General features: G+C 46.3%; 1 pseudogene; it reads right to left on the bottom strand.

Moving 5' to 3' along the window:
- Positions 1-120,098: 120,098 nt before the first annotated feature.
- LOC109554442 (non-histone chromosomal protein HMG-14-like) lies at positions 120,099-121,202 on the bottom strand (annotated as a pseudogene).
- Positions 121,203-144,179: the final 22,977 nt, after the last annotated feature.

Here is a 144,179-nt window from a genome sequence, read left to right as displayed (position 1 = left end):
TTCACTTTTCACTTTCATGCATTGGAGAAAGAGATGGCAACCCACTCCAGTGTTCTTGCCTGGAGAATCCCAGGGATGGGGGAGCCTGATGGTTTGCCGTCTATGGGGTCGCCAAGAGTCAGACACGACTGACGCAACTCAGCAGCAGCAGCAGCAGCAGCAGCGTGTATATGCTAATCCCAAACTTCTAATTGACCCCTCCCCGACTTTCCCCTTTGGTAGCCATAAGTTTGTCTTCTATGTCTGTGAATTTATTTCTGTCTTAAAAATTTGTATCATTTTTTAAGACTCTACATATAAGGGATATCATGAAATTTGTCTCTCTCCACAGAGCCAAAACTTGAACATAGGTAGTCTGATTCCAAAGTGTAAGGATTTAACCATTTACAATACCCCCTCATATAGAGAGAGCACTCAAACCTGTTAGCTACTGTTACTCTGACTCCTTGCAAAGGAACACAGATTGTGAGGGCAGAACTGGGATTGAACACAGGATGTCTGTCTCTGAGATGCCTGCACTGAACTTGTACCGTAGGCTAAGTGAGGGATTCATGGCTTTCTCTAGTTAGCTGAGGGTTAGTAGGAAAACCTACTAACCTACTGCTGCCTTCAACCCAGTAACAGAGGCTGCAGGAGTCCCTGGTACCTATGTGCTCTTCCTCCTGGGCTCACAGCCTCGCTACAAGTTCCTGCTTCCTTTGTAGCGAAGTCTGGCCACATCAATGAATTCTAGCCAATGGAATATGAACAGAAGGGGTGTATGCCACTTGCAAGCTTGTCCTGCACCCCCACCACCCCACCCACCCCCGGCCAAATAACGCTCCCATTCGTGATCCCAGAGGACCTAAAGGAGGGTCACTGATGGAAGGAGCCTGGGGACCTGAATGACTGCCTGGAGCAAAGCCCACAACCCCTGCCCCCACACTGGACTGTCATGCAAACAAGAGATCATCTTTCTTGCGTTAAGTCACTTAGATATTGATATTATTATAATTGGAGCTCCCTCTACCTCCCAAAATACAGTGACATTAAAAAAAAAGCCCTTTGAAGTGCCCGAGTCCACTTCTCTGTTAAGGTAAACAGAGGCCAAGAGAACAGAGTCTGGAAATAGCACAGACCTTAGGGTCAGACCAGCTCATCACTTAGTAGCCTCGTATCTCAACCTCACGGAGCTGCAGAGGTCTCCTCTGTCCAGTCCAGGCATGGCCTGTGCTGGGTTGTTGCAAGGAGTTGGAGGTGAGGCAGCTAAAGCCCCCTAGCACAGCGCCTGCTTCATACTTGCCTCAATAAATGTTCAAGGCTTTTCCTTTCAGTGAGGTGGCCATTGTCTGCTGTGTCAAAACCTAAAATGTTTACATGGCTCTTAACCCAGCAATTCTATTTCCAGGAATTTATTTTAAGAAAATAATCTTGGATACTCAAAGATGTAGTTGTTAAAATGTTTACCCCAATATTGCACTTGTGTGAAAAATTGGAAATGAGCTAAATTTTCAACTATTTGTTGTTGTTCAGTCACTCGGTAGTGTCCGACTCTTTGCAACCCCATGGACTGCCAGGCCACCCTGTCCTTCACTATCCCCCGAAGTTTGCTCAAATTCATGTCCATTGAATCAGTGATGCTATCTAACCATCTCATCTTCTGCCTACCCCTTCTCCTTTTGCCTTCAATCTTTCCCAGCATCAGGGTCTTTTCCAATGGGTCAGCTCTTCGCATCAGGTGGCCAAAGTATTGGAGCTTCAGCATCAGTCCTTCCAATGATCAGTCCTTTCGACAATAGGAAATTGGTTAAATGCATCTGTTCAACAGAACCATCCAACCATTAAACAGACGTAATAGAAGGTCATGCAAAATAACCAACAAGGACCTACTGTACAGCCCAGGGAACTCTGCTTAATGTTATGCGGCAGCCTGGATGGGAGGGGAGTTAGGGGGAAAATGGATGCATGCATATGTATGCCTGAGGCACTCTGCTGTGCACCCGAAACCATCACAACATTGTTAATTGGCAATCGGAGGTGGTAGTTTAGCCGCTCAGTTGTGTCTGACTCTTTCAACCCCATGGACTGTAGCCTGCCAGGCTCCTCTGTCCATGGGATTCTCAAGGCAAGAATACTGGAGTGGGTTGCCATTTCCTTCTCCAGTTAATTGGCAATATTCTGATATAAAGTTACAAGAAACAGAAGCCATGCAATGACATGAAAAAATATTTACAGCAAAATGGTAGAAACAGTAGATTGTAAAACAGTATGTATTCCATGAAATCATTTTAAAAAATAGAAATACAAGAATATATATATACAGAAGAAAAAGAGTAAAAGGGTATATCCTGAAATACTAAAATGTTTATCTCTGGTAAGTGGGGATTTGTGAGGTTCTTCTTTCCCTTGCTTATCTGTGTTTTCTAAATTTTCTATCTTAAATAGGAATTATTTAGTTAAAAAGGGAAAAACCAAACCGTATAAACTCTTTCGGGGAGCTTTGCCTGCATTGGCTGTGACACTGAACATCCCTCATCACCCCGTGTGGATGTTGACTTGGACAGTGTGAGAGACGAAGACAAATGTGAGTTGACACAGGGTGTCCGTGGGAATATCTCGTATAAAGTTGTGTTGCCATCATTCATGGTTTAGGTGGACGCTGGTTGTTGGATGTTTATTATTGTGGGTATTATTCGTGTGACACGCAAGCTCCCAGGCATCTCCTCTCCTCCCTTCCCTGCAAAAGTGCTGCTGCCGGTGAGAATCTTGTCTTGCACAGGAGTAGGTGTCCCATGACACTATCCAGGTGCCCAGTGCATAAGAGCATCTCTGAACAGACCGAGGACCTCAAGATGAACGCTAACAACTCCCAGCCTTAATATAGCAAGGCCTCTGGCACATCCGCCCTTGCTGGAGCAGCCTTCTGTGGGCTGGTGCCCTCACCACAGGCTTTCTTCTCCCCGGAGCCAGGGACCTAATGAGTGTGAGTGAGTTTGCTTCAGGTTTATTAAATAAGCATGCCTTTGCAAGAAGAAGTCAGCCACAGACTGGAAGAAAGTATTCACAATGCATATACCTGACAGAGGACTCCCATCCAGAATATATAACGACTTCTTACAAGTTGACAATTAAAAAGACAGCTCAGTAAAAAATGGGCAAAAGATTTGAACAAGAACTTCACAAAAGAAGACCTAAGAATGGCGAATAAGCCCATAAAAGGAGTTCCACATCATTAGTCACAAGGAACATGCAATTTAAAGGTTCAATGAAATACCATTTCATACCTATTAGAATGGCTAAAGTACAGAAGTCTGATGACTCCCAAAGTTGGTAAGGGTGTGGACAACTGGGTTCTCAGTTTATTCCTATTATTGGGTCAGTTTAAATTCTGTCCAAAATGATTTGAGTTATGTGATTAAATGGTTTCTGGATAAATATATTTCTTCATTCATGCACTAATCCAACCATTATGTAATTGTTTCATGATGGGTAAAACAAAATTCATGCCTTCAAGGGGAATGTAGACAGTTTTTGAAATGAAGCTTTGTTGAGTCAGTCACCACGTAGCTACTGTTATTTACCATACCTTCTTGATTCTCAGATACATGTGTTATCTTCAACCAATTTCAAAGGAAGTGTGAAAACTGAAAAACATGTTTTAGCACCAAACATAAGAGTCTTGAGGCTCTGGCTTAAACAGGAAAAAGATCATTTTTCTCCTTTTACCTTTTGCCTCTGCATTCTAGTTCTTTGAAAAGAAATGCATGGGAATAGATGGTATTAATAATGATCTTGTTGCATTTGTTGAAATGTATTCCCCTCTATCTCTTTTTAAATATAGCTGCATTTTGATCTCTCAGTGTAAGAAAATTATCTTAAGTTAATACAGTCTTAAGCCATAAGTTGCTGTGGCTTTGTTTACTCGCCCAAAGGCAAAAGTTAAATCAATTCAACAAATATTTATTTTGTGCCAAGCATTTAACCAGGCACTGTGCAGGAACACAGAAGGAGCAGTTCCAGTGTGAGAAACTGATACTCTTTTTTTTTTTTTTTAATTTTATTTTATTTTTAAACTTTACATAATTGTATTAGTTTTGCCAAATATCAAAATGAATCCATCACAGATATACATGTGCTCCCCATCCTGAACCCTCCTCCCTCCTCCCTCCCCATACCATCCCTCTGGGTCGTCCCAGTGCACTAGCCCCAAGCATCCAGTATCGTGCATTGAACCTGGACTGGCATCTCGTTTCATACATGATATTTTACATGTTTCAATGCCATTCTCCCAAATCTTCCCACCCTCTCCCTCTCCCACAGAGTCCATAAGACTGTTCCATACATCAGCGTCACTTTTGCTGTCTCGTACACAGGGTTATTGTTATCATCTTTCTAAATTCCATATATATGCGTTAGTATACTGTATTGGTGTTTTTCCTTCTGGCTTACTTCACTCTGTATAATAGGCTCCAGTTTCATCCACCTCATTAGAACTGATTCAAATGTATTCTTTTTAATGGCTGAGTTGATACTCTTTTATAATGAAAAGAGTTCTGGCTTTGAAGTTAGGGCACAGTTTTGGACTATGCCCCATGATGTCTTATCTATGTCATTTTGGGAAAGTCCCCAGAGTTTAATTTTCTGAACCTCTGTTTTCTCCTGGGTGAAATGGCTATAATCATTCTTATCTCATATTATTGATTTAATGGATCATGTAAAAAAAAAAATCTTGGCATGTGGTAGGTGCTCAGTGAATGCTTGTTGAATCTGGCTCTCAGTGGAGACACAAGAAGTATTTGAGGAGGTTCTCAGCATTAACAGAAGGCAGTGGGGAGCCTGTATTGTCAAGTTCAAGATCACGATGGTACAGCTCTTAGAATAACTTTCAGCATTTTCTAGCACTGTTCAGTGTGCTATAATAGAACATCAGGAAAGTTTGATGTAACTTTGACCTCAGTTTGGTAGAGAGAAAGTGTGACTTGGCAAACCTGAAGTGCATTAGTTTTATAGTTTGGGGTTAGAGAGCTTCCCAGGTGGTGCTAGTGGTAAAGAACCCACCTGCCAATGAAGGAGATTCGGGTTTGATCCCTGGGTCTGAAAGATCCCCTGGAGGAGGAAGGGCAATCCACTCCAGTATTCTTGCCTGGATAATTCCATGGACAGAGGAGCCTGGTGGGCTACAGTCCATAGGGTCACAAAGAATCAGACAGAACTGAAGCAACTTAGCAGACATGCATGCGTATTATCTCCGTGACTCAAAGGGGCAGCGGGCAGAGAGTGAAAAAAGAGATAGGCAAGGGCATGGTGTTCAGAAATAGTGTCCTGGAAAAGAATCAGGTGTGAGAAGGACTGGGAGTAAAATTAGGAAAGAAGGAGAGCAAAGGAAGGTGAACGGAAGCTGTCCACCCCGTGGGAAGACAGCAGGCCCTTCTTTGGGGTGAAGTGTAGGCAAAGAGGTGTGAGGGGTGATGGAAGGGAGTTCCCGAGGCCACACAGGTGGTTACACCTGATTCAGGACCAGAAACCCATGCTTCGTCCTCCAAATAGCCTTTTTTGTCCCATTGCACATTTTCTTCAATGCTATCACTTTCTCATTCTCTCATTTGCTAGGTGAGTGCATGCATGCACACACAACACACACATACACACACTCACTCACGTTGGCAGGTCCTTGCTGGGGAGCAAGAGGTCAGATCATCCATTTGTGTTTCTAGTTTAAAATCTTCCTTGTCCCTCTGGATGTGCTTTAAGCACTTGTGATCCAGCTCAGCCAGGTCCCTGGGACAAGGTGGCTGAAGGAGGAGCAGCTGCCATGGGGAAGGTGCTGGCTCAGTGGTCCAGAGCTTTCCAGAGCTGAGATTTGAGAATGAGAAAGAGCCCCTGAGCACGTGAAGAAAGGGAGGTTGTCAGGGTGGGGGGCATTGCGGGGAGAAAGGCCTGGGGACTGAGTAGCGTGTAGTGTTTTAGGAGCTGCCTGTGGCCAAGGCAAGAGTGTGGACTGGGAGCTGAGATGCAGAGAGAAGCTTCCGAGCCCCACAGAGCTTTCCCTCCAGGGCATATCATCTTTTTCTTCCCACTTTTGCCAAGCGCATGGAACAAAACAGCATTTTCTTCCCCTCGTGAAGTGACAGGGAGGGGTTGGGTAGTGGGTGGGTGTTGAGTGAGGCTGTGAGGTCGTGAAAGCAGGGGGCTCCGGCTGTCCAGGGAAGGGGCGGACGCTGGGATCTGGCCCCAGAGAGTCCCGGAGACTGTGAGTAGGAGACAGGAGGATTTCTAATACCATGAGATGGATGAAACCGGTTCACAGTAACTGCAGAGAAGTCATTCATTTGCTTTAAATCCTGCTCTTTGCTGTAATTTGATTTAAATAGACTTCTTTAATATTCAAGCCTCATTTAAGAGCTCCATTCTTAGGGGAAAAAAGCTCAGTGGAGAGGAAGAACTTGCTGACATTTGTCTCCCTTTGATGGACCCTGAGCAGGTGGCAGGCACTTACTAGGGCCCTCGTGTGCCTGTCCACGCCAAGTATGTGATTAGCGCCCGCAGCCTGGGCTGGAAGCTTGTTAGAAATGGAGAATCCCACGCCCCTTCCCGTACCGAGTGAATTGGAATCTGCGTTTCCACAAGGCCCTCAGGTGACTCGAATGCACATGATAGAAATGTAAGAAATAAAGGACAGTGATGAAGAACATTACCTGCTTTCTGAGAGGTGACACTTTGAAAACTCCAAGCCCCAAAACTTCCAGTTTTGGAATGGAAGGGACAGGGGTTGAAGATTTTCAAAATTAACGTGTAAATCTCTGTATGTTTCAGAGTACTTTAGAAAACATTGGGTTATAAGTTGCATGTTGGAGTTTCTCAGGCTAATGGGACACGTGTGACTCTCCTCGCAAGCACATCACTTACCTCTGCCAGACTGTGCGAGAGGCCCCCTTTCTTCAGCTGCTCCCCATCCTAGAAAAACCAGCTTTACACCCCCGGACCTGAGTCTGGCTTCCTCGAGGTCGAGCCTCAGTGGAGACATTGAAAATTTGCCTGCTGATTCTCTGTCTTGTTCTGAAGATTTAATTGCTAGGTATTAAAAACACCCGTGTAATATATATTCCATCTGAGAATCTGTTTTTCTAAACTTCCTGTAATGTCATCTGCATGGAGAGATTGAACTGTAGATGGATGGGGGTTTTGCTGCTGGGAGGAGGTCGGGGGAGTGGGTGGTGGGGTGGATGTGGGTGCGTTTGACGAACATCTGCTTTTTTGTGACTTATTATGAAATAGATGTTAGTAGTGTGGACACATTGGGCAAACTGAAACCTATGAATTCTTATGATTCTGTGATTGCTGTCACATTCATAGTTTATGGAATACCTATTACATGCTCCAGGCTTCACATCTATTGTGTATATTCCTACAATAACTCCAGAGGCAGGTGGCACAGTCCCTATTGACAGCTGAGGAAGCCATGCTTCAGAAAGGATAAGTACCTTATTTAAGGGCACAACACTGGCTGGGAAACTGGATTTGAACCCAGGTCCTTTTAACACCAGAGCTGTGCTCTTTCAGCTCTGCCCTCAATTTTCCACTATAAGCCAGACTCACGTTTTTGCCGACATTCTGGTTTGCTTGCCAAGGGACCCACCAGCCTGCTTCCTCAATTGGTGGAAGCAAATCTCATAGACTTGTTCATCCTGAACAAGAAGAGGGTGAATAGCAACATGGCCTGCTGCTCGGCCACAGTCAATCTACCAGCGAGTCAACTCCACCAACACTGGATCAATAGCTCCTAGGCACTGCAGGGTTTACTGCAGAGAGGTAACAGGTATGAAGACAGGGCCTGTAGTCTAGTGGAACTGGACAATAAACCAAATCACCACTCACCTGCACATGTTAAGCTGCATATTGGCAATACAATGTACTTTTACAAAGTGTCTTGTATTTTAGAGGCTACTGTAACCTGTCAGAAAGGGTATAGAATATGCTCTCCAAGTGCCTGGGTTTGAATCTTATACTCCCACCCACCAGATTTGTGATACTAAGCTGATCCTTTTTCCTCTCTGAGTCTCAGGTTCTTCATCTGGACCATGAAGATCCAGGACAGCCGTCTCATAGAGCTGTTGCGGGGTTAAATGCCAGAATGACTGGGAACTGGCCAGTGCCTGGCACACAGGAGTGACTTTAAAGATGTTTATGAAACTCTGAGTCTTCAGTGCTTTACTGTTTTCAAAGCCTGCTCTTTCCAAACATCTCATCTGTGCTACTGTGGCATACACAGTTTGACCTGAGACACTTAAGCTTCCTTGAGGGCCTCCTGCCAAGCCCACAGGCCTAAGCTCCCAACAGAGATACTCTCACATCGCCTCTCCACTGCAAGCTGGTCAGACCAGACAGACTTGTGGCCTAGGGTCAGAGGTTGAATTCCTGTCCTCTCTTCAACGATCCAGGCTGCTCTGTGACCTTGGCCACATGTGATATTTTTATCCTTTGGCCAGAGTTTCATAATCTGCACCATTTGTACAAACATTCCAGGAAACAATTGTTTATACAGGCTCGTAAGTTTGTGGGACAGTTTACATATGGAGCCTCATTAAATGATAACCTCTGACCCTCAGAGCCCTTTCTGGGGTCCTTCCTGTGATCATCCCTTTCTATTGAGCTTAGCTGTGTGGATGCTGGTGGCCTGAGGCTGTGATGATCCTGCTTTGGCCCTCTTGTCTCTTTCCCCCAATACCTCTCTGTGGCTTTTCCAATGGATGGCCCAAGTCCCATAATTTTCTGTCTCTCGAGACTCCCCACACAAGAGCTGATCATCCCCCTGCCCCAGCATTTGATCCTTGGTGGGTAGCTCTCAGATCTGCCCTGAATGCCTAATCCTGCTTCCTGCCTACAAAGTCATAATCAATATGAATTCCATCCTGCAAACATCTATTGAGTTCCTCCTGTGTGCTGGCAGGGTGAACCAGTTGGTTAAAGCCTTGGTGAGAAGCAATATACAAGTAAAACAAAGAAATAAATCATAAAGTTTCAGTTAGGACGGGAAGGAAGCATCAAAGAAAATGGTCGGGAGACCGGGCTGATGGATTGTCTCATCACTGAGGACAAATGAGCAGCAGCTCCTGCTTGCCTGCCGTGAGGAAAGCCAGGTAGGGTGAAGGGTGCAGAGGGAAGCGGTGAGGAAAGGCCTCTCTAGGGAGAAAATCTCCAAGCAGACCTTACAGGCTGAGAGATCTTACAGCTGCAAGATCTGGGGAGGAGGCAAATGTATAAGAGGCCCTGAACGGGCAGTGAGTGGGATGAGTTTTAGGAGTGGTCACTATTTATTGTGTAGTGACTGCATGCGAGGCACCGTCCTTAACACGTCATATCTTAACTGATCCCATGTAGACAGTGATAACCTCGTCACTTCCCATACTTGAGATGTAGAAGCTGCTCCAGTCTCCCTGGAGGATGCAGACACTGAGAGGGGGAGAGGCTGAGTAACATGTCCACGGGTGTCCCAGACCATGTAAGTGGTGGAGCTGGCATCTCACCAGCTTCGCTGTGTCCCTAGGCCTTTGTTCTGTAGGACTCGCTGCACACACTGCCTCCTTTCAGCCCCCTCACATTCTGATTGATCCCACGTCTTGCCTTCATTACAGCTAACTTCCAAAGAGGCACTGTATCTGTACCTTACCCTTGAGAATCCCTTCCAAGCTGTCTCTGGCTTGTCTCCCTGCCTTACTCTCAGCACCTAGTCAGCTCTTCCTCAGCCTTTTCACCTCTGTCCCTTCCCAGCTGTCATCTCATCCCAAAGCCCTCAGCCTGGTTCCTGCCTGTTCTGTCCACACACCTTTGGCAGAATTGTCCTCACCCAGCACTTTCTCACCGTCCTCAAGTTAAACCTTCAGTGAATATTGATGCTCTGAATTTCGGAGGCGATCAGGTTATCTGAAACCTTATTGTGACTTTAAGAATGACCCCTTGACTTGCCAGCCTCCATTATCTCATGAGCTCTTTAGATTAAACCTCTCTCTAGGAAGATGGGATTAACATATACAAACTACTATACAGAAAACAGGAAACCAACAAGGCCCTATTGTATATATAGCATGGAGAACTATATTCAATATCTTGTAATAACTTATATAATGGAAAAGAATCTGAAAAATAATATATATATATATATATATATATATATCACTCTGCTATACATTTGAAACTAACACAACATTGTAAATCAGCTATACTTCAATTAAAAACAGAATGACACCTTCAATTTGAGGAGGACCTTCCAGTGAAGAAGATAGTCACTGTTACTCTCTGTCCTGAAAAGAGTCCTGTGTGTTTAAGTAGCAGAAACGGTGGGGGATGATTTTGAATTTAGATGTTGCTAATGGCATCACAGTAAGAAAGTAATAGAGATTTTAACACTTATCAGTGGGGTGTGGGCCAGTGGGTGAGGAGCAAGAACTGGAGAGGAGAGGGATTTCATATTGTGTCGTAATAGGCACTGGAGTTCAATCTAATTGCAGCTTTCCTTTTTTGTCTATTCTGTTTTGTTTAGAAAAATAATGAGCACAGTGCTGTGCGCATAGAGGATGCTAATAAAGTGTTGACTTCCTCCTCATGTCCCCATCTATATCTCCAAGAAAATAATATTTAAATGAAGCCAAAAATTTGTGATACCAAATCATGGTAAAGGAGGGAATATGTTGAACTCTTGACCAGAATGCTCAGGGAATAGAGAGTCTGGATTCGTGTTTTCTGGCAACTGAGGATTAATCTGACTCTGTTTAAGCCTTTGAGTTGATGATGGAGAATCAGGCTGGGAAGGTAGTATGGAATAGTGGTTTTGGCTATAAGCTTTGCCAGCTGGGTTCAAGTCCTGACTGCCAATTGCTCGCTGTGTGGGGCAATTGGAGATTTTATCTCTCCAAGCCTCAATTTTTCATCTGTTAAATGGATATAATAAGAATTTGTTCCAGGAATCTATTATTACATAGCAAATCATCCCAGCACAATGATTTAAAGAAATGGCTACATTTATCTTGCTCATAAATCTATCATTGGGGCAGGTTCAGTGGGGATAGTTTTCTTTGCTCCATTCAGCATCAACTAAGATGGCTTGAATCTGGAATCACCTGGAGGTTCACTCACCGTCACTCACATATGTAGTAGTTGGTGCTGATAGTCATCTAGGGGCCTAGCTGGGCTACATGCAGCCTCTCATGGGACCTGGGCTTCCTCACCACATGATAGCTGAATGCAAGGGCGAGCATCCTAAGGTAAGGGGATGGGGAGAGGGAGAGGAGGAGGGGAGAGGGAGAGGAGGAGGGGAAGGGGGAGGGAGGGGGAGGGAGAGGACCAGGCATGTATTGCCTTTAAGGACCTGCCTCAGAATTCACTCTGCATCACTTCTGCTACATTCTGTCCATTAGATATGAGTCTAGACATCTGGCCCATATAAAAGGGAGGGAAATTAGAGTCTACTTTTGATGGGAGGAGTGGAAAACCATCTGTAGCACTGCTTAAAACCACCACATAGTTCCTACATCAGAGCTGTAGTGAGAATTGAACGTGATCTTGCCGGAAAGCCAGCCACCGTGCCTGGCACAAAGGTGTAATGACAGCATCCTTGTGAAGCATGTCACATCTGCAGTCTGCAGTGGGGGCAGTGGAGGCTCCGAGAGGTGAAATGACTTGCTCGGATTCCCAGTGGCAATCCTTGCCACAGCAGAGATTTGGACTGTTCCTTGCAGGACTCTGTGTGGCTCCTCCAGAGGCTAGCAAATGGCCCTGGCGTCGCTCAGCATCATCTACGCGTGGGGCCAGGTGTTAGCGAGAACAGATCTGTGCATTGGGTGATCTACCCTCTGCAGCCTGAGCTCATCCTGCCTTCTTTCCCAGATTGTCTGTCCCTCTTTCCTTTTGAAAAGGGACTTGGAATTTGATTAGGTGGGCACTGGAATATTTTGCTCTATACCCTGAGGATCCTGCTGTGGGAATGACACTGAGACCATCAGTTTCTTCTTTCTTGGGTTGTTGTCCAGGAGGCTGTGGATAAAGGTGCCAGACAGGCCTTCAGTCATGCTTCCCCACTGTGTCCAGTCCCCACTGGACCTTGGGAGGGATCTAGCATCTGCTGGCTTGTCCTGGAAGCCTCTGCTCTCCACTTCAGCCAATAACTATTTGGGCTGGTTTGTAGCTTTAAAGCACTTCCATCACACCCCATTTGTTGTGCTCCATTGACTTAGAGGGGAAGGTGTGGATCCCTTTGTCTGTTTACAGGGATTATAAAATATGACCTGTATCTGTAGCCTGAAATTATTTGTGTGTCAATAAAGTACAGTTAAAGAAAAAACATCTGACAAATGTATTTTAATTTTGCAGTGAAAATCCCATTAGCTGTCAATTTCAAATGTAATCCTTCTCGGAATGAAAAGTATCTTTTGCAGACAAAAACCTGAGGAAGAAGGAAATGGAATTGGACTGCTACCTCCAGGCTTTTTAATTTGGATTTTTTCCCTTTGTTCTCCCCTATACACTTTTCTTTCCCAGTAGTAATTTGCTTGTTTTAAACTTGAAATGTACTGCATTGAGAGCCATTTTTGCTCTACTTTATTATTCTGCTTTAAAAAGAATTTATAACCTAGGGTTTTTGAAGTAAGATCTCACTTACTTAAGGGTGAAACTCATGCAGACTGTTCTATCAGGAATTTCTCTTTCCATTTGGACTGTGAACCCTGAGCATTTTTGGAGACAGTGAAATCGAAGACTTGCTTTACTCAGGGGTGGGTGGTGAGAGGTTGAAGGACAATCACTGGGTCTCTTCTGGAAGTTACACTCTAAACTGTCCAGGATGATCCCCCTCCCCTTGGCCAGATCACAGCCAGGAAAGGAGCTTTCTCGGTGCTTAGTGCAATGGACCGCATGCAGACTTCAGCTCCTTGCCCTCACAGGCAGGTGTGTCTGCCCAGGTCCTGGCTCAGGAAGCACCATTGTTGCAGGAGCAGGAAGCAGCTGGTGACTCACTGGGCAGGTGGCTGAGCCCCCAAAGTCCAGCTGACAGCACCGCCCCCTCCCACCCCCCTGCCATGCTCTTGAGCCCACTGCGGGTTCCTAGGTGTGGCGTGGAGGCAATCCCAGTGCACTGATTGCTTTGGTTTTTATTTCAGCCTCTGTTCTTGATGCTGTCCCTCTTCCTGCCCCTCCCTTTTGGTCCTGTCCTATTCCTGCCCTTCCTCTGTCCCCGCACCCCTGAGTGCTCCTGTAACAGAACCCTCTCATTTCCTTCCTGTGCCATCCCTGGCACCCAAATCCCAGCTTGGCAAAGTTTTAAGTTGGGAGAGTTTTGCGTTGTACTTAGGCAGGAACGGAGAGTGTCCTCAACTGCACAGTGGGTAATAGTCCCCCATCCTGGAGTTCGGTGAGGATTAGCTGAGAAAATGCGTGTAAAGTGCCCAGAGCCCTGCTAGCATGTCCCTAATACATTCTTAGGAAGTGATATTGGTTATTAAGAATAGCCAGTCTCAGCAGCTCAGAGGGTGTAAGGGAGTGCCTTTTCCCCATGAGTGTTTGCTAAGCAGCTGCTATTACGGGTAGCTAACATTTGAGTATGTTATACATGCTAGACGGGCACTGGGCAAGAACAGTCGCTGTTATTACCCAAGATCCCACAGCAAGGAAGCGTGCAAAGTGAAAGTCGCTCAGTCATGTCTGACTCTTTGCGACCCCATGAACCCATGGAAGCATGGAGGCAGAGATCAAACCACACAGTGGGCCCACTGCCTATATGAGACCACCATATAGGCCCACTGCCTATATGAGACCAGGACACAGCTCCAGTGGTGTGTGTGGTAGGTTGATGTGTAATGTGTTACTGCAACCTATGAGGGTTCTACTTAGTGCATTTTCTGTGAAGAGGTACCATTTATTCAGAATGTTCAATCACTGTTTTTCTGCTCCTGTCCTGGGCTTACTCGTGGCCACACTGTGAGATCCATGAAGTCAGAGGGTCTCCAGAAGGAAGCTGTGTTCCTCCCTTCCTGGGCCCCTCACCTGGTGGGAGGCGCCATGGTGTGTCACTTCTCAGGCTCCACTCTACGGCAGTGCGTCCCTTCTCAGGGGTTCGTCAATGAGGAGAGTTTGGCTAACATTAGGTGAAGGGATGGCCTCAGAGTGGGATCCAAACACTTGTGTGGCAGTGAGTACTCTGTGATGCAACATTTATGTGAAGCTTTTTGTTAAAGCTGGATCTTCACTTTCCAAAAGAATTAAAATCATCCCAGCAAATCTTCCTTCGTAGTGTAGGGCTTCTACGCTGGGATTTAGAGACACTGACTTCTCTCAAATCCAGCGAGGCTCACGTCTTCACTGGAGGCTGCTGCCTCGCTCTGCGGGGAATGGTGATGGGTGAGGGAGTAATGCATGTTTCTCCTGTACGGTCCTCTGGCTCAGGGCCTTGGTGAAGCTCCTGAGTGGCAGATGATCCTGACGGCATCCTGACAGAACCATTGAACCAGTGGCGGTTGGCATGGTGATGAGAAGACTGAGTGCTGTGGGCTCTGCTTTAATTGCTTGAAGCCCACCATAAAGGAGGAAGCAGATATGTTTGGGGTTGTCAAAAGGGTTAAACTAGTGTGAGGGGTAGACAAGTTTCTGTTCAATTAAAGGAAGAGCTCTCTGACCACCAGAGTTATGGAAAGTGACAGGATGCTTCCAGAGGTAATGCAAGTCAGGAGACCTTGGATCTAGTCTTACCCTGGCTGCTGTCTCTCTGTATGACCGGGGAAGGTATATCATTTGCATTCTGGGCCTCAGTTTGCCCATCTGTAAAATGGGAAGACTAGACTAACTATGCTAAGCATGGGCCCAAATAGCTCTGATACTCAGGCTGGGCTGCAGTGGGAGCTGGGGGAAGGAGAAAAAGAGAAGGGCAAGGTCTGTGCCTCTGTGATCGGGCTGGAGGTGGCAGAGGGATGTGTCCCCAGGGCACATCCACTCTGTCAGTCCTGCTGGATTCCTGACTCTCCTTGGCACCCTCGGTCTGGGAGACGTGTCAGAGGTGCTGACTGCATCCCTGGTGTGCCAGAAGCTCCGTGATGCCTAGAGGGCTGGCTCTTGAAGAGGCAAGCCTGGGAGAGAGCACTGCTGGTTTCCCCTTCTGTTGGCCAGTCTCCATCCCTTTAAAGACAGCTGGCTTTCCCACGCGTCAAGCCTCTGCCGCCACACTGACCCTGTGAGACTAGCCTTGCTTTTGCACTGGCTTGTCCTTCCTCCAAGCCCCCTCTGTGCTCCATGTACCCCTCTGCTTTCCTATCCTTGAACTTCACATCCCTGCCTCCATTCTTCAACCTCTTGGGGGTCCTTACTAAACCCAGTGTCCCTTTTGACACTCAGTTCTACCCAGCCCCTTAATTCTGGCCATACTCACAGTTTGGGGATTAAGAGGCGCCCTACTAGTCTCAGCTGCAGGAACCCCCACATCCTGTGCAGAAGCCTGCCTCAGGCCCCCTCTGACATCCCTGCTTCCACCAGCAAAGGAGGATGTGGACCCCTCCTTCGCTCACAGACAGGATCACCGCTGGGGTGTGAACAGTGCTTTTGGACACAGCCTCAGGCTCTGGCAAACACTTTTCCTGAACCCCAGGTCATTGTTGCTTAAGTCACAGCTGGAAGCTGGCTTCAGAACACACTGATTTCTCCCTGGGCTTCAACAACCCCCAGCTTCAGTTTGCCTGTTGGCTCTTTCATTAATGTCTCAGCCTCATAAAATGGTCACTTTCGGTTAAAAGATCTTATTACTACAAAAAGAGATGTTGAATCACACATTGAAGGTCACTGGTGAAATGTGATCCTTGAGACTCATTGGCCCTGGTCCAGGGCGTGGGGAAGTAGATATTAAGAAGATAAATTAGAAGTCAAAACACAGTTCTGTTTTCCCCTGTGTCTTAGGCTGACTGTCTGTGATGAATTTTGCAAGGAAAAAAAAAATCAGAACTCTCTCCCCGCGCCACCTTCAGAAGTCAGATTCCAACCTGGAGAGACGGTCAGCAGCTCTTTATTTCAGCCCTGACATTACCAGAATGGTAATTTCTCTGGGTGGTAATGCAGAAGGCTTCTTTTTTCTTCAAGTCCCTGAGGTTGGTTTTACCTTGCAGCCCAGATATTTTTCAGCTCTGCACAGTTCAGCAAATCCTTGTTAATGGGCTTGCTCTGGACCAGGTGAAGTGGATGTGGGCAGAGGACACAGAAGGATGTGCCAAGACTCCTGTCCTTGACGCCTTAGTAGCCTTAGTCTCTGGGGGTGGGGAGACTTGGGAGTAGGAGGAACAGACTGATGCGGTTGGTGTGCCACTGGGAAAAGATGGCAGACCCTTTCTTTCTCTGACCCTAAACTGCAATACTATGATCAACTCCATTTATGGTGAGGAAACGGAGGCTTAGAGAGGTTAAAATGTCCAGGGCCAGTGGTGGAGCTGAGCTTGGGACCAGGTCTGACTGACTCCAAAGTCAGCTAGCCCTTTACCCCATATATGGTTCTGCCCTTCCTGGTGCCCATGAGAGCCCCAGGTTCAGTGGCCAGAATATAGAGAGTCATCTTTTTCGTTTGTGCAACTCACCCCCTTGGAAGCCATTTCTGTTTTCCTAGACCATCCCGTGAACAGTTCTGAGGAGCAGGTGAATGTTCTCAGATGGCAGATTCCTGTGTCCAGATGTGGAAGGTCAGTTTGCATTGTGGCTTCATTCTGCAGTTGGGGCAGGAAGGTGCTGTGCCTTTTATCCAAAGGGTGTGATGGAGGAAATCACTGGGGTAAGTCCAGTGACAGCTGTGAATTCAGGTCAAGTCAGCATTCGGGAGGATAGGAAGCTATCCCGAAGATCCACCTTCCCCCACCCCTATCCTAGCCTCACTTTCTTTGTTTTTCTTCCCCTTTATCCCTCTAGTAAATACAGATGCCACATAGAGCCGGTGTCCCCAAAGCTGACTTGCTCTTTGTTGTGCTGGTGTGGCTAGGCTTTCCCATTGGTGGGATGGCAGAAGAATGGGTAGAAGAGGTCATTTCTCCCTCTAGAAGCCATGGACTAAACCTTCAGGCCTCCAGGACTATCTCTTATGGGGCACGCATGCCCCAAAGACCCACCATCGCAGCACTTCACCTCTTTGCAAAGAAAACTCTGGATGAGCCCTCTGGATGAGGGCTCTGTAATAAAACTGGAGATTCCTCAGGGTAACTATCCAACTGTTTAAAGACAACCTCAGGTCCTTCCCACTCACCACTGGGAGAAGGCACAGGATGGATGGGACCATGAGTGTGGTCTGCTGGGCGTTTCTAAAGCTCGTAAGGCTACTTAGGACTGGAGGTATCCTTGGCTAGTTTCCTGGGGCTCTGAGCATCTTCCTTTTTCCCATTTGTTCATTGGACAATGACCTGTGGCATCTCTCCTTGGCCCTGTCCTAGGAGAGTGGGGATACACTGGTGGGCAAATCAGACAAGTCTTGTCCAGCTGGAGCTTACACTCTGGTGAGGAGAGGGTATAATCAATATAATGAACATCAAATGAGTAAAACATGGAGCCTATCAGATGGTTATAAGTGTAGTGAACAAAAATGAAGTTGAATACTGGGAATGGAAATATGGCAAGAAGGTGCTGATAGCGTGTTGCCCAAGCTGGTCTGGGAGGACCTCAACAACATGTCCACATTTCAGCAGAGTCCTGAAGCTAGGGAATGAGGCAGGAGGGTATCTGAAGAGAGCAATGCAAAGACCTTGCAAGGAGAATGTGTCTGGCGTTTCTAAAGATGAATGGCAGTGATGTTGCCAAAGAAACTAAGAGGGGAGAAAAGTGATGCTTAGGCCTCACAGATGGTCATAAGGACTTTGATTTTTTACATTGTGGGAAGTAAAAACCCAGCAGGGGGTTTTGAGCAAGAGGATAGACAGCATCAGGCTTACATTTTAAAGAATGCACTTGTTTGGGGCTTCTGTGTGGAGGATGGCTGGAAGAGGAGAGAGGACAGGATGGGTAAGAGGGCAGGAGGGGTAAGAACAGGTAGAAGGCAATGGCAATAATCCCTGTGGGTAATGAGGGCAACTTGCACAGTGGCTGTAGTCATGGAGGTGGAGAAGTGGGTCGATTCTAGATACACCAAATATACAACAAACAATTTTTGCTTATGGATTATTTCTGGGTTATGAGAGGAAAGGAAGAGTTAAGGAAGCCTTAAGTTTTTGGCTTGAGCCAGTGGAAAAATGGAATTATTTAATGAATCAGAGAAGGCAGTGGAATAAGCAGGTATGAGGAAAAGAAAATATGGAGACTAGGTGTTGGACATATTAACAGTGAGATGCTTATCAGACCCCCAAGTGCAAGTGTTGAGTAGGTGGTTGGACATGAGGCTGAGGTTCACAGGAGAAGTCTAGTTTATGATATATACATTTGGAAATCATCAGAGAATAGATGATGTTTAAGGTCATGACACTGGGAATAAGTGTGGATGGAAAAGAGACCTGAGGACTCATCTCTAGGGTGCTCACTCCAACAGTAAGCTGTCAGGAAGATGAAGAGCATTGGTGAAGGAGAAAGAAAGAACAGCTGGTGTGGTGAGAAGAGAAAAAGAGAGGTGTCCCAGTGTGATTGACATTAGAAAAATATGGTTCCTTACCAATCTCTAATTCTTCCATCCTTTTCAGGCCTCTTAATTTGAGCTCTGCCTGCAGAAGTAGCAGTCCCTTAAGACCATGTCACATCAGACTCAGAGATGCAGAGTCTTGGTTCCATCATATGTTCCAAGTGGGTTTCTAGAAGGATTCATTTGTCTTCAACCAGGAAGAATTAAGACTACATTTCAGTTGGCAAGCAGCCTTAGACAAGTCCTGTAGTTAAGATGGACAGAGGTTTTCTTTTTTATGAATGGAAGGAAAGACTGAGATTTAAAAAAAAATGTTGAATTGCAAAGCAAGAACATCTGGACATCTTTCAGTTTGAAGTCTGAAATGGAGGTCTGATCTTGGCATAAATAGACAAACCTGGTGGTATTTCTGGGGAGTAATTATGGAACCGTTTCTTTAGCAGCTGTTGGCTATTAGAAACGGAACTGCTGTGGCTTCAAAAGAAAGTGTCGGAAGGAAGAGATCATCATTTTGCTTGAGATGAAGGTGCAGTCTGGTGTCGTAGAAGGAGTAAGAGACCTGACCTTGATTCAGTTTCCAGATCTGCCCGATTAACTGTCCAACTGTAGGCCAGTTACTGAAGAATTCTGAGCGTCAGTTTTTTCATCTATAACGTGGACGTTTCTTCCTATCTGCAGTGACATTGTGAGGATTCACTATGCACTTGTTCATTATAGGCTTTAGTTAGGGCTGGTTGGCCTTATTTTCTTTCTTCTAGTGAGGAAGAGGTGGATCTGCTTAGGGAGGTCAAATAGTATATATCATGGGCATATGCATGTGCCTCCAAGGGACTTCCTTGATAGCTCAGCTGGTAAAGAATCCACCTGCAATGCAGGAGACCCCAGTTTGATTCCTAGGTCAGGAAGATCCCCAGGAGAAGGGATAGGCTACCCACTCCAGGATTCTTGGGCTTTCCAGGTGGTTCAGACGGTAAAGAATCTGGCTGCAATGAAGGAGATTTGGGTTCGATCCCTGGGTTGGGAAGATCCCCTGGAGGAGGGCATGGCAATCCACTCCAGTATTCTTGCCTGGAGAATCCCCATGGACAGAGGAGCCTGGTGGGCTATGGTCCATGGCATCACAAAGAGGAAAACATGACTGAGCAACTAAGCACAGCACATGTGCCTCCAACTCTCCAAGAACAGACCTCTCCCACAGGAAGGCTTTAATCCATTGGAAAACACAAAGCTGTTTCTGTGAGAGCATGTGTAAGAGCCCTGTGGTGTGAGACAGTCTGAGGGGAGAGGGAAGGCTTCAAGATGATGCTTGAGCTGGGCTGAGCCTAGATGGACAGAGTGTGGATGGGTGACTTGGAGAGGGTTGGGGGCAGCTCTGAGTTGAGTTCTGATTTGTCCAGAGGTGAGAGAGTTGAATGAAAATCCAGTTAATTTGAACTCATTTAAATCATCAGCAGCTGTACTAGAGAAAGTCCAGGAGAAATTCATGTCTCCCAAGCACTCCCAGGCCTGTAGGATGTTGGGGATGTAATAGACATTTATGATATGGAGTGGTGAGTTCTCTACAGGAGACCTCTTGTGCAAGAGACAAACTTTAGAAGATAAGGTTTAATTCAATAAGAGCTTTGGAGAATCTGGTGACTGTGAGTCGTAAGGAATCACAAGGGAGAGGGAGATAAGTTGGTTTCATCAAAGGCATGGAGATCTCCTCGTCACTCATCCAGGTGGAGCTTCCGCTAAGGGGCTTTGTTTGCTCAGTAGGTTCTATCTGGGTGACCAGGAAGGAATGCCCTGGCTTTCCCATCTGTTCTAGCTGCTATTTTCCTTCAATCTCTTGGAGTCACATTGGTCCCTCTCATTAGCCAGCTTGTATGCTGTGCAGGGAAGTGCAGGATTTGAAGTCAGGTGAGCTGGGTTTGAATCTCAGCATCCACCCTGGCTACCTGTGTGGCTGTAGTAAGTCAGCAACCTGCCTAAGTTCATTTCTCCAAATATAGAATGGGGATATGACCCCTAACTCATAGGTCCCTGGGGGATGAGGCTATCAGTTGCTTATATAGTGGATGTGTGGGAGTTAGAAGATGGTACCCCACCCTCTGGGGCTTCCTTGGTGGCTCAATGGCAAAGAATCCACCTGCAATGAAGGAGACGTGAGTTTGATCCTGGGGTCAGGAAGATCCCCTGGAGAAGAAAATGGTAAGCCACTTCAGTATTCTTGCCTGGGAAATCCCATGGACAGAGGAGCCTAATGGGCTGCAGTCCATGGGGTTGCAAAGAGTTGAACACCACTTAGCGACTAGACAACAGCAACCCCTTCCTTCAAACATTTTACATCCTCTTCCATGGTGTGATTGGAGGTGCCTCTAGGGTAGACAGGATACACATCACCCACTGTACAAACCACAGCCACTACTATTATAATCATTATTATCACCTTGATGGGAAATAGCTCCAATCTGACCTTTTGACAGGTTATTTGGATTAGCCTCGTGCCTGGTTACTCAGACTTCATTACAGAAGAGCAGTTCTCCTTTGACCAGCAAATATATAATCTGACAATAGCCAAGGGTGTGCCAAGAGCCATGTGTTCTATTCGACCTTCGTTAGAACTCAGTGTCAGAAGCTGAGCGTTGTCAAAATGTTGGCCATCTCTAAATCATTGTGCTGCCAAAATAATTCCTACCGCAGAGCAGACTGTCTCCAGCCATCAGAGACCAAAATAGAGCCTAATGGATTTAGGAAGCAATCAATGCTTCTAAAGACATTTGTGGGTTGTAGCTCATAAAATATTAATTCTTTCTGTTTGTCTTTAAGAATATATTTTATATGTTAATGCATTATTGAAAGGTGCTTGTAATGTTAAGTGACTTAAGACTTGGGCATTGAATGGCCGAATTTCATTTTTTTGAAATCTAAATATAAAATAACAAGACAAAACCAAATCCCACTGACCACACTGGTGGCCATGAAATCAAACTGTACCCTTGTACAATGAAGTTGTTTTATTCACATTTTGATGAGCAAATAAATAACTTATGTATGGCATTTCTCACCTAATAAAATGTTTCATTGTCAGATTTACTGGACACATTTATGAAATCACAGCTATGCAGCTCAGCTTTATTTGGCCTTAATAACATCAGAGCTAAGAAGAGTTTTGCCTGGGTCTTCAATGTACAGAAGGATGCAGGTGAAGGAGGAAGGATCAAAAATCAAAGGAAGCAGGGGCAGTTGGGGAAGATACAGGGGACACTGTTTAAGATGGACTCAGAATTCATCTTCTGAACAGAAAGTATTGTAGACATTTGGGTTCTTCTGAGAGTGGGCATATACACACAATACGGAAGTACACAAGTTACGTTTCTCCGTGTATTTCATGGAACACTACCTTCTGGAAGGAATGCTTGAATGCACTTTTTTAGGGGGCCACAGATCACTCTGAAAATTTAAACTATGGTGCCACAGTTAAGAAACATGCTTGGACTTGCCCGGTGGTCCAGTGGCTAAGACCCCACCCTCCTAATGCAGGAGGCCTGAGTTCATTCCCTGGCTGGGGAACTGGATCCCACATGCCACAGCTGAGACCTGGCATAGCCAAATAAATACTATAAATAAAAGTGAAAGAAAAGAGACATGGTCACATTTGCATGTACACAAAATTCTTCCCATGATTTCTGAGGGTCCTTCACCCCTGGCAGAAGACCATCAGGCTTTGATCTGGCCCTGCAGTCTTGTCTTTCGCTCTAGAACATTGAAACGCAAAGAGGTGGTGGCCTGCCTGGGGTGACCCAGCCCCTGACACCTCATCCCAGTGCCGCCTCTCCATGTGGTGAAGGTATGAACGAGGCACGGAGGGGTGTAGACTGCAGCACGTGTGCCTGGCTTCACACTCTAGCTTTGTTACTTACTGTTGGTTTGACCTTGAGCAAGTTATTTCTCTTTTTGTGCCTAAAATGTCCTCATGTTTAAAGTGAAGGTAACAGTAGCTCCCACTATACAGACTTGTTATGAATATTAAATAGCCTGATCTATTCAGAGCTTGGTGCTTGAAACTCAGTAAGCACTTCCTAAGTATTTGTTTTCATTGTTGTGTGTCTAGATCAAAGTCCCCTGCATTATGCTCTCATAGCTCTTTGTATGTTTTCTTCTCAGTCTGGTTTTTTTCCCCTCCTTTGTTGTGCTTATAATGTAATTTATATGACTTTGAAACTATCTTGACTCTGTTTGCTTATTTATCTCTGGTATGTTTGGGTGTAAATAGATAATGCTTCATCCACGGCACCTACAATGGCTCCTGACACATATTAAGCCATCAGTAGTCATTCATTAGGGCTTCCCTTGTGGCTCAGATGGTAAAGAATCTGCCTGCAGTGCAGGAGACCTGGGTTTGATCTCTGGGTTGGGAAGATCCCCTGGAGGAAGGCATGGCAACCGACTCCAGTATTCTTGCCTGGAGAATCCCATTGACAGAGGAGCCTGGTGGGCTACAATCCATGAGGTCACAGAGTCAGACATGACTGAGCAATTAAGCACAGCAGCACAGCTAACCTCTGTGCCTCTGTTTACCTATCTGACATATGGAATGATATTAGCTCCTACTAAATAGGGTTGATAAAAAGATGAGTTAATCTAAAGCTTAGACAGTGACAGGCAAATAGTAAATGCTTAATAGACATCAACTATGATGATAATTTATTGGCTGCTGCTGCTGCTGCTGCTAAGTCGCTTCAGTCGTTTCCAACTCTGTTCGAACCCCTAGACGGCAGCCTACCGGGCTAACTCCGTCCCTGGGATTCTCCAGGCAAGAACGAATTTATCGGCTAATTTTCAGCAAACCTTTACAGAGTATTGATTATTTTCCAGGGCCTTGCTGGGTGCTTAAGATATAGTTGGTACTTGAGAAAAAATAATATACCTCTTCTATGAGGAGGGGTAGAATTCAGCATCTCCTAGGGGAACAAGAGAAACTCATCCACAGTTCCATGCTGGTGACTCTCTGTCCCATGCATGGGACAGAGACCTCACCAGTTTGGGGCCCAAGAGCAGGGACAAGGACCTTCTCAGAGAAGGGGCATTAAAGAAAAGCAGAGGTTAGCATCGTAGTATCAAGGGGAAGGGTACTTCACTGGTGGTCTTGTGGTTAAGAATGCGCCTTGCAATGTAGGGAACTTGGGTTCGATCCCTGGTCAGGGCACTAAGATCCCACATGCAGAAGAGCAACTAAACCTAAGCGCTGCTACTAGAGAATCCATGCTCCAAAACAAGACATCTGGCATGACGTGACAAAGATCCTGAGAGCGGAAACTGAGACCCGACACAGTCAATATATAAATATTTTTTTTAAAAAAGAAATGGGAGGAAGGGCATTCCATGTGTGAATGGAACAGCATGTTCCAAGATAGAGAGGTGGAAGCAGCAGCTATGTTTGTGGAATGCCAAACATCAGGATGCTGTTCATCCATTTAATTCATTCCGTCAGTATCCATCGAGTCCCAGCAATGTATGTACTAGGCACTGTTCTGAGGACAGTGCAAAGAACAAACTGGACAAAGGCCCTGGTGCCATGAGGCTTCAATCCTAGCACAAGAAGACACAGAATGAACAGGTGCGGATATAATATTTCTGATGTTTAGAAACACTGTGGGAAAAACAAAGCCAAGTCAGGGATATAAAGGTGCGTGGTTAGGAGAAAGTGTGTTATTTCAGATGGGATGATCAGGGAAATTGATGCTTTTGAACTGTGGTGTTGGAGAACTTGAGAGTCCCTTGGACTGCAAGGAGATCCAACCAGTCCATTCTGAAGGAGATCAGCCCTGGGGTTTCTTTGGAAGAAATGATGCTAAAGCTGAAACTCCAGTACTTTGGCCACCTCATGCGAAGAGTTGACTCATTGGAAAAGACCCTGATGCTGGGAGGGATTGGGGGCAGGAGGAGAAGGGGACGATAGAGGATGAGATAGCTGGATGGCATCACTGACTCGATGGACGTGAGTCTGAGTGAACTCCAGGAGTTGGTGATGGACAGGGAGGCCTGGCGTGCTGTGATTCATGGGGTCGCAAAGGGTCGGACACGACTAAGCAACTGAACTGAACTGAACTGATGGGGGAGGCCTCTTTGATAAGTGACATTTGTACAGAACCTGAAGGAAGTGAAGAAGGAAACGGACTCTTTAAGGAGACAGCAATTAGTTCAGGTAGAGAAGCAGTCATGTGCAAAGGCCCTGAGGTAGGAGCAGGCTGTATCTGTTGGAGATAGAGTGAAGAGGCCAGTTTGAGGAGTGAACAAGGGCAGAATGGGAGGAGACCAGGCAAAGGACTGGCCAGATGCCCCTGGGCCTTGTGGAGACAAATGGAAACCTTGAGACCTTGAGCATGGGTAGGAAGGAAGACAGAGAGGTTGAGGGGCCTTACTGCTCAGGGCCATGACATAAGCTCTGCCAAGTGATTGAGCTTTCTTGTTGAGAGCCTTTCTTGTTGGGGAAGCATGCAAAAGTTTTAATCAAGAGTGATGTGGTTGCACTGTATTTGACAATGATAACTCTAGCTTGAGGGTTTAATGGAGTAGAGGGGAGTCAAGTGGGGAGGAGTTCAGGGGTGATCTGGGGAAAGAGGAGGGAGGCCTGAACTGGGCAAGCTAATTGCACCCATATCTGTCTCCTTTACTGCCTGCAAGTTCCCCTCTTTCCATGGGCCTCACCAGCGCCTCACTTGAAATCAGCCTTACCCTCTGAATTAAACTGTGGGCAGGAAAGATCAGAATTCTGTTGTCTGAGCCCATGAGGCCAAGAGTGAGAAAGCAACCTTCAGCTTTCTGTGGGTACAGATAAAATTTCTGCAGCTTGAAGCCTAGGTTTAGAACAGTGAGACATTTTTATGTTGTTACACTGCATCGCAAATCAGATTATTTTTTAAAAAATTAATGGCATCTATCATTTAAAAGAATTTTAAATGCGTCTTTGTCTCCCCTCTCGGAAAACACTAACTCTTAGTTTTTATGCTAAATCGAGTGATCACAACCCAAGAACTCAGCAGTTTTGCACTTTAAACATTTACTCCACGATTTATTTCCTTCCAATGAATTCATGATTAAATTTTAAACCCACACGCCTATTCAGCAAGGAATCAGAGAACAGAGGGTAATACGACTTTTTTCTTTGTTCTTTTAAGTTTCAATTTGGAAGTGCTCTCTGTTGGGTCTTCAAAACTCATCACTGAGCTTCTGCCTCCCCTTCCCCCCACACCATCCACCAAGCACTCGGGTTCCCCAGGGCAGTGGATAGGAGTGTGGACCAAGGACAGAGGCAAATGGCAGCTGACTTGTCCACCCTAGCGAGTTTGTCCCTTGGCCCCAGAAGGTAGGAATTGGTATCTATTGTCCTAGAAGAGCCCAGAGTCCTGATGTCTCTGAACGTTCATGAACAAGGAGAAAAATACTCACTGACGTGTGTGCTGAACGCTGCTGGTCTGAGACCACCAGGTCCCCCCAGATCAACAGGGAAGCAGATGTTTGGGAGGCGCCTTCCAGGATATTGATAGTTTTTCACCCAGATTCTGACCCTGGACGGACTCCCCCCGTCCTTCCTTCCCACCTGGTCTCCATCTCCCTCTCTGTTAAATGATCCCTTCCCTTTAGCAGTGGTTGTTTCTACTCTCCTCCCTGTAGAGTTCTTTCTGCAGCCAGAGCTGTGATTCCCCCATGTGAAGGAGTGATGTTTGTGTTGTTTAGTCACTAAGTCGTGTCCGACTCTTGTAACCCCATGGACTGTAGCCTGCCAGGCTTCTCTGTCCATGGGATTTTCCAGGCAAGAATACTGAGATGGCTTGCCATTTCCTTCTCCAGGGGAATCTTCCTGACCCAGGGATTGATCCCATGTCTCCTGCATTAGCAGGTGGATTCTTTATCACTGAGCCATCTGGGAAGCCCTTGAAGAAATGATGAGAAGACTATTAAAAGTGTTTGTCCTCCTCTCCCTCTGCACAAACCACGCTGCACCCCCCTCCCCCCCGCTCTGGCTCTTGCCACCCACTGCCCACACACCCACAGGTGCTTGAAAACCCCTTGACACAGTGGGAAAAGCTGGGTATGAGGCATAGGCCCGGGCTGGAAGCTTTACACTGCCACTTCCTACCTGTAACATTGAATGTATTATTAAATCTTTCCAGGCTTCAGTCTCCTCATCTGTAAAATGAGATCAGCAGTACCTGTTGATTAATATCTGCCCATGCCCAGTAGAGAGCAGTTGCATCAGGGAACAGTGGCATTTTCTCTATGGTATTCAGCCTTTGGGTGAAGACATTGGGTCTCCAAAAAGAACCTTTTAAAAATGCAAAAGGGTTATCTCAGAGAGATGCCATAATTACCCAGGTATGGATTGCTCGCTCAATAAACATGACAGGACCATTGGAATAAAGGAGAAGCGTGGCCTTGGGGGATGGGGTGGGATATGCTGTTTGGCTCTGGGTACAAAGGAACAAATCCCAGGAAAGAGATACAAGGTGCCTGGTGGGGTGAGCAGAGGTGGAACACATTTTGCCAACTTCTGGCTGTCAGCCCAAGCTGGCTTGGCCCCTGTGTTCTTGCTTTGTGGCTCAGGGAAGCTGGGCCCCCTGGCAGCCTGCTGGACTTAGGGGAGGGCACAATTTGGACTTATCTGATTTGAATCTGAGCGTGGTCACCCACCAGCTAGGTGAGCTGGGACAGGTGACTATTTTTCTGATCCTCGATTTCCTCATCTGCTAAATGAGGGGCTTATCTAACAGGTGTGGGAAGATCCTGTGGCAAAAATGGTGAAAGCATTGTTTTCGGCAAGAGGAACAGGAAAGACAGAGACAGCAGACCACTTGCCTTAAGTCACAGAGCAGACAGAACCAGGGCCGCAGGTCTCTCTTCTCCGGGCTGGCCTGCTCAGATGCTTCCTGATACCTCTCCAGGTAGCCCCTGGAATTAGCCATTCCCTCAGGATGGGCTTATGTCAGTTCAGTTCAGTTCAGTCGCTCAGTCATATCCGACTCTTTGCGACCCCATGGACTGCAGCACCCAGGCTTCCCTGTCCGTCATCAACTTCCAGAGCTTGCTCAAACTCATGTCCATCACATCGGTGATGCCATCCAACCATCTCATTCTCTGTCATCGCCTTCTCCTCCTGCCTTCAATCTTTCCCAGCATCAGGGTCTTTTCCAGTGAGTCAGTTCTTTGCATCAGGTGGCCAAAGTATTAGAGCTTCAGCATCAGTCCTTCCGGTGAATATTCAGGACTGATTTCCCTTAGGATGGAGTGGTTGGATCTCCTTGCCGTCCAAGGGGCTCTCAAGACTCTTCTCCAACACCACAGTTCCAAAGCATCTATTCGGTGCTCAGCTTTCTTCATAGTCCAACTCTCACATCCATACATGACCATTGGAAAAACCATAGCCTTGACTAGACAGACCTTTGTTGGCAAAGTAATGTCTCTGCTTTTTAATACGCTGTCTAGGTTGGTCATAGCTTTTCTTCCGATGAGCAAGCGTCTTTTGATTTCATGGCTGTGATCACCATCTGCAGTGATTTTGGAGCCCAAAAAAAATAAAGTCTGTCACTGTCTCTATCGTTTCCCCATCTATTTGCCATGAAGTAAAGGGACCAGATGCCATGATCTTAGTTTTGTCACTTTGAATCTATTTCTCTTCACCCAACCTTGTTCTTCTTCTTCTCTCTCTCTCTTTTTGAAGTTAACCAAGCTTAGTTTTCTCTTGAAATGTCCACTGTCACCACTGCATTGTATAGGATCTGGGCCTCACTAGCCAATCACTCCATAGCCAAGAGAGTCTGCTTTGTTCTTGGCCTGTAAAACATACCCATAAAAGGAGCAGCATGGACTCACGGCTATTTGGGGAAATTCATTAAAATCACCTCTTTCCCAATATGCTCCTGATTCTCTGTACCCTCTCTCATCTCTCTGGCCCCAGACTTCTGTTTCATATACCAAATTCCATATCTTCCTCTGCTCCCCAGTTTGGGAGTAACTTCCAAGCTGGGAGTAACTTCCACTGCCTCTTAGGGATTTTGTTTCTGATGTCATAGATGGTTTTCAACTTTGTTATCTCATTTGATCACTGTTTCCCAGTGCCAGGTGGAGGCTTATTTGGATGGGGGCAGTAGAGAAGATGGAGGTCCTGACCTGACCTTGACAGAGTATGTGGCTCACCTACAACAGCTACCTCCTGCCCGTGTGCAGGTTCTTTCTCTGCTTACTTACTCATTCATCTTATAGACAGTTTTGGGTATCTACTCTGAGCCATGCATGGTGGCTGGAAATATTAATACCATGCACAAGACAGACTCGGCCCCCACAGAGCTGATAGTCTAGAGACAAGTAACAAGGCATCATCAACAATACCGTTGAACAGGGCTGTGCTGTGAGAGGTTGGGGAGGAGCACTAAATTCCAATTTAATGGTGGTCAGGGAAGACTTCCTGGAGGAAGCCAATCTCATCTGAGATATGAAGGGTGACTAGGAGTTAAGCAGTTAAAGGAGTGCAGAAAAGAGTATTGCCAGATAGCAAATGGCATGTGCAAAGGCCTGCAGGCATCTGAATGAATGAAGGATGGCAAGAATGTGGAATAGGGTGAAGGAGCCAGGGTTGAGGTATGTGCAGAATGTGGAAGGGTTTGCAGGTGTGCTAGGGAGTTTGGGCTTTCTCCTGTGGACAATGGGGAGCCAAGCGATGCTTGTAAACATGAGATCTGCATTCTGGGGAGAGTCCTGGGCTACTGTGTGGAGGACAGAGCTAGCCACCAAGACTGTGGTGGTGATAGATGACTTTAGCCCTTGGAAGCTGTGCTCTTTAGAGAACCCCACCCACGCATAGCCGCCCCACGTGCTCCCTTTCCCAGCTTGCCACTTGAAATCTCCAGCTTCTCTTCCCTTCCTCGCTTGGTGTGCAGTATGTCCAGGCTTTATCCAATCAGCACTGGCTGGCTGTGTGCCTCACTCGTTCCGGCTGGGGCCCGATAATGCATGTCCTCCTTTGTTTCATTGTGCAAATATGTGTCTGCGATGTGGTTGGGACTGATAAGTAAAGAAAATTGTGTAGCTTAACAGCAGACATTTCATGACCTCAGGAGTCTCCCAAGATGCATGCTCCCAGCAAATTGTCGGCAAGCCCATTTATCACGGCGCTGACCTGGGACTCTGTGTGCATTTCCCTATGAAAATGGCCCGGCGCCGTCAGTTCCCATCTGCCCCAACGCCACCATAATGAAGCAAGCTTTAACTAAGCCTGGTACCCACTGAGCGGTCCCATCACAAATGGCTTTCAGGATGCAGACACCTGCATGTGGAATGCATCATCTTCCTAATGGTGGATTTGTGTGGAAATCCAATACACCCTTGAAGCTTTATTTATTTTCGGCTTAGGTAATTGGATACCATTAATTATTTATATTTTGTGTTGCAAGTGGGCAGGAAAAGGGCAAAAGAGGGGGAGGTTGGGAGAGGGACAGCCTACCAATTGCAATCCTGGCAAGCAGCTACAATATTCTGAACCGTGATTACGTATGGGATGATTGTGTGCAGCCACTCCAAATAAATTTTGCTAGAAATATTGTATGTGATTTCCCAGAAACTATTTGGTGACTCCTTCAGGCAAAAATTACATGTTATCAGTGTTTGTGAAGTCCTTGGTAGTCAGATTCCTGCTACCCCCTAACTCATCACACTACATAGCTGTGACTTTAATAAGAGCAAACTGCATACTTTTACTGGGCATGTACCACGTGGCAGACACAGTGCTTTCAGTACAAATGTTACAGGCATTTGAAACTCACAACAACGCCATGAACTATCCGTTCAGTTATTATCCCTGTTTTACAGATAAGGGAACTGAGGTTAAAAAGATGATCTTGCCCAAGGTCACAGCTAGTGAATGACAGAGCCAGGATTTGAACCTGGGCCTGGCTGACTTAGACTCTGGAGCCCCCGTTTTTTTGGAGGATATGAATACTTTAAACTGAAGACAGGCGCCACCCCCCCCCACCCCACCCCAGAGCCCATGAGTCCCACTGGGGTCTTAAGCTGCCTGATAGGATCAAGAAGGAGAAGCGGATAGAGCCCCTGCTTTCATACTTGGCTTTCTTTATGAGTTGTGAAGCTAAAGGTTACTCTGTTAATTAAAAGGGGAGAAAAGGGGGCTGTTGGAGGATCAGTGGCAAAGTGACTCCAATTAAACCTTTAATGAGTATATTAAGCCATGTAAATCACATGCTTTTTTTTTCCCTTTGGGAACGTCAGCTTCCCTTGGCGAGCAAATCATTGGCCTGCCCTGTGTCGGGTGGGGTCTCTGGGAAGCTAGGGAGATGGTGGGTTTATTCTGCAAGTGCAAAAACTGAATGATGCTAGAGGGTTTAAAAAAGAGAAAGTAAAGAAGGATTCCCTCTTTACTCACTAGTGTTTTACTAAATGTGACTTCCAGAGTTAACAAATCATGGGGACAAATTTAGGCATTGCTTTTCCTGATCTTTCATTGTGTGTGTGTTAGTTGCTCGGTTGTGTCCAGCTCTTTGCAACCCTATGGACTGTAGCCTGCCAGGCCCCTCCATCCATGGGATTCTCCAGGCACGAATACTGGAGTAGGTGGCCATTCCTTTCTCTAGGGGAATTTCCTCACCCAGGGATTGAACCCAGGTCTCCTGCAATGCAGGCAGATTCTTTACCACCTGAGCTAAATGTGACTTCCAGATTTAACAGTGTGGAGACTAATTTAGGCATTGCTTTTCCTGATCTTTCATTACCAGATCTTGATTTTCTTTTAAACTTCAAATCTCTCCCAGTCACCTGCTGAATTGTCAGCTTCATTCTTGGGTGGTGGGTGGGATCTTGGAATGCTCCCCGGTCTTCTTATCACTTAGGTAAATATCCCTGGACTGCCTAGAGGGACCTTGGCAAGGTTGAAAGGGGAAGTGATCCAGTGCTATGGTCTCCCCTTTCAATGGAATGGTGAAAGCCATGATTCATACGAGTCTAGGACTCATTCACTCAGCAAATCTTTACAGAGCTTCTGGGCTCATGCTCCAAGATTAACCTTTTCTATTTAACTTAGTTTTCTCAAAAACCCTTGGAAGCAGACTTATTATTGCACTCCCATTCTAAAGATGAAGAAACTGAGACTCAGGGTAGTTACTTACTCAAACAGATACTCTTAACAGAGCTAGGATTTGAACCCAAGTCTCATTGACTTCAAAGTTTGGGATCCTATTCAACCCCAGATGGAGAGAAATGACTGAATGTTCTGGGCTGAGCCAAGGACTCAGGATTCAGTGGGAAGGGGTGGGAACTCAGGGCCAGACCAGGGACTAGGAGCTTCTCTGGGGGGCTACCTAGAGCTGCTGGGCACAAGAGACTGGACTCTGCAGAGAGAGTCCAGGGTGTCCACAGACCTCGGTGCACCACCATCCTCTGGGGAATGTTCCCCCACCTCCCGACCCAACTCTTGTCCAGGGGGTGCAGACAGAAGGGGGACCTTTCGGATGGCTGGGACCTCCCCAAGAGCCACACAACAGTTGTGGGCAGCCTTGGCTGGATTATAAAGGCAACACATGTTTTGTTTCAGACAACTCCTGCCCCACATCGGGGCCCTTCTTTTCATCCACTCACATGGAACCTCATTCTGACCCTCTGCTGGTTTCCATCTAATCCCTGCCTGATTCATGTTTTCAACACATACTTCAATAATGTTAAGTGTGCCAGGCACTATTCTAAGCACTTTATACACACTGATTCACTTAATCTCCATAACAACGCTTCTAAGTAGATCTTATTATCCTATTTTACTAATAAGGACATAGGCAGGGAAAGGTTAAGTAACTTGCCCAAGGCCACACAAAAAGTGGCTAAGCTGGGATTTCCTAAGCCAAGAGGGGCTTCCCTCATAGCTCAGTTGGTAAAGAATCTGCCTGCAATGCAGGAGACCTGAGTTCAATTCCTGGGTCAGGAAGATCCCCTGGAGAAGGGATAGGCTAACCACTCCAGTATTCTGGCCTGGGGAATTCCATGGACTAACTCCTGGGGAATTCCATGGACTAACTCCATGGTCGCAAAGAGTCAGACTCGACTGAGTGACTTTCACTTTCAAGCTGGGATTTAAACCCGAGAATTTGGCTCCAGCATCTGTACTCCTGACTAGTACCTTGTGCTGATGTTTCTGATAGCTCCCCAAAGGGATATTTTTATTTCAAAGAGGAAAAAAGAAACCACTTTCTTTTCTTTTCTTTCACATAAATAGTGAAGCTGTGGGCTTCCCCGGTGGCTCAGCAGTAAAGAATCTGCCTGCAATGCAGGAGATGTAGGAGATGTAGGTTCGATCCCTGGGTTGGGAAGATCCCCTGGAGGAGGGCATGGCAACCCACTCCAGTATTCTTACCTGGAGAATCCCATGGACAGAGGACCCTGGTGGGCTACAGTCCATGGGGTCACACAGAGTCGGACATGACTGAAGCGACTGAGCACGCAGATGGTGAATGTGTAATGGGTGGAAAGCCAAGCAGGCTGGCTGAGTTGGGGGCGGGGCAGGGCTTCGTGTGCCGTTCTTCACATCATGCTTCCGATGGGATGAGGAGACCAGACTTCACTTCGGGTCAGGATTCCTTGACACAAGAAGGGCTCCTTCCTTTCATTAATCATTAAACAGGTATTTCCTGATCACCTAGTTTATGCTGGCCACCTAGTATATGCTGTACACAGGGAGGTAAGAATTTAAATGAAAAAACCCTTTACTTAGGAATGTTAGGGTGTATAGGGGACCGAGAAGAATGTGTGGTGAGGGTTGGGGGGAGAGAGTCAGGAGAGCGATTGGATAAGAGAACAGGATTTGGTGCCCTTCTTACCTGGGTTCAAGCTGGCTCCACTACATGCCAGCTGAGCCTCAGTTTCCTTATCTGTAAAGTGGGAATGACATTATATTATGTAGCTCTCAGTTCTTTTTTAAACCTGGCCCATCTCTCAGTAAATGAGATTTGAGATGCTGCTTCTGCTATGCCAAATAGAGATGAACACTGATGGAACATTATGGTTTTCCAAAGATCCTGACGGAGTAGAAGGCCAGATTTCTAGATAAGAATTAGTATTCTTAGGAGGCATGGCCAAGGGTGAGCTTAGATGCCTTGGCACCAGCAAACTCCATTTAATAATTGTCCCAGGCAGCCAGAAATGTCCTCCGGTCATAAATTCCCCCTATGTTGTTGTGGCGACCACCCATCCAAAGAGGGCCTGGCTGTCTTCCTTGTCATCCAGTTTTCAGAGTGCTAATTGTTTCTAAGAGCTGTTGGTCTTTTGCATCAAGCTGTTCTTTAGAAATACAGGTCCTCTGTCATTTGACAGTTGCCCTTTATTACCTAACTGACCTTTATTCATTCCCCCAGACCCGGAGGTGATGTCTCCCTGATGGAGGAGCCTTCCCTACCTGACTTGAGTGAGTCGGGCACAGTACACTGTCCCTACAGCTCTGTTGAAGTGCTGTAATTGTCAGCATACACATGTAACCCTAAGAAGACTACAGGAGCACGTGATCCAGCTTGGGAGCATTAGTGTATCCAAGGACTAACAATCAAAATGAAAAATTTAAAGTAATAATATTCAAATGAAAAACTAAAGTCCATGTCATGGAGACACCAAAGATGCTCACCCTAACCTACCACGCTCCTTGGCAAAACTCCCTTTTCCCTCTTCTCCAATTTCCTCACACCCTACAGTTCCTCTCGATCTGTCTCTCTTCCCCTAAGCCCAAATCTCACTACACATAATGTGAAAGGGTCTTCTGTCTGTTTCTTCCCTCCATATCTTCTCTAATCCTTTCATTTGGCTATAGACTTAGTCCCTCTCCTAACAAGCATGAAACTTTTTTCCTTAAGAGAGGGAAGTGAAAACCAAAAGGCAATACAGAATTCTCCTTAGCAGGTGGAGGCAAATGTAAACCCTCAAACACTTAAAAGTCGACACATTTTTATCCATCACTCACAGTCTTCCCTCTTGATTGTGAGACCCTCTAGTTTGAATATGGACTGAGAGATTTATGCCTGTAGCCACTGTTTCCAGAGGTAAGGGGGAAGGAAGAAGGTCAGGCAGGCATAAATATTTGTTTGCTTTTTGAGCCTCTATTCTCAAGATTGTGCTTGAATTCCAGGATCAACTTTTTTGGTGGTGAAGGGACGCAAGGACGTGTGCACAGAACATCTTGGCATCGGGTCCTCTTCGGCCAGTCTGAAGTACAGGGAGGCCTGTGCTGGTGGTGCCGGAGGGGCCATCTCTGCACCTACCAGTCGCTGTGCTGTCTCCATTCTCCATCTTCGTCTGCCCAAGTAGCACAGTAGGGCTCAATCTCGATGTTGGCAGAATCACCTGGAGGGCTTGCTTGGGCCCTTGACAGAAACGATTCATTGAGGCTGACTGACCTTTATTGACTACGCCAAAGCCTTTGACTGTGTGGATCACAACAAACTGTGGAAAATTCTTAAAGAGATGGGAATACCAGATCACCTGACTTGCCTCATGAGAAATCTATATGCAGGTCAGGAAGCAACAGTTAGAACTGGATATGGAACAACAGACTGGTTCCAAATTGGGAAAGGAGTATGTCAAGGCTGTATATTGTCACCCTGATTATTTAACTTATATGCAGGAGTACATCATGAGAAACACTGGACTGGATGAAGCACAAGCTGGAATCAAGATTGCTGGGAGAAATATCAATAACCTCAGATATGCAGATGACACCACCCTTATGGAAGAAAGTGAAGAGGAACTAAAAAGCCTCTTGATGAAAGTGAAAGTGGAGAGTGAAAAAGTTGGCTTAGAACTCAACATTCAGAAAACTAAGATCATGGCATCTAGTCCCATCACTTCATGGCAAACAGATGGGGAAACAGTGGAAACACTGACAGACTTTTACTTTTTTGGGGCTCCAAAATCACTGCATATGGTGACTGCAGCCATGAAATTAAAAGACGCTTGCTCCTTGGAAGGAAAGTTATGACCAACCTAGACAGCATATTAAAAAGCAGAGACATTACTTTGGCAACAAAGGTCCGTCTAGTCAAGGCTATGGTTTTTCCAGTAGTCATGTATGGATGTGAGAGTTGGACTATAAAAAAAGCTGAGTGCCAAAGAATCGATGCTTTTGAACTGTGGTGTTGGAGAAGACTCTTGAGAGTCCCTTGCACAGCAAGGAGATCCAACTGGTCAATCCTAAAGGAAATCAGCCCTGAATATTCATTGGAAGGACTGATGCTGAAGCTGAAACTCCAATACTTTGGCTACCTGAAGTGAAGAACTGACTCATTGGAAAAGACCCTGATGCTGGGAAAGATTGAAGATGGGAGAAGAAGGGGACAATGGAGGATGAGATGGTTGGATAGCATCACTGACTCAATGGACATGAGTTTGAGTAAACTCTGGGAGTTGGTGATGGACAGGGAAGCCTGGTGTGCTGCAGTCCATGGGGTGGCAAAGAGTTGGACACAAGTGAACAACTGAACTGAACCGAGGCCTGAGAATCTGAACTTTAGTAAGTTCCCAGGTGGTGGTGGTGGTGCTGCTGCTCTGGGATCTGTACTTTGAAAACCACTGCATTAGTAGAAAAAGGACTCTCTTCTGGACCAGTCTGTCATCTAACTTGAACCTGTGAAGGAACTGAGAGCCACCGGGTTATGGGACATCTAAAGGACTTTCTGCTACTCAGAATGCATTTTCTACCCACATGCCATCAATACCATTTCCTTCCCTTTCCCATAAGTATTTAGGGTTTTTCTCCTTCATTATAAGACCCCAGAGACATGGAGGACTGGGAGCTGTTTTGTGTGTGTGGCTAGGGTGTTTTTCTTCTGTCTCTTATAAATCTCTTTTGGCTTTCCCCTTTCTCATTGTGTCCTATTTATTATTTATTAAGAGGCTCTTAGCTCAATCCCAGGGTGCCCAGAGAATGTACTTAGGGATAAAGAATGGGGAGAGGGTACGTTCCTTTCTAGTTGGATGAGAAGACAACCAGAGATGGGAATTCATTTAGAGCATGCGTGCATGCTTAGTCCTCAGTCGTGTCCGACTGTGACCCTGTGGACTGTAGCCCACCAGGCTCCTCTGTCCATGGCAGGAATTCTGGATTCTCCAGGCAAGAATACTGGAGTGGGTTACCATTTTCTTCTCCAGGGGATCCTCCTTGCCCAGGCATCAAACCTAGGTCTCTTGCATTCCAGGCAGATTCTTTACCATCTGAGCCACCAGGGAAGCTATAATGAATTCTATTAGGTTGGTACAAAAGTAATTGCAGTTTTGGACTGTGAATTTTAAATCATTATAGCTAGGCTCAAACACATCTTTATTAATCAAAATAGGAGCTATTACAACCAGCATATTTTTGACAACGGCAGCCAGGTATGTTTATTTCATTTTTTGATTCAACATCTATGAGAGGGTGGACAGGTATTATATCATGAATGTAAAGATGAAGACCCTGAGGCTCAGAGATGTGAAGTCACCTGCCCAAGGACAAACAGACTAGAGTTTGGAAAGAAACCCAGGTGTCTCTTTTAAAACCTTCTCTGACCTTCTAACAGGAAGTTCAGTGCTTGCGATGAATCAGTCAGTCAATCTCTCCATCCACCAATGTTTATCAAGAGTCTCCTGTCTGGGAGGCTGCCTGTTAGGAACTGAGGTTCCTCAATGGTGAAAGTCTAAATATGCCTGCTCTAAGGGAGTCTACAGTCTAGGAGGGAGGCTGGACATGGAGAGGAGAATCAATGGGTTGAAAGTGAAAGTCACTCAGTCATATCCAACTCTTTGGGACCCCATGGGCTGTACAGTCCATGGAATTCTCCAGAGCAGAATATTGGAGTGGATAGCCTTTCCCTTCTCCAGGCGATCTTCCCAACCCAGGGATCAAACCCAGTTCTCCCACATTCCAGGTGGATTCTTTACCAGCTGAGCCACCAGGGAAGCCCATCAATGGGTTGAGCATCCCCCAAAGGAAATGTGCCGGTGCTGGGGCCTTAACAGCAGAGGGATTTCGCTCACTGTGGGCTCACACAAGTGTTCACTGAAGCTGAAACTCTTATTCTAGGATGAAATGGGGTGACTTAGGAGATAAAGCACAGGGAAAAGGCACATTCCAAGAAGAGACCAGCATGTGTAACGGTCTGCTTTTAGGGAAGGGTAAGAGCATATTTAGGGAAAGACTTGTGCATTTGGAACAAAATAAGTCCAGAGAAGGGACTGAGATGAGGCTGAAAAGGGAGGTAGCAAGCAGCCAGATCATGGAGGGGTTTACAGGTCAACAGAAGGAGCATTTCTCTAAGCACCATTGAAAACCTTTGGAGGGCAAGGTGATCAGATTTGCATCTGTTACGTGGCTGGAGGGTCTGAGTAGAGAGAGGGAGACCAGTTAGGAGGGCTGGTGTGGAGTCCAGGTAGGGGGATGATGATGGGCTGGCCTCAGGTGGTGGCAATAAGGAGTGAGAGCAGGGGATGGATTCAAGAGCTAGAGGGATTGTACAACTTGGTACTTAATGGTGGTTGGGAGGTAAAGGAGGGGGAGGCTGTAAGGGTAACACTCAGCCACTGAGTGCACATAATAGGAGCTCAGAGAGTATTTATGGACCTGAACACATCTACTGGCAGGCACATGCCTTGAATGCTGGGAACTGAGCCCTGGAGGTTTGGGGATCAGTATTACTGGGGGTGGGGAGTAGTGGCACCGCTTTGGAGTTTGAAGTGGCTTTTACATCTTTCATGGCTCCTGCCTGCAAGCTGCCCACCTCCTCTGAACTATATTCTGCTCACCTTTGTTGTTGAAATGCTGACAATTATTTGCTTTTTATAAAACGTATAGGTTTCCTGCTATCTTTAGAGAAAAAGCACTGCAGATGAGCCTCATTAAAAACACGATAGCATTCCATCATTGGCCAATTAGACTACTAGGGAGACGAGTCTGATATGGAAGGATCTCATGAATAAGATTCTCTGGGGAACTTTGGCAGAACTTGTTGCCCAGCTGTTTGCGTCCATCAGCATGTCTGAGAAAGGAAGCTGGTGTGACAATCACCTGCTTTTTCTCTCTGCACTTTGGTTGGTATGCTGAAGGGAACATGGAAGGCAAAGCTCCAAGACCTGGTCTCATTCTTAGTCCAATGAGGAGAAATAAGGAATGATACAAATAAATACTCCAAATTCTTTTCCAGAATTCTCAGGGATTAACAGTTTATTTGTCATATGTGTCTTACCAATACTATGTACTGGGCTTAGCAATAGATGATCTGGGAATGACAGAGTTGAGATAAGGCCTTTGCCTTCTAGTAACTCAGAGTATAGAGAAGTGTGTATCAAATAAGACACTTGCCTAGATGGAGAGTTTCTTCAGAGCAGGGATTGTTCCTGATTTGTTTCTGTAACCCCAGAAGCTGGTATGGGGACTGACACAGTAGGTGTTCAATAAATGCTCAGTGAATAAAAGGATGGAAGGCTGGTTGAATGGATGGATAGATAAATGGCTTATTGGTTAGATGCATGAATGAATGGATGGTTGGCTGCTCTTTAGGTATAGGAAGTCCTGAATAATAAAATGTGTCTGTTGAGCACATTTTTGTCATTTCAACGGCCAAGCTGTAACCTCTGTTCACTTTTAGTCTTGCTGAGTCTCTGGCATTTCCAACAGCTGAGTATTCACAAAGATTCTGCTTCATTTGGCATTTGAGTCACCAGCTGAGCTTGACTCAGTTTCCTTTTAAGACTGAGCAAGTCTCTTCCACTTGTTTAAATTCTTAGTGAGTAAACCAGTCATATGCTCAGAAATGAATTTTCAGCCATATTTAAACTGTAAGAAACATCAGAGATCATGCAGTTCAACACCTTCTTCTTAAAAATGGGGAGCAAGTTGTAAGTCAGTATGCTGCTGCTGCTGCTAAGTCACTTCAGTCGTGTCTGACTCTGTGCGACCCCAGAGACGGCAGCCCACCAGGCTCTGCTGTCCCTGGGATTCTCCAGGCAAGAACACTGGAGTGGGTTGCCATTTCCCTCTCCAATGCATGAAAGTGAAAAGTGAAAGTGAAAGTGAAGTCGTGTCCAACTCCTAGCGACCCCGTGGACTGCAGCCTACCAGGCTCCTCCATCCATGGGATTTTCCAGGCAAGAGTACTGGAGTGGGTTGCCATTGCCTTCTCCGTAAGTTAGTATAAATCAGTATAAATGGGAAGTCAGTATAAGTTCAGTGAAAGAATGTTGGACTGGGATTGGAATTCTGTCCCTGGTCCTTGCTTGGCAATTTTTGTAAGCTCTGGAGAATAATTTCTTCCTGCCTGCCTTTATCAGTTCGTCCTGAGAGTCAGATGAATGAATGAGGGCTTTAGAGGGGGCTTGGTAAAGTCCAGTGGCAATTCTTTCCTAATGGCATGAAGTTAGCTGCTGGAGAGCCAGCGTTAGAGCAAGGTCTTCTGAGTCAGGGTCTAAGCAATGTCTGCTATACCACATTGCTTCTTAGAAACAACACATGCCTATGGGCTTGCTGTGCTGTTTGCACAAAACCAAAGTATGGTTTTGGGATAAAACCATCAGAATGGCTGAAATTAAAAGGATTTTTAACAATATCAATGGTTGGCAAGGATATGGAGCAACTAAAACTCTCACACATTGCTGGTGAGAGTAGATATTGGTGTAACTGCTCTGGAAAACTGTCAGTATCCACTCAACCTGAACGTGTACATTTACTATCACTGAACTCTTTCCTCCCTAAGTATGTACCCAAGAAAAATAAAGACAAAAGTCATGTGCTGGAATGTTCATAGCAGCGTTGTTCATAACAGCCCCAAACCGAGCCCTACCCAAATACCCATTAGGAGTAGATGAATAAATTTTAGTATATTTATACAACAGACTGTTATATACCAATGAGAGTGAACAAACTGAAGCTATATATAATAATATGGATGAATCTTGCACAGGTAATGTTGAACCTAAGAAGCCAGACATAAGATGACATAGGTAGGTTTTCATTTATGTAAAGTTCACAGTAGGTAAAACCAACCTCTGATATTAGGAACTAGGGTAGTGTCCACCCTTGGGACAAGATACCAACTAGAAGGGAGCATTAGAAGGCTTCTAGGATGAAGCTGACGTTATGTTTCTTTATCTGGGTACTGAGTGCATAGGTATATTCAGTTACTGACAATTTATTGAGCTCTGCATTTGTGATTTGTGTATTTTTCTGTATTATGTTTTGCTTCAGTGAAAAGCTAACAAGCAAAACAAAACAAACTTAAGGGTGAGCTCCACTGTGTGTGGCAGGATGCTTGTCCCTCCTCCCTCCACCATGACGAGACCCCTGAGGATGCTGTTGCCCTAAAGGCCTTGGCCAGCTGCTCTCCCTAGCCTCACACCATGGGAAGCAGGGCTTAGGTTTGATGCGTGGCTGCTGGTGGATGGGTTCACCAACCAATGGGACTCTGCCCTTTCCTGCTGTCCACCTCTTCGGGCTCATCAGTCTCCTGCCCCAGGCACTCCAGCTGGAAACCATGCTTGGGTTCCCAGAGACCAACTTCCACCTCCTTTGCCTGACTGCTGCGGTCCAGTTTCGCATCACACAGCTGCCTCTTGCCAGTCCGGCAAACGCCATGGAGGACCAGACCACACAGCAGCAAATGACACAGGTCCATTATACACACAACTCCACGCATGGGGAATGGGGCAAAGACTCAGAGCGAGAGCCGGACAGAAGCTTGGAAGTCCTTGAGCACGCCCAAACAAAGACTCTCTTGCCTCTGATGGGATGCTCCTAGGTGTCACCTAGATGGACAGTTTGTAACTTAATTCTCAATGTATTTTGTTGTGTATTGGGAAACAATATAATCAAAGCATTGGTCTCTTGATTTCATGGATATTATGGCTTAGAATGATGTTGAGTAAAAAAATAGTCACTGATTTAAAGACAAACATTAAGTATTAGCACATGCGATATAAGGATATGGCAAAAATCATAGAAGTGGAAGTTTGGGAAACACTAATCTGGCTCCCTTGGGTTACAGTGAGTGAATGAAGACCTGAGACCGGGGGCAGGAAGGGGAGGAATAACCTAGTGATCTTCACTCCTAACGTTGATACAGCTCTTGAGAGCCCATCAGTGCCTTAAGAGATGGGTTTTCTTAAGAGGTACATTTGCCCCAGCATGGGAGGTTAAGATAATGACCATCATCCATTACCAAGAGTAAAGGAGCAGGGTCCCTGACAGGGCAACGGTGAGAACGTAGGCTTCAAAGTCACATCCCAACAGGAATCATGTCCTAACTCCCCAGTTTTTCTTGCTGTGTGACACTGTACCGGTCGTTTAACCTCTCTGAGACGCAGTTTCCTTAGCTGTAATGAAAAATTTTATATCTGTATTACAGGGTTGTTTCAAGGTTTAAAGGAGATGATCCAGCCCCGAGCTCAAGTTGGTTGGTTGCTGGTCCCTAGAGAGAGGAGAGGACTCACACAAGGTGGCACATGCAGACCTGGAACCTGGGGCTCTTTGCTCTCAGTCCTGTTCTCTTTCCTCTGAGGGGCCATCCCTCATCCTCTTCTGCAAACCCTTGCTCTGGTGGCCCAGGGCCAGCTGGGAGAAGAGTGTGGCATGGTTTCCCCGGATCTCTGCTGGGCTGGCCGAACTTCCCATGGCCAGAGCACCTGACTTCACGAGTGAGCCTGGGGTTCAGTGAGCCGGGTCTGACCAGCTGCGTGGAGAGCGACTCCGGGCCACTGTGTTGGGAAGCAGTGCCCCTGGGAGGCCAACCCAGGGCAGAGGGTGACCACCGGCCCAGGACTCTAGGGTGTGCCTGTGCTGGAGAGCGCCGTTCTGCCTCCAGTGGGAAACCATCCATGTGGCCTTCCGGGATGAAGCACCAAGCAGAGGCTGGGCCCTTGGCATTTTATACACTGGCTGTGGGGAACTTCAGGTTTGGAGACCAGCCAGGCCCCTACAGCAGGAATTATGAAGAAGATTAAATAGGAAAGATCTGGCCTTGTAGGAATTACCCAGATAGTTATGTTGAGGAACGTCTGCCCTCCTCTTTCCTTTCCTCTTTCCCTCTCTCTCTCTCTATTTTTCTTTTTTTGGTAATTTTTTTTTCTAATTTACTAAATTAGAGGATAATTGCTTTACAATGTTGTGCTGGTTTCTGCTGTATAACAATGTGAGTCAGCTGTAAGTATACATGTGTCCCCTCCCTTGTGAGCCTCTCTCCCTCCTTCTGCTGCTCTTTTTCCCCTTCCCTCTCCCCTCCTGTCAGCCACTGACTCATTTATTCAAGAGGCACAGCAGCACATCAGGGACTCGGAGGCAGAAAGGTCTGAGTTGGAGCCCTGGCTTTCCCTTTTAAGATCAGGTTGATCCGTTTGAAATGGCTGCTGCAGTCAGTCTAAAATGGTTCAGAACTGTGGGTAAGAAGCTTAACCCTTCTGAGCCTCTCTTTCCATATCTGTAGTTTCTCTTGTTTCACGGAGTTGTAATGCTGAAGTTATAATGCATGTAGGGTGTTTAGCTCAGTACCTGACATATAGTAAATACTCATTTGCAGTTTTTGAAGGTGATTTCATGTGGTTGATCTGTTGTTTATGCAATGTCTGCAAGATTGCCATGCCAAATCTCTTGACGTGTTTGTATCCTTAACTGTAGAATAGAGGCAGTATCCACCTTCAAGGACTCTTGTGTAGATTCAATGAACTAATGTGTGTAAGGGCTTCCTAGGTGGCACTAGTGGTAAAGAACTCACCTGTCAATCAGGAGATTTAAGAAATACAGGTTCCATCCCTGGGTCGGGAAGATTCCCTGGAGGAGGGCATGGCAACCCACTCCAGTATTCTTGCCTGGAGAATCCCCGTGGACAGAGGCGCCTGGTGGGCTACAGTGCATAGGGTCACAAAGTCATGTATGCTCAGTCGTGTCCAACTCTTTGTGACCACATGGACTGTAGCCCGCCAGGCTCCTCTGTCCATGGGGATTCTCTAGGCAAGAATACTGGAATAGGTTGCCACGCCCTCCTCCAGGGGGTCTTCCTGACCCAGGGATCGAACCCACATCTCTTGCGTCTCCTGCATTAGCAGGCAGATTCTTTATTAGCTGAGCTTCTGGAAAAGCCCAAAGAGTCAGACACAACTGAAAGCGACTTAGCACAATGTGTGTGAAGTACTGGAGGCCAGCACCCAACAACTAGTGATGATTTTCTTCCATTCTTTCGGTTATTTGTTCTACACACATTTCCGGCTAAGATCTGTGTGCCAGGCTCTGTGAAAGGCGCTGAGAACACAGAGTTGAATGAGGTATATCTCTTTCCTTCAAGAGATAGGCTTGTCCAGTAGACTCAACCGGCAAGAGGTTTGTGGATACTTTATGATGTAGGGAAATAAATGGAGCTGGGAGCTGCTGGACTGAAGTTTGGGGTTTTGTCTTCAGTGTGGGGAGGGGGGAGGGTGTATTCACTGAACATCTGCTCTGTACCATGTGCAACATTCACATTATCTCGTGTAGTTCTGGACAGAATGCTATAAGGCAGGTATTATGTAGTAATACCTATAAGGTAGTGAAGAACTGTGGCTCAGAGGTGGAAGTTGATTGCTGATGTCTGTCTGACTCCTGTGTTCATTATCTCTCTATTGGGTTGGCCAAAAAAGTTCGTTTGGGTTAAGAAAAGATGTTACAGAAAAACCCAAACTTTTTGGCCAACCCAATACTTCAGGTGGCTACCTGCAGGGAGCAGAGTCAAGGGAGCAGAAGTGACGGGGACCCGAGAGGTAGAAGTCATCTTGACCTGACTGGCCATGGTTTCCTCCCTCTGAGTTACTACTGAGTTTGCAGAGAGACCTGGGGTTGAGGAGACTTCTGGTAGGTTTCTCCATGGATTTGTGGTTCTGAAATAACTAGGCATGTCCCTGGGGGCTGAAGCTCAAGCTGAGAATCATAAAATAGCATCACACCCAGAACCTACTTCTCCTCCCCAAAGTCAACATGTGAATTGTGGACCCAGAAAGCCAGAGAGCCCCCATTTCCTGTGAAAAGGGTGATCTGACATGGAGTTTTATGTTGCAATGCGATAAACTAATGCTCTTAAAATTTTAGCTATTCATTGTATGAGCTGCTTTGGCAGGGAAATTATACATGCAGAATGTTGAGCTCTGGTCTTATTCAATTTTTAATTAATTTTTGTGTAATATTCTGTAAGCACATTAATATCAATGAGATACTTTCTGCAGTGTGGCTAATATACAGCTTTAAGGAGCCATGGGTATTGTTTTCCCTTTTATTTGTATTGAGCAAAGATTACTGGCTCTGTAAGTATTATTTTCTTGTTCTTGGGAGGTGAGGCTGTAAGAGAGAAATTAAATTTTCCCAGCAGGCTTGGGCTGAAATGTTGCCACAGATGTGTATTTGACAGCAGCGATGAGAAGAACTCTAGGTATGGTGCTCATTGAACATTTGACTGTCAGAAATTAAAGGTTCTTTAAGATGTGGTCCATGGTGGGATCGATCCATAACTAAATTAGAATTTGAAATGGGATTATTCCAGTTTTTAAATAAGATCTAAGCAAGAATTTCAAGATAAAAATATTTAAAGTATTTAGGTTAACTAGAGTAATTTTGTTCAGATATTATGGGATTCCATTAATTCATTCCACAGTAATTTGAACACCTACTATGCAGAAAGCATTCTCCTAGGCATTATCAAGTATACAAATATGTATTCAATCTGTGTCTGGGACATTGTGAAAGTGAAAGTGAAGTCACTCAGTCGTGTCTGACTCTCTGTAACCCCATGGACTGTAGCCAGTCAGGTTCCTCTGTCCATGGGATTTTTCAGCAAGGATACTGGAGTGGGTTGCCATTTCCTTCTCCAGGGGAATCTTCCCCACCCAGGGATGGAACCTGGGTCTCCTGCACTTCAGGCAGACTCTTTACCATCTGAGCCACCAGGGAAGCTGGTGACACTATGGGTATTAGGGACCAGTTGACAGGAAGCAGGGACACTACGGGTATGGACTATTTTAGTATAAGACAAAGTGATAAGTATAAGACAAAGTGATAAGTGTCATCATAGAGGTACAAGCTAGTGCTATAATAGTCCACCGAAGAGGTTATCTGTAATAGAAAGATTATGGAGTTGGCTTTTGAACTGGACATTTAAGGTTGCATAGAATTTGCTATGCTAAGTCGCTTCAGTTGTGTCCGACTCTGTGCGACCCCATAGACAGCAGCCCACCAGGCTCCCCCGTCCCTGGGATTCCCCAGGCAAGAACACTGGAGTGGGTTGCCATTTCCTTCTCCAATGCATGAAAGTGAAAAGTGAAAGTGAAGTCGCTCAGTCGTGTCCGACTCTTAGCGACCCCATGGACTGCAGCCTAACAGGCTCCTCCGTCTATGGGATTTTCCAGGCGAGAGTACTGGAGTGGGGTGCCATTGCCTTCTCCGGCATAGAATTTAGACACATGCAAAAGAAAGGAAAAGCCATTTTTGGAGAAGGGAACAGCCAACCCATATCCAAGAAGAGCAGGGATAGCGTCCCCAGATCCAAGGGAAAGAACAGCGTGCTTTACTACTGATGTGCCTTTCACCACAGTCTCCCCTTCTTCTAGAGTACATTTTCCTTCTTCCAACTGGATAGGTCCTTTGTGCCCTGCTGGTCTCTTTTTCCTCCCAGTAAGGTCAGCCTGTGCTAATTCAATCGACTTGTCTTCCAGATAAGGAAGCTCAGAGTCAGACAATTAGATGGACGAATCCCAGCTGGTTACAGGCTTGGCTTGAACTGGATCTCCTGTGGTTTAGTGTTCTGTGCATTTTATGTAGTTCTGATCCATTATGTCTCAGAATAATGGTCAAGAAACCTGCCCCCTGCAACGGGAAATTACCACTTCCATTAAGTGCTAAACTTAGGGACAAGGATGGAGCCTTAGCCAGAAAACCCTTTTGGTTTCAACCCTTGTTAGTTCCGAGTCCTTTTGATACTCTACTAGATGGAGTATAAGGCTCATATCAAATTCTTTTTATGATGATTGAGGATATTAAAGGACCCCCAAGTCTGTAATTCTGAACATCACTTCTTATGACTATTGTTCAGGTCAAGCCAAGATATCTACTAAACGTTACTGTCCAAATTCCTGAGGTGAGATTGCTTTCTTATCTTTTGCCTTTTTGTTTTAATGACAGAGAGAAAGAGGGAACAAGACAGCTTTTGTGTTATTGGGGCTCTGATATAAGAAAGTTTGATTAAATGAAGTTACACTATTTCAGAGAAATGCACAATTCTGACAACTCTAGCTCAGTGATTCTGCGTAATGGTGAAAGGAAACACAAATTTGGGTTTAGAGAGACTCTGAGAATGGTTTGGAAAGGTTCTGGGAATGTGGTTTTTTGCAAAATTTGACAGCTTCCTGCCCACCCTCTCTCTGTCTTAGTGGTTTTAATCAGTGTTCAGAGCATCCCACAAAATCCATTTGCATCACAGTTCTAGATATATAGAGTTGTGTCTTCCCCAAAGAAGGGCTCCGATGGCTCCCAAGGGAGGTTACTGGGATGGAGAGGTGCTGCTGGCAGGCTCCAAAGGAACTCAGCTTTCCCAGGCCTTGAATGACTTCCTTCCTCATCATTCTTCTCTGGGAATTTTTGCCATCACAACCTGATACTCCACGAAGGACTCTGTGAAGAAATAAATCAGGGATGCTCCTTGGTTACAGAAAAAATATTGGCCTTTTCACTCTAATCCCTGGTTTCCAAAGATATCCCTTTGCCAAGGATAACAACATCTACCCACAAGTAGTTCCATTAACGGGGAAGGACAGGTCAGCAAGAATCCTTGTGTCTCTCATGGCGAACTTGCCAAGAGAGGCATATGATTCAGGCTATGGGGACAGGGAAATCAAGTACTGAAGGCTGTAACTAGTGAGAACTTCTCCACTGTCTCAGGGTGCAGAGTCTTTCTTTTTTTTGTCGTTGAGAGTTATGTTTTATTTGGCGGGAAGTTTTAGGACCTCAAGCCCAGGGGCAGCATCTCAAATAACCCTGAGAGAACTGCTCTGAGGAGGCAAGGGTGGAGGGGCAGCTTAGGTGAGGTGCATAGGGAAGGAGAGATTTCAGTGAGCACAGCACAGAGTCTTGTCATTGCTTTCTAGTGAATTGATTGACTCCTCCCCTAACTGCTCTACTAGCAGGAAATTCGTGTCCCTCTTGAGGTCCGGTCTGACCCTCCCCACCCCCACATTGTCCAGGAACCTGATGATTTATGCAGTGCAAAGGTCAGTTGTGTGCTTTCTTCCCTAATCAGAGGAAGCAAAATGGCATTTGAGGGGTTCACCACTGCTATTTTCTTTACACAGAGCAGCCTGTAAGACTGGTCTTGGCACCTCTCTCACTGAAGAAGAGGATTAAAGCAAAGCACAAATGAAAGCCCTGGCATGGCCCCCTGCCACGGCTCAGCAGCTGACCAGGGCACCCGTAGCTTCTGGGGTTCCTTTCATCCATGCAACCAAAATGACCCATGTCAAACTTAGCTTCTCCTCCACTTGGACCCACGCTGTGGCTCCTTCGTTCAGCCCCTCCCTGCACGCATCTGTCAAAGAAGGTCAGGTCCCGTGGCTACTCTGCGTCTGTTTGCTTCTCTACAAAACGAAGATTGCTATGCCCTTGGGCTTGTTGTGGGGAAGAAATGAGAAGATGGGTATGAAGTGCGCAGTGAGTGTGTATGAGTGCACAGCGAGCTTGCAACGGTGCTAGACTTCCGCCTTCCCTCCTCCTGCTTCTCTCCTTCTTTCTCTCTTATAATAAAAGAAATAGAAGAGCACATGCAGCTCAGATTCCTGAGGAAACCCTTCTATTTTTCACCAGAACCTTTGCCTAATTATCGAAGAACAGCATGTTCAAGTTAAATGCTGAATAGTATCCAGACAAAATTCTTGTTTCCATCTTCAGGTTCCGGGTATGAAACTCCCAAGGGCTCCCAGTCAATGGGACACGTGATTAAAAGTCAGATGGTTTCTGGCCTGCCGTGGAAAATAGTTGTTGTTTAATTTTCTGGAAGAGGAGTTGCAATCTTCCTCAGTGCTGCCAATGGTGGATATAATCATGGTCTTGGATATTTGCCATTCCAGGATGTGAAAAATGGCATCTTGGTATAATTTAGCTTGGTTTTTTAAAAAAAATATGATTCGAGTTGAACATCTTTTCTATATTTAGAAATACAAGCCACCTGTATTTCACTGTCAGTTTATGTCATTTGCTTGTTTCTTATTGGGTTGTTGATTTTTTACTTATTGAATTCTTTTTTTTTTTTTTCCACTTATTGAATTCTTGAAGTCTCTGCGTATCAGAGTGATTATAATACCTGTGTAATATGAGTTGCAGTTTCTACCTTCAGTTTGTTGTTTGTCTTTCTGACTTTGTTTATTGTGTTTTTGATTTTTATATACTCAAATTTATCAATTATTTCCTTTATAACTTCTGGATTCTGGGTCCAAAGTGGAAAAGCATTCATTAAAAAAGAATTCTCCAATGATTTCTTCTATTATAATTGTTTCCTTCTTTGTATTTAAATCTTTGAGATATTCCAAGTTTTAATAAAACCCAGAAGTCAGGGTGTTTTGTTAAATATTCCAATATTTAATATTGGCAGCTAATACAAACAGCATGCACGCACATTGTATTAGCCTACAAAGCACACGCCTGGGCTAGATTTGATCTGCTGACCCTTCATTTACAATCTCTGGTTTAAGACCTGACTGTCTTCCTGTGTGAAAACATTACATAATTGGGCAGCTAGAGGTCTGTTGTTTCTAGAATCTTCATTCTTATAGTTTCATTCCCATAATTCCCCAGTTTGTCCCGAAGCCTTTTCCCTCTGCCTTCCAGTGCCTGGAAGCAGTTGTCCCCTGACCAGTCCTTCAATACTGAGCTTTCAGAGCCCTTGAAGGTTTTGCCAGCTGCAGATCTGGGCTGATCCGATTAGCCGTCACTGAGAATTATTTCGTTGACGCATTCAAGCCACAGTACTGCCTTGGCTGTATTTAATTGGTTTTGTGCCCAAAGACATTAAGTGCTTATCCCCAGTAGTACTTACACAGACTCTGAATTCAGATTTGGATTACCTGATGTTTAAAAAAATGCAGTTCATGTCATTCCTTCTAAGTGCTTTGAGATCACTGGGTGAATGGTGCTACTTGAATGTGAGGTTTAATATCCTGGCCAGGAACTAAACCTTGAGCTCTGTTCACTTTTCTTTCTTCAGGGAAGCCCTGTGCCTTGCAGTCACCTTTTCTTGTGTTCACTCGGAATTACCTTCCTGTTGTAAACACCTATAAGCAGTGAATCAGAGTGGGAAGAGAAAGATTGATCGGCCAGAATGTTAAATTATGAAACAAGCAGAGCTGATTGTTGGCAAATGCTTTCTCCAGTGATCTTTTCTTCGTCCGTGTCAAAAAAGCTCTTGCCTAAGAACCTTGACTCGTGTGCAGTGTGATAAGGTACTTAGAGGGCAAAGCAAGATCAGAGAGGACTTTTTGCCAGCCTGACAACAGAGCTGGGGAGCTCAAAATTGAATTGTAAAAGACAGGTGGCCTGGGGAGATGGGGACAGGGGAGGATCCTGGGTGGACCTCCCTCATTTCCCATCCACTGCACAAGCTTGTGAACCTCTCTGTGCTGCCTTTCTGGAATCTCCAAGGTATATTCACAGTCTTCTGCCTCCCTGGTTAGGTTGGGAGCTCAGTGAGTACAGAGATGATGGTTTCCAGGTCCATATCGAGCTCCACTCACAGTTCTGGGGACAGGGTTAGGTTTGCTGGGTGAATGAAAACTTGTACTCACACATCCATTTGTCTGGCAGTCCTAGGCACTGCTAAGGACACCAGGCCAATCAACAGACATTTCAATCAACCAATCTGCAGACCTTCACTGAACTATTATGGAAATGCCCAGGGGCATGGCAGAAAGAAGACTGGCTTTGGGGTCAGATTTGGGTCTGGGTTTTGACTCTGCTGTGAACCCACTGGGTGACTCCAGGCAACTTGACTCAAGCTTCTCTGAACCTCAGTTTAGTCATGAGTAACATGAGGATATTAGACCACGGCTTTCCACAGTCTCTCAGCTCTGCTGTTCTAGAAGTCTGCTGGCTCAGAGATTATAGGGAGGGACCCCTGTCAGTGATGGCAGACATTGGCTGGGCACTCCCAAGTGCTAGATGCTTCATACACTGACATAAATGCTTTCATCTCAGTCTTCAAGACTGGAAGGTGAGCCTTGTTATCTCTATGTTACCAATGAGGAATCTAAGGCTCAGGAAGATTAAGTTCTGAGAGTGCCCAACCAGTTTCTCTAGTGGCCTGGACTCTGTAGGGTCCCTTCACTTCTCTGTCACTTGGTGATGTTCATGAAGAAAGAAGAGGAGGAAGTGGTGAACGGAAGAGGAAGGAGGAGGGAGAGGAGGGGGGGAGGGGGAGGACGGGAGAGGTCTCATCTCATCTTGAGTTATTTGAACATTGAGTTCAACTTAAATGGAAAACTGTCACTTGACCTTGAGGGGACAACTTTATCCTTCCCGTCAGCTCCACCTGGTCTGGCCCTCAGGGAGCAACAGTGAGAGGAGGACCACCCTCTGCCCTTCGTTCTCCTTGATCCACGTTCCAGCTGCCCCCACCCCCCACTTTATTTCCCCCAGGGTTGGGCTGGGCAGGAAGCACGGGGCAGAGGCTTTCTCAGGCAGCTGAGGCTCTTTGCATTGCTTGCCCAGCTATCCAGTTACCTGAGTCAGAGCAGTTCCTCCAAGTCAGCCCTGCCGTGGAGCCTCGGGTGGGTCCTCTGCACTGCCCCGTCCCCTAGCGTGGACTGTGCCCCTCAGCCCAGCTGGTCTCCTTGGTTTTGGTCTCCTCCTCCCGTCCCCTCTCTCACAGCCTTCTTCAGGCTGTTGAGACAGTTCAAGCTCAGTTCTCCAGGGTGCTCTATCCCATGAGTATAGTGCCTTCCTGACCAGCTGAAAGGCCAGTGAACAGCTAACCCCACTTCTGACCTCCATCCCCTTGCCTTGCCATCATGGCAGCCCCAGTGCCTGGGCCGCCCTGTTCAATTCACATACACTTCAAACTCCTGGAGGCATGCTGAGTTCCCAAGAACTTTCTCACTTCTGTCTACTCCATATATACCAGGGAGTTGTGTGTTTTCTTTTGTTTTTGTGCAAGTTTGAGGAACTGAGCACAATTAAGGAGTGAGAAGCCTCCTGAATGGATCCCCAGTCTCTGGACAATTCTCCTGGGCCCCCCCTCACTCGGCCAGTGAGGGATGAGGGCGGAAAGCACCACCTTTCTCTCTTCCCTCTTGTTCCTCCACCGATGTGCTTAGGAGGACCTCCTCCTCAAAGAAGTCCCAGCTTCCTCTGACATAACCTGAATGGAGAAGGGGGTCTCAGAACTAGCTTTGCCGTCTTCCAAGAAGTGTTGCTGGTGTCAAGCCACCCTGCACAACAGGGGATGTTTGTTACCCGTGGTGTGCATGCATGCTAAGTCACTTCAGTCGTGTCTGACTCTTTTGAGACCCCAGGGACTGCAGCCCACCAGGCTCCTCTGTCCATGGCATTCTCCAGGCAGGAATACTGGAGTGGGTTGCCATGCCCTCCTCCAGGAGATCTTCCCAACCCAGGGATCGAACCAGCATTTCCTATGTCTCCTGCGTTGGGTGGGTTCTTTACTACTAGCGCCACCTGTTCTTACCTGTTAACTTTCATTTAAGGCTTCAGCCAAGGTTTGGGTACAATACAAAAAGCCCCTTCCATAGCCTAAGTCTTAACAAGGCACAGCTGCCCTATTTTAGATTTAAAGGTAACAGAAATGCTCATGGAGGGGCATCTCATCTCCTGCCTGGAAGCTGACAACAGCCAGTTTCACCCACTGTCCCTCTGCCCACAGTAGACTCACAGTGCCAGGGATAAACAGCTCGTCCCTTGCAGCTGTGCTGAGTGAATGCCGTTTAAAGTCTGAAGTGGTAAGCAGTGTAGCAGGCTGCTGCTCCCAGGGGCTGGGAGGTGAGCAGTCATGTCCCAGCTCTTTGCACATTTAATGACTATGGGAGTGTAGTCATGGGACACGGGTACACTCCATCTCCACAGTGGGGAGATGGAGTATACCCGTTGGCTTCTGCTTGCCCCAGGAGGAGGCCTGGAGGATTGTGCAAGCCCTGCATCTCCACGCAGTGAACAATGAGACCATCCACTGAGTCTGGGAGCCTGGGAGAAGCCTGGCCTCCGGTTTTCAATTTTTATTTTTGTTTCAGAAATCATTGTATCAACCAACTCTTACTTGAAATTTTATTGCATTAAGAACAATTTGTCTGGCCAAAGCAGGGCTGGGTTTGGATGCTGACTTTAACCCTCTCATTCTGCTGCTTCTCTTTATGGTTCTGATCAGGCTTACAGAGCAGAGATTGAAAAGGGTGGTGTCAGAAGAATGCATTTGGATTAAGAGACAATTTGCAGGCTTGGGCGTTAAGCAAAATCTATGAAGATGAATGTAAGAGGTGAAGATTTGTGCATACAGTTATTTGGTGGAGAGGAGAGGCTTAGCAGCAGCTGGTGAAAGGCCAACTTTGAGATTTTTCAGTAAGCAGGAGGCTTAAGTGTAATGTGACTGTCAAACGTGTTGACAGCCTGGGATTCCCTGGTGGTCCAGTGGTTGGGACTTGGCCTTCCAGTGCAGAAGGTGGGGGTTCGATCCCTAGTTGGGGAGCTAAGATCTCACATGCCTCGGGGCCAAAACAGAGAACAGAAACAATATTGTAACAAATTCAATAAAGAATTTTAAATAACCACTTTTAAAAAGTGGTTCACATTAAAAGAAAAAAAAAAGTATTGACAAGCCTGGAGTTGTGCAGGTGGCTTAAAATAAGGCAAGCCAGCACAAGCCCATCTTACTAAAGACCCTCACAGAATTCTTTCTGTAGAAATTGCCCCTCTCATATCCTGTGAGCCACCCATCTCGTTTTTGTTGATGGATCAGAGGAGAGTGTACTCATCTGTAGGCTGGCCAGAGGCTGACAGGATGACCTGCTGCTAGAACTTGGCATGACTGGGTAGATGGTGATTAAGTGGAAATATCAAGTTCTCTCCCTGTGGAAGGGTTGAATGTAAGTCATAGAAAATATTCTGGGAAAAGACCACGGACCACACACTCACAGGGAGGCAGGCAGGAGAAGCCAGAGGCATGATGGACACAAGGAGGTGTCAGCCAGGAGTAAGCAGATGCTAGAAAGATGGGAGGAACGGAGGGCGAGGGCCTGGTGGGTGGGATCTGGAGCAGCAGAGGTGGCCAGGGCCCCTGAGGGGCTGCTGAGACGTCCCTGCTGTCAGCACTGCTGTGGATCCTGAATTACCCTGTGGTGCTAATCCATCCATTTCAGGGTTTCCATGGGACCCACATTCTTGCTTCCTTACCCCATGTTAATTTTACCAGTAAACCTTCCTGGAGCTAAGGAGAGCCTTGCTGGCCTCAGAGGCAATCAAAAAGAGTTCAAATCACTGGAAACATTAACGTCCTAAACACTCTGAATGGTAACCCCATTCCTCTCTGTATTTGTTAGACTTGTAACCGGCTCCTGGCACTTGAGTTTTCAGGACATTGATGACCAGAGTATGTTCTGAGGAAGGGTCCTAGAAATTATGCTATTTGGTGAAGAGAGGACTTTGGGACAGAAATAAGAAGATCATCAATGTTTAGCCTTCAGTCCTGTGTTCAAATGCCTGAAAGGTCCATATGTAGAGATGGGATTGTATTTATGGTGTGTGTGGCTGCTGCTGCTAAGTCGCCTCAGTCATGTCCGACTCTGTGCGACCCCAGAGACGGCAGCCCACCAGACTCCCCCGTCCCTGGGATTCTCCAGGCAAGAACACTGGAGTGGGTTGCCATTTCCTTCTCCAATGCAGGAAAGTGAAAAGTGAAAGTGAAGTCGCTCAGTCGGGTCTGACTCTTAGTGACCCCATGGACTGCAGCCCACGAGGCTCTTCTGTCCATGGGATTTGTGTGTGTGTGTGTGTGGGGGGGTGCCTTTAAAGGGCAGATATAGGACAGAGGATGAGATGGTTGGATGGCATCATCAACTCAAAGGACATGAGTTTGAGCAAACTCTGGGAGATGGTGAAGGGCAGGAAAACCTGGTGTGCTGCAGTTCACAGGGTCACAAAGAGTCGGATATGACTGAGTAACTGAGTAACCACAACAGCGGGACTAAAGAATGGGATTTTTGTGGAGGCAATTTCAGTTCTCTAATTACAGTGCTCTTCAACACTAGACTGTGCTACTTCATCAAGTGGTGAGCTCCCCATCAGAGAGGGCAAGCAAACACAGATTGGCTGCTCCATCTGGAATGGCCCAGAAATCACTATGTGCAGTTCTAAGAACTGATGCAACTTCTATACCTTGAGAGTTTATTTTGGAAATGTTGACCTAAGTAATTCTGCACCTCTTTTAGTTCTTATTTTATAATTTAAAAATAATTTTCTTATTATCAAATCAATATATGCTTCTAGAAAGATTAGAGATGACAAGTAATCCTGAAGTTTTCTGCATTGATAGGGCAGCGACAAGGGAATGGCTAAGAGCCCCTGCAAGCCCACCATGCTTGGATCCTTCATTTCTGTACTTTTCAATAGTAAACAGAGGTCTGGTCCTGCTGACCCACCTCAAGGGAGGGATTGGAACTTGCTGACTGTTTTTAAAACTGATTTTGGAAGCAGGCAAAAACAAATCTATTTTCAGAGCAGCAAATGCCAGCACAATTTATGTCAAAACCCCCATCTGCTCAACTGAAAGGCGGTGGTACGGACCATGCATTTTTCGAGCTGGTAACATACTTGTTTATCCCAGAGTGTTAGCTCCACCAGGAGTGCCCAATTAGGCCCCTGAATCTAATTGGGACCTTTTCTATTAGCTCCTTGATGTTGTGACTGTCCTTGACAAGTTCCATTTCCCTCTGACTTGAAGTCAGATCATTGCTTTTCAAAAAAATCTCAGATCCAATTGAATCATTTAAGCTATCCCATGCACAAATAAAATCTGCATTAGAAAAGAGTTTTCAGAAATACATTAATATGTTAAAGTAAATAATACTAGCTGCTATAACAAGTAAAGCTTAAAATTTCAAGGGCTTAATACAATCAAGGGATGTTTCTCACTCATGCCATGGTTTCAAATGGGTTAGCATGGGACTCTGCTCCACATAAACATTCAAGGACCCAGATTCTTTCATCTCTGGGCTCTCCCATCATACATCACCCAGGGCCTCCATGCCCTATAACAACTGTGGACGTTATGGGCCATCCTCCCTACAGCAGTCCAGGAGATTTTTAGCATCTGGCCAATAGGCAAAAGAAGAGAGAGCACGAAGTGTTACACAGGAGGTTTAGCTGCCAGGCCTGGGAGTAGTCTTGGTCACCTTGCCCACACTTCATTGGGTAAACTAAACTGATCACATGGCTTCCCTTGGATGGCAGAGAACTAAGAAATATGCCAAAGAAGAGAGGATAACATGGATAGTCTTCAAAGCAGCCTCTACTCTCTCATGAAAAACAGAAGCTATGACTTTCCATGTCTCAAGAGCTGGATACTCCAAATCTGTCCATAATTTTGGAGCCAGGCATCTGATTTTATGCATAGAAGGTGACCAGTGGCTGTTGGTGATATGGACATTGAAGAGAGTGAGGTGTCTTGGTTCCGGAGAGAGGACGTTAAGTTGGGGGTCATCTCTGTGCCCCTTGGTGGTGGAGAAATGAAACATTTTTCAGAGAAGAATTAGTATGTCAAAATGGCCAATGTTTTATTACTGATAATTAGAAAAAGGAAGGAATTAAGAGATTAGAGAGAAACAAGGGAAGTGAGGAGTTTTGCAGCATAGCCTCGGGAAGAAGGAAGCTGAGTTCCATCAGAAGCATGGAGTCCAGAACTGAGTGAGCCTTCCTGGACTTGACATGAAGTTCCCATGAATGGATCCACAGTAGCATACCCCCGGGTTCATAGCATATTTATTCTTTAGCTCCTTTAGAAGCCCAGTACCATTTGAACAGTTCTTGAGGTATTTTCCTACCTTGGATGGTCAAACTACTCTAGACTGGGAGGTGGGAGCTAACACTTTGGTTTTGTTATAGATGAGCCATCCAGTTTAAAAAAGATGTTCATTGACATGGGTGTATCAGTCACCATTTGAGTTCTACTTTCATAGTCAAAAGAAGCACGGGAAAGAAGCGAAGAGCTGTGGGGGATTTTTGCCAAGGGTCTTCTCTGAAAAGTTGAGCAGGTTCTTCATGTTTCCCAAATCTGTCTTGGCTTGTGATCTTGGTCCTCAGCTCTCCTCAATCTTGATGGTACCGATCTGTTGATAGTGTGATTAGGTTGGTGAGAGTATAGCAGGGGCAGCCGTGGTATTGCAGAGCATGTGACTTGTTACAGAGACGACAATGAGCACTTATGACATGAAGCTACTACCATCACCCAACTCTCATTTAACCGGGATGTCTAAGTTTCACAAGTTCTAGTTACTTGAGGCTAACTAAGTAGAAAAATCTTGTTTCCAATCCTTGCAAATTTGCCTCAAAATCTACTTTACTTTCCAAACGTATGTGGTAAATATAATATCTTTGCCTGATGACTGAAGATTTCACAGTATCTTGAATCATCCTTCTAAATATTTCCTGTTATCAGGATTGGCCCTGTGTATAAACTGTAAATGATACAATTTTTGCTTTAACCTCACCCTACACTCTGTCTCCTGTCTCTCTTTCCCATCCTTCCCTTCTCTCCCCTTTGCAATCTCATTTTCCAGCAAAATTAACTCTGGGAAATATTGGAGACATAAATATTGGGGACATAAAGGAGAACAGCCCTTTATACTTTAGACTGAATTCCTTCTTTAGGCAGTTAAAACTCACAAATGGGTCATATACCAAGTGTCTATTTATGAGTTATGGTGTTTCATCAAATCTCAAATGCCATTGGTTATAAAATTCACTGTGATTTTATGTACCACTCAGGAAAAATATGACTGCCAATTAAACCATGACACAATGCATTCTCATCATTTAGAATTTTTCTACTTATCAGAAGAGTTCTCTTATACTTAATTAGGCATGACTTTCTATCATATTACTTGCGCATGCATAAAAAAGATTCAAGCAAAATAAATCAAGTAAGGTATTGCTAAAATGTCTCTAATTAGAGCTTGAAATTTCTGAATCACTTTTTGAGTCATTGATAAGGATGTTTTCCCACATAGTATCATTTTCTGTCTGTGCCAATGTACGCATTGGTGATTTAGTGATTCTGAAATGATTTTTTAGAAGAATAAGAAGTTATTGGTTCTGGGCCCCTGGAAGCCGTGCGTTTATATAAAGTGAGCCTACGTGGGCTCCGGCTTTACTTGGTTTCTGGTTCGTCACTGCCCCGTCCCTTGTCTTATAACCATCTGATCCTCAGGGCTAAAAGAACCCTTCTCTGTAGTATAATTGTGCCTTAGTGCACCTTGTCCCCCACCCAGCATGGATTATCTCATTGATCCTTACAGAAGCCCTATGAGGTAGGTACTAATAATCATCCCAGTTTACCAATGAAGAGGCTGAGATTTCCAAAGGCTCAGTAACCTGTCTGAGATACAGTATGTGGTAAGTAAGAGTTTGGATTTCCTTTGTTTGTTTGCTTGCACCCTCCATGCTGTGTTAGTATTGTTGATACTGTTATTACCAGTCTCCCCGTGTCATCCCAGTCATCATGTGTAGAAATCAGGAAGCTAGAGGAAGCACAGGTCTACATTCAGGCAGGCCTAAACTCAAACCCCATTTCTAGTCCTTATCAGCTACGTGCTTCTAAGAAAATTACACAACTTCTCCAAGTCTGTTTTCCCAGCTACAAAAGAGACAGTGATAATAATGACCTCACAGAGAGGTTGTGAGGTTTAAGTGGGTAATCGATGTAACACGCCCGACACGCAGCATCTTTGCTTTCTGCCCCTACATGTGCTCATTCACATCTCTGGCCCTTAATCATTCACACACTACATGATCAAGAAATGTATTTTTGTGAATGAATTCTGTGATGGGTGTGATTTCCTAGGTAACCGAGGGTTAATTAGAAGTTCTCTTTTGTTCCAACCCTTGTTAAAAATCCTTAGACAATGTCAGAAGCTATTTTTCTTACACACGGTGAACATGATTTAATCTTTGATTCATTCTGAACATCATTCCTCATTACCCCAGCCTGCAGGTGTAGTCAAGAATGATGTAGAATATTGAGAATAACATGCAAATTGGTTTAAAAATTAATTCCAAATGTGAACTTAAAAAAAGTAATTTACCTTTTTGCTCAGAGCTTCAGTAAAATGCCCATATATTTGAAGTTACATAATTGAAGGCAAGAAATTAGAAGCATTCTGCCTTCATATACAATTTCTACCCAAGTATTTTTACAATCACTTGCTTGAAAAAATTCATTCAGAGCCAACTATGTGCCAGGAAAAGGGCTTGTATACAAGATGGATGAAGCTACTGTCTAGGAGTGAACAGAGATAATTAACTGGGGGAGTCCGGACTCCCCCAGTTAATTATGAGAAGCCATGGCAGGAATCCCTACCAAGTCTGGGTTTAGCACCTGGTGAGAGTGAGGTTAGGGTTAGGTCGTCAAAGCTGTGGTTTTTCCAGTTGTCATGTATGGATGTGAGAGTTGGACTATAAAGAAAGCTGAGTGCCGAAGAACTGATGCTTTTGAACTGTGGTGTTGGAGAAGATTCTTGAGAGTCTCTTGGACTGCAAGGAGATCCAGCCAGTCCATCCTAAAGGAGATCAGTCCTGAATATTCATTGGAAGGACTGATGCTAAAGATGAAACTCCAATACTTTGGCCACCTGATGCAAAGAACTGACTCATTTGAAAAGATCCTGATGCTGGGAAAGATTGAAGTTGGGAGGAGAAGGGGATAACAGAGGATGAGATGGTTGAATGGCATTACCGACTTGATGGACATGAGTTTGAGCAAGCTCCAGGTGTTGGTGATGGACAGGGAAGCCTGGTGTGCTGCAGTCCATGGGGTCACAAAGAGTCGGACATGACTGAGCAACTGAACTGAACGCAGGGGGAAGGTGGTGATGGTCAGGACAGGGAAGGCATTCTGGGGGAAGTTGCGCTTACACTAAGAACTGCAAGATGAGCTTGAGTGAGACAAAGGGAAAAGTTTCTTGTAAGAGATGCAGCGTGTGCAAGTGCACACTCAGTGTTGTCCAAAGTGCTGGGGTCAGTGCAGCTGGGACAGAGAGTGGGGATCCAGGGGGACTGGAGAGTGGGGAGGGAAAGGGGTCAGCTCATGGTCTTGATTGATTATGTGGCTCCACTATTCATTCTTGCATTCTTTCCTTGTCCATGTATTAGGCACCAGGAGGGTGTGGCACCCCACTCCAGTACTCCTGCCTGGAAAATCCCATGGACGGAGGAGCCTGGTGGGCTGCAATCCATGGGGTCATTAGGAGTCGGACACGACTGAGTGACTTCCCTTTCACTTTTCACTTTCCTGCATCGGAGAAGGAAATGGCAACCCACTCCAGGGTTCTTGCCTGGGGAATCCCAGGGACGAGGGAGCCTGGTGGGCTGCCGTCTCTGGGGTCGCACAGAGTCGGACATAACTGACGTGACTTAGCAGCAGCAGCAGCAGCGACAGGCATAGTCAGCAAAAATTAGCCTGGTCCTCAGGGTGCAGTGCAGTGGGTACAGTCAGTGGAGAAGACTCTCAGGGCAGTCAAGCATGGGAGAGGCTGAGAGATGGGTACCAGTCAGAAAGAAAGGAGCAGTACATCATGTGGGAGGTGAAAGGCTCAAGAATGACTCCATAGAGGACAGGTCACATGAACTGTGCCTTGTGTATGGTCCACACCCATCTTGTTAACTATCAGACCCTGTTTGCCCAGCCAAGACATCTCCCGGCACCAGGCAGGCATCCAGCAAGGACTTGGTGACTGAGTGAAAGAATGAAGAAATGGTTTAGCCCTCCCTACTCGATAGCTTTCAGCTTATTTTCTTTAGTCTGCGCTGCATACATGTCTGGAAATACCTCTGTTCTAGTGCAGTGCAGGCCAGCCCTCCTACATAGTGTTCTTGAAATCAGAAAAAAATGCAACTTGACCTTGCTGTCATGGAGCTCACTATAGGATGAGGAAGACAGGCATTAAATAACTAACCACACAAATAATTATGTAATTAAAATGGAGACACAGAATACAAAGAAGATATACAGGGGGACGTAAGAGTACATAAGGGGGCCAAGGAAAGCTTTCTTAGAAATGGCTGCGTTTTTTCAGTTTTAATGATGCTTAAAATGAAACAAAGGTGTCTACTTATCCTAAACTCTATAGTGTCTTGTGTTTTTTTGTTTTGTTTTTGTAGAGAACTCTCTCTTTAACAGAAAATACTTTGGAATCTGTGTTCTGATGTAATCTAGAATTAATTAATTTAAGAAAATCCCGTAAGCACATTTGAGCCCTGTAAAGAAGGGGCAATAGGAATAAAAGATGGTTACTCTAAAGGAGAAGGTGAACTGGTAGTCCAGTGGAGAGAAAACCTGAAGTGGGAAAGAATAAAGATTGAAGTGATTCAAAAGAACACACTTGATATGGAGGCTAGAAAACAGAGCTCAGCTCAGAGCTACAAGTATTTTCAGAGAAGACACTGAAACAGTTTGAGGGAAGTCGTAGCCAAAACTCTCACAACAGAGAAGCTGCTTACACTGAAAAGGAAAAGAAAAAAATTTGAATCTCTAGGTCAAAATGTATTGCTTTGGGAAAAAAACACTAGTTTCTTTTATCAAAATACAGTTGACTTACAATGTTGTGTTAATTTCTGCTATACAGCAGAGTGATTGTTTTATCAATACATACATATATATACATATTCTTTTTTGTATTCTTTTCCATTATGGTTTATCACGAGCTATTGAATACAATTCCCTATGCTCTACAGTAGGACATGGTTGTTTACCCATTCTGTGCATACTAGTTTGCATCTGCTAACCCCTCATCCTTCCCTCCGGACAACCACAAGTCTGTTCTCTGTGTCCTTGAGTCTGTTTCTATTTCGTGGATAGGTTCACTTGTGTCGTATTTTAGATTCATCACATGTGTGATATTGTACGGTATATGTCTTTTTCTTTCTGACTTAACTTCATATGATAATCTTATGTTGCTGAAAATGGTATTATTTCGTTTTTTATGGCTGAGTAGTATTGCATTGTATATATGTACCACACCTTCTTTATCCATTCATCTGCCAATGGACATTTAGGTTGTTCCTATGTCTTGGCTATTGTGAATAGTGCTTCTGCGAACATAGGAGTGCATGTATCCTTTTAAAAATAATTTTTATCTTGTCTTTTAAAAATATTCATTTTTTGCTGTGTCAGGTCTTGGATCTTGCAGCGTGCGGGGTGTTTTCATCACAACACAGGGACTTTTCTCTAGTTGTGTGTGCAGGCTTAGGGATCCCGTGGCCTGTGGGATCTTTGCTCTCTGACTGGGGATTGAACCTGCTTCTCCTGCATTGCAAGGTGGATTCTTACCCCTGGGCTACCAGGGAAGTCCCTACATGTGTCTTTTTGAATTGGAGTTTTGTCCAGATATATGCCCAGGAGTGGGATTGCTGTATCATATGGCAACTCTACTTTCATTTTATAAAGGAAACTCCATACTGTTTTCTGTAGTGGCTGTACCAGTTTACATTCCCACCAACAGTGCAGGAGGGTTCCCTTTTCTCCACACCCTCTTCAGCATTTCAGTCTTTATAATGATAGCCATTCTGACTGGGTGTGAGATAGTACCTCACTGTAGTTTTGATTTGCATTCCTCTAAGAATTAGTGATGTTGAGCATCTTTTCATGCCCCTGTTTGTGCATCTGGAAAAATACTAGTTTTAATGACGGTTAGGTACAAAATCATGATCTTTTTATATTTTAGTATGGGTGAGCCAGTGAACTGATAGCAAATATTCCATTAAACCAGTCGAGGCAGAATTATTAAAGCACTTGAGCAATCAGTCTTTACAAAAAGAAAGGAGTCATGGCAAATGTCAAAAAAAAAAAAGAAAAAATAGTTTAAAAAAAAATGAAATGACTGCTTGTACTAGGTACTGAAGGGACGAAAGGAGGTGGGAAGAATGGCTCAGGCAGAGGGAATAGCAGGTGCGAAGGCCCCAAGGCAGAGAGGAGCAGAGGGTGCTCAAGGACGTGACGAAAGGCCAGTGTGACTGGACCCCGGCAGTTCACTGGGATTGTGGTCGAAGGTGGGGCTGGGGCACAAGCAGGGGCTTCTCGCGTGAAGTCTCACAGTCACTTGAAAGATTTTGGTCTTTGGTGTAAGAGTACACCATTGTACTCTTTTTTTTTTTTTTTTGCCATTGAAAGGTTTTAAAACTAGGGGGAGACATGATCAATCACATGGGCTGCTAAGAATGGACTGGAAGGGAGCCAGAAGGGACACTGGGAGACACACACTCACGTGCTCACACCCACAACACACACAGCCTCCAAACAGCTGGCAGCGCCCTGTATACAGAAAGCCACAGGAACATGAATCTCCTTGTTTCATCTCCACAGTATTTCTCGCTTGTTTTTCTGATACAACCCACCCTTTTATCCTGCATTACAGCTGACATTACTCATTATATATTTTTTAAGCAATTTTGTGAAACAACAGACACGACACTCCCCTTACTGTCCTCTCGGGGAGAGGATGCAGGTCACAGCAGATAATGTGCTTTTATCGGAGCCCATTTTCTCCCTCGGTTTCATGGGGGATGCCTAGGGACTGGGGGTGCTGAAGTTGGGCAGGAGTGGAATTCACCCTCTGTCAGGGTTGGCCTGAAAGTGAGCATTAGCACATGTATTCAATTTGGTCTAGGATCTCCCCTTGGACACGGAACCTGGTCTTTATCTCATTTCTCCCATTAATAATGAGCTGTTAGATCACATTGCTCATGCCATTTGTGGAGATAGCGATGTGCTGGCCTAATTGTAGCCGCCCTGATGTCCCATCATTTTCTTAATCCTCCTCCTCATGGCTTGGCAGGGAGAGTGGGGCGGCTCAGAAATACTGGTTTGGGCTTGGCTCTACTCCTTGCAAGGAATCTTCAGTTTCAGAAACGGGGACCATCTTGGCTAAAACTGATGGAACACGGGGAGTGCCTTGGGGAGGGGACTGCACACGTTCCCATCTGTGTGCTCCTTCCTCCCCATCTTCCCAGAGACCCTCTCTGGAATGCTAATGGGTAGAGGAAAGGCGGCTGGCGTGGGCGGCAGGCCCTCCATTCAAAGCCTTCAGGCAGAGCCCCCGGCTCCTATCTGGTTTTTGCAGGCAGTGTGGGCAAGCTGCTGACTTCTTGGGATCAGGCCAGGTGATAAACAAGGATAGTGATGTCTGTGGGTTTGGAATCCCTCAGAACCAAAGGTGAAATGATTCATCCTACAGGAGGGCTTTCCCTATAGAAATGACCCTGCACCTGTGGTAGGCATGGCTAGAAAAGAAGTGCATTTCTCAACCATGGGGAGAGTTTTTCTTCTCTTGGTGGCGGAGTCCAGGCATTGGAGAGCTAGCCAGAATTGGGGTTAAGGGTGGTCTACACTTGCTCTTAGCCAAAAAGCCAAGAAGCCATGAGGATGGTCTACAAAAGCCTGCAGAGATGTTGGGAGAGCATCTCTGAAATCTCTGGCATCATTGAAAAGGCTTGGAACTCTGGTCCCACGCAGTCACCCACTGGCTGCGTGAACTTAGAGGAAACTGTCTTCCAGTGCTGTGAAATTTCTAAAAATGGGCCTCAGTTTCTAAAATGGGTGTGGCAGTGAGCTCAAAGGTATCATCCTCACCCTCTCAGCACCATCATCAGGTGTGTGGCCCCTTTTCTTGCCCAAAGGAGCTGATACATGGGTGGACTGTCCTGGGTTCCTAACGTTTTGATTTCAGCTGCTCCTTCCAGTGTGGGGAGAAAAGGGGTCCCTTATGGGATGAGATCTGAGATGCACTCCTGCCTGAAGAGGTCTCCCTTTCTCCCCCCATCCAAGGACCTGAAACTCCCACAGTTTGCGTCTGCTTTGAGAGGGAGCTGGGTAAGGTGGTGGAAAGAGCGTGGGCTTTGGTGCTGAGACAGGAGCCTCAGGCATTTCTCAGGTTACTCGGAGCACCTCCTTCTTGCTGAAGGCACTCCTGCCTCCTCGTCTTGCTGCCACCCACCGTTGGACAGTCCGAGCTGAAGGGCTGGGCCTGTGTGGCCTCCATGTCCTCTGCGCTGGCCCTTGCCCTTGCTGCGCTGTCCCTCACTGTGAGACATGGGCGGGAGGCGGCATATTGTCTCTGGCCTCCCCAGGGCCCACCGGGGGCCAAATGATACCACCTCCAAGTATAGGGAGCCAACCTTCTGTAGACTTGGACCAAAAGAAAGGAAGACACCTGGAGGAGATCAGCCAATTCCCCTCTTCTTCCTCCCTGCCAGGGACCACTCTGAGGCCTTGTCCTTACAGCTTTTTTTGGAGAAAGCTCCACATGCTAAGCGAACACACCTGCTGATCACCTGCTGTGTTACAGCAGCTTGTGGTGAAGCAATGGCCCCGCCGCCCAGTGAGGCATCGTTTCGCATCCTTTTTCCCCTTTCCTGGCCTCATTTCCCTCTTTTCTCCCTCTCACTGCCATATACACCAGACTCTGTGCTAAGTACTTGATATAAGTACTTGCACAAGCACTTGCTAAGTACTTGGGCTTCTCTAAGAGCATCTGCACTTGAATTCCTGCTGAAGCTCTGCTGTCTAGAGGACCCAGACTGAGATATCTGGTTTGTTGTTTGATCGACCGCTCACCAGCCGTGTGAGTCTTGAAACCCTTCCTCTCCTAAAATGCCAGTTTTCTTCTCTGTAAAATAGAGATAATAATATTCATCTTTCAGAGTGTGAGAAGTACGTATGATATATATCAAGTACTTAGCACAGAGCCTGGTGCATATGCACAGCAAGTGCTCAATTAAGGGTAACTCCTTTTATTATTATCTTTCTTATTGTTGCTGCTATTATTATTTATGACAGGAATGGCTGGCTGTCACCAAAGATGACTGCACTCCTTCCACAATGAAGAGTTACTGCTTAGAAACCCTGCCCAGCCATGGGCTTCCCTCCTCAGCCTAACTGGTAACCAGGGAAAGTCACGTGACTGAGTTCAGGCCAGTGGAATGTGGGTAGAAATGATTTAAAGCTTCATCTCAGCCTGGCTTATAAAATGTTCTCACTGCGATGTAACCGTGTGCTGAAGCGAGCAGAGTATCCATCAGCCCAGAGCCCTGGCTGGCTGCAGCGCAAAGGTCCTCTGTTCACCAGTTCATCCCTTCACTCCACCACTGAATGTTATACAAATATGAGATCAATTCTTTTTGCGTTGAGCCACCGAACTTTTGGATTCAAACTGTCATTGCAGCTGGTATTACCTTAATTGTCACATCGTTATTACCCTTGTGGCTATAACTTATTATTCAGAGTAAGACCTTTTTTAAAGGTAAGGCTTTTCAAAGGGTTCAGCATGCGGACTCTGGAGTTAGAAGGATGTGAATTCCAGCTCCATTACCTTACTAGCTTGTGACTTCTGTTGCTGAATTACTTAACCAAAAAATGGGTCACATGGGAATTATGAGAATGGGATCAAGAAACCCATGTAAAGAGAAGGGCAGTGTCTGGTACAGAATGAGCTCAAGGAAAGTTAACTATCACCACCCCCATCGTCTTCATCAGCAGCAGCTCATCGTTATATCAGTGAAGAATTGGGCACAGGCTGAATAGGAGGTGAAACTCTGGTGTAGCTCCAGGGTTGAAGCGGGCATGGAAGATTCTCAGAACATGGTGTGCAGGTTTGAGGAGGGCAGCCAAGCGGTGGGTCGATGAGGTGATGCAGTGTTGAAGATAGACTTGGCCCATCTCACAATCAATTAGCAGGACAGGCTACATTTCTCTGCAAGCTGGCTTCAGTCCTACTGGCCGACAAGCAGCTTCAGAGAGCATCCTGTGGACAGGGCACTGCCCTGGCACTGTGGAAGACGCAGTAAGAAGGGGCAGGCGATGGCAAAGGATGCTGAGCACGTGGGACGCACCAGAAGTGAGGCTGGACCCTGGACACCTGCCAACTTGTTAAAACTTCACCACAAACCTGTGAAGTTGCTACCACTTCCATTTTATAGATGAGGAAGCTGATACACAGGACTCATGGAACTTGTCCAGAATCACATAGTCAGTTGTAGAGTGGGGGCCTGAACCTTCACTGGGTGGAGACCCTATTGTCTTTGGAACCATGTTTATTCATCAAGGTGAGTTCAGCAGAATTTCAGGATGTAACTGGGAAAAGGCAAGGAGTGTCAGTAGACAGGTACTTGCCCTGCCTTTACCATTAGCTGACTTTGTGGGTTTTGGCAGGTCACTTTATTGTCTCTGATGCTTTTGGGGGAAAAAAAAAAAAAAAACCATGAGGAAAGGAGGATGGAAGGAAGCCACATGTGCCAGGTACCAAACTGGAGTCTTTCAATAGAACAACTAACTCATGTACTCCTTCTGGCAGTATACAAGGTAGGTGATGTTACAGAAAACTGAGGCCCAGAGAGAGATTCAGCCGCTTGTCCCAAATCTCTGTAGCATACCCCGTCTCTTGGGGGTGTGTGTCAATAATGTTTTGTGGCATAAAGTCCCAGGTCCCTGTCCCTTACCACAGTAGGTGCCTTCAAGACTTCTTCTAGCTCTTAATCGACTCAATCTCATTTCTGTAATATTTCTTCAGGAAGCAACTCAAGGAAAATAGCACCTTGAATATCTTGCTCTATCTCATCTGCTCTCTTCCCAGCCTAAGTTAATGGAGATGGAGCCACGTAAAGGTGCATCGTGAGCCCAGGATCTTGGTCCTCCTGGTTTCAAACTCCTTTCTTCCTCCTCTTCCCCTCCCTGCTCTCCTCCATCAAAGCTGTGAGCTCCTAGCTTCCTCCATTTTTTCCAGAGATGGGGAGGAGCAATATAAATGCTATTTTTGCATCCTTTCTTCCCTTCCTCTCACTTCTTCTGCTGTGTTCTGTGTCATTAAACGAGGCCCAACCAGCACAGAGAGGACCCAGGGGTTGTTTGGGTTTAAATGAAAGTTAAATACAACTTGGGGTTTATCAGCTTCACCGGGCAGCTCTCCAGGGAATGGAGTTTTGGGACCATGAGGAGGGAGTTTTCTCCCTTTTAATGAGCTGCTCACAGCCTGCCAGGTGATAGCAGGGGGTTAGCGATCGCTTTAGGGGATTTGATAACAAGAGTGAGGACTGCCATCTCAGACAGAGTGCCGCCTGCCTGCATGCTGGAGTCGTCATTAATGCGAACCACTGAACTGTCGAACGAACAGCTCAGGGCTCTTCTGGGTGGGAGCCAGAGAGAAAATCGGGCCATCACCAGGGCTGTGCCCCTTGGACTCTGTCCATCCACATCTACTCACCGAAGGGCCGGAGACTCCCAGGCCTGCATCTGTGTGGACAGCTGTGTGGAACAGCTGTTGATATATCCTGGGTGCGATGGAGAGTCAGCGTCAGCCCAGGCCCTCGAGTGCTGGAATAGTCCTTCAGGTGCGTGTGAGTCAAGTTCTCTCCAAGGAGAGGAAATCAATAGATAAGCTGGCATGAGCCAGTGAGGTCATGGAACCTGAACTGGACCTGAAGGGGGTCCCGTGTGTTTTCCTCCCCAGAATCTAGAAAGTTTTGCACCCACTCATTATGTCATCTGGGATAATGACAGCCACTGTTGCCCAGCAGGCCTGTGGTAAGGAGGGTCAGCTCCCTTCTAGCCCTAACCTGAAGCTTTTTCCAAATTCGTTGGAAATAAAGCACTGGCTCTCTCTTTCTAGCTTACTCATGGCTTTCCTGAAATTGAGCAGGATGGTTCTCTGCAAAATTTAACTCATAGATTCTCCATCAGATTGTCATGTAGATGCAAATAACCATGGACATTTGTACCTTGCTTTTCAAAGCACTTCCACTCAAATTTGAGCAGGTTGTGTGGGGCGCGGGGTGCAGAGTCTGAGCTGTGGAGTTTGATAGAGTAAGTTCAAAGCCCAGCTCTCTCACCTCCCAGGTAAGATCCCAGGACAAAAGTGCTTCACCTCTGCTTCCTGACCGATGAAGAGGAGACAGTCATTCCCACCTACGGAAGTTTTGGGGAAATGAGGCGAGAGGATGTATTTGCAGCACTATGTCAGGTCTAGCATTTAGTTAGCTGTTCTTATCATTATTAATAATTCTTCTGGCACTATGAGCTATGAAGTCATAATCTATGAATTATTAGATGAAATATGAAGCATCTCCGACTTAGCGTATAAGCTTCCCTCCTGGCCAAAGGGACCACACTTGTTTTCATATATTAGACTAAGTCACAGAAGGTTGATTTCTGGAATCAACTAGGAACTTGATTTGTAACAACATCCCAGGAAGGGTGATTCCGTATCCTTGAGCTTCCATGAACTGGTCCTTCTGCTGGATTCTTGAAGAGAGACTGAAGTGCCATCAGAACGTGTGAATCTGGATAGTCCTCATTTCTTTCTCTCTTGTGACCAAACACCCTGGCACCCTGAGCTGTTGCCAATCAGTTCAGTTCAGTTCTGTTCAGTCACTCAGTCGCTCAGTCGCATCCAACTCTTTGTGAGCCCGTGGACTGCAGCATGCCACGCTTCCCTATCCATCACCAACTCCCAGGGCTTGCTCAAACTCATGTCCGTCGAGTTGGTGATGCCATCCAACCATCTCATCCTCTGTTGTCCCCTTCTCCTCCCGCCTTCAATCTTTCCCATCATCAGGATCTTTTCCAATGAGTCAGTTCTTCGCATCAGGTGGCCAAAGTATTGGAGTTTCAACTACAGCATCAGTCCTTCCAATGAATATTCAGGACTGACTTCCTTTAGGATGAACTGGTTAGATCTCCTTGGAATCCAAGAGACTCTCAAGAGTCTTCTCCAACACCACAGGTCAAAAGCATTGATTCTTTGGTGCTCAGCTTTCTTTAAAGTCCAGCTCTCACATCTGTTGCCAATCACAGGGGTTAAAAAAAAGATAAAAAATTAAAGACAGTCAGTATGGCCTGGGTGCTACTTCAGCGCCCCCAGCAGGTCTGGCTGTCTCATTGCATGGATTGGAATATAAAGCAGTATCCTCAGGTGGCAACTATCTCCCTCCTCCCCAGGGAGGTTGATGGCAAGGGCACCCAGGGCCAGGACACCCCCTGGGAGTTCTGGATCCCTCCCCAGTCCCAAGTCCACTTTATACTGGGATTGGGTACACGGTTCTCCTTGGAGAGGCCATACAGTATTTATTTGGATATTTAGTTTTGTGGGACATTTTGTTAGGTACTTTTTTCTGTATGCTGAGCTATGACTATTAGTTACATGAACTCGAATAAGTTGCCTAACCTCTCTGGTCCTGTTTCTTCATCTACTGAATGAGACAACAATCCTCACTTCATACTATAAGCGTTAAATGCAATCATGTATGTTATTATTTAATAATGTTAATATTATCATTTGCATGCTGCTTATTACCTAGCACATAGTAAGCCCTCAATAGATACCATCTGTTTTCTGTTTTGTTCACATAGCGATTAGCTGTATAAATAAAGCCTCTTTGGCAATGAAATTACGATCTGTGAAGGAGGGAGCAAGGGGAATCGGAGAGTCAATCTGCTCTCTGCGAGTGATGGCTAAGGAAATAGAGCTGTTTAGAGCGTGGTTATTTATTTGTAAAATAAACCACCCAGGATTGTACACAGTGTGGGATTATTTTTTTTCAAACTGTGAAATGCAATTTGTATAACATGATCTATGGATTATGAAATTCACTTAGCCTTGAGCAAGCCTGAAATTGAGCGATTATTTTTACTTCTGCCCACCCCCTCCTTCTTAGCCCCAGCTCCTGGATCTGCTGAGCCATCCAGACTTTGCGTTCAGTTTGGGGAGCTTGCCCAGCCAGGTGGGCTCTCTGCTGAGGAAAGATACACACACACACACACACACACACACACACACACACGGCTTTGTCCACAGTGGTGTAAGTAGAGGAGGGGGCTCTTGAAACACTCTCCAAAAGAGGTTCTGAGGAATGTGGAGGCCTGGTCTGAAGTGCAGGAGTGGAGAAGTAACAGTCTCAGCAGAATGTGTTGTCACCAGCCCCCTAGGCAGGGCTGCGAGCTCCCAAAAGCTCCCCTGCTGACTCTGCCTCTGCCTCTCCAGGCAGGGACCACCACCTCCCAGAGCTGAGCCTCCTTGCCCTTGACTGAAAGCAAAGGCGGAAGCGAGGCAGACCCTGGAGGGGTGAGGAGTGGTTGGGACTAGGGGCACAGAGCAGCTGCTTTTGTAGATCCCTTATTACAGTCTGTTTTCCCGTCTGCCTCCCCTGCCAGCTTGTGTGGCCCTGGAGGGCAGGGCTGGGCCCTCGCGGTGCTTTCCATGTCCGCAGTGCCTGGCCCAGGGTCTGGTCCAGAACAAGTTTGTGATTGTGCTAAGAAGGCAGCTGTGGGCTCTAGTGAGTCACCTTCTTTTGGGATTTTCTCTCACAGTCTGCCCTCAAGATTTGTGGCTTCATCCTATTGTGATGAGAACTAAGCAGATATCCAGAGCAGAGGGCAGGGAGGAACCTTATTTGCTTTTCCAGGGGAAGGCATGACAGGAGAGATGCTGACCTGCAAATTCTATCATCTTCAATTCATGAGTGGACTCTCCGTAAAAGAAAAAGTCACTGCCTGAGTGTTTGGAAAGGGGGAGAAGAACTTCTGTGACAATAGTGAGGTCTGGCTGGGGAATTTAGAAGTCCATTTACTGCAGTGGCGCTGCAGGGGTGAGTGGCAGTGTGGTATATATGGATCGCTAAAGATCCCCTTCTGAGGCACGTGGAGCTAATTTCCCTGCACAGCCTAGGATGATTCGACTCCTTGATGGCAGAGGGTCGCTTGTAATCAGCAGCATTCAGAGCTGCACTGTCACCTAATTTCCTTCCCTTTCATGGCCCCCTTTATCAGTGTCTAAAGACGGGTTTCTCTGAGTCATGGAGCACTGGAGGAAAACCATTAGGTGGTAAGAAAATGATTTGCTCTGTCGTTCTCAAAGCAGAGACAGCCTAGGCAAATCACTGGTTTTAAGCCCTGAGGTCATTTGTTAGGTCCTGTAGCATAAATCACACACATACACAAAAAGCAACAAACTTTCTAATCCCTTAATGGCTTATTCAAAGTAGCACTTGATTTGAAACCTTTGCTATTTCCTAGCTGACCAAAAAAGAAATGCCCTGTCAATAATAAAAATATCAGAAACTGACACATTTGTATCTCGTTTTGACTTTTGAATCAGTGTCTTGTTTCCTGAGGTTTGAATTAGTGTGGTACCCCTGTCTAACCTATAACTGTCATTCACAACAAGCTGTGTGTCTGGATTGGCTGAATTGCTTTGGTGTGAGGCAGGACACAGTTCTGTACAGTTTCTGGCAAGTGGCATCAATTCTTCTCCAGGGTCAGATGTGTGATAGGCCTGTGCTTAGTATGTCTGATGCTTCCCAGGCTAGGCCATGGGAACCCCCCGGTGCCAGCTGATGGGTGATGGTTTGGGCCTGCTGGGTGAGCAGAGGTCTGTGGCAATTTCTGAAGAAGGTATGGACTGACGGCCTGAGAGGGCTTCCCTGGTGGCTCAGAGGTAAAGAATCCACCTGCCATTGCAGGAGACACAGGTTCGATCCCTGGGTCAGGAAGATCCCCTGGAGAAGGGCATGGCAACCCACTCCAGTATTCATGCCTGAAAAATCCCATGGACAGAGGAACCTGGCAAGCTACAGTCCATGGGGTTGCAAAGAGTTGGACACGATTTAACTGACTAAACCAACAATGGTCTCAGAGGATAGGATAACTTGTAGGCTTCTGATAAGGAGTAGCTGGTTAGTAAATAACCACGCAGTAGGGACTTCTCCAGCTGCCCTCCTAGAATATACTGGGATAGAGCATCTAGCACCTCTAAATGAACTCTACCCTGGAACATGGAAGAAGCTGCTTGGACAAAGTTTCTGTCTGCCCCTTAATCACATCTGCAGCCGTCTCTCCCTCTTGTTCTGGGTCTGAGTCCCCAGGCTGCCACCTGTATTGTTTCTGCCTCCCCTCATTTCCCTCCCCCTCCCCGAGTCTCTTCATCTATGACTCACAGATATTCCTAGAGATCCAGTCTTCTCTCCTAAGCAGCATCCATGCTGATCCCATCACCTCACAGAAAGGGAAGCGTATCCCCTTCTGATGGACTCAGTGTCCATCTGCACCTCTCCCCAAATGATACATGTTCTCTCCTTTCCCCTCCCTGTCTCTTCTTCCCTTCCTTCCTTCCAAAAGGTATTTTTTGATGACCTGCTGTTAGTCAGCTCTGGGCTGCACTCTAAGCATACAGCAGTGGAGTTCCCAGTCTAGAGGGAGACAGAGAAAAAGCCCCTTGTGCAGATACTGAACTGCTCCCAGGTGGTCTGAGGGCCGCAAAGGCAATTGCAGGGTGCTAGGAGAGCAGGCGGAGAAGGCAACGGCACCCCACTCCAGCACTCTTGCCTGGAAAATCCCATGGACAGAGGAGCCTGCTAGGCTGCAGCCCATGGGGTTGCAAAGAGTTGGGCATGACTGAGCGACTTAACTTTCACTTTTCACTTTTATGCATTGGAGAAGGAAATGGCAACCCACTCCAGTGTTCTTGCCTGGAGAATCCCAGGGACAGAGGAGCCTAGTGGGCTGCCGTCTATGGGGTCGCACAGAGTTGAACACGACTGAAGCGACTTAGCAGCAGGAGAGCAGGGCGCAGCGAGGTTGCGCTGGGGATCCAAAAGGCTTCCCTGCTATGAGGATGTTTCAACTGAGACTGAAGGATAAGCTGGAGTTTCCTAGAAGGAAAGAAGGGAGCAGGAGAGAGTCCTGGAGGAGGGAATGCCTCTCAGCTGGTTCAAAGTCCCTGGAACAGGAAGGAATGGAGTAGAGTCAGGGACTTGGAGGTGGAAGAGGCTGGCTGGAGCCTACAGGTGGAGAGAGGCAGCCACAGACCAGAGCAGCAGGACCTTGCAAGCCAGGCGGATCCCATCGAGACGGGCTGGTGCGGAGGGCTGAGCGAGGAAGCGTCCACACAGTGCTCCCGTCACTGCGCTATCTGCTGGCCCGTCCTCACTCCACGGTGCGTATCACCCTGGGATGCGGTCGGCCTATTAGCTTAAAAATTGAAGTGCAAGTGTGTGTGTAAGCAAGCAAGAGAGAAAGAACAGTAATTCCGTTATCTTCATTTCCCATCTGTCATTTTCATTTAAGTAAGTAACCCTTAAAAAATTCAGTCTTACGTTGCAGGCTGAGGGCTGAAGAACTGATGCTTTTGAACTGTGGTGTTGGAGAAGACTCTTGAGATTCCCTTGGACTGCAAGGAGATCCAACCAGTCCATCCTAAAGGAGATCAGTCCTGGGTGCTCACTGGAAGGACTGATGCTAAAGCTGAAACTCCAATACTTTGGCCACCTGATACGAAGAACTGACTCATTGGAAAAGACCCTGATGCTGGGAAAGATTGAGGGCAGGAGGAGAAGGGGACAACAGAGGATGAGATGGTTGGATGGCATCACTGACTCAATGGACATGAGTTTGGGTAATCTCTGGGAGTTGGTGATGGACAGGGAGGCCTGGGCGTGCTGCAGTCCTTGGGGTCGCAAAGAGTCGGACACAACTGAGAGACTGAACTGAACTAAACATTGGAGGCAAATTTAGGGTAAACCTTTTTGAAAACTAACAAATATCCTCTAAATAGTCACGGAGCGCCTCTAGTGCTCCAGGTGCCGGGCTGGACACTGAGATATGGAAAAAGAGCAGGCTGGGAGAATGACCATCATGAAACGCCCATGCCTTCCCTATCATCCCCAAATGTCACCTCTTCTCCCTCGGGTAGGTTCCTTTCTTGGGCTCAGACTCACCCCCCACCCCCACACCCTCCGGCCCCACCCCACCGCCCCCCTCCGGCCCCACCCCTGAGGCACAGAGAAGTTACGTCATTTGATCACTATCACATACATTCAAAGTCACGTGGCTGACAGGTGCCAGAGCTGGGATTTGACTCCAGGTAGGCAGTCCAACTCCAGAGGCTGGGGTCCTAACTGTGACAGTTTATTGCCCACGTTTAACTGTTCACCGCTGTGAATTTTCCTCTAGATTTGACACTATGTCTGTTTTGTTCCCTCTGGATACCCAGCGCTTAGCTCTGTGCTTGACACTTCACAGGGTTCAAAATAAACATGTGGGGACTGGTTGATTGCAGATAATGGCAAAGGAAAATTTGGGACAACAGGTGTGAGGTCTGATGATGGAGTAAGCCTCTTGAATTTAAAGACACTGAGAAGGAGCACAGGTCCTTCAGGAGGGCTACAATCCAGAGCCCAACAAACTTGGGTGAGATTTAGATCATTAGAGGAAACTGATCTTTATTCTTAAACCAGGTGTTAGAAATGTGTGTGGAAGGCCCCTGACCATGCTAACACTTTTTGGTAGATGGGTCTCTCCCCTAGATAGACATCCTCTGGAGACTCCTGTGGGCTGCCTGGGTCAGCCTATAGTGCATGTCATCTCTGAGGAAGCCTGTGTCCCGTCCAAGTGGTCTGGGAGCTCCGTCACACTGATTCCACCAGCCAGGCTCACCAACCTGACCATTCTGTCTGCTGACCACCAGGGCTCAGTTCAGAAGGCACCTCGATCTTCAATCTGACCCCAAGCATCTGCCCTCCCACCTCTCCCCAGAGCATCACGGAGGAGGGCAGTGGAGGTGGGGGTGGTGACTCCAGCTTCCTGCAGGACTGGCCAAGCCCTGTCTCCTCTAAAGAACCGGAAGGGGTTCCCCACCCTCCCCTGCACCATCAGCCATGCTGACTTGCTCTGAAGACACCTGGCAGTCATTCAAAAGCTGTCTTGACTCTCCTCAGATTGCCTGGAGGGGCTCCCCGAGTGACTGTCCTGTCCTTGGCTGGGACCCCACGGGGCCATCAGCCCACCCTAGTTCTGCTGCTCCAGTACTGCCAGGGCAGGGGGAGCACCTGACCTGTCCTAGGGGCAGCGGACCCGATCCACAGGACCCCTGCAGCTCTCCTGAAATCCTTCCAGCCTTGAATCTAAACCCTCACGGATAAAGCTTTATCCTTTTAAGTGACTCCTTTAAGGTTTGGTCTCCTGCTCAAGGCCAGAGTCAGCCCTTTAGAAAAGGGAGGAGAGAGCCCTTCTGGAGCCATCCGTCTGCCTCGCTGTCACTATTGTGTCTTAAGTGAACCCCTGTATGCAGGGAGAGGCCATTATGATCATTTTTGGTTATTAATTGCCCATCCGTTTGTGCCGCTGAATAGCCTTCACAGGCAGTTTTGGACTCCATTCTCTGCTGCTGCCTTGGACACAGATTCTTTTCACAGAGAGACGCTGGCTCCAATGCAACAATGGGGCTTAAAGTCAGTGCTCCTTGCCTTGGAGGTGATGCTACTTCAGAGCAGGGAGGGGGCTGAGGGCTAGGGTCAGACTGCAGAACCAAGGAGGTAGGGGGGCTGAAGAAGCTGAACACAGGCTACATCTCCACAAGATGAAGCATTAACTCTGGGGTTGGGGGGGAGTTGACTCAAAGACACTGGAGCAGGGGGGCATCTGCAGAGGGAACACAGTCCACCTGGTTTCCTAGGATGGGGGCCAACACCAGCTGCAAACAGCTGCCTCAGTGCAGGCCAGGAATGTCGGTCTCAAGAAACTTTAAGGACACGGCTCTCTCTGGCTTCTGTTTAAGGTCAATGGACGTCTCCTTCAAGCCCGTTACCCTGGGGGTGGGAGGTTGTCAATGATAATTGTCATTTATTGTGTGCTAAGCCTTGTGCTTAGAGCTTTGCAAGGACTATCCTAGATGGACATCCCTGAGGCAGGGAGCCTGTCCTTTATTCAGCGCAAAAGTGCTTATTGACAGCTCATCCTTGGCCGGCACTGCTGAGCTGGTAGGCAAAACGGCCAGAATTTCACTTGGACTTTCACTCCTGCAGCTTACAAGAGAAAGGGTGGGGATGGTGATGAGAAAAGACGGGGCCTGCTATCGTGAATTAAAACAGCAAAGGAGGCAGATATACGAGAATAACAGTTCTGAGGAAGTGGTTATTAACATGGGAAGGAGCTGTCGACTTAAAAAACAGTCACAACATTAAAGTTGAGGGTTATATTTTATTTGGTGGAAATTTGTAGGACTTCAAGCCTGGGAGACACCATCTCAAGTAACCCTGAGAGAACTGCTTTGAGGGGGTGGCGGTGGGGTGGGGGGTGGCCAGGGTAGGAGCATGGGAGGGTGGGTAGGGGTGAAGGAGTCAGGTTGGGTAGAAGTTTGCCACAAACGGCAGGTAGTCAGAACAACAAAAGATTATTGTTAATTAAGGAAAACCAGCGGAGAAGGCAATGGCACCCCACTCCAGTACTCTTGCCTGGAAAATCCCATGGACAGAGGACCCTGGTGGGCTGCAGTCCATGGGGTCGCTAAGAGTCGGACACGACTGAGCGACTTCAATTTCACTTTTCACTTTCGTGCATTGGAAAAGGAAATGGCAACCCACTCCAGTATTCTTGCCTGGAGAATCCCAGGGACGGAGGAGCCTGGTGAGCTGCCGTCTATGGGGTTGCACAGAGTCGGACACAACTGAAGCGACTTAGCAGCAGCAGCAGCAAGGAAAACCAGGTATCTCAAGTTAAGGAATTTAGCTTGCTATTCCGTGTATGGAAAGATGCAAGAGCCTGTGCTTACTGAAATCATTCCTTTCATATGCATCTCAGCTATCTGGGGCCAGTATCCACCGTTTTCCGTATCCCCCTTCCCCCAGCTCCTCAGTGCTCAAGGATGGGTGCCTGATTGCAGGTATTGCGCTTCCTGGGCGTTCTACAGGCTTAGAAATTCGTGATCGGAGGGCCGGAATCACTGATGACTGTGACATCCTTGTTTGCGGATATGGCAGGAAATACTCCATTTCTCAGCACCAACCAGGAGGAGAGTTGGGGCCTTCTTGACAGAGGGATAGGCATGTGCAAAGGTGTTGTGGGACAAACCTTAGCGTCTTCAGGGAACAACATGAAGGTGAAGTGGCTGGAGCAGTTCTCAGAGTGGATGTCTAGTGGATCCCAGCATCACCTGAGAACAAGTTGGCAATGCACATTCTCAGGCCCATCCCAGATCTACGGAGTCACAGACCTTGGGGTGAGGGGCCCAGGAAGGTTTCCAGACGTTTCTGATGCATATTAGAATCAGAGAACCACTGGACTTGAGCATAGTGTACAGGGGGCTGAGGTTGTCTGAGGTGAGCTGTGGAGCTCGGTAGGGCCTGGGAAGTTGCAATAGCCAGTTTAGATTTTAAGGCAAATTGAAATCACTAAAGGATTTTTATCAGGCATCCCAGGTAGCTCAGCTGGAAAAAGAATCCACCTGCAATGCAGGAGACCCCAGTTCAATTCCTGGGTTGGGAAGTTCCCCTGGAGAAGGGATGGGCTACCCACTCTGGTATTCTTGGGCTTCCCTTGTGGCTCAGGTGGTAAAGAATCTGCCCGCAATGCAGGAGACCTGGGTTCAATCCCTGGGTTGGGAAGATCCCCTGGAGAAGGGAAAGGTTACCAACTCCAGTATTCTTGCCTGGAGAATCCCCATGGACAGAGGAATCTGACCGGCTATAGTCCATGAGGTTGCAAAGAGTCGGATACGACTGAGCAACTAGGCAAACACACAATGGATTTTCAACACTTGGGTGGGATGATTGATTTTTCATTTTGAAATATTCCTGACTGCTCTGTGGAGAAGTGATGGATGGGGAAGGGGTCAATAATGGAAGTTGGAAGCCCAGTTGGGAAGCTGTTTGCCATATCCTTAGCACCTAGAACTACAAGAGGTAATAGTAGATGTTCAGTAAATATTTATTGAAAGAATGATCACATTTCAGACTGTTATCTGTTCTCAAGGCACCCTGTAGATTCCATCCATAGTATTTGCCACATGTGAAATTCAGTGAATCGTGCATAATCGTTGGTATGTCTCTTCCACTCTGCTATGATTTCTAAAGGCAGGAACTAGTGCCAGCCACGATGCCTGCCATGTGGGGCTTCAAGGATTATTTGTTGAATGAATAATTGAATGTAATCATAGCATCGCTATGAATGGGAACTGTTATTATTCCCACTGTACAGCAGACGAAACATTGTAAGAGGTAAGTAAGTTGTCTTTCTAGGAATCACTGGGGCTGGAATCAGAACTCAAGCTCGCTGGGACAATGCTCACCCCCACCCCCCTTGCCGTTTTACCTTTGTGCTATTTAAGAAAAATCTCCAGTAGGATTCCAGAGTCTTGTCTGTGCCTGTGAAACAGTCCCCCGAGAACGGTTGCCAGCCGTGAGCAATGCATGAGAACCCAAGGCATCAAAAGGCTTGATATTTTGGGGCCTGCCGGGTTGCCATGGTGTCTGACCTAGAGAAGGCAGAGACGTCCTCCTCTGCCAGGCTGAGGCCTGAGTATGCATATTCATGGCAGGGCCAGCCCTACTGAGGGGGAGGGGAGGAGGCCAAGCAGGCAGCACAGGCTGCTCCTGCTTTTCAGGGTCTGGGCACCTTGGAGGTGCGGTGGTGTCATCCAAGCCTCGCGGATTGCTCCCATCAGTTCCTCCCAACCAGGTGAGGACCCAGCTCTGAGAAGCAAAATCAGAAGGCTTTGCTTTTCAGGTAGAAAAAAGTAAAGTACAGGAACGTGTGTTTAAAGCATGCCCGTGATATCCCAGGTTCTCCTAATGTGACCTGCAAGTCATTGTCAGTTACAAGTGCCTGTGATGTGCCAGGTGCCATGCTAGATTGACAGGCACTATTCCACTGAATCCTCAAACACCTCTCTGAGATACAAATAATGATTATTAATAAGTATTAGTAACATCTAGGTGTGGAATGGGCTTCCCAGGTGGCCCAGTGGTAAAGAATCTGGCTGCCAATGCAGGAGACACAGGAGACGCAGGTTTGGGAGATCCTGGGTTGGGAAACTCCCCTGGAATAGGAAATGGCAACCAGCTCCAGTATTCATGCCTGGAAAATTCCATACACAGAGGAGTGAGTCTGGCAGGCTGCAGTCCATGGGGTCTCAAAGAGTCAGACAGGACTGAGCAACCAGCAGGCATGCACAGCATAGTGTGTGGAATAACCCTACAAAGTAACTGTTAATGGGGGTAAGATCACTGAGGTTTGGAGAGAAAAGAAACAGTTTGCACAACCTCCCAAACAGATATGTCAGAGATGTGACTTGAACCCAGGTCTATTTGACTTCATAGCTCACACCCCGCCCCATCCCAGGCTTTGCCCTTGGAGCAGTCTTCTGAGGATGGCTTAAATGTCCCTTCCCAGGACTGGACTCTGTTTACAGGTGACCTCTTCCATTGTGCAGGGTGATGGCCGAGGTGAGGTGAATCAGAGACAAACTCAAAGCCCTTCAGATGAAAAGTCCCCAGAGTCCCACCCTCTGATGTGCCCTTTCCCTTGTCACTTCCCCAGGACTCAGCTCTTCTGTAAAATTCGGTCTAGGTAGGAGAGGGATCAAGTGACTTATTAGGTCAAAAGTTTATTCAAACATAGTTATTAAGCTCCTACTGTGTACCAGACTCTGTTCAAGACTCTGGGGACAGAAGGGAACATGGATCAGACAGCATCTCCACTGTCATGGAGTTTATATTCTAATGGGCAAAGAAAAAGTATAAGCAATATTTAAATCAGACGGGGGAGAAGGAAAACAGTACCATCACCAATGCCTTTTAGGGAGCACTGGGAAATGCTGTGGAGAAACTGAAATAAAATGATGCAGTAGAAAAGGGAGGGTAGGTTGAGCAGGCTAATTCAGATTGGGTGGTCTGGAAATGTGGCTCTAGGAAACTGACTTGGAGGCGAGAAGAAACCAGTTGTGTGAAGATGAACGGACCAGGGTTCCAGGTCGAGGGAAGAGGCTCCGGCGGAAGAAAACGATGGTCTGATGGCAAGCATCAGCTGGGAAGAGGGAGGGAGGCGGTGGACAGAGCCAGGGCATGGAGGGCCTTGTTGGCTGTGGTAAGGAGTTTAGGTTTCCTTTTAATTAGGATGGGAGGCTGTTTTCGAGATTTAAGCAGGAAGTGACACCCTCTGATTTGCATTTCTGAAAGGTCACTTGGGCTGCCACAGGAAGGAGGGATGGCAGGGGGCGGGAGAGAGGGGGAGCAGGAGGGCTGGTCCTATCTGCAGGACCTGCTGGCCTGGGGTGTAACTGGCAAAGCAAGGAAAAGCAGGTAGATTTTATAACAAGTTGCGGGGTGGGGGCAGGTCTGCGACGGGCAGAGGGGAGAACCAGGGTGTGTGGGGCAAGCCCCTGCCCTGCAGGATCTAACAGCCACTTGTAAACTCCCACCTCCCATGAAGTAATGACAGAGCATCGAAGAGAACCAGGGACCGGAGTGGGCTCTGGGGCACGGAATGGTCTGCAGGAGCACAAGCAGGGAGTCCGAGATGGAAGGAGGAGGGGCTTCCCTTCCAGGCCTGCCTGCCTACACGCTGCCCCTTCTCTGGTCCCACTGCCTCCGTCTGGTCCCTTGTCTCACGGGTGGTTTGGGGACAGGCTTGGCTCCCGTGTGCCAGGCGTCCTGCTCTCACCCAGTCTGCCAACCCAGCCAGCTGAGAGCATCTGGGAGGCAGCAGCTTCGTGGGCGAAAGAAGCCCCATGGTGGGCATTGGGCCTGGTGCCCATAGCTGCCATTCAGTTAGTGGCTCCCACCTTGTTCTGGTAGCATATGGACCAGAGGTCAGCCCAGTGACAGCCACGTTCAGCTGGGAGCAGGCGGGGCCTGTGCTGGGAGGTAAGGGCGATGGAGGCCAGGATGACCAGCCAGCTGTGGCTGCCCCCAGGGCCCCTTCCCACAGGTGTCTGATGTGAATGGAGATGAGGCGTTTGATAAGGGGACCCTCCATGAGTGCACAGGATTCACCAAGGCCTTCCTGTCTCTAAGGCACGCATTTGTGTGAAATACGATAAAGGCCCCACTCATGTCCTGAAACCTGCCCAGGAACGTTTCAGGGCCCCTTGTCTCCTGCAGATTAACAGTGATAGTAGCGAGCTAAGCCTTCCATTGACCTACCATGGGTCAAGCACTTTCTAAGTGCTGTATCTTTGTTAACTTTTTAAATCCTTTGTTAGCTTATTTGATCCTTCAAGACAGGATCTGTTATCACAACCATGGTATAGATCAGGAAGTCAAAATATAGAGGGGTCCAAGCGCTGCAGCTAGTGAGAGGCAGAGTCGAGATTTGAAGCCAGGAAGTCTGGTTCTTAGGCCCTGTGTTTAAACAGTTTTATATACACAGTAAATAAAGAATAGAGTTCAGAGCCCTATCCTGGCACATGGTGCTCCTAGCTCCATCATTACACCTTCCAGACATGTCTCCCACCTCCAAGAGGCCATCTTCCATGGTGGTTGTGCATTTAAACCCTGAGATGGGTGAGTTCAGTTCAGTTGCTCAGTCATGTCCAACTCTTTGCAACCCCATGGACTGCAGCACACCAGGCTTCCCTGTCCATCACCAACTCCCTGAGATTGCTCAAACTCATGTCCATTGAGTCGGAGATACCATCCATCTAACCATCTCATCCTCTGTTGTCCCCTTCTCCTCCTGCCTTCAATCTTTCCCAGCATCAGGGTCTTTTCCAATGAGTCAGTTCTTTGCATCAGGTGACCAAAGTATCAGAGCTTCAGTTTCAGCATCAGTCCTTCCAATGAATATTCAGGACTAATTTCCTTTAGGATTGATCCTTGTGGTCTAAGGGACTCTCAAGAGTCTTCTCCAACACAACAGTTCAAAAGCATCAATTCTTTGGTGCTCAGCTTTCTTTATAGTCCAACTCTCACATCCATACATGACTACTGGAAAAACCATAGTTTAGACTAGATGGACCTTTGTCAACAAAGTAATGTCTCTGCTTTTTTAATATGCTGTCTAGGTTGTCATAGCTTTTCTTCCAAGGAGCAAGCATCTTTTAATTTCATGGCTGCAGTCACTATCTGCAGTGATTTTGGAGCCCAAGAGAATAAAGTCTGTCACTGTTTCCATTGTTTCCCCATCTATTTGCCATGAAGTGATGGGACTAGATGCCATGATCTTAGTTTTTTGAATGTTGAGTTTTAAGCCAGCTTTTTCATTCTGCTCTTTTACTTTCATCAAGAGGCTCTTTAGTTCCTCTTCGCTTTCTGCCATGAGAGTGGTGTCATCTTCATATCTGAGGTTATTGATATTTCTCCCAGCAATCTTGATTCCAGCTTGTGCTTCATCCAGCCTGGCATTTTGCATGATGTATTCTGCATATAAGTTAAATAAGCAGGGTGAAAATATACAGCTTTGACGTACTGCTTTCCCAATTTGGAACTAGTCTGTTGTTCCATATCTGGTTCAAACTGTTGCTTCTTGACCTGCATACAGATTAGCATACAAATCTTCTTGACCTGCGTACATGAGATGGGTGAGTGGGGGTTCAAATCCAATCTAGCATCAACTAGCTTTGTGACTGGGGCTGAGTAACTTAGGCAGAGAGCAGCACGGACCATGGCAGGGAGGCTTGAGTGTGTGAGCATAGGTGATGACACAGGTGGGTGGAGGGGAGGGGAAGTGGTAGGAGATGAGCTTGTAAATGGAGGCTGGGGTCCTGACTGCCCAGGGCTTCAAGGTCCCTTAGACTGAATTTCATGTCGAAGACAGGAAAGTGCTCCATCAGTTAAAGCTTCCAATCATAAGAAGACTGCCAGGTTCAAGTGGTAAGAAAGCCCAACCCAAACTCGCTCAGGCATAGAAGAAATGTATTAGCTTATGTCACAGAATCATCTACAGATGAAGAAGTTTCAGGCCACACTTGATCCAAGGATGATACATCGTGTCATTAAGAGTTTTTTGCCTCTCTCCTCTCTACGCTGCATTCTCAGATGCAATCTCCCCTCTGGTGGCACGCCAATTACCAATGTCCTTGCAGTTCAGTTCCCCCAAACAGTGAGTGCTTTTGCCTGAGCCAAGATCCTGAGATTAGCTCGGAGTAGACTGATTGTCCTGGCCCAGGTTACTTGCCCACAACTGAAGTAATCTTGGTAGTATGAGGGGCGTGGCACTCTGATTGTCCAGGGGTGGTCACAGGCTCACCCCAAGGAGGACAATCATGTCTGTTACCAGAAGAAGGTCAAGTGATGGCAGTGATGTAACAGATGTCTCCTTAGAGTTGTGCTCAAGCAAAGAGGTGGTATAATCAAGCAATAGTTTAGGAAGAATGTGCTGGTGCTGATATGGAGGATAGACTGGGCCAGGGAGATGTGGGAGGTGTCTTTGTGTTTGAAAAGCAGTATTTCGAATAGACACTGGACAGACAACTTGGATCTGGACTGAGGAGATCCTGAAGTCAGTCTGAGGCTTTATTCTTTAGGTACTTGGGAGTCATAGAATGTTTTGGAGCAAGAGAGGTCTCTAGCCTGAGTTATGTTTCATGATGACTAATGCTGCAGTAACTTAGAAGTGGTCTGAAGTGGGGAGAAGCCCTTCCAAGATTCTAGTCAGCATGCAGTAGTGAAGAAACAAGAGGTTTAGACTTGGAGAGAAAAAGTCTGGCTCTTCCACTTTCAACTGTGTGACCCTGGGCAAGATACTTCACCTTTCTTTACTTCTGTTTTCTCATCTGGAAAAGGGGATAATAATATTGATCTGAAAGATTGTGACTTAAAACATTTCTGTAACACACCTAGCCAATGGTGCACTTCACACCGTTCAGTTCAGTTCAGTTCAGTTGTTCAGTCGTGTCCAACTCTTTGCGACCCCATGAATCGCAGCATGCCAGGCCTCCCTGTTCACACCGTTAGTACGCAACAAATCCTGGTTTCTTTTCTTCTTCCTTCCTCTTCTCCCTCTCTCTGGGGACCCAATTCAGCTGTGTTTGAAGAAGTAGGCTTTGACTGATAAAGAATGTGGGCTTGGAAGCCAGAAAATGAACAGTGAAAGAGTAAGTTGCTTAGTCATATATGACTCTTTGCAACCCCATGGACTGTAGCCTGCCTGGCTCCTCTGTCCATGGAATTCTCCAGGCAAGAATACTAGAGTGGGCAGTCATTCCCTTCTCCAGGGGATCTTCCTGACCCAGGGATTGAACCCAGGTCTCCTGCATTGTAGGCAGATTACCTTCTGAGCCACCAGGGAAGGCCTAAAAGGCACAGACCTGGATCAAATCTAACTTCCCTGTTTAACAGCTCTATGACCTTGGACAGTCTCTCTGAGCTTCTGTCCTCATCTGAAAATTTTCATTTACAATCCTACTTGACCCAACAGATGAAGTTCAGCATGTCACCTGCTGGCACATACTGAGTAACCTCCAAAGAGTGGGTATTAGAAATCGTAACTAAAAAGTCCTGGTTGCGGGGGTTGGGAATCAAAGATGAACTTTCTAGATAGATGAATCTCACCTAGTAATCCTGGGAGAGAGGTTCCCCCTTGCTTGGTGGGTGGGGTTTTATATTCCTCATTTCCTTCCGCATGTAGTAAAGGGAGTTGAGACTTAGAGCATACTTCTGATGGGATTCATCGTTTCAGGTCCTTAGTATTAAATGCAGGTCTGATTTTCCAGGAGGGGGCGATTAGCACTGCAGCCGCTTCCGTCTGCAGAGTTCAGGTGCTGCGGTTGTAATTTGTAACCAGCACCTTCCCATTTGGCTCCTTTGCGGCCATCTGGTCCCCTTAGCGGAGATCTGTTTTGTTGGCAACGACAGTGTTGAGTAAATGCCACGGGAAAGGTGAAATTTACCCATCAGAGCTCAGTGCACCATAGAGACTCCCTTCTCAGCCCCCACAGAATGATCATCTCTGACCCCGCCTCCCCTCTCACTCGTCCGTTTCCAGCACACCTCCATGGGGATTTTCTAGCACTATGATTATTTTATTGCCAAGAATCAGAGTAATTATAGCTTTCCCAGGGATTTCCTAGGAAAAGATGAACTTGGATTTATGCATAAGCACATTCAAAAAAAGAGGTTTGGGACTTGTGCGTTTTATGTGGTTTGAGACATTAGCATGAGTTTCATTTCACTAAAATACTTAATAAGTTTCTGCCTGCTGCATAGTTTGTTGATGATGATGATGAAAGCTACCCTTAATTTGAGAACACAGTATGCATTAGGCAGTGTGATAGGTATTTTATAAACTTGTCTTCTGATCAGCCCAATCTGGAAGGGACTGCTTAGGTCACTGTTTCTTTCAAAACCATAGCTTGTGATACATGGTCATGAAATAAATTTGATGAGTTGAAAGCAGCATTTAAAAAAGGGAATGGTGGAGACTGGAATGAGATGGAATGGAATAGAATGGGATGAAATCAAGTGGGATGGAATGGAGTGGTATGGGATGGGATGGAATGGAGTGGAATGGAATGGTTTAAAGTGGATTGATGTGGGATAGAATGATGTGAACTGGAGTGGAATGGAATGGCACCTCACATTAAATATCAGAGAGCATTGCAAGAAGCCAGAGGAAGAATGTTTCATGAAACTATGTCTTAGTTACAAACATAATATGTGTGAGTACTAGGTTGTAATGAAAAGAAAATTTCGTACAATAGGTGGTGGAGAAAAAAGCTGGAAATTCACTGGCCTAACTCTGTGGTTCCCAAGCTTTACTGCATCAGAGTCTCCTGGAAGGCGTGCTAAAGCACAGGGTGCCAGGCCCTGTCCCCAGAGTTTCTGGTTCTATAGGTCTGAGTTGGGCCTGAAACTTTGCTCACAAGCTCCCAGGTGCACTGATGCTGCTGTTCCAAACCATGTTTGAAAACCACTGAGCAAATGACCCCGTCTCATAGGTGAAGAGACTGAGATTCAGAGAGAAAGTAATACACCTACGATCCACAGCTGGTATGATTAAGAGCTAGGATATAGACTCAATCTGTCTGACCCCAGAACTGTAAACCATCTTATGCTCAGTTTAGTTTTGGAAATAGTCCGTCTTCAACAAGTGACTCTGGCATCTCTCTGTATATGTTGTGTTTGTTTCTATATATTTTCCTCCAAGGCCTATATAAATTGCCTGAGATAGAAGAAACATTGGCACTGGCAAGCCCAACCCCCTTATTACTTAGATGGGTACTTAGTCCCCGGAAGGAAAGAGAAACACAGGCTTGGTGAGAAGTTGGACAGCATCCTTAGCCTTCATCAGTCTTTACAAGCCTGCCTCACCTTCATCTCTCAACAACTGTATACGTGAGTCTTAATTGGAGTCTTGACATGTGCGTGGCTTGGTCTCATGAGGATCCCACGCTGAGGAAAAGCCTCTTTGCCAAGGAATGTTCTCTGTATCAACTCTGATTCCTGAAGAACCCTCATAGTGGCCTACATATGGCACTTCCTAGCCTGGGACATTGAGTGTAGTATTCAGAGGATGCTTTTTATTTCTTCTACATGTAGCTAAGTGGAAAGAGCAATAGCTATGGGATTAGACACAGTTGGGTCAAATCCTGGGTCCATTACTCTGTGATCCTGAGCCATCTACCTGCTTAATTCATGTCTTGATTTGACATCTTTTGTGAAAGTGAAAGTTGCTTAGTCACGTCTAACTTTTCTGCAACCTCAAGGACTGTAGGCTGCCGGGCTCCTCTGTCCATGGGATTTTGCAGGCAAGAATACAGGAGCGGGTTGCCAATCCCTTCTTTAGGGAACCTTCCCAACCCAGGGATTGAACCCAGGTCTCCTGCATTGTAGCCAGATTCTTTACTGTCTGAGCTATATCTTGATTTGACATCTTTTGTGCAGTACTGCTGCCACTGCTGCTAAGTCACTTCAGTCGAGTCCAACTCTCTGCAACCCCATAGACGGCAGCCCACCAGGCTCCCCCGTCCCTGGGATTCTCCAGGCAAGAACAGTGGAGTGGGTTGCCATTTCCTTCTTCAATGCATGAAAGTGAAAAGTAAAAGTGAAGTCTCTCAGTCACGACCCCATGGACTGCAGCCCACCAGGCTCTTCCGTCCATGGGATTTTCCAGGCAAGAGTACTGGAGTGGGGTGCCATATAACTTCATCCATGGGATTTCCCTGGCAAGAATACTGGAGCGAGTTGCTAATCCCTTCTCCAGGGGATCTTCCAACCCAGGAGTCAAACCCAGGCCTTCTGCATTGCAGGCAGATTCTTTACCATCTGAGGCATGTCTTCATTTGACATCTATTGTACAGGACTAGAAATACCTATAACCTCATAGGTACTTTCTGAATATTAAATAACATATCTAAAACACTTAGCATGACACTTGGTACAGGAGGAACCCTCAGTAAGTAGCAGATAGCATACTCCTTGTTCATTCACGCACAAATATTAATTGAGTACCTACTTTGTTTCAGGCACTGTGCTATGTATACCAAAGCCACAAGGACAGTAAAGAATCCACCTGCAATGCAGGAGGCCCAGGCTCAACCTGGGTGGAGAAGATCCCCTGGAGAAGAGAATGGCTACCCACTCCAGTATTCTTGCCTGGAGAATCCCATGGTGGGGTTGCCAAGAGTTGGACACAACTGAACGTCTAAGCACACACACACTGGCCCTGCCCCTAGGCAGCTCACACTCTATTGCTCAACTAATCTACCTGTCCCCACTCTCTAATCCCATGCCCTTGGCAGACATGGCTACTTGACTGTTTTGTATCATTTCATACTGAGCTCAATACGCACTTTAACTTGCTTCTCCACATGGCAATTCAAGCAGCGTTGCCCAGCAGATGGAGTGACTGTAAACCCCTGACTTCTCTGCTTTCCTTAGTTTAGTGGCTGGGACTTAGAAATGGACAATTACAGTGGTGTGTGGTAAATGCCATGATAGGGGAAAATAGAGATCCTCAGATTCTGCATGAGGGTTGCTCCATTCTCTGGGAGAGCATGCTGTATAAGGCTTCCAGAAGGAGCTGAGTCTGGATGGACAGATATGGAATTAATTAGATATAAAGGAGAGTTGGTGATCAGGGAGATGGGGGAATAGCATGTATACTTCAGACATACAAGACAGATGAGCAAACAGGCAGGTCTCTTTTTCTCTCTCTCTGTCTTCATCTCCATCTCCATCTTTACCTCTCTCTCCATCTCCATCTCTTTCTCTCTCCCCAAATCCATCTCTTTCTCTCTCTCCATCTCTCTCTCCACCCCATCTGCATCTCCATCTTTCTCTCCATCTCCTTCTATGTGTTCTGGAGGCAGGAGAGAGCAATGGGGGCATTTGGGGAACTGTAAGGAGGAACCGGGTGTAGGCAAAGGCTGTATTGAGACTGCAACAGTAAGGAGAGGCCTTTCTGGCCGTGTTGAAGTCAGGGGACCATCACTGTGCCCCTGGGAGCAGGCAGGCAGCACTGCCTGAGTGGAGAGAAAGCTGAACTGATGCAGATTAACCTGGAGAAAAGAAGCCAACAGGCGAGCAATGTCTCTCCTCGGGATGAAAACCCCCGAATTCAGTGGAAAGATTTAAGGGCTAATGGAAGCATTTCTCTGTTTCATACGGTAGTAATCCAGGTCCCTCAGGATCCAGCACAGAACCTGATTAGTGCTGGGCCAAAACCGCCCAGAGCGCCCGTTTCCATCACGAGCTGACTGCAGGCTACACTCTAATGGGATTGTTTGTTTGAAAAAAATGCGATCCCTGCTTTAAAAGTATGTTCTTTTCACTGAACCCGAGCTCTGTTGCTATTGTGAGGGGATTGGGGGCCTGGCAAAAATATTTACGGTCCTGCTCTTGGGGTTGATTGGCTTTGCATTTTGGCTGCAGAACTTTCAGCGTTAGAGTAGAGGGAGTAGAAAGGAAGTGGCATGGATCTAGGGAACTAGCCTGCTGGTTGAACGACGCAGCACGCCTCTGAGAGAGGGTCTGGCATTCAGACTCGGCTCATGTCTGGGTGACCTTGAGTTTCACCTTTCCAGGCCTCAGCTTTCTCACTTGCAGAATGGAGAAGTTGGAGTTGTACTATCTAAATGTCCTTCCATCTGTAATATTTCTTGTTTACACAGCAATCACTTGGGAGATTTGGTTTGTAAGGAGTTTGATCAGCAAATTGCCAGACTCTGTCTGTTCTCATTCATCAGAGGGATATACACTGCTAACGTGCTTTATCCAAATTTGCTGCTGTGATCAGAAGCAAGCTATTTGGTGCAAAAAAGTTAGACTTTGTTGGCAGATCCCCGCAGCATGTGCTGTGTCCCTACAGTTGGCTTTTAAGTTTCTTGTGTCAAACTCCAAATGTGCGTTCCAGGGAATATTTAATTTGGGGATAACTTTCTCGGCCAATCTGCAAAAATCCTGTTTGGCCCTTAATGAAACTAAAGTAATTTTGGTTTTATGGGACTAGGCTGATACTAGTACTATTTTTAAAGAATATCCTGGAGTTGGGCCCTTTCATGAGCTAGCCTGGAACAGTAGTGCTATGATGGGGTTCCCATGGAACAGTCCTATTGCTTTAGCTTGAAATAGTGTTGATTTTGACAGGTTAACTTGGAATGAGACTATTTAACTTGGAATGAGACTTGGTGAGCCTGGGAAACCATCTGTAGAACAGCATTGACCGGTTGTCTGCGGGTAAGAGGATGCCGAGGGTGTGTACCTTCTCCGGCAGTTGCTATCAATCATGTGTGGGAAGGTGTGCTCCTGATTGTCCAAGAAAAAAGGGAACCCCCTGCTGGATGGAGGACTGCCCTGCTGTGGTAGCCACAAGTATATTAAGATTCAGTTCAGTTCAGTTCAGTCGTTCAGTCGTGTCCGACTCTTTGCAACGCCATGAATTGCAGCATGCCAGGCCTCCCTGTCCATCACCAACTCCCGGAGTTCACTCAGACTCACGTCCATCGAGTCAGTGATGCCATCAAGCCATCTCATTCTCTGTCGTCCCCTTCTCCTCCTGCCCCCAATCCCTCCCAGCATCAGGGTCTTTTCCAATGAGTCAACTCTTCACATGATGTGGCCAAAGTACTGAAGTTTCAGCTTCAGCATCACTCCTTCCAAAGAACACCCAGGGCTGATCTCCTTCAGAATGGACTGGTTGGATCTCCTTCAAGTCCAAGGGACTCTCAAGAGTCTTCTCCAACACCACAGTTCAAAAGCATCAATTCTTCAGCGCTCAGCTTTCTTCACAGTCCAAATCTCACATCCATACATGACCACTGGAAAAACCATAGCCTTGACTAGACGGACCTTTGTTGGCAAAGTAATGTCTTTGCTTTTCAATATGCTATCTAGGTTGGTCATAACTTTTCTTCCAAGGAGTAAGCGTCTTTTAATTTCATGGCTGCAGTCACCATCTGCAGTGATTTTGGAGCCCCCAAAAATAAAGTCTGACACTGTTTCCACTGTTTCCCCATCTATTTCCCATGAAGTGATGGGACCAGATGCCATGATCTTCATTTTCTGAATGTTGAACTTTAAGCCAACTTTTTCACTCTCCACTTTCACTTTCATCAAGAGGCTTTTTAGTTCATATTCACTTTCTGCCATAAGGGTGGTATCATCTGCATATCTTAGGTTATTGATATTTCTCCTGGCAATCTTGATTCCAGCTTGTGCTTCTTCCAGCCCAGCGTTTCTCATGATGTACTCTGCATATAAATTAAATAAGCAGGGTGACAATATACAGCCTTGATGTACTCCTTTTCCTATTTGGAACCAGTCTGTTGTTCCATGTCCAGTTCTAACTGTTGCTTCCTGATCTGCATATAGGTTTTTCAAGAGGAAGGTCAGGCGATCTGGTATTCCCATCTCTTTCAGAATTTTCCACGGTTATCAAGATTAGTCCATCCTAAAGGAGACCAGTCCTGGGTGTTCATCGGAAGGACTGATGCCAAAGCTGAAACTCCAATACTTTGGCCACCTCATGCAAAGAGTTGACTCATTGGAAAAGACCCTGATGCTGGGAGGGACTAGGGGCAGGAGGAGAAGGGAATGACAGAGGATGAGATGGCTGGATGGCATCATCGACTCGATGCACATGAGTTTGGGTGAACTCCGGGAGTTGGTGATGGACAGGGAGGCCTGGTGTGCTATGATTCATGGGGTCGCAAAGAGTCGGAGCAACTGAACTGAATTGACAGGTAGAATAGAATCAAAAGTCTTCATTTTTTAAAAAATGAAGGTGCTTTCTCTGGTATTAAATGATCGTTATTTCTCCAGAAGATTTTAATTATTTTAATTGCTGTTAAATAAAATTTAATTAACTAGCTCCCCCAAAAAGCCTCTAAAATTTCAGATTCATGAAGAAAGATTAAGAATGAAACTCTGGGCTTTTTATGTGTTGGAAGGTTGTAGAAAGGGGAACTGGAGAAAAGGTCCTCTGTTTAGGGCTTTTGTGAAAGTTTACAGCTGAACCCTGAGAATGGAAGATGATATAACATTAATCACATTCATTTGAGGATTCACTATAGTTTACACTTTATGTCTCACTTGATCCTCAAACATATGGTAGACATTTTACAGTTGGGGAAACTGAGGTTCAGCTTATTAGTGGGGGAGCTGCAATTAGAACTGAGGTACCCAAATTCCTTTACTTTTTCTAATATCTTAGGATTAGAAATGGTCTTTTCCCAAGGGATGAACCCCGAAGGTAATCAGTAGACAGGAAATTAAACAGTTAAAGTTCTGATGGTAAAGCACCAACTGGTCCCTATAATGTATGATGCTTTCTGGGGAGATGCAGGGGTGTAGAAATACACATAAATGTCAGCTTCATTAAAATGCAGTTTACAAGAGAGAGTTCAGTTAGCTGAATTTCTTGTTTCCATGAGAGAGTGATGATGATAATAATTTGGTGCTGTGTGTGTTTGGTATTTCATTTAAATTTTTATAGCACCATGCCAGATGGGAAGACAGACAGCATTTGTAAAAGCCTTGTGGCTGCGCTGGGTGATGGGCCAAAGTAACAGGTCAGACTTACCATTTTGTCTGTATCGGTGGGATTTCTCCTCCTGTGACCTCACTGTGGAAAGTCCGTTGCACCTGCCCACAGCTCCTTGTTTCTTCCACCAAATGCCCCTACTGGGCCTGTCCCTGAGATGTGACTGGCGGCGACACCCTTGGCAAGAGGAATCATTTCCAGTTCGGGGGTGAATGGGCTTGCCTGCCATCCCTCCTCGCTTTTATGTCTGAAGGTCTGGGAACAAGGTAGAGGTGTGCAGGTGCTGGAGCCAGCTGCTGCTCAGAGCAGATGAGCGTTTCCTGGAACCAGTCCCAGACGATGAATCGCTTTTGTGGTACAGAGAGATGCACCGGAAAATTGTCCATTCACCATGCCCACTCTTTGCCTCTTGAATGCACTGACGCTTGCTTATTCTCAGCTCCACGTGGCTCAGGAGTGAGCTGCACAGAAGGCTCTGAATGAGCCATGGGTGGAGCCCAGCAGAGGCTGTCAGTTAGGCAGGGAGGGGAAAGGGAGATGTTAAGGACACTTCACTGGGCAGAGATGGCCTCCACCCCTGCTTCTTCCTAAAATTCTTACCGGTAATCACTGTAGGGAACTTGGAAAATACAAAGTTGTAATCACTGTAGGGAACTTGGAAAATACAAAGTTACAAGGAAAAAATCAATTATTTCTAGTCTTGTTACTGAGAAGAAAAGCATATTTTAGATATATCTCCTGTAAATTTGAGAATGTCTCTCTCTTTTCCTGTCCCCCATGATCCATACCTCCGCCCTCCCTCCCTTCCCTTCTTTCCTCCCTTCCTCTCTCCCCTTCCCTCCCCTCCTCTCCTCTCTTCTTCCTTCTCTCCCTCTCTTTCTTCCTTTCTATCTGCATCTAAATTGGGATCATGTTGTAGTATAGTTTTGTGACTTGATTTTTAAATTGTATTCACATGCTCCCATGATAAGATGTTCTTTTCAGATTAACATTTTTAATAGCTCATGGATAATTTTTTTAGATGAACCATAACTTACCTAACCAATAAGGCATAACACTCTGTCAAAATACCATATCTAACCCATTATCTATCATTGGACATTTAGGCTGTTTTCAGTTTTATTAAAAAGAATAAATACTATTTTAATAAGCATCTTTGAACATAAATCTTACTTGGAATTTCTGATCAGAAATGTATCTCTGATCCATCTCTAGAAGTGAGTAAAAACTATGAACTTAAACAAAACAAAAGAACTATTTGTGAGTCTCATGGCTGACTTGCTTTCCAGGAATTTTTGTACCAATTTACGTTTCCTTTGGTGGTCAAAAAGCTTGTTCCCTTACGCCCTGGATGGACAGATTTTCCTTGAGAAACAACATAAAACTAAGAGTAAGTTAAAAGGAGAGACCTGACATCCAACATTGTCCAAAAAACATCCGGAAATATCTTTTTTCTCATGAGAATCTGGGGATTCTCAGAACTGCTGGTGCATCAGAATGACTTCTTATTGCTAGGATCAGTGTCCTGTCCCTGGGATGGGCTGTCTGAAGGTGGATGATAAATCTGTGGTAAATCTCAAAAACTGGAAGCTATTATTACGGCAATGTTTCTAGGTCCTCTCTGCTGTTATTTCATTCCGAGGTAGCTGCTTGTACCCTATTTTTTAGAAGAGGAAATTGAAGTGCCAAGAGGTTATATGAAATACAGACGACATAACTGTTGAGTGCAGAGATTTTGAAAATGAAGACCTGATGTTTGAGTTCCCACATGCTCTGTCTGGGACCTTGGACCTATATAATAGGGACAACCCAACTTAACTCATGGGACTGTCATATGAGTTCTCATGAGGATTAAATGAGGGAATTTCGTGCAATGCTCCTGGCATCGTACCTGGTGGATGGAAAGTACTCAAAAACTTGTAGGCATTTTGCCCAAGTGGCAGAGTTGGAAGCAAACCCAGACAGCATGACACCCAAATCACCCTTTCCAGGGAACTCACTGCCCCCCAAAGATTGGTGGCTGCTCCCCTGACTCCACTTCTGGCACCAAGAACGCCCATGAATCAAGAATAAGCTGCGGCAGGCCACCAGGGTGAGGCAGATGTGGTGGGAAGGCCATCTCTTTAGACTATGACCTTTGGCCTTTGCCATCGGTTCTGTGGGATGGGGTGGAGGACAGCAAGGGCCTTAAAAGATTGGCCTCTGGTGACCAGAGGATCATGTATTCTCTGCCAGACTAAGAAGAAAAGACCTACCTCTCCTAGAGCCCGGCTGTGCCAACCCTGCAATTAAGCCATCTGGTCCACCAGAGCCACATCCCCACAGTCTGTGGTTGCTGTGTTCTTCATCTCTAGCATTCCACCGCGGCCTCCAGCCTCACCTCACCAGGTACGCTCTCACCTGTTTGCAGGATCCTGGCGGGCTTTTCCTTGGCAAATCTGGCAGGAGTTGGAAAGAGCAAGATTGGAAAGGAAGAGAACCACTGGAATTCAGAAATTATGGTCTTGATCTGGCTTCACTTGTTTCTGGCTGTGCCACAGTTTCTACTTACTCTGTATTTTCTTACTGCATTTCTTTCAGGTTTTTATTTTTTCCTTGTTGTACTGAATTTTTCCAGCCAGGCAACACTGGCCAGTTGTACTAAAGCCCCAAGAGAGGCTCTCCCTTTGTTTCTCTGTCTTCTTAAAAGGAGGCAAGAATGCAAAATAAGGCTACCCTTGTGTCTCTGCTGTCACCTCTGCCTCTTTGTTAACACTACAAGAGGAGGGTTGCCAGTCCTGGAGATCACTGGCACTGAACTTGCCCTTGGCTAGCGGGTCAACCCAGACCTCACCAGGCAGCCCTTACACTGACTCATCGGAGTTTGTTTCTGCAAAGACTCCCTGTCTCCTTGGGGCTGAGGAAGGTTGGAAATCCCTGAAGAACTAGTGAATCAGTGCTGGTTGAGTCACAGGGCTTTGGGGAGCTGTTGACTACCCTGAGAACTCACTAAAAGTGTCGGGAGTGTTCCCTAGGCAGCCTCCAGGAGAATCAGAATGACTCAAGTGACATTTCTGTACCATAAGCTCCCTGGAACCCTACTACCCAGATGAGGGTTCTGGTAGGGGGCAGGTGGTGCACCAAAAAGTATTGGTTGGAGAGGGCTTAATCAAGGGACTGTTTACAAGTGCACGGGCAGGGTTAAGGGAATCAACAGGAAAAGCAGGAGCTGTGCCAATCCCCAGGCTTGAGGGCTGAGGGGAGAAAGCTGTAGCCTTGGACAAGGGGCTCCCAGACAGCAGCCTTGGCCTCAAGGTGAAAAATGAGACAGTTTGGCAGGGAGGGAACTGGGGAATTAGCCCCTCCCCCAACCCCTCTTTCTCCTTTATTCCTTCTCTTGTCAGGCAAGGCCTCTTGTTGGCCTGGAGGGCAAGGGAGTCTGCAGAGTCAGCTTCTGAGCCAGAGCAGGGCAGAGAAGTGTGGAGAATGGTGGGGCTTAAGGAGAAAATCAGACCCCTCCAGATTCTCTCATTTTAATGAAGATCATTTGCATCTGCATTGAAGTTTGCCTTCTGCGCCTCTCCCCCACCTCCCTTTCTGGTGACTTTCCCAGCACCCTTGGCTACGTCCTCATTTATCAGTACCATTCCGAACACTGCCCACAGAGAGCTCGGGCTCCCTGTAAACCGCTCACATTAAGGAGTCAGTTGCTTTCCTAGTGCAAATTACTCAATCCTTCCAAGTCTCCATTTGCTCCTCTGTGAATTGGATATAATATACCCACCACAGCAGGTGGGTGAGTGAGAAAAATGATAATAATGCCCTGAACCAGGGCACAGGGTCGGTGCCCAGCTAGTCACGGTAGCGACAAGAAGCAAGAGCAGCAACTGTTTCTTGAGCGCTTACTCTGTGCTCGATGTGTGTTATGCCCTTTAGGGCTGTCTGTGGATTTAGTTCTCCCCAGTGGATGAGATGGAGAAGGCAATGGCACCCCACTCCAGTATTCTTGCCTGGAAAATCCCATGGACGGAGGAGCCTGGTAGGCTGCAGTCCATGGGGTCGCTAAGAGTCAGACACAACTGAGCGACTTCACTTTCTCTTTTCACTTTCATGCATTGGAGAAGGAAATGGCAACCCACTCCAGTGTTCTTGCCTGGAGAATCCTAGGGATGGGGGAGCCTGGTGGGCTGCCGTCTATGGGGTTGCACAGAGTCAGACATGACTGAAGTGACTTAGCATAGCATAGTGGATGAGACATGCTGCCCATCATGGTTTTATCAGTGCAAGATTCGAGGGGTAGAGAAATTAAGCAATTGTCTGCAGTCACACCGAGAGCCAATGATGGAGCAGACCCAGGAGTCATCATTGTAACCGTGACCCTCTACTACTTCTTGGTGGTGATTACCTCACCATTGCCCTCTTCATTTGGGATTCACTTTCGATTTCCAACTAGTCGAGAGCAAACATGAAGAGGCACTGCTTAGCCCAAGCAGTCTGGTAGAATTCCACCCCCTGTGGTGCTTGACTGTGGCTGCCTGGCCACTCACCTGCTTCCAGAGCCCCTAGAGCCTTCCGTGCCACTGCCAGCTTCATTCGGTTCCTCTTCCCACAGATGCTGCCCTCAGATCCCCTGTCCTGCTGAGGCCTTCACCACAGTTAGAGCCTCCAGCTTGCTGAGAACCATAGGTCTGTTGAAATAAAAAAAAAAAAAACCAACAAACAGAGGCTCAGGGGGAAAGTACTTTGCTTTTAAACTTAGTGATGAATTTCTGCTCATTTCTTCCACCTTGGTTCTGCTCCAAGCATTGTTGCTTTCGTCTGTGTGTTATTGATCAAATATCATGTCATCTCTGGGTCTCAGTTTGCCCATCTGTAGAATGGGGAGATTAGACTATGTTCTTCATAATCCGTTTAAACTCCATTATTCTATAGCAACCTGAGTGTGTCAGGATAAATACAGGGAAGTGAACCCAGAGGACATGTGGAGAAGCACATGGATTCCAAAACAAGGCTATTCATTCAAATCCCAGCTCCAACGTTTACTTGCAGTGTGACCTTGGCCAATTTAATCACTCTGTGTCTTAGTTTCCTCATCTGTAAACTGGGGATAATTAGAAGATTTACCCTATGGAGTTGTCCTGAGAAATCAGTAGTGGATTTTTGCAAAATGCTGAGAACAATGTCTCAATGTCAATATGACATGGAAATGAGAGTTATTAATATTATTAGTAGTAGTGCTATTACTTGGTGACTCAGTGGTGATGAATCTGCCTACAATACAGGAGCCGAAGGACACTCTGGCTGCATCCCTAGATCAGGAAGACCCCTAGGAGAAGGGAATGGCAACCCACTCCAGTATTCTTGCCTAGAGAATCCCAGGGACGGGAGCCTGGTGGGCTGCCGTCTATGGAGTCGCACAGAGTCGGACACGACTGAAGTGACTTAGCAGGAGCAGCAGCAGCAGCAGCTAGACTAAGGGCTTGCAGGTTGTCGGCAAGATCAAATTGGGTGATGTTTGTAAGCTGGCTCATCCTAGGCCCTCAGGAAGTGTTACTGCCTTCCTCCCTGGAGCTGTTTCTCCACAGCCCTTGTCTCCTGGTTGATTCTGGCAGTGCTGTAAATAAACTCAGTGGTGCCTGCTGAGAAGATAAATACTCTGCCCAAAGTTTTGATAATGAAACCATCATTTACTCAGCAATGGCAGCCAAGCCTGATGCTGCCTGCCCTCCTATGTGGGGTCCCCCAGCAGCTCAGCTGTGTGACCCACAGAAGCACCGTGATTAACTGGAGGCTGTTCCACTCTGGGTGAAGAGCCCACTCTGTGCCACAGGCCAGCAGGTTTTCCAGATGAGAAGACAGAGGACCCATAGGAATCTTCCCCGGGCTCCCAAGAAAGCAGCCAAGCTTGGATTGGAGCCAAGGTTTCTGAGTTTAGAGTCCTGGCTTAGACTCATACAGCTTCGTTGGTCCTGATTTACCCGGTTGTTCTTTGAGGTGCGAGCCAGCTGAAGCCAGGAGCTGGAGCTAATATGGCTTGCATTCATGCATGCTCAGTCACTTCAGTCGTGTCTGACTCTTTGTGACCCTATGGACTCCAGCCTGCCAGGCTTCTCTGTCCATGGGATTCTCCAGGCAAGAATACCGAAATGGCTTGCCACGCCCTCCTCCAAATGATCTTCCTGATCCAGGGATTAAATCCGCATCTCCTGCATCTCCTGCATTGCAGGGGGATTCTTTACCACTGAGCCACCAGGGAAGCCCAGTATGGCTTGCAGAGGCCGGGGGAGGGGGGGTGGCGGTGGGGGGTCTATTTGGGTCTGTTTCCTGCCAAGTTAAGCTTGCTTTGTTTCATGCATCTGACAGAATCCTTACCCATTGCTAGAACCCTTACAAATAGATCAGAAATGGGCCCAGGTTAGATGGCTCAGTACAGAGTCGTTTCCATGAAATGAAATGCTCATACTCTGAGGTAGGAGTGTAAATTGGCACAGATGTGGGTAAAGGGGAAGAGGCCTGGTGGTACCCTGGCCACTAAATTTCTTTGAAAATGCATGCCCAGTCATGTGGTACACTAGTCAGTATATTTGTTCAGCTGTTTTTCAGAGAAACTTCAAATACAATTGATCTAAATAGCACTGAAGTTAATTATTCTTTCCCGCAGGAGTCTGTGATGATCCCTCTGGCTGAACCTAGAAGTTACTCATGTTAGTGCCTGGTCCCATTGGTCAGAAGCTCATCACGTGCACTTAGCTGGGGAGGCGGGGAGCCTGGGAGATTGAGTCCCTCTTTCAGAAGTGGGTGTAGCAGATACCTGCTACATGACCAAGATCCCTCTTCAGGGCTGACATCCCATCCCCAGATCTGGGAATATTGGTCACTGAGAGCACACCATTTTGGCTCTCTCTGGCCACTGCCCAGAGCCACAGGGAACCACCTTGCCCAGGATCACACCCGCTTCCAGAAGGAGGCCATTTTTGCCAGTACCTGGCTTATGCAGGCAGAAAAAATTCCCGGCCCCCTTGCCTCAGTTTAGGACAACTCTGAAGGGCATTCCAGCTCCAGAGGTCCTCTAGGGGCCTGGTTGGAAGAGCACTGCAGGCCCAGTGTGCCTTCCTCACTTGCTTGTAGGTGGCTCTCCTGAGGTCTCTCCCCAGTAAACCTCTGTCTGCACACTCTACACCAGAGCCAGGTTCAGGGAACCTAAACTGAGAAATCTGGGTTCTCTATCACAGAAGAAGTGAGAGGATGTCGGGAACAAACAGTCTGTGTCGCCTACTGCAATCCCATTTTTCACATCGGCTCTGAAAAGATACTTGCAGTTGTGCCCCAGGAAGCAGGCTCAGGCTGCTCTGGCCCTGCAGAGCGTGAGAGTGCAAACGCTGAACAGCTTAGTGAACTGCAGTGTGGCCAAACCATGGAGCGTGGTAGGAAGACTGCAAAAGTTCTAGATTGGCTGCATTCCATATTCTCCAAAGCTGATTGACTGTGAAAAGGAACTTGTAGAAAGATACAGACAATATGATTACCATTTTATTAAGAAGGGGCAAATACTACAAACATGCATAGCCATTAAAATAGTATGTAAGTGTTCAGAAAAATAGCAGAAGGTTGACGTGGAAGCTGCTCTCAGGGGCTACCTTTGGGTGAGGGGATGAGAGACTTCAGATGTGGGTATTGGGAGGGGGTGAGGACTGGAGCAGAATGGTCTGAGGAGCTTGAAGCCTTACCTGTAACATTTTGTAAAAAGAATATATTGGAATACGTTCGTGGATGATTTGTTCTGTTAGAAATTTACATTAAAAAAGAAAAATGAAAATCCATTTTTAGTCATTGAAATCAAAATCAAAGTCATCTTCTGAAGCCAGATGAAAAAAGTCAATTTTGCTTTCCAAAGAGAGTCCTTTCTTTTTTCTTTCAAGAGACTTTGAGCCCTCGGGCAGTTCACTCTGCCTCTGTAGGCCTTGGTTTCCCCATCTGTGATGTGACAGTCACAGATCCCATCCCAGCTGTTTCGAGGCTGGACTGAGGGACAGCTTCCAAAGCGGTTAGCCCCATGCTGGGCACACTGTGAAAAAAGTGGTGGGTGGACTTCAGGGAAGGCTCCCCCTGACCCCGCTTCTAGAGAAGACAGCCTGGCAGCCTGGACGGGGCTCAAGCTGGTCCAGTGAACAACTGGCCCAGCCTGACCGGCCAGCAGCCAGCACTTTCCATCACCTTCAGGTGGGCCTGGGTCAAGCCCCCAGGAAGGGGAGAGGTCCATTCCCTGGTCACAGCCCACAGCTGTGAGGGCTAAGACACGCTGTTCCCGAACTTTCCAGGTGTTCTGAGGCCGTCTCTGTTTCTGGGAGATGAGCAGCTGTGTGTATAGCTGCTGAGGATGTTTTGTATTATGTCAAAGCGTTTGGGTGGCTTTTCTGTCCTCTTCTTTCTCAGGATGAAGAGGACAAAGCCTGCCTTTCAGGGCAGCCCCGGCAGACCAGAAAGGCTTTGAGATCATGAAATGCAAATCCCGGCCGCTTTTGAACCGCATTGGAAGGCGGAGCTGCTGAATTAAATTAACATGGCCCATAAATACAGAGGTTAAAAAATGGGAAACCAAGTGTTCAGAGGCTTTTGTCCAAAGGAAAAATAATCACAGGACAATGGTCTATTTTGTTTGGATTACAGGCCAGGCTGATATCTAGCCCAAGCCTGGCAATATTTATGTTGAAAACCGCTGTTTGCAGAGCACTGTTGTCCTAATTCATCTCTGCGGGGAGTCCCTCAGAGCAGAGCAAACTGGGCAAGGGACGCCTCTGCCTCCTGCTGACCCGCCTGGTTCTGCCCTTGATTGCCGGACAGCGCTAGTGTTTGGCTGTCTGAGGAGAGGCGCAGATGTGGATGAAGGAGAGGGGTCTAGAACACACAGACCAGGGACCCGTTGACAAAATTCAGCCTGCAAAAAATGTGTTTTTAGAAATATTTAAATCCATCCTGCTTCTCTTTAGAAATCAAAAGAGCTGACACCATTTGACCTGTACAGTTGTAGAAATCACAGGGGCCAAGGAGTGGCTGCCCTGTAGTCAGAGCGCTCTGTTAGCCCCAGTCCACACTGCTCCCTTTCGCTTCCCAACCCTGAGACTGAATGTCAGTTGCCATTAAGAGTATACCTGTTACTGTTTAGCTGCAAGTCATGTCTGACTCTTTTGCAACTCCATGGACTGCAGCCTGCCAGGCTCCTCTGTGCATGGGATTTCCTGGGCAAGAATACTGGAGTGGGTTGCCATTCCCCTCTCCAATGAGTGCGTGTGTATGTATATATATATATATATATATCACACTTGTGCTATATATACTCTGGAATGGGTTGCCATTTCCTTCTCCAGGGGATCTTCCCGACCCAGGGATCAAACCTGGGTCTCCCGCATTGCAGGCAGATGCTTTTACTGTCTGAGATATAATTTTGATGGAGTCAAATGAAAGTGAAATTCTCTCAGTCCTATCTGACTCTTTGTGACCCCATGGGCTAGTTCTCCAGGCCAGAGTACTGGAGTGGGTAGCTTTTCCCCTTCTCCAGTGGATCTTTCCAACCCAGGAATCAAACCAGGGTCTCCTGCATTGCAGGCAGATTCTTTACCAACTGAGCTATCAGGGAAGCCCTAACTCTTGTGCTATTATTTATTTAATAGGCGAAACAATTGCCCAAACTCATGACATATTAAAGTATAAGAAGATGTGAGCTAAATCATCCAGAGACTCCTTTGTTTGCTTCCTTAGAGCTGGGCTGCTTTTCTCCTATGGGTACTTTTGTTTCCAATCACTGGGCTATTGCTGAAACTTCTAGGCCTAGATATGGGCCTTGGTGCTTGACCGACTGATCCTAGGCAGCCATCCCATCTGTCCCTGACTTTTGCCTCCAGTGTCCTTCTGTGTGAAAAGAAAGGACATTATCTCTCCAACTGTGTTTTGGATGACATTAGCTCTGCGGGACATGAATAGGGTTCACTGGAAGGCACTGTTAGACACAGTCAAGTCGACCCCCATACGCAGGCCTTTCCAGGGTCCCTGATGAACTGACGTGCATCTGCTTCTCAAATGAATTTACCAGGGAAGTGACTTTTGTGGAGCATCTTGGGGCACTGGTGTTGTCTGGCTTGGATTTGGGGAAGTGAAGTATGACACCCAGGTTCCCAGCCAGGAGGAAGGCTCAGTGCTGGAGTGTAACCCACCGCATCCTCACCCTGGGTCAGGGCATCCTGCCCAGTACCAGCAGGCCCAGTTGCGGACCTTCATTCTGTCCTCGCTCCAGTTTGTTCCTCCTTGCCAAGCATGGGGCATCAAGGGAGGTTTGAAGTTGAGGAATGATCACTCCCCAGCCCCCATCATATCATGTTCCCTTGGGGTCCTTTGCCCCCAAACTGGGTCATAGGAAGATAAGTCTAGCCAGTCTTCGGTCAGGGAAAATGATAGGGATAAGAATATGAAAACACTTAGGAACACTGATGAGGCCTTGCTAAGAAAAGATGGCTAAACCCCGTAAGACCTGTCATGTTTATGGCCCTTTTATGTCAGACGGCTGTTCTCCGTCTCCTGCAATGTTTGCTGCTTGCTTTACACCAAAAACTCCTAGAGGGCAGAGAGCTGCATCGATTTATTTGCATTATTTATTATATCATATGCATTCAAACGGTTAATCAAGAAGGATTTATTGAGTAGGGTTGCTGCCCCCTGAGATGTCGGTTCCTCCCTTAGAGTCATAAATAATCCAATGCCCACCGTGTGGCAGAGTGGAAACTCCATGGTTGGATGGAACTGGGACTGAATGGTCTGGGTGGCCTTGCTTACATCACTTCTCTCTGAGCCTTGGTTTTTCTCATCGTAAACTGGGGACTGTGCGAGGAAACTCACAGCCTTCATGAGGATTCCCAGCAGAGCCTGGCACAGAGCAGGCTGCAGGAAATTACTGTTATTATGGTGCCTGAAGGTTTACAGGGCTTCTTTTTGAATTCATCATCTCATTTCATTCCCATGGCCTCTCCCTGAGTTAGATAAGGCCGGGGATCAAAACCAACTACATTTTACAAATGTGGAAACAGAAGCTCAGAGAGGTGGAGGGCCTTGCCTGAAGTTTCTCAGCCAGGAGGAGGGGAGCCAGGATTTAAAGTTTGAGCCTTGGATTCTACATTCTGGGTGGCCTCCATCACAGCCCTAATTCCCCTGTGACGGCGCTCTGCCAAATGCAAACACCATCCAGTACAAAGGCTAATGCATAGCTATCATGACAAATTCAGCATTTATTCCTCCAAGTAACAACTTTTCCTGGAAAGAGGTTCTAAAGCCTTCAAAGAGCCCTTAGGAGGATAATAAGGGCTGTCTATTAAAAAGAGTTTTATCAGGTAGAAAATGGTCAGGGTCAACTAGAGAAAGCGTGGGTGTCAGGGGAGAGAGGCAGGGCGCAGCGCAAGAGTTCCCCCTGAGGCGTGAGGAAGGAGGGTTCACAGAGGGATGGCAGCAGAGAAGCACAGAGGAAACCACAAAGATCCACGTCAGCAAAGAAAGGGAAGTTCTGGGCCATTATGTGTGATTGGACAGGCAGGTCCAGAGCCAGAGGCCTGCAGGATTTACTGATGGAGGGCTTCTGGTGTGAGGAAGTGGGAGAAGAAACTAGGGTTTCCAAGAGGCAATGTCAGAGCAGCCAGCTTGGTGTTCACTGATGAGGAGCACAACGAGGGCCTAACAGACCAAAGTGGAAGAAAAAGGAGGGGGAATAGCTGTTGTTGTCCAATTGCTAAGTCTTGTCTGACTCTTTGCAACCCCTTGGGCTGTAGTACGCCAGGCTTCCCTGTCCTCCACTCTCTCCCGGAGTTCACTCAAACTCATGTCCGTTGGGTCAGTGCTGCTATCCAACCATCTCATTCTCTGTTGCTCCCTTCTTCTCCCGCCCTTCCATCTTTCTCAGCATCAAGGTCTTTTCCAGTGAGTTGGCACTTTGCATCAGATGGCCAAAGTATTGGAGTTTCAGCTTCAGCATCAGTCCTTCCAATGAATATTCAGGGTTGATTTCCTTTAGGATGGGCTGGTTTGGTCTCCTTGCTGTTCAAGGGACTCTGAAGAGCCTTCTCCAGCACCACAGTTCAAAAGCATCAGTTCTTTGGTGCTCAGCCTCCCTTATGGTCCAACTCTCACATCTATACATGACTACTGGAAAAACCATGGCTTTGACTGTATGGACCTTTGTCAGCAAAGTGATGTCTCTGCTTTTTATTGTGCTTCTAGGTTTGTTAATTTATCAAATGTTTCAATTGATCAGTCAGTGATAATATATTGAGGACCTACCATGTGCCAGGGTTAGTACTTGCTTCTGCAAGTATAGACATAGCAAAAGAAGAAGACAGGACTCAACCTAAGCCTGGACCAAACCAGGAAAAACCAAGGTCTCACCTGCTGCCCTAGCCTGTATGCTGTGCACGCACACACATGCTCACTCATGCATGCACACACATATGCAAACATGCACACACGTGGCTCTCATGCCCATCTCCTCTTCCTCCTGGTTACCATTACCCCTAGCAGGCATCTCTCCTCCTCTGTCTCAAGGCAAGGCCCCTTTGCTTGTCAGCTCAAAAATTCTGATACACATGCAATGTCTACTTTAGAAACAAGGTGCTCCCCCCCATAATGAGATCATTAAAAATGAGGCTTTGCCAGACATCTGAGGAACTGCTTTTTGTTACATTAGATGGGCACACACTTTTAGCATAGATCCCAGCTCCCCGAGGTCTCCCGGGATGTTGGCCATCTGGACCGGGCCCATGGAGGTGGGGTGGCTGTTCTCACCAGGTTGCCTGAGCCAGCTCCGTGGGGCTGAGTCTGGAGGGTGGCTGTGAGTTGAGCTGCAGTTCATTTGGTGGCCTGGTCACTGTGCCGGGTATAATTAACTGAGCTGAAAGGAAGCTAAAGACACTTCTCTGACAGAGAGGTCAGGGAGGATAAACTCTGATGGGAAATTAATGATGAGAGTCTGGAAACTCCATGAGAGGGCTTTGCCACCACAGCTCTGGTGACACACTGGTAGCTGGTCTTCCCATTCCTTACCTAACAGAATGCAGGCACTCAAGGGGCTTTTCAGAGACTGTTTCTTCAGGGTGTTTCGAAGAACACTCCACTGCTTAATTATTATTATTATTATTATTATTATTAATAACTATCCTCAGCAACATGGTTATTGAGCATTTATGTGACAGTTGCTGTGGCAAGTGCCTTAGGTATATTCTTACAGTAAATTGTCATGTTGAACACCCTACCCACCCACCCATCCATCTATGTACCAGGAGCTGTAACAGAGCTCATTTACCCAAGGATTCAAAATTACTGCCCAACGGAACTGGGATTTAGACCTAACCCCCTACCCATTTCACTTTTTGACCTGTTAGTAAGTTTTGCATAGAAAAGAAGGTTGGAGGCTGCAGTAGTTCATGGTCTAGGGCAAAGATTGACCCACTATGGCTCAGAGCTATGTTTTTAAATGAAGTTTTATGGGAGTACACCTTTTTGTTTACCTTTTCTCTAGGGCTGGTCTCACTTGACAGTTATAGAGTTGAGTGGTTGTGTTAATAACTGTATGGTCTGCCAAACCTAAAATATTTACTGTCAGAAAAACTCTGCCAACCCTGATCTAAGAAAACCCAGGGTTAAACAAAATTCAGCAGGGGTTTCTTTGCTGTACAACTCTTTAGAGCCTTCACTTTGCTAATGTGCATTGTGAAGGGCCCAGAGAAGGATCTGGTCTGTGGGACAGCCTCACATATTTGGTTAAAAGACCCCCTTTCATGAGGTATCCTTAGGTGAGCTTTGGGGAGCACTGCAGGGAGTCTGCTGCCTCTCATTTGGCCAAAAAGAAGCTGGGCTCAGAGAGGGAAGAGTGACTCGCTGCTGGCCATGTGGCTTGCATAGGGCTCAGCCAGTACTTCCCAAGGCCATGCTATCCTGTCTGGTCTTTGCCAGCCTCAGCGAGAGTATTTGGTGCTATTCCCATAGCTCCTTCTCCAGAGGGATCGTCCGTGGCAATGGCCAGAGCCGCCCTTTCTTCATTCACTTGCCCATTCACGATGGTGTTCTACAACCCCGTCTTTATGGGGCTTGTTTGTTCAAGTCCAAGAAGAGAGGGAAAAATCATCATACTAATAATGAATGTCAGTTTTAATCAGCTTCATCTGACGTTATTAGAATTGAATTTCTACCTTTCACCGCGTACATTAAATATGGGGCTTTATCTCCTCATGCAGAATTGATTTGCCATAATTCTCTCCTTTGGTCCTTGTCATGTAAATCGTGGTATTTCTCCCCCATTGACTGAATGATGCATAATCTGCAGAAGTAGATTAGAGGTGAGAATCCAGCCTCCCTGAGCAGCTGCTGCTGGGAGCTTTGTCTATCTGTCTTTTCCCATTCATGCTTTCCTTCTCTGGACTCTCTCTTTGGAGCTGCTCACTGGCCCATCGTGCCCTCTGCAGATGGAGCCTGTACAAGAGGGAGAGCGGATGATGGTCTGGGGGGCTGAGCAGTCAGCCTTTGGAGGAACTCTGGAGGCCTCTGCATGGGAATGTCCAGCTCCTCCAGTGTGGGCCAGGGACTGCGGAATAGTTTACAGGGTTGGCTCTTAGGGCCACTTGCAATTTTTGGTCCACTACTGAATCAGAGCACCAGTATCCCCAAGAATGCCACACACTTAAGTACTCCCCAAGGGGTCCCCAGAGAATCTCCAGCTTTTGGCATCTGTGCTGGATGGATAAGGACAAAGGTAGCCTCCAGTTGGTGCAAGAACCAGGAGCCAGATAAGGGTCTAGCCTCGTGGCTGGGCCTATGAACTGTGGCTTGGAGACTAGTCCCAGGGCTCTGTGGGAGGGAACAAGGTTTTAGAAGAGCTGTCTCAGACACGTAGGCTGTGTCATTCAGTGAGACCCCAACTGGAGACATCTATATCCATGCTCTGTAAAGCTCTTAAGCCTCACTTTTGTCTTGTAACTATGTCCTGATACCTATCTGAACAATGTTTAAGAGATGGGGTTCTGGAGGCAGAAAGACTTGCAATCAAATCCTGGCTCTTTCACTTACTAATTATGTGATCTTGGACAGATGACCCCTTGAAATTTCTGCTTCACTCATCTGTAAAATTGGGACAATAGTAATAGCCATGCCTGTGAGATTATTTGGAAGATTGAAATAATCCCTGTGAAGTATTTAGTGCAAGCTCAGCTCTTAATCAGGAGAAGGCAATGGCAACCCACTCCAATACTCTTGCCTGGAAAATTCCATGGACAGAGGAGCCTGGTAGGCTGCAGTCCCTGGGGTCGCTAGGAGTCAAACACGACTGTGCGACTTCACTTTCACTTTTCACTTTCATGCATTGGAGAAGGAAATGGCAACCCACTCCAGTATTCTTGCCTGGAGAATCCCAGGGATGGGGGAGCCTGGTGGGCTGCCGTCTATGGGGTCGCACAGAGTCAGACACGACTGAAGCGACTTAGCAGCAGCAGCAGCTCTTAATGGTAAATGTGTAGTAAATGGTCAATATTTCAAGGCTACTCTTGTGACTGTTAAACTTCCACTCTACAATAATGGTGTCTTGAGACATGCCTTTTGGTAAAGTGTATTGACATAGTAGGTAGACCAATGTGCTTTAAAAGGCCATTGAATATCTACAGTGTGTCTCAGGGATGGCCCACAAAGATGGGGAAGGGCAAGAAGGGATCTATCCCTCACTACTTACTTTTAATAGTGAATGATCAATGACAGCTGGTTTCCATACCATCACTCACAGGTTGCCCTTAGCATTAACTGTCAAAGACAGCATCTAGGCAAATAAACAGGAGGTCTGGCTCAGGTGAGAAATTCTTAATGCTTTTTCTAAAGAAAAATGAAAGGAAACTACAAATTACATTTGCCAACGTTTGACGGATCATGGAGAAAACAAGGGAATTACAGAAAAACTTCTGCTTTATTGACCATGCTAAAGCCTTTGACTGTGTGGATCACAACAAAGTGGAAAATTCTTTAAGAGATGGGAGTACAGGACTACCTTATAAGTGTCTCCTGAGAAACCTGTATGCGGGTCAAGAAGCAACAGTTAGAATCAGACATGAAACGATGGACTGGCTTAAAATTGGGAAAGGAGTACAACAAGGCTGTATATTGTCACCCTGCTTATTTAATTTATATGAAGAGTACATCATGTGCAATGCCCGGCTGGATGACTCACAAGCTGGAATCAAGATTGCTTGGAGAAGTAACAGCCTCAGATATGCAGATGATACTGCTCTAATGACAGAAAGTGAAGAGGAACTGAAGAGCCTCTTGATGAGCGTGAAAGAGGGGAGTCAAAAAGCTGGCTTAAAACTCAACATTAAAAAAAATAAGATCATGGCATCCTCATCACTTCATGGCAAATAGAAGGGGAAAAGGTAGAAACAATGACAGACTTTATTTTCTTGGGCTCCAAAATCACTGTGAATGGTGACTGTAGCCAAGAAATTAAAAGATGCTTGCTTCTTGGAAAAAAGGCTATGACAAACCTAAAAGCAGAAACATCACTTTGCCAACAAAGGTCCACAGTCAAAGCCATGGTTTTTCCAGTAGTCACGAACGGATGTGAGAGCTGGACCATAAGGAAGGCGGAGGCTGAAGAACTGATGGTTTTCAATTGTGGTGTTGGAGAAGACTCTTGAGAGTCCCTTGGACAGCAAGATCAAACTAGCCAATCCTAAAGGAAATCAACCCTCAATATTTTTTTGAAATGACTGATGATGAAGCTGAAACTCCAATACTTTAGCCACCTAATGGGGAAAGCTTATTAATTGGGAAAGACTGTGATGTTGGGAAAGATTGAGGGCAGGAGGAGAAGGGGTGACTGAGGATGAGATGGTTGGATGGCAACATCGACTCAAAGGACATGAGTTTGAGCAAACACCAGGAGATAGTGGAGGACAGAGGAGCCTGGCGTGGTGCAGTCCATGGGGTTGCAAAAAGTTGAACACAACTTAGCAGCTGAACAACAGCAACAAATTTTAAATGTAGTATCCACTTATTGAGAAAGTGCTATGTGCAAGCACTATGCTCAGAACTTTATGTTTACTGTAATCTAATTACATTTCACAGCAACCCCAAAAAGTGGTGCCATTTTTATTCCCATTTTACAGATGGTAAAACTAAAGGGCACCTATGTAGCCACTGGAAAGAGGAAGACCTCAGCTCCAAAATCCACATCAAGATGAATTTCCCTTGGACCCCAGAGTAATTATCAAATGAAAAGAAGGCAGTTTTTCTTGAATGAGGACTCGGCCCAAGCGATGCTTGAGGACAGTGTAAACTGACTGTCAATGGAGGTGGCCTGCTGACGCTGATGACTGGGGACCGTCAGGTCTCAGTGGAGTTGGCGAGAACCTCCCTGACTGCTCGGCACTGTCCTCCCCAGCAGCTTTTGCAAGTCAAAGCAGTTGGCATGGATCCAGTGAGGTCCTGAAAGGCTAAGAAGTCAGCCTGAGCTGGCCGGGTGGGCAGTGACGTGGAGGAGAATCTATGTCAGCACCACCTTAGCAATTCTCAGCACAGCTTAGTGCTGCTTATTGCAGGGGTAAATGAGGTACTCTTCAAGGCAGGTGGGATAACTTTCAGCCTTGTCCTGAGTGCCTTTCTGCTGGGGAGTTACAGAGACTCTGCAGTCACATACACCTGTATACCTGTGTGTGGTGGGGGAAGCTTTTGGGAAGGGCTGGGGCTGACACAGCGGCTAATGCCCCCCACCCCATGCCTCTTGTCCCTGTGAGCCACTGTCCAGCCCCATGCTCCTGTGCTCTCACAAATGCCAGCTTTCACTTATGGAGCCTAGCTTCCTAGGTGCAAGTCCTCCAGCCTGCCCTTTGCTCTAATCAGATCCTACAACCCCTTGTTGTAGGTAAGTCAGTGGAACTGTAAGCCTCCTTGGTTTTCAGGAGGAAAGATGGAAGGGCAGAGAGGCAAAGTAATTTGCCCAGGAAGTGGCAGAGTCAGAATTCAAACCATAGTCTCTTGATGCTAAAGCCCAAATGTTTAATTCAGAAGGGTTCATCCTCAGGGCCCTGCCCACCCTGGGATGTCACAGATCGTGGTGAGATGGGCTTCAAGCGCAGTGTTGCTATAAGGTATTATGTCTTCTGTCTCTTGAGTCTGGCAATGCAGGTTTCTCTCTTCTCTATGCCCTTGGATTTGTGACTATTCACACACACACACACACACACACACACACACACACACACACACAGTCTCCCCAGGCCCTCAGAGAATGAATATGCTAATTAAAGTCTGGCTCTCTTTGCACTGTGCTGCCTTTTGCTTTGAGAGGTTGGAGGTGCTTGGGGGTCGGTCACCTCTGCAGCATCCTTAGTTACTGATTCAACCACTTCTCATACACCCTCCGATGACAGGGAGATTGCTTCTAGTTCCATTATTGCAAAACCTGGCTGTTAGCAAGTATCTCTTTCTCAGGAACTGTAACAGTCCCCAGGTAAATCCTGCCCCAGATGAGCAGCTCAGCTAACTGTGTGGGGTGTTTTTGTCTAGATAAAGGGACTCTTTAGCTGTTGACCCTGAGAGGCCTTCACCTGGACCCTGAGGTCTGTAATCCTAGATTCTGGGCTGTGATTGTTCCCTGTTCCCAGGGCTGGACCTTCCTAGGGAAGGTCTGGTTTTCTTTCTTTCCCAGAGGGAGATGGCTCTAGGCTTTGTTCACTCTGACCCCAACCCTTCTATTATCAGCCTGCCAACCCCTGAGCTGCCAGCCTGCCAGCCCACAACCTCTTCAGCCCCACTGGCGCTGGCCACTAGAGTCAGGCAAGAAAAGGGCTGATGGATGGGCCAGCAGGTGCAAGAGAAACCTCCCAGTGTTGAGTCTCTGGCAGCTGGCATGGGACTTTCATCTGCCTGCCCTCACCCCTGGCCCAGCAGGCACTCATCCAGACAGAGCTAGGGAGGACTTCCATATAAGGTGATGGAACAGCTTTATCCCCAAGGCCAGGAGAAATCCCAGTTTCTGGAGATGTCTTCAGTCCTTCCTGTTCCCTGGAGGCTGAGGCTGCAGACTCTGTTGCACCTTGGTCCTGCCCTGAAACTTACCACAAGCACCTCCCTGGACCTGCCCTCTGGAAATCAACAAGGTGTGGAAATCAACAAGGTGCCAAGGACAAAGCACAGGCCTGGGAGTCTGGAGTCACTAGCTCCTCAGCAGGCTATAAACTTGCTGTGTGACCTTAGGCAAGTCACTTGCCCAGTTTAAGTGCTGATGTTCCCACCCACAAAGGGCATGTGTGGATTTCTGGAGAGTCTTGAGGCCAGATGATACTATCCAAGGCTCTTCCTATCTGTGACTTTTCATGCCAGAACCCTATAACTTCAGATTTCCTCTGGGTTTCAAGTCCAAGTGGGAGGTGATAGAGTGGAGAAGAGGAAGGGAAGGTTCACTTACTTCTTCCATCTTTATCCTCCCTTCCTGCCTGGGGCCAGACTACCAGGAAGTTCCCAGCATATAGGGCTTGATTTGGGAGACACTGAAAGCCCATCTACCCTCAAACATCCTCTCTGCCTCTGTTAATTCAACGTTTGCAGTCACTCCTTGGGGGACACATGGTCTCCAAAAGTCACCTGAATTTAATATTTAAATATGGCACCTGGGAATCGAGTTGAATACATGCATTCTTATCCTTTAACTTCTATTAGATTCTATACAATCCATGGACTTTTCTAGGCCAGAATACTGGAGTGGGTAGCTGTTCCCCTCTCTGGGGGATGTCCCCAACCCACGGATCGAACCCAGGTCTCCTGCATTGAAGGCAGATTCTTTACCCACTGAGCCACCAGGGAAGCCCACAAAGTGACCGAAAGCTACTATAAATGGTGATGCCGTCAACCAAGTTTACTAGACCAGTAACATTTCCATACATTTAAGGATTCGTCATCCCTTTCGTGGATTCAATCTGTAGATGTTAACCAGGCAGGGAATGGCTGTGCATAGAGTGTATTCTCCTTGAGAATAACTCGGGCAGGCCATTTTGGATCTTGCTGATGTACAGGTGGTGAAGGAAGATCAGGGTAGGGCGAGGATGCTGGAGTCAGATGGCCTTGGGTTCACATCGCAGGCCTGCCCCTTCCCAGCTGTGCACCTTCAGTGCTTTTTTTCATAAGACCAGTTTCTTCACCTCTGAACTGGCGACTGGAGGGTCATAACACCCCACAGTGTGGATATAAGAATTAAGTTAGTGAACAGAACATTCTGTGCTTAGCACCTAGTTAGTTCTCAGTAGTGGCACCTACAAATAACTCTAATAAACAAGCATTTATCACTGTATCATTACTGACACGTACCAAGCTGCCATTTATTGAGTGTGCCTCTGTGCAAGGCAGGAGCTTCCCCTGTGGCTCAGTGGTAAAGAAGCTGCCTGCCAATGCAGGAGACGTGGGTTCGATCCCTGGGTCAGGAAGATCCCTTGGAGGAAGAAATGGAAACCCACTCCAATATTCTTGCCTGGGAAATTCTATGGACAGAGGAGCCTGGCAGGCTGTAGTCATGGGGTCACAAAAGAGTTGGACACAACTTAGCAACTGAGCAGCAATAAATGTGCAAGGCATGCGGCCAAGTTCTTGGTGCAGCATTTCAAATGCCAACCAATAGAACTGCCAGCCTGCAGGGTGGCCCTGCCTGTCCTCATGTCTTTGAAGAAAAGCAGACAGTTTTTTCCACTGGGGTACTTTGAGTCACTTGGCAGGCCAGTCTATCGGAGGACACTGGGGTGTCTGCTCTCAGGAGCCTGTTGTGTAGTCAGTACTGTCCCAGACACAGCATCTCTATTGTTCTCCAAGGGTCTGCTTCTCCCTGGACAGGGCAGGCAGTGTCCAGGAGGCCCTCTCACCCCATCAGGAGAGGTGGTGAGACTGTCTCAGCCAAGGGAGGGTCCCTGGAACTATGAAGGCCCAAGACCCTCATCCCTTTCCCAGAGACCACACCTTCACTGAAGCCCCACATGCACCTCAACTCTGGACTCTACACTGGTGTCTTAAGCCACTATAGAGATGGGGAGAGGGGAGGAAGGGGGTTCTATAGTCTGACATTGTGGTACCTTCTTTTCTCTGCTCTCACTTCTAACACTATGCTTCCTTGAGGAAAGGGGCATTCTGCATTATCAAAGGGAAAAGACAGAAATTTTGGTTTCAGACAGAAAGTGAAAGCCACTCAGTCGTGTCTGACTCTTTGAGACCCCATGGACTATACAGTCCATGGAATTCTCCAGGCCAGAATACTAGAGTAGGTAGCCTGTCCCTTCTCCAGGGGATCTTCTTGATCCAGGGATTGAACCCAGGTCTCCCGCATTGTGGGCAGATTCTTTACCCAGCTGAGTCACAAGGGAAGCCCCAAAACATTAGACAAACTGTCCAGGAGGCCTCACATTTCAATTACAGTACTTCTGGATCTTCCCAATCCAGGGATCAAACCCAGGTCTCCTGTATTGCAGACAGATTCTTTACCAGCTGAGCCACCAGGGAAGCCCAAGAATATTGGAGTGGGTAGCCTATCCCTTTTCCAGCAGCTCTTCCTGACCCAGGAATTGAACCTGGGTCTCCTGCATTGCAGGCGGATTCTTTACCAACTGAGCTATGAAGGAAGCTGTTTCAGACGGAGTAGTGCTTACTTCTAGCTTCACTATTCACAGCTGATGTGAACAACTTGTATCACTTTGCTACATTCAATTCTTCATCGGTGAAATGGGGCTCATAGTTCCTTCCTTGCAGGAGGTCATCTTGTGAGGCAAAGCAGAGGCCTGGATGTCAGACGTCAGAATGAAATGCACAGAGTAGGTACTCCGTATGTAAGAGAGAATCATCTGGGCTTGATTTTCAACTCTCTCCTGTGAGATCAGAGAGGACATATAAGCACTAGCTTCAGTGCTGGACCATACTCTGTACTGGATAAATGCTAACTGTCATGATTATAATGTTTTTCTGGAGATAGCTTTTCCTTGCCCAAATTATGCCTGACCTTCAGGCCCAACGCTTTCCTAGTACCTAGATCTACAGGGGAACTGGAACATACATTTTTTTTTCTTCCATTGTCAACAAAACTCCAATATTAAGCTAGGTGCATATGGATGCTGCTAAACACTATACTTCCCAGCTTCCCTTGTAGCTAAATGTGGATATTTTACTAAGTTTTCTAAGTTGTGTATCAGCAGACAAAGAGAGGGGCCACATCCTTCTTTGTTACTTCCTCCATCTGGCTGCACGGAATTTTGATATGATGGCTGTAGCTCTCACAGCCATCATGGACTATGAAAATAAAAGTCATACCCCAAGGAAGGAAGAGGATAAACTTCCTGATCAGGAAGGCTGAAAGGAGCCTGATCAGCTCACATGTCTCCATATAAGGTCCATCTATGGGATTCCCCTAGCAGTCCAGTGGTTAAGACTCCTTGCTTCCAACGCAGGGGACCCAGGTTCAATCCTTGGTCGGGAGCTAAGATCCCATATGCCACCTGACATGGCCAAAAGATAAATTAAAAGGTCTTTCTATAAGAATAAAACTCTGTTTAGGTTAGAGATTAGATGGTTACATGATAGAACAGTGGTTAAGAGCCCAGGCGGTGGAGTCTGGAGTTAGAGAGACTGGATTTAAGCCTCACCTCGGCCCCTTACCTACCCTGGAACTGGAACCACTTTTCCTTTATCCCTCTGAACTGTAGTTTCATCATCTATAAAAGTAGGCTGCTAATAATAGCACAGGTCTCAAAAAGAAGAAAAAAAAATAAAAGAAGAAAATAGTAACACAGGTCTGTGATGTTGTCCTCAGGATAGACTAAAACAAGGTACGTAAAGCCCTTAGCGCAGTGCCCAACTCAGGGTAATCCCTGGGTGAGATCTGGCAATACTTCTCTTCTCCTCCCCCACCTCCTCTCCCTTCCATTTTCCTTCTCCTCCAATGGGACACTGTCCTGGAATGAAAAGTATCTGTGCCATCATCGCTAGTACTGCCATGACAGAGATAATCAAAATACATTTCAGTGGAAATTAGGAAGCACGTGGCACATGTGTTTGTACAGCGTGGTCTGTGTGTGTGTGTGTATCTGTAGAGAAGTCAGGAGGAAAACGCATTGGCAGTGCTTCTCTCTAAGATGTGGGTTTTAGTGATTTTATTTTCTTCTTTTAAGCCTCTCTGTAATGTCTGCATGAATGCAATGGACGTGAAATAGTGTCCTTATTTAGAATTAAACCTGACTTGCTATTTACCTATTAGAAGAAAGCTAGGTTTGTCTGAATGATCCCAAGTCTTGAAGGGGCTGGCTCTATAGGGAGCTTGTGAACAGGAATCCCCCAGCTGGTTGACTCAGCCCTCTCTGGCAAGATGGAGCCTTCAGGGTGGGGCAGGTGGCAGGAGGGGTGAAGTGACAAGTCTGCTTTTAAATCTGTTTGAGAGAATGGCTTTATTCACCACCATTCTTCCTGAGCATTCCCTTCCAGCATCTTCTCTGACCAGAGTAAAGGTCCTGGGATGAAAAAACGCCAGCCAGAGAGTAGAGTTCAATTCTCTGTCCTCTGGAGGAAGAGAAATTATTTTGCTTCAAAAAAAAAGAAAAGAAGAAGGCAGAAAAGAAAGCAAGACATCAGCCCAGGAGCTGCATATGCTTAGTTAATGTGCTATTTCGCAAATCCTCTTAGCAAGAGATTGGTTTATCTCTCCTATGGCAGGGCCCGCGGCTGTGGTGCAGACAGAAGCTGGCCTGGCCCCTGCAGACCAGGCTGAGCTCCACAGAGCGGTGGCCTTGGGGACATGGGCCCCTGACAGATGAGCAGCTGGCCCAGGGGCCGTGGTGTGGAAGCCCTGGCCTTGACTCTCCTGCAGAAGGGGCCGTCCTCCTTGGAAGAGCCGACAAGGCAGGTGGAAGAGGTGGGATGAGGGTGGCAGAGGAGCCCAGTCAGGTCACTGTGGGCAGGAGCAGCCCCTGGCTTGGGGCTTCCTGTTACTAATAGTTACAACTGTTCTAACTGCCTGTTACAACTCATTTAGTTGTCCTGGGACTCAGATCAGGGTTCTCTTGGGTTCTTGGTTCATAGGTGACAACGGTTTGGCTCATAGGTTCTTTTTTTCTGGCTGTTCCACATGGCTTACAGAATCTTAGTTCCTTGACCAGGAATTGAACTGGGCCATGGCAGTGAAAACCTTGAGTCTGTCCTAACCACTGGAGAGTCAGGGAATACCCAAGGCCCATAGATTCTTATTCTTCCTAGGCCCCAAACTTTTTTTCTTTGAGCCACCATTTACTAGTGCTTACACACTTATTAAATACACAACTCATTGCTAAGCAATGTCAGTATGTCATTTAATCCTCAGACCTCCCTGTAAAGTTGTCCTCACTTTACAGATGATGAGAGTAAGGCTCAGAGAGTTATTGCCACACAGATCATTAGTTACTGAGCTAGGGCTTGAACCTGGATGTGTCTGTTGCAAAGCTTGTGCTCCCAAGTTCTCGACTCATGTCATACGTCAGACTCACCTGTGGAGCTTAATCACACAGGTACCAGGACCCCACCTCAAGATTCCTGAATCCCTGCAAGATGCTTTGCAGGTAATTCTGATGTATACCACCTGATTGAAAACCACTGGATGCTCCAGAATCCTGAGCGCTTGCCCAGCTTGCCCTGAACTCACCAGGATGAGTTCAGCTGGTCTTTGGGTCCCCACTACCCTCGTTCCAGCCCTCCTCTCCCAACTCCTGGTGAGCCTCCTGCAGACCCCAGCTGACCTCTGGGCTTTAATGATGCTGGGGCTCCTGACCAAGACTACCATACCCATTCCTCCCTCTGCCCCTGCTGGACTTCATCTCTGTCCCTCAAGGGAGAGTCCTGGGAACAGATAAGGGGACACCTGACAGGCAGGCCTGCTAGGGCCGGTCTCCAGTGGACTGGGGGGTAACTGTGGCTGGACAGTTGGGAAGTATGTCAGCCCCTCAGGTCACAGCATGGGCTCAACTGTCTGATCAGCCTGTGACCGTTAAGTGCCCTTGGGAAAACTGTTTTCTATGCACTTGCTCTTTCCTTATCTCACCTCGGCTGTTTCTTTCATTCAGCTGAGCACCAGGCTCTTGGTTAGAACAACCAGAAGTGAGGCAGGGTCCAGATGCACAGACTCAAATGGGAATGACAGGCTTGCAGCAGACCACCGCAGGGTGCTACGTTTCTAGCTGTGACAGACGAAGGCAAACCAGCTGTGAGAGCCCAGAAGGAATCAGGGTTAAGACTGGGAAAAGGAAAACTGCCTGGAGGAGGTGACACTGACTGGTAACATACAGCCTGTGAAATATGCTGAGTAACATTTCTGGACTGCAGAGCATATAGGAGCACTTGAACATGAAAAAGCTCTCACTTATTCATTCAGCAAACATCCACCGAGGGCCAAGTTGTGTTCTAGGAACTGTTCTAGGCACTGTATCTATGTTCTCATAAAACCTAAATGCATGGATGGGAGGGAAGACAATGAACAACCATATATATGTATTTAGTTGTTGTTGTTCAGTCACTAAGTTGTGTCCAACTCTTCTGAGATTCCATGGGCTGTAGCCCGCCAGGCTCTTCTGTTCATGGGATTTCCCAGGCAAGAATACTGGAGTCGGTTGCCATTTCCTTCTCCAGGGGATCTTTCTGATCCAGAGATCAAACCTATGTCTCCTACATCGGCAGGCAGATTCCTTACCACTGAGCCACCAGGGTGTGTGTGTGTGTGTGTGTGTGTGTGTGTGTGATGCAATAAGACTTATAGAGAAAAAAAATTAGCCTGGGAAGGAGGATGGCAGTGCTGGAGTCAGGGGGAGTGGCAGACGTTGCTACCAGGGCTTCTCTGATTAAGTGATATTTCAGCATAGGTAAGGGAGGGCCACTGAGGGCAGGAGAGAGGAGAGAGGACACCGAATGGAGGCTGCAGGTATAGTGTTGGATTTAGAGATCACATTGTCCCAAACTGGTCATCTAACACAGTGAATACAGCTGAGACCCCAAAAGAAAAGGTTTCTAAGAATAGCAAGTCTGAAGAGAAGGAAATTCTACACAAACTAGGGCTGTAGAGAGCCTGGGGGCTATGGAATTAGGTGAGAATCAGAGTCATAGTATGATGGCTATTTTCCAAATAGACTATTGAGACACATTCTCAGGATTTTTCTGATTTTAAAAAAATTACCTTCAAAGGGTTAAAAAAAGTTCATGTTTAGATACATAATTTGTTTTCTCTTGTGTAATAAAGTACCCCAAATTTAGTGGATTAGAACAATAAACATCATCTCAGAGTTTCTGGGAGTCAGGCATCTGGAAGCAGCTTGGCTGGGTGGGTCTGGCTCCGGGTCTCTCAGGAGGTTGAAATGCAGATGTTAGGCAGGACTGTGTTCATCTGAAGGTTCCAAGGGGACTGGAGGATCCACTTCTAAGACATCCACTCAGAGGCCTGACAAGTTAGTGCTCATGGTGGGAGAGGCTTCAGTTTCTCATTGGGTGCACCTCTCCAAAGGGCTGCTTGAGTATCCTTACAACATGGCAGATATTTCCTCTAAAGCAAGTAACTCAAGTAAGAGCAAGACAGAAGCCCCAGTGTGTTTTGTTGTCTAGCCTCAGAAGCTCACATCGTTAGGTCTGCAGCATCCAATCTGTCACACAGGTCAGTCTGGTACAGGGTAGGAGAGGGCTTTGCAAGGGCACAGATACTAGGCCAGGATCGCCCGGGACATCTGCAGTTCAGTTCAGTCTCTCAGTCATGTCTGACTCTTTGCAACCCCATGGACTGCAGCATGCCAGGCCTCCTTGTCCATCATCAACTCCCGGAGTTTACTCAAACTCATGTCCACGGAGTCGGTGATGCCATCCAACCATCTCATCCTCTGTTGTTCCCTTCTCCTCCCACCTTCAGTCTTTCCCAGCATCAGGGTGTTTTCCAATGAGTCAGCTCTTCGCATCAGGTGGCCAAAGTACTGGAGTTTCAGCTTCAACATCAGTCCTTCCAATGAATATTCAGGACTGATTTCCCTTAGGATGGACTGGTTGGATCTCCTTGCAATCCAAGGGACTCTCAAGAGTCTTCTCCAACACCACAGTTCAAAAGCATCACTTCTTTGGTGCTCAGCTTTCTTTATAGTCCAACTCTCACATCCATACATGACTACTGGAAAAACCATAGCTTTGACTAGATGGACCTTTGTTGGCAAAGTAATGTCTCTGCTTTTTAATATTCTGTCTACGTTGGTCATAACTTTTCTTCAAAGGAGCAAGCGTCTTTTAATTTCATGGCTGTAGTCACCATCTGCAGTGATTTTGGAGCCCAAAAAGATAAAGTCTATCACTGTTTCCACTGTTTCCCCATCTATTTGCCATGAAATGATGGGACCAGATGCCATGATCTTAGTTTTCTGAATGTTGAGTTTTAACCCAACTTTTTCACTCTCCTCTTTCACTTTCATCAAGAGGCTCTTTTTTTTTTTTTTTTCTTTTATAACTGAGATTTCATTGGTTGTTTTGAGGATCACTACACAGACATTTCAATTTGTACACAATTCTTCACATATGTACCAGAAATCTAAAATATCATGTAGTTGTGATTCTTAACAGTTATTCCAGTGACTTTCCAGCTTAAAATTTGGAGCAAACTTTCCTTAACAGTATATCAAGTACCAATATCTTCAAATATTGATATGTTGTTACATCATAAGTCCCACTGATTCACAATTTAATATCATATACACTACATACCCAAACTGTCAATCGTTCACAGCACATTAACCAAGTTACTAGGAAAACTGGACTACCACGACCAAAGATGTTATAGTATAGTGCACAAAATTCTGACCAGGAGAGCCAAGATCAAAAAGTGGTTTGCTGTAGGAAATAATTCTACCAAAACGATATGGGAAGAGAAGTAATTTAAAGTGTTCAAGACATTAAACGCACAACTGAGTCCAAACTGCCATTTAGTATGCTTTTGTGTTACAGGATATAAAAGCTACCCCCCCATCTATGGAATGTTAAGCTGACACCCAAGACAATCAAAGCCTCCCATATCCAATATCCCACTATTTTCTGGTTGTACCAAAAAATAAACAACCAGCAAATGATTTCAACTCTTAAAAAAAAGCATTTACACGTAAAAAATGGGATGAGGTGGATTCCCTCCTTTTTAAAAATGTTTCTAGAGCTACTAAAAAACTTGCATTTACAAAATAGTTGATAAAAATATTCCTCTGGATTGTACAAGAGGGGAAACAGGGACCACTGACAGGACTCGGTGTGTGGTTATTAATCAGACTTGGCTTCTTTCTCTTCTGCTTCATCAGAGGCTGGGCTCTCCTCGTTTTTAGTCTCTCCATTTTCTGCAGGTAAGTCTTCTTTAGTCTCCTGGTTGGCCACTTCGGCCTGTTTTCCCTTTGCTCCTCTTTTCCCTTTTGTTTGCACTTTTTTGTCTGAAGATTTATCCCTTCCCGCCGCCTTTTTTGGCTTCGTTTCCACTTTTGCAGGAGCCGGTTTTGCTGACAACCTCGCCGACCTCCTCTTGGGCTACTCCTTCGCCGCCCCCTCGGCGGAGCTGACCTTCCTCTTGGGCATCGTGGCGACCGGGCGGGCGAGAGCCGGGTGCCTGAGGGCCGCGGCGCGCTGAGAGCCTTCGCGAAGCTGAGTAGCCTCCATCAAGAGGCTCTTTAGTTCTTCTTCACTTTCTGCTATAAGGGTGGTGTCATCTGCATATCTGAGGTTACTGATATTTCTCCTGGCAACCTTGATTCCAGCTTGTGCTTCTTCCAGCCCAGCGTTTCTCATGATGTACTCTGCATTGAAGTTAAATAAGCACAGTGACAATATACAGCCCTGACGTACTCCTTTTCCTATTTGGAACCAGTCTGTTGTTCCATGTCCAGTTCTAACTGTTGCTTCTTGACCTGCATACAGATTTCTCAAGAGGCAGGTCAGGTGGTCTGGTATTCCCATCTCTTGAAGAATTTTCCAGTTTGTTGTGATCCACACAGTCAAAGGCTTTGGCATAGTCAAAAAGTAGAAATAGATGTTTCTCTGGAACTCTCTTGCTTTTTCGATGATTCAACAATGTTGGCAATTTGATCTCTGGTTCCTCTGCCCTTTCTAAATCCAGCTTGAACATCTGAAAGTTTACGTACTGTTGAAGCCTGGCTTGGAGAATTTTGAGCATTACTTTGCTAGCGTGTGAGATGAGTACAATTGTGTGGTAGTTTGAACATTATTTGGCATAGACTTTCTTTGGGATTGGAATGAAAACTGACCTTTTCCCAGTCCTGTGGCCACTGCTGAGTTTTCCAAATTTGCTGGTATATTGAATGTAGTGCTTTGACAGCATCATCTTTTAGGATTTGAAATAGTTCAACTGGAATTCCATCGCCTCCACTAGCTTTGTTCCTAGTGGTGTTTCCTAAGGCCCACTTGACTTCACATTCCAGGATGTCTGGCTCTAGGTGAGTGATCACACCATCGTGGTTATCTGGGTCATGAAGATGTTTTTTTGTATAGTTCTTCTGTGTATTCTTGCCACCTCTTCTTAATATCTTCTGCTTCTGTTAGGTCCATACTGTTTCTGTCCTTTATTGAGCCCATCTTTGCATGAAATGTTTCCTTGGTATCTTTAATTTTATTGATAAGATCTCTAGTCTTTCCCATTCTATTGTTTTCCTCTATTTCTTTACACTGATCACTGAGGAAGGCTTTCGTATCTCCAGTTGCAATGGGTATATCTTTCCTTTTCTCCTTTGCCTTTTGCTTAGCTTCTTTTCACAGCTATTTGTAAGGCCTTCTCAGACAACCATTTTGCCTTTTTGCATTTCTTTTTCTTGGGGATGGTCTTGCTCCCTGTCTCCTGTACAATGTCATGAACTTCTGTCCATAGTTCTTCAGGCACTCTGACTATCAGATCTAATCCCTTGAATCTATTTCTCACTTTCACTGTATAATTGTAAGGGATTTGATTTGGGTCATACCTGAATGGTCTAGTGGTTTTCCCTACTTTATTCAACTTAAGTCTGAATTTGGCAATAAGGAGTTCATGATCTGAGCCACAGCCAGCTTCCAGTCTTGTTTTTGCTGACTGTATAGAGCTTCTCCATCTTTGGCTGCAAAGAATATAATCAATTTGATTTCAGTATCAACCATCTGGTGATGTCCATGTGTAGAGTCGTCTCTTGTGTCTCGGGCCATCTTGGAGACAGGTTACCATAATAGTCCACTAATGAAAATCTGTTTTTAAAATGACATGAAATTAGCATTATTTCAGAAAATTTGTGATGTGATCACTTAAAAAAAAAAACAGTCTGATGAACTATTTTTAAGATCAGGTCAGCTCCTCAAGGGAGGGGGTCCCAGATTTTGCATTCATTCCAAACCTGGGGTTAATTAACTCAGAATTTCACTGCTGTGCTTTGACACATTACTTAATCTTCCTGTGCCTCTGACTCCTCACTGCAACATGGAGAGTAATAACAGCCGTCTTCCTGGGTGCTCTTAGGAAGATGGACAGCGTCCGTCCCAGCAGGTACCCACTCCGAAGTGCAGCAGTGAAGGTTTCACCAGATGAAAGGTTTCACCAGTTTCACCAGATGTTGGCTTCTTGAGTTTGAGCACATTTCTTCACCTTTCTGTGCCTCTCTGCTTCTGTAAAATGGCAGTAGTAATAGTCTCTGCCTTGTAGGATGGTGATGACAATTGAATGAATGAATTTTTATATAGTGCCTAGCACTGTCCGGCATATCCTAAGTGCTATGTACGTATTGGTGAAATAAAACATAGTTGACGTATATAGTAGATGTTTAATAATGGAGAGTTGTTTACCACTGTTCAGGCTTGCACCCCATGACAAAGATTGAAGGTATCAGAACATACTGGAAAAAACACCCTTTAGAATGTGGGAGTCTTCCTGGATGGTCTGTTTGTGGAATATTCCTTGGCCTTTCACAGCCTCAGATTCACCCAGGCTCCCTTCCTAATTTTAAATTTTGTCCTTCCTTTTCCATGGTTAGATGACTGGCTGCAGCTGCTGGCCCCAAGTCCCTGAGGCTCCGAGTGTTTTTGTCATTCATCATTGGGTGGGAACGAGTGGATTTTGCTAACCAAAAGGTGAGCCCGCCACCTGAACTTGTGACCTGAAAACCGCTGAGAGAAAATGCAATTCCCTTTCAGAATGTCTCCATTAGCCCAGCTCTTGCTGCCAAACATCAGCTGGCAAAAAGGCCTCCAGGAGGCCCTTTCGGCTCAAGCACCATGCTGAGTTGGGGGTTGCCGGATTTGGAGCAGCGAGCAACAAAAAGGATCTTAGAGCTGCTGATTCTGGGAACGGTCACTAACGTCCACGACTGGCTTATTCTGAGCCAGATCCTGTCAGAGAGCTCATTTAGTGCTCATGGTCATCCTGAAGTCATTTTGTCATTGTCTTAATTTTACAGATAAGGAATTGGAGGTACCAAGAAGTTAACCAACTTGCCCAAGAACATGTGCTTGGGGAGTGATGGAGCCAGGATTCAAAACGGGCAGCCTGGCTCCAGAGCCCAGCCCCCAGCTCTGTATATGCCACCCTGGTGACTTCAGTGTCTCCAGGCTGTCCCCATTCCCCATGTGGCCCCTCTAGGGGCGAGGACAGCAGATCTTAGTAGCTCCCCAGTTCTTTTTCACACACAGCCTGCTGATGGGTGTGGTCGTATCACATGCTTCTCCCTGCCTCAGTTTCCTTGGCTATTAAGCCAGGTCCCTGAAAGGTCTCCCGACTCCTGGTGGGGAGGCCACAGGCTTTAGGAAGTAGGCAGACTCAGATGGAACCCTGGCGTCTTTGGCCAGTTCCCTTACGTAACCTCTCTGAGCCTCAGCATCCCTTTCTACAAACAGGGGATGATTAAGGCAACTCCAGAGAGGTACAATTAGAAGAAGTGAGAAAAGGGAAAAGGAGGTGCATCAATTAGGAATTTGGGATTACATGTACACACCTTGTTGTTGTGTAGTCACTAAGTCGTGTCTGATTCTTTGCGACCCTATGGACTGTAGCCTGCCACGTTTCTCTGTCCATGGGATTTCCCAGGCAAGAATACTAGAGGAAGTTGCCATTCCCTTCTCCAGGGGGATCTTCCTGACCCAGCAATCAAATCTGTGTCTCCTGCATTGGCAGGCAGATTCTTTATCGCTGAGCCACCTGGGGAGCCCCATATACACATTCAGTTCCGATCAGTCGCTCAGTCGTGTCCGACTCTTTGCGACCCCATGAATTGCAGCACGCCAGGCCTCCCTGTCCATCACCAATTCCCGGAGTTCACTCAAACTCACGTCCATCGAGTCAGTGATGCCACCCAGCCATCTCATCCTCTGTCGTCCCCTTCTCCTCCTCGCCCCAATCCCTCCCAGCATCAGATACTTTTCCAGTGAGTCAACTCTTCGCATGAGGTGGCCAAAGTACTGGAGTTTCAGCTTTAGCATCATTCCTTCCAAAGAAATCAGATCTGGCTGATCTCCTTCAGAATGGACTGGTTGGATCTCCTTGCAGTCCAAGGGACTCTCAAGAGTCTTCTCCAACACCACACTTCAAAAGCATCAATTCTTCAGCGCTCAGCTTTCTTCACAGTCCAACTCTCACATCCATACATGACCACTGGAAAAACCATAGCCTTGACTAGACGGACCTTTGTTTGCAAAGTAATGTCTCTGCTTTTCAATATGCTGTCTAGATTGGTCATAACTTTCCTTCCAAGGAGTAAGCATCTTTTAACACATTTATGTAAAATAGATAAACAATAAGGACCTACTGTTTATCACAGGGACCTATATTTAATATTTCGTATAGCCTATAAGGGAAAAGGATCTGAAAAAGAATATATATATACACATATATGAATGTATGTATAACTGAATCACTTTGCTATATATCTGAAACTGACATAACATTGTAATCAACTACAGTTCAGTAATAAAAAAATTTTAATTATAATTCTGAAAACAGGCACATTAAATCCAGATTCATTGTTCAAAAAAAAGAAATAAGAAAATATATGTATCATGTTGACATATAGGAAGTACTCAATAAATGTTTTCTCCCTGTTCCTACCCACTTCTATACATAGTGTGAAACTTTAGTCAAAAAAATCACAAATCCATTTATTTGTTCCATAGACATTTACTCTTCCCTGTTCATCCTCATTTTATCCAGTTACATTCATTCATGTATCCTTCTGTCCATCTGTTCACTCATCCACACATTCATTCACCCAAATATTGATTGAGCTACTGCTGTCTGCCATGTTCTGAAAATGGAAAGCTAGGGTCCTTGCTCTCAAGTAGCTCATAATCCAGGTTTCAGCATATGCTCTTGAGTGTCACGTCACATTCAGATATACAAAGCTTTGCTCATCCAGATTTAATACATTAGGTTGACAGCTCTGTCATTAAAGAAGCTTTTCCCCAAGGTTTTTCTTGACTTAGTAGCAAGGTACTATGATTAAACCATTAGTTTAACCTCTCATCATGTTCAAATCTGTTTTGTTGAAGTAAATCCACAGTTAACATCTGTCTGTAGTCCATCCGTTTTATGCGAGCCATACAGCCCAGCCAACCTGCTCAGACCACCTCTGGGTTGTTATATTTCTCCAAGGGCAGAGCCAGCACCCTAGGCAGACAAAGCTGCACTTACCACCTGGGCAGGGTGATTTCTCCAGGAGCACTGCCCTCATATAATTGGCCTCAACAGTGAGCAATTAATGACGTGGAACCACTGTGAAAGCACCATAAATAAAAGGCCAGGAGCCTGAGATTGAAGCGAACCAGAGGTTACAGTAATGATGATGAATTGTTTTTCCTGGAGGGTTTTTGTTGTTGCTGTTTTTTTTTTTTTTTTTAAAGGAGCTAGTTAGCATCTCTCAACCATGATGACCCCACACTGGGGTGAAGGTGGGAGAGGGTAGGGATTCTGTTTGCAGTTGGTGAGGTCTGATAGATGCTGGGCGGGAGAAGTGTCATAAGTCACTTCCAAGGAGCTGTGCTGAGCACTGAAATAGCTGTTGAGTCAGCAAAGGGATGCTTTCCAGAGTGGAGCAGAATGAATCTGGGCTTTGGGATGAGCTGCAGCTCAGTATCTTGAACTTGGGCATGTGCACGGCTTCACCTTCTCAGCCTTGATGTCTCCATCTATTGAATAAGGAAGAGCACAGTGCCTACCTTTCAGGGCTATTGTGGGGAGTAAATGAGACAACATAGTTTACATTTTATCCTCAGTTATTGGCCTGGGCCTAACACATTGTGGAAGCATATCATACACTGTTGCTTTGCCCCCTAAACAGTCATCTTAGACATTCTATTACAATGTGACCTCACTGCATAAGATAGGGTGTGTTTATTTCCAGTCCCCTAGATGAGTTACTGGCTTACAGTAGGTACTCATCCCCTGGGAAGCCCCATATCCACACTGCTTTATGTAAAATAGATAACCAACATGTACCTAATGTATATCACAGAGAACTATACTTAATATTTTGAATAACCTATAAGGGAAAAGAATCTAAAAAAGAATACGCATATACACATATATGTATGTATGTATAACTGAACTGGGTTTCCCTGATAGCTTGGCTGATAAAGAATCTGCCTGCAATGCAGGAGAACCCAGATTGATCCTTGGGTTGGGAAGACCCCTATGGAGAAGGGATAGGCTACCCTCTCCAGTATTCCTGGGCTTCCCTGATGGCTCAGATGGTAAAGAATCCACCTGCAGAGCAGGAGACCTGGGTTCAATCCCTGGGTTGGGAAGATTCCCTGGAGGAGGGCATGGCAACCCGCTTCAGTATTCTGGCCTGGAGAATCCCTATGGACAGAAGAGCCTGGCAGGCTACAGTCCATAGGGTCACAAAGAATTGGGCTTAACTGGGTGACTATGCACAGCACAGCATAACTGAATCACTTTGCTGTATATCTGAAATTAACACAACATTGTAAATCAGCTACACTTCAATAATAAAAAAAAGTTAAATTATAATTCTGAAAAAAGCATGTTAAATCCAGATCCATTGTTTAAAAAAATAATTAAATGAGAAATAACTGTATCATGGTGACATAAATCTCAAACAAAGATGACATCATTTTCTCTGCTCTTCTTCTCTGTGGTAGATTAACTGTATTGATGATGTCAATTCTTCACACACAGGCACACAGACACACACACACACTGTATCCATGTCCTTTGCCACATGTCTTTGTATTTTCTTTTACTAAAGAACCACTCAGGGGCTTCCCAGGTGGCTCAGTGGTAATCCGCCTGTCGATGCAGGAGACACTAGAGATGAGGGTTTTGACCTGACCCAAGGATCAGGAAGATCCCTTGGAGTAGGAAATGGCAACCGGCTCCAGTATAAGAATACTGGAAAATTCCATGGACAAAGGAGGCTCGTGGGCTGCAGTCTGTCGGGTCACAAAGAGTCAGACACAACTGAGCAACACCCAAAAAACTACTTACTTGCTTCTAAGGCTGGACCTGTGCCATGTTTTGGACATTAGATGTGACACTTGCAGAGACTTGAAAAGATAACCCCACTCTTGGTCTTGCTTCTATTCCATTGCCATAAGAGGATGCTCAGGCTAGCCTGGTGGAGGGCGAGAGAGATGTAGAGAAGAGTTGGGTCACCCAACCATCATCTACCCATCATGAGAGTGAGCCGGGCTGCTGCCAGCACTGCCCAGCCAAGCCCAGCCTAAATCACAGATCCACAGACACCTGCATGAAATGAATGCTTACTGTTTCCAGCAATGGACAGTTAAGGTATGTTATTACAGAGCATCATTGTGGCTATAATGGCTATAAATAGCGATACACCCCTCCCCCGTTAATATCTGGGATGGATCTTAAAAGATGGCCAGGAGAAATGATGACATATTTGTCATTTTTTTTTCCTTTTTATCACCTCTGGGAAAATATTTGATCAGAGGGTAACTACCATTAAATGATTATTGCTTAAATGATTTGAAGCACTATGAAATGGAAAGTCTCAGCTATCTCTATTGAACTGTCTCTCTTAGATGAAGTATAGTCAGCTGAAATAATAATATTAATAATAGTAACACGTTACCTCCACATCACTTTAATACTTAAAAAAACTTCCAGATGTTTTCTCTAAATCACTCTGATATTCTCAGTAACACTGTTCCTGATAGGTGAGGTGACTCAGGCAGGGTCACACAGCTAGCAAGTGGTAGGGAGAATTCTTGATAGATGGTGCCTTCACTTTCTGTGGCTGCTGTAACAAATTAATACAAACTTAGTGGCTAAAGCCCCTGATGCTGGGAAAGATAGAAGGCAGGAGCAGAAGGAGATGATAGAGGATAAGATGGTTGGATGATAGAGGATAAGATGGTTGGATGATATCACCGACTCCATGGACATGAGTTTGAGTAAGCTCTCAGAGTTGGTGATGGACAGGGAAGCCTGGTGTGCTGCAGTCCATGGGGCTGCAAAGAGTTGGATATGACTGAACAACTGAACTGAACTGAACTAGTGGCTTAAAACCTCACAAATGCATGGTTTTACGTTCTATAGGTTAGAAGTCTAGGAGTCTCAAAATCAAGGTGTCAAGAGGGCTGTGTGTTTTCCTGGAGTGTCTAGAAGCTAATCTGTTTCCTAGTCACTTACAGTTTTTGGATGCTGCCCATGTTTCTTGATATGGGGCCCTGTGCCTCCATCCTCTAGGCCAGCAACATTGCATCTCTCTGGTCATTCACTTGTAGTCATGTCTCTCTGACTGACTACAGTCGGGAAAGTTCCTTCACTTTGAAGGATTCACACAGTTAGATCGGGCTCACCTGGAAATCCAGGACTCTCACATGTCAAGCGCCTTCACCTTAACCACGTTTGCAGAGTCCCTTCTGCATGTGAGGTAGCATATTCACAAGTTCCAGCAACTAGGATGCGAACATCTTTTCAGGACCACTGTTTCGCCCGCCATGCAAAGGGTCACCTACATTTCCAGTAACTCATTTCATCAGGATTTGGCAGGCTATACTGGCCGCCCCCTCTCCTTCTTCTTCTTTTCTGAACAATGGTGCAGTAGCTATAGTTCCTCGATTCCACTGCCTGTAAAATCTCAACATTTGGCCAAGTGGGGAAAAAAAATGGTAAGCACTCCCCAAAACAGATCTTGAGACAGGGTTGTCTTGGAGTACTTGGAGTTGGAGATATTTTATATTCCTGTAAAATCACTTAGTGTTAGCTACAGACATGTTTCTGATTAAAATGGTCCAAAGGGTGTGTTCCTTCTGCATATATTGCTTACTCATCTCTCTTGGTGTAAAGGGACCAGATCTTGTAGGAGAAATGGATTTATTTTATGGTGGGACAGCAGCAGCAGAAATTACTTCATGCAAATGAAGCTTGGCAGTGTGACTTCATGAATAAGAAATGAGCCGGCGCCTCCTCTCCCCACAGGCGATGGTGCGCACTGGGAAATTAATTGTGGCATTCGTTGGGTGGCCTGACTTCTCTGTCAGGGTTTCACGCAGACGCAAAGATGCTTCCCTTCACCCAATTGGATATCAAGCATTTATGTACTTTATAGCTTTGCTTTGTCTTGTAAGTGAACCATGGGTGGGTCTCAAGTCTCCCGGAAGCTTCTGGAGATCTTTCAAAATTAAGAACTCATGGTGGGAGCCAACATGGCACTGAGCCACACATAATGGCCATGAGTTCAGATCATCTCTGAGTTTAAGAGATTTAAGATATTCTGACTTTTTTGAATAACAGTATGCCCCAGTACTTAAGTACATGGTCTCAGGAGCCAAAATATCTGGGCTCAAATCCCTGCTCTGCTCCTCTCCAGCTACATGACATTTGGCAAGTTACCCAGTCATTCAATGCCTCAGTTTCCCTATCTACAAATTAGAGATTATAATAGCACTTACTTCATAGGATTGTTATGTGGATTAAACATGGAAATGGGGATAAAGCACTTAGAATTTCACTGATATCAGGCTTTGGAAGTCCAGTAATGTTCAGTTCAGTTGCTCAGACGTGTCCGACTCTTTGCGACCCCATGGACTGCAGCACACCAGGCTTCCCTGTCCATTACCAACTCCTGGAGCTTACTCAAACTCATGTCCATCCAGTCGGTGATGCCATCCAACCATCTCATCCTCTGTCATCCCCTTCTCTTCCTACCTTCAATGTTTCTCAGGATCAGGGTCTTTTCCAATGAGTTAGTTCTTTGCATCAGGTGGCCAAAGTATTGGAGCTTCAGCTTCAGCACCAGTCCTTCCAATGACTATGCATTTCCTTTAGGAAAGGACTGATTTCCTTTAGGATTGACTGGTTGGATCTCTTTGCAGTCCAAGGGACTCTCAAGAGTCTTCTCTAACACCACAGTTCAAAAGCATCAATTCTTTGGTGCTCAGCTTTCTTTATAGTCCAACTCTCACATCCATACATGACTACTGGAAAAACCATAGCTTTGACTAGATGGACCTTTGTAGGCCAAGTAATGTCTCTGCTTTTTAATATGCTGTCTAGGTTGGTCATAGCTTTTCTTCCAGGGAGCAAGTGTCTTTTAATTTCATGGCTTCAGTCACCATCTGCAGTGATTTTGGAGCCCAAGAAAATAAAGTCTCTCCGTATTTCCATTGTTTCCCCATCTATTTCCCATGAAGTGATGGGACCGGATGTCATAATCTTTGTTTTTTTTGAATGTTGCGTTTTAAGCCAGCTTTTTCACTCTCCTCTTTGACTTTCATCAAGGGGTTCTTTAGTTCCTCTTCACATTCTGCCATCAGGATGGTGTCATCTGCGTATCTGAGGTTAATGATATTTCTACCAGCAATCTTGATTCCAGCTTGTGCTTCATCCAGCCTGGCATTTCACATGATGTACTCTGCATATGAGTTAAATAAGCACAGTGACAATATATAGCTTTGGCATACTCCTTTCCCAATTTGGAACTACTCTGTTATTCCATGGCCAGTTCTAACTGTTGCTTCTTGACCTGCATGCACACAGGTTTCTCAGGAGGCTGGTCAGGTGGTCTGGTATTCCCATCTCTTGAAGAATTTTCCACAGTTTGCTGTGATCCACACAGTCAAAGGCTTTGGCATAGTCAAAAAGCAGAAGTAGATGTTTTTCTGGAGTTTGCTTGCTTTTTCTATGATCCAACAAATATTGGGAATTTGATCTCTGGTTCCTCTACCTTTTCTAAATCCAGCTTGAACATCTGGAAGTTCACAGTTCACATACTGTTGAAGCCTGGCTTGGAGAATTTTGAGCATTCCTTTGTGTGAGATGAGTACAACTGTGCAGTAGTTTGGACATTCTTTGGCATTGTCCTTCTTTGGGATTGGAATGAAAACTGACCTTTTCCAGTCCTGTGGCCACTGCTGAGTTTTCCAAATTTGCTGGCATATTGAGTGCAGCACTTTCACAGCATCATCTTTTAGGATTTGAAATAGCTCAACTGGAATTCCATTGCTTCCACTAGCTTTGTTCATAGTGATGCTTCCTAAGGCCCACTTGACTTTGCATTCCAAGATATCTGGCTCTAGGTGAGTGATCACACCATCGTGGTTATCTGGGTCACGAAGACGTTTTTTGTATAGTTCTTCTGTGTATTCTTGCCACCTCTTCTTAATATCTTCTGCTTCTGTTAGGTCCATACCATTTCTGTCCTTTTTTGTGCCCATCTTTGCCTGAAGTATTCCGTTGGTATTTCTTATTTTCTTGAAGAGATCTCCAGTCTTTCCCATTCTATTGTTTTCCTCTATTTCTTTGCATTGATCACTGAGGAAGGCTTTCTTTTATCTCCTGCTATTCTTTGGAACTCTGATTCAAATGGCTATATCTTTCCTTTTCTCCTTTGCCTTTCACTTCTCGTCTTTTCTCAGCTATTTGTAAGGCCTCCTCAGACCATTTTGCCTTTTTGAATTTCTTTTTCTTGGGGATGGTCTTTATCCCTGCCTTCTGTACAACGTCACGAACTTCCATCCATAGTTCTTCAGGAACTCTCTATCAGATCTAATCCTTGGAACCTATTTGTCATTTCCACTGTATAATCAAAAGAGATTTGATTTAGGTCATACCTGAGTGGTCTACTGTTTTCCCCTACTCTCTTTAATTTAATGAATTTTGCAATAAGGAGTTCATGATCTGAGCCACAGTCAGCTCCTGGTCTTATTTTTGCTGACTGTATAGAGCTTCTCCATCTTTGGCTGCAAAGAATGTAATCAATCTGATTTTGGTATTGACCATCTGGTGATGTCCGTGTGTAGAGTCAACTCTTGTATTGTGGAAAGAGGGTGTTTGCTATGACCAGTGCGTTCTCTTGGCAAAACTCTGTTAGCCTTTGCCCTGCTTCATTTTATATTCCAAGGCCAAATTTGCCTTTTACTCCAGGTATTTCTTGACTTCCTATTTTTGCATTCCAGTCCCCTATGATGAAAAGGACATCTTTTTTGGATGTTAGTTCTAGAATATCTGTAGGTCTTTATAGAACCATTCAACTTCAACTTCTTCAGCATTAGTGGTTGGGGCATATAGACTTGGATTACTGTGATATTGAATGGTTTGCCTTGGAAATGAACAGAGATCATTCTGTCATTTTTTAGATTGCACCCAAGTACTGCATTTTGGACTCTTGTTGACTATGAGGGCTACTCTGTTTCTTCTAAGGGATTCTTGCCCACAGTAGTAGATATAATGGTCATCTGAGTTAAATTCACCCATTCTAGTTCATTTTAGTTCACTGATTCCTAAAATGTTGATGTTCACTCTTGCCATCTCCTGTTTGACCACTTCAAATTTACCTTGATTCATGGACCTAACATTCCAGGTTCCTATGCGATATTGCTCTTTACAGCATTGGACCTTGATTCCATCACAGTCACATCCACAGCTGGGTGTTGTTTTTGCTTTAGCTCCATCTCTTCATTCTTTATGGAGTTCTTTCTCCACTCTTGTCCAGTAGCACACTGGGCACCTACTGACCTGGGGAGTTCATCTTTAAGTGTCATATCTTTTTGCCTTTTCATACTGTTCATGGGATTCTCATGGCAAGAATGCTGAAGTGGTTTGCCATTCCCTTCTCCAGTGGACCACGTTTTGTCAGAACTCTCCACCATGATGTTACTTGAGCTAAAATTATAATGAATAATGAGTGCTCATTGCTGCTGATGATTATATGCATTCATAATTTCATCAAGATGAGGTAGAAAATAGGACCAAGATTGAGAAGTCTTGGGTTCCAGCCCAGCTTGTTGGCGCCCCATTTTCTAGGCAATTCATTTACATCACTCAGCTCCTGTTTCTTCATCTGTTGGATGAGGTGATGATTGTTCCAGTTATATCTTATTGCATAACAAATCACCTCAAAATTTAGTAACTTAAATCCTTCAATAAAAAATAAATGAATTAAAAAAATTAGTAAGTTAAAATAACAGCCATTTTATTATAACTTACAATCTTATGTGTCAAGGTTTCAGATAGGGCTCTGCTGAGTGATTCTTCTGCTCCTCATGGCTTTAACTAAGGCTAATCACAGAATTCAATCAATGATGAGCTGGCTGGGCAGGTACAAGATGGGTTCACTCAGGTGTATGGTGCCTTAGCAGGATGGATGACTTGAAGGCTGGGCTCAGCTGGGACTGTAAACTGGAGCAACTACATGTGGCTGCATCAGCACTGTGGTCTCAGGGTTTGATGTCCAGTGTTCTCTGAGACAGTGTTCCAGATGATAGGGAATGGGATCTTCCAGCTTCATAAAGCCTGACCCTGCAGAGTGGCACCGTGTCACTTCTGCCATGTTCTAATGGTCCAGAGAAGACATAGAGCCTTCCCAGATTGGGTCATAGACTTCACCTCTGGATGGGAGGTTTGCCAGAAGATTTGTAATCTTTCATCTCCTCAGGATCCTGTTCTTATGACCATGATGTGTGAATACAAAGTACTGTGTAAACATGATGCCTGTTAAAGTGAGTTACATCCAGTCTTTTCCTAAGATGTCTTCTAGGTGCACGATGGTGGCATACATACAGGAGCTTTTAAGGCTTTGATCATACTATATGGTAGAAATCTGGGGCTTCCCACCTGTCAAAGATTCCCAGCCAGATGGGAGAAGCAAACTAAATATTTTGTTCATGTCAGAGCTATGTAAAAATGAAACATGCTTCCTTTGTGAGGGAGTGAATTCCCTGTTACTAGAAGTATTCAGTCCAAACTGAATAACTACTTCTTAAAGATTTTCAAAGCAGTCTGTATGAAAGTTGGAGCTATGTTATCTGTGAGTTATGCTTCAGGGATGAGAGTTTATGAATCTTTGATTTCTAGGGTAGGCCTCTAGGTCTTGTTTCCTCAGTCCAAAGTGCCCCGGATGAGGACAATTCGGAGTGCCTAATAGTGCTTTCTGAACAAACCCATCAGGGCCTGGGGGCTGTAGAAAAATCTGCCTCCACAGATAGTCCCTGCCACCAACATGAAAGACAAGGAAAAACGAATCAGCATTTTGAGCAGATATGGGGCAGGAGGTGGGGAGATGGGGATCAGTGCTCAGCATGTTTTATATATATATATATATCTCGGAGAAGGCAATGGCACCCCACTCCAGTACTGTTGCCCGGAACTCCCATGGATGGAGGAGCCTGGTAGGCTGCAGTCCATGGGGTCGCTAAGAGTCGGACACGACTGAGCGACTTCACTTTCACTTTCCACTTTCATGCATTGGAGAAGGAAATGGCACCCCACTCCAGTGTTCTTGCCTGGAGAATCCCAGGGACGGGGGAGCCTGGTAGGCTGCAGACCTCATCAGATCCTTATATTTTCCTTGAAATGTGGCATTTTTCCCCTGATTTCTTACCTGAGGAAACTGAGAGGTTCAATTACTCCTCATGGTCCAGAGCTAGAAAGTGATGGAGTTCCAGGTTCAAACTCAAGTCTATCAGGCTCTCAAACTCAGCCTCTTCCCACTGCTGCATTCTAGTTCCCTTCAGTGGGAATATACCATTCTAGGTGGGCTTCCCTTGATTGCAAATGACAGAAGTAGTCCATGGAGAGAGGGGGAGAGGAGATGTCTGTGCCCAGCTTCCTCTTAACCCCGATTTCCCACTCAGTGTGCCCAGTGGAAAGCCAGCTCTCCCTCACTTCAAAGTTGTGTCCTCATGTCCTGTTGGCAGCCTCCCAGGATATCCATTCCCACACCAGGCTGGAAGGTGTCTCATCCAAGTCTGGAATAGATCAGAAGAGCCAGAAACTCTGGGCATGTGGATGGGGCAGGGGGGCTGCACTCCTGGGACTAGTAAAGGCAGAACCACCTGGGCCCAAGTCAAGCCCAGCATTAGCCTCTGCGAAGAGTTGCAAGATTTGTGTCTCAAGTACTGTGTGACCTTGGGAAAGTCACTGAATCTCTCTGAGCCTTAGTGTTCTCAACTGTGAGATGAGCTGCTAGTACCTACCCACCTTCCAGATCAGAAATAATATTAGTTACCCAGTTGAGTGTGGTACCTGGCACCTAGCAGGCAATACACACAGAGCAATTATTATGTGTAGGGTTATGAGTGACTCAGTTTGGGTTATATTGGCATGGCTGCATTCTCTGAGGGAAGACCATTGAGTTTTGATAATAATTTGTGAACTAGAGCACTGAATGGATGGGCAGATCTGAGAAGGAGGCATAAAATGGGAGAAAATGCTATCTAGGAAGGAAAAGCACAGAATGCCTTTCATCCCTTGCTTCTCACACAGGACCTGCTGCACAATTTGTGCGGCTGTTGCAAAATGGACACGTGAGATGCCTGGTTCAAAGGTTATTGAGTTTTCCAAGATGATGTTAGCAAGAGCATTAAACCAAGCGTGGGCCATTTCTGAGTACAGGGCTCTTTGCTGCTACACCAGTCACATGCCCATGACACCAGTCATGTCCCCACACTTAAACACTGCCAGTGAAGCAAGTGCTGCTGTGGGCCAGAGCTTGGCAATGTTCCCTTTTCCCTAGCAACCTTTCTCCCTGCCTGTACACAGCTTGATGGGGTACCTGGAAATATCAAAGGAGGGGAAGGGATCTTGAAGCTGATTGAAAACACCTCTACCTGAGCCCTGATGGTGTCATCAGCGAGTCAACGTGTAACATAGTGATTTCGGGCAATTATAGAACATGTACGTATATATAAATTTTTTCTGTTGACATGATTCCATGTACTTACAGGAGTGTTGCCATGGTGATTGGCAGGGCCAGCTGTTGTTTCATTTCCCCAAAGAATTGTGTGGTAATGATGGTTCCCTGGAGAGTTCTCCTGGGGCAAGGAATGATATTAAAAATCTGCAAATCAGTGAACAGGTAGTGGATAGGACCTCGTTCTCATTAGTTGTAATTAACAGGATCTTACAGCACTTTGATGAGAAGTGGTTAATTTGGCAGAGAAATGTAGAGAGGGAGACTGCTTTTGGAGCCTGAGTTTGAATCTTCTCTCTCACTTAAGAGCTGTGTCACTTAATTCCTCTGAGCCTCAGTTTCCTCATTTAGGAAATGGGGGATCATTATACTAAACTTATGAGAACATTCAAAATAACTATGTGGAATACTTAACTCAGTATCTGGAACATTCCCTGTGGCTGAGCTGGTAAAGAATACGCCTGCAATGCAAGGGACCTGGGTTTGATCCCTGGGTTGGGAAGATCCCCTGGAGAAGGGAAAGGATACCTACTCCAGTATTCTGGCCTGGAGAATTCCATGGACTGTATAGCCCATGGGGTCACCAAGAGTCGGACCCAACTGAGTGACTCTCACTTTCGCTGTCCATATGTGAGCATAAACGTTCCTCAAGGAAGCCTTCCTTCAGGTCTTCAGGGAAGTCTTCTGAGATGACTGCCCACACCCCCCACCCCAGGCTCTGTTAAGACCCCTTATTATACACTCCTACAGCTGCCTGTCTGCCTTTTGTATCACTTATTAAAATTTTAATCAAATAATTAGGAGTGTAATGGTTTGTTTAAGATATGTCTCTCTCAATAACTGTTTTACTCACTAGTGTATCCCCAGTGCTTGGAATAACGGCTAACTGAATTTGTTGAATAAACAGATGAAGGAATAAAGCCTGCAAAAGTGCTCCCCCTTACCCTCTACCCACAGCTGCACTTGGTGGGAAGCTTGTGTCTTGCAAGGTGAGAGCTTCGTGGCTTTCCCAGCTTCCTTGATATTTGGTAGATCGATTGTGGTCCCACTAAGTGCTCAGGAAAAAGCAAATGAAACACCATCATTACACATCAGGGCAGCATGAGAAGAAAGGGAAGAAGTAAAATTACTAATCTTCTACTGCATTTCAGGGCCTATGTCTCTTGTTTAGTCCTCAGAACCCCTGCACTGTAGGCAGAATGATTTGCACTTGACAAATGAGGAGACAAAAAAGAGAAAGGGCAGAGTGTTAAGTAGGGCAAGTTGATCCTTGTTGTGGACCCCAGTTCTATAGAATGAGGGTGGGACAGGTGGCTGGACAACCCTGAAGATCCCATTCAACATGATCCTTCTCTGATGGAGGTGCGGCAGTCTGCTGTTCATCGGTGAGTGTGCACGTGTGTGCAAGTACCCAAAGTCCTCTGGGACTGGGACACTGTCATTAGCATGAGTGCTGGGCTTCAAACTCTCAGAGGAGCACCCGGCCTTGGCTAATTACATCTCAGAGTTTGGGCAGGAGTGTCTGTCCTCACACTCTGGGAATGCCGGTCGATCTTGTTCAGCTTTTACACTCTTCCATAGGAAGGATTATAAGGGGATTGGATGCAAATATATTTAAGCTTTGGCTGCATCAAGCTTGTATTCTCAGCCCGATAGTTGGGATAGTTATTCAGTCTAGGATCACAGGATGCTTCTCCCAGCTTTTTCTTGCTGAGCTGAAATAAATGAGAATGTCATCAGCCGAGGCAAGATGGGAAGATAATAGGTTGCCCCACCTTCTTCTTTTTGCTAGTTCTTTGGATTTCATCACTGTTTACCTCTTCAAGCCACAGATTCACTGCCCCTAGAATGCTAAGGAAGAAATGGGATTTTATTCTGGGTGCCGGGCATTTGAGCTGCTGACATTTTCTGGAATTGCTTTAATCTTGCCTCGAACAGCCAGCCAGAAAGAAATGTATGAGCTGGATCTTGTAAGGAAGGACCCACCTCCAAGGTCTGGGGGCACTTTTCCTCACTCCTGGGGGTGTTCTTCTCTGGACATTAGCATAGTGGTTTTAGTTCTGGGACTTTTGTGGGTATAAACAGATGGTTAAATGGGAATCGAAACCAGAAGCTATTTCACAATTTGAAAAACTATCAGAAGGACTTTTAAGACAGGAAACAGGGACTCAAGGTTTGCAGAGAAAAAGTGAAAGGAAAACACCCAGGAGCTGTTGCTGATCTGAGAGAGAATTAGGGAAACCATCTCGGGAAGTAATACAATAAATCCTTCCTTAGCTCTCTGTGTCAGGCACTACTTTAAACACATTATGTGTATGAACTCATTGATCCTCACAGTTGCACTATGAGTCTGGTACTATTTTCATATCTATGTTCCCTTGTGGAAACTGAGTCACAGAGAGAAAGTGGAGCCTGGCCTCAAACCACCAAACTCAAACCAAACCATCAAACTCAAACCATGAAACCAAGATGCTATAGCATCTTCTGTCTTTAAATCCATGTTCTCTTCTGAAATACATGGATGTTCCCAGAGCTACTACAACAATAGGTAAAGCAGTGGTTAAGCTGAGGGCGACGTGACCAGAGGAGGTCCAGGCACCGTGTCTTCACAGAAGCGGATGTGGGCTATTTGGGGAGTGGGTGGTGAACATGTGGTGACAGTTTTAAAACTCTATGGGTACACTTCAACCCATGTGGGAGCCTGTACTTTTCGCCAATACCGTATCCCCTTCTCTGATAACAGAAATAATAGTTACAACCAGGAAAATACTAATAGCTATGGCTGCAATTTATCTTGACCACTAGCCCAGCTCTGTGCTAAGCCCTTTTCTCAGGTATTCCTAGCACACAGCTCATGAGGTCGTAACTATTTTTATTTCGAGCTGTACAGGTGAGGAAACCGGAGAGGAGGTTATTGGGCTGCCAGCGGTGACACGACCAAGGCAGTTCTGAAGGCCAGGACTGTCCCAACCCCAAGTCCAGGCTCTTGGTCATCGCCCATGCCCTTTGTTTGGTGCAGCCTGCCCAGCCAGGACCGATCATTTTGGTTCTCACCCAAGAGCCCTGGGAAGTGCTCAGTTCTTTTCCTGGCTTCTTGGGGCAGCATCTCTTGAGTTATCCCTGGCAGCTCTGTCATAGGCACAGAAGGGAAAGAACATAGAGGAATAGAGGTGGGAGGGGAGAACATAGAGAAGACCAGCTCTTCACTTTTGTTTATAAACTCAAGAAGGAGCTGGGACAATGCTGTGCTTATTTTCATCCGGCTTTATGATGTACGCTGTGTGTGTTCACATGCCCCGTCTTGTGTGACCCTCACAACAAGGCTGGGAAGTAGATTTATTTATTATTCTTGATTTGTGGCTGAAAAATGGATCCAGGAGGTTTAAGTTATCTTTCGAGGTCCCAGAGCTGGTAAATGGCAAAGCCTGTTTTTGCACCCATATTTCCTGACTCCACATCTGTGGGTCTTTTCAGCCCATGGTTATCATTGTAGAGAATAGTTAGGGGACTTGGTATGCATGCTTGCGTGCTAAGTTGCTTCAGTCGTGTCTGACTGCGTGCGACCCTATGGACCATATCCTGCCAGGCTCCTCTGTCTGTGGGATTCTCCATACAAGAATATTGGAGTGGGTTGCCATGCCGTTCTTCAGGGGAATTTTCCCAACCCAGGGATGGAACCCGTATCTCTTACATCTCCTACGCTGGCACGTGGGTCCTTTACACTAGTACCACCTGGGAAGCACAGGGACTCACAGACAAAAGGCATGAATGCAGGAGTTGGTGAATGTTTTGGATCTGCTGCCTTATCCATCAGCACAGCTAACCCAGCCAGGTGCCACGGTCCCCAGCAGACACACAAGCCCCAGGAGGCTTAAACTGGGCTCCAGTGGGGGCATAAGAGGTAAGTATGGTATGATCCCATTTATATGCAATGTCCAGAATAGGCGAATTCAGAGACAGAAAGTATTAATATAATAGATTCACGGTTGCCTAGGTTTGGGGAAGAGTGAAAAGAAAGGGCAGTGATTACTCATGGATGTATGTTTTAGAGATAAACAATCTTCCTGAGATGTTTCAGCTCTTTTTTAAAAATCGAATCAGTCAGCTGGTGGAGTGGTTAATAGTTCCTGTTCCTCATAAACTTCCTTGACAGAAATCTTACTATTTCTGAGGTTCTCCTAGATCATTTTCTATATTGCAGGTCAGATTTCTGAATAATGCTGTACTATTTCTCCTTTTAAAAATTCATTGTTCTCTTCTGAAGTATACAAATGCTCCCAGAGCTTCTAGGAGAGCTGATAAAACAAGGGTTAAGGAGAGGGTGATGTGACCGGGAGGTGGTCCAGGCACTGCATCCTCACAGAAGTGGGTGTGGGTTAGCTGGGGGGAAAAGGGTGGAAATTGATTGTGCTGATGGTTACACAACTCTGACTATACTAAAAAACCACTGGGTTCTATACTTTGACAGTGAAAGTGTTAGTCACTCAGTCCTGTCCAACTCTTTGCGACTCCAGGGACTATGTCCACCAGGCCCCTCTGTCCATGGAATTCTGCAGGCAAGAATATTGCAGTGGGCTGCCATTTCCTCCTCCAGGGGAATCTTCCTGACCCAGGGATTGAACCTGGGTCTCCTGCATTGGCAGGCAGATTCTTTACCATCTGAGCCACCAGGGAAGCCCCTGAATACTTTAAACAGATGAATTATATGAGAATAATCCATCAATAGAGCTGCTACTATTTTTTTAAAAAAAGGCAGGGAAGGTGTCTGGAAGCATGGAATAGGGAGGGTGGGGGCAGGGTGCATAGAAATGCCAGGATTGGAAGTGGGAGCTTTCTCATGAAGCCTTTCTGGCCCATAAAGCCTCTGGAAGCAGATGCCGTTGACTTCTCACTGAACAGTCGCTGTCCCTCTGCTGGTCTCCGTCACCCTTCTGTTCACGCCTGGGAGGTGAAGCTGGAGGGAAGGGCCAGACATGGAGAACACTGCCCTCGTCACACAGCCTCAGTGCGCTAGTGATGACTCTGCTAGGCCTGGACCACCGCTGGGGCCCTGGCGAGCTCTGCAGTCTCTCCCAGCCTCATGCCCTGCCATCTGGCATGGGCACCAGCCTTTCCCGCTGACCCAGGACACTTGGCACATCGAGCCCAGACTGAAAAACATTATCCTATCCAAAAGCTTCATTTGCCAATGGGAATGGATGTAGCCAGTAACAACACGTTCTGGAGTCTGATGGCCAGAATTCTGCACACTGTCCTCTGGGGTCCCTGCCTAATGCCTTTTGTACCCCAGCCCAGTCTTTGACATTGCTCTACCTGGATAGACTCCAAGGGAAATAGACACACTGTTTCCCTTCGCATCAGGAAACTGCCCTGTTCGCTGGGGAACTCTCTCCTTGGTAGGTTCTGTTGGGACCCTTTGGTGCCCTTCCTGAGGGGTGGGAAGAGGGCAGGGTGTCTGGTCAAAGCTGAGAGCTGGAGGCTGCAGGGAGAGGGTGCGTGGCAGTCTGAAGATGCCTCTGACTTTGTCTCTGGAGAAAACAGCCTCTTTCATTAGCTGTAAATGAAACCCAGGGCTGGCAGCTTCCTTTCTGGGGCAGCCACTGAGCTCAGAGGCTGGGGCTTAGAGACTGAGGCTGGGACGGGTTGTCTGGGGAAGGTGGGAGGCTGTAGGAAGTGGTATGGAGGTGCCAAGCCAAGTAGCTGTATAGAGGGAAGCGTAAAGAAGGAAAAAGAAGGAGTCCTATCCCCCAAGGGAAGCCAAAACTCACAAGGGAACTGTCATGCATTCGCACTGTATTTTAGGTTCTTAAGAGTGAAAGTGCAGTTCATTAGCAAGGGGCAAAGTGGCTAGTTTGCCTTTCTAGAGAACTCAGAGTTAGGCAGAAACCACTATTCTGTTTTAAGCCTTGCAGAAAAGAAGGTTGGAAATACCTTGGTCCCCTTCTTCCTCATCAGTCCTGGAGATGTTTTCCCAGGAGCTCACCCCAGTCCTGATGCCCCTCACACATCCCTTCCTTCCAAGACATGCACTAGATTGAGATCTGATCAACAAGTCAGGCTTGTTTTTGCAATAACAAATTATAGGGACAGTTTACGCTGGTTTGGGTGATGTTAGGAAAAAGGGGAATATAACCTGCTGTGGATAAGAAGTAGAAAGTTAATTCTTAGATTGACTTGAAAGATGGGAGAACTTTGCTTGGAGCATAGGGGACCACAGAAAGGGCAATAATTATCTCTACGTATACAGCGACTCAAGCTGAGATTGGGGATGGTGTGGATGGTGTGGAGGGGCCCCTTGTGAGCTCCAAGGATGCTTCTACAGACCCTGTGTGATAACCCAGCAATTTTGTAGAAAAGGTGAGACTTTATCTACTTGTAGCAGTGAATGCGCTGTTAGCGCTGACTTGGTGTTTCACGTCTTTTCATCCCTTCAAGCGTGTCATCCCCAGTTTTTGTATCTGAAGGAGTGTTATTCTTCACAAAAATAAAAAAGTTGAGACCTATTGGTGTCAGGGAGCAAATGGAATGTTTAGTGATCCTAATCATTGTACTGGCTGTTTGTGTGGAATACTGCAGTGGGGGCCAGGGTCCCCAAGGGAAGGTCTGCTGGATGTCCACTCCAGTCCCCACCCTGGGTGGCTGCTGTGTGCCTGTTGTTGAACAGCAGTCATAGGGAATCTCCATGGGGGTGTGGACCATGTGCCTGGACCAGGGTACAGCACCAGGGCTCCAGTGATGAAAACAGATGCAGCCGTGCCCCCCAAGCCAGTGCACTGTGATTCTTGGAACATTATATGCCCCCTTCCCGCTCTCTGATGCTCTCATTTTTGCTTCTCCTGTGGCCATCTGTTATGGGTTGAAGGCATCCCCCCCAAAAGATACGTCAAAGTCCTAACTCCCAGTATCTCAGAACGCAACCTTATTTGGAAATAGGGTCATGGCAGATGTATTTAGTTAAGATGAGGTCTCACTGGAATAGAATGGGCCCTTCATCCCATATGACTTGTGTCCTTATAAGGAGAGAGGGGCACACCCAGGGAGGAGGACTCCTTGTGATGAAGGAGGCGGAGGTTGGAGGGATGTGGCTGCAAGCCAAGGAATGCCAAGGATTGCTGGCCACCACCAGACTGGGAAGAGGCAAGGAAGAAGGCTTCCCAGAGTCCCACAGGGAGCGCTGAAACCTTGATTTTGGATTTCTAGCCTCCAGAACTATGAGACAATAAACATCTGCTGTCTTAAACCACCCCATGTGTGGTTTTCGGTTATGACAGCCCTAGAATACTGGTACACCAACTTCCGCCCTGTCCCACCATTTCAGCTTGACCTATATTTTTTCTTAAAAAATGTTAGTACCTGCACTAAGGTTAGCATCCAGGCCCAAATGCCTGAGAGCCATTCTGTCTCCTCAAGATGCCTTGGCCTCACGCTGCTCCA

The sequence above is a fragment of the Bos indicus genome, chromosome 29 (genome assembly GCF_029378745.1).
Source record: "Bos indicus isolate NIAB-ARS_2022 breed Sahiwal x Tharparkar chromosome 29, NIAB-ARS_B.indTharparkar_mat_pri_1.0, whole genome shotgun sequence".
Taxonomy (NCBI): domain Eukaryota; kingdom Metazoa; phylum Chordata; class Mammalia; order Artiodactyla; family Bovidae; genus Bos; species Bos indicus.
The sequence above is the reverse complement of the archived record's forward strand: the minus strand, read 5'-3'. Positions and strand labels throughout refer to the sequence as shown.